The sequence below is a fragment of the Heterocephalus glaber genome, unplaced genomic scaffold (genome assembly GCF_053883595.1).
Source record: "Heterocephalus glaber isolate CG9 unplaced genomic scaffold, H.glaber_assembly_v1.0 deba00001543, whole genome shotgun sequence".
Lineage (NCBI taxonomy): Eukaryota > Metazoa > Chordata > Mammalia > Rodentia > Bathyergidae > Heterocephalus > Heterocephalus glaber.
This window is the reverse complement of record NW_028258336.1, coordinates 6,616,509-6,760,687: the sequence shown is the minus strand read 5'-3', so window position 1 is coordinate 6,760,687 and position 144,179 is coordinate 6,616,509. Positions and strand designations below refer to the sequence as shown.

Sequence of the window (144,179 nt, the reverse complement as noted above, 5' to 3'; positions counted from 1 at the left end):
CTAGAGAGGAATGTAGGATGATGTCAGAGAGTCAGCCCCGGTTTAGTAGGTCTCCCTCCACACTGTGATTTAGAGGAAATCCTTTAGTTTCTCAGGGCTTCAGAGTTTTATACATTAATAATGCAATGCTGTAATATACCAAGATGGGCCACACCATTAATTGAAGTAGCAAAACATAAGGGTGAATTTTGAATCTTTCCAACAGGCTCCCAGGGATGCACTCACAGTTCTTTGCAGTTAGATAGGCGTGGTTCCAATACTGGAGCAGGAGAAGCACTGGCTTGGGCCCCAGAGTCTAGGTCTAACACCAGTGGAGCCTAGAAGCCACCTCAAAACATTATCACACGATCATCTTCCTCAGGCTTGCTCTTGTCAAGCTGCACATCTGCTCAGGTGCCTACATGCTAGGGGTGGGTGCATCCATTACACGGTTACAGTACAGGGTGCTGGACACTGTACCCAGTCTCTTTACGTACATTCCTTTATTTAGTCTTCTCAGGAGTCGCATTAGGGTAAGAACTATTATTCTGCGTTACAGATGAGAAAAGCAAAACAGGGATTTTAAGTTGTTTGATCAACAAATACCCGAGTCAAACTAGATGCAAGGCCTGTTAAACCATGCATAGTGCTATTTCACTTCCAACAATGTGGGAATTTGACAACACTACCCCCTAGTGGTAAAGGGGTGGAAGCACAGGACGAGGAGAAGCGCTGGGCCCTCTGCCTTGGTCCATATTTTAAGGGCAGAGCACCATAAAACTGCGTTATCAGTTTGCCTTTACAGAACCCAGCAGATTTTACTGTGCATACTTAGATCTAACTATTAGAATTAGAACAGATTTATCATTTTTCTCAATTGTGATGTGAATATTACCCTATTCTCTTCAATGTCGATATAGAAGAGGTCCCAGATAGTGCCTTGAGTCTTTCAGATGTTTTGTGTGGATAAGAGAGAAAATAGTGAATACAATTTAGTTCAACTTAAGAAGTATCTGTTAGGGGCTTACTAAGTCCCTGTGTACCAGAACTAGGCCACACAGAAGAGACACATGTGTAGATGAATCAACTTTTTTTTTTTATAGTATGTAAGTTTTATGAGAAAGTGGAGTAATATCCTTTATCTTGAAATTTACTATTCATATTCTCAAAAAAAGGAAGGTTCCTTTTTCATTTTTTGAAGGGGGAGAAAGACAGTGTGAGCAAGCTATGATCCGGGTTGTGGGCCCTATCATATGTCAGGGGTTGGTGGCTCTTCTACACTGGCTGCCCATGGACCAGATACCAAGATTAAAATGGTTAATGCATCATTTATCAAAACCATTTTCTTTTTTTAAATACTGGGACTGTTGGCCTAATGAGGAAGAGTGGAGAAACATTTTGCTTGTTTCAGAACTTTAGTTCCTATTCTGTCCATCCCTTATTTTTGCTAATGTTATTTGAGTCTCAGGGTTGGATATTATTAAGTTGATTGAGGGAGCAATATGAGATGCTCAGTGAGTGTCATATCATTTCCTCAACCCTGCTTGTGGTTCTGGGAGGAAAAGACTTAATGGGCTCTGGTTCCTTTGGGAAGCTTTATTTGAATTTCATTTGAGTGTAGAAATTTTATGAGTACAATCAGATCCAGACACTGCTTAATGAAGTTCTAGGCAAGATGTACAGTGACTGATTCTGGCCTTTTCCAAAATCTCAGTTAAGAGTCTCAGATACATCATTGGCTTTTTTGAAAACAAGAATGTATGACCCAAATTAATTAATCCTAAAATAATGAGATACAAAGGAATATTTTTTCCCTTTAATGCTTCTTTCTCTTATTAATGAAGTATTTTAAACTATGGCCATAGCATTTAAATATGTGCATTTTAATTTGCAAAGTGTACAGAATAATGTGCAGTCATCAGCAGGTAAATGAATTAGTGTTTTTGTGAGGACATTAAAGCATCTAGCATATAGGAAAGGTAAGTAACTTGCCTAATTTCATATAGCAGTAATTCTAAGAAGGTATCCCATTTATTTTAGTTTATTTTTTATATTTATTTATTTATTTATTTATTTATTTATTTATTTAGGTACCAGGGATCAAACTCAGGACCTTGTGCTTGTGAGGCAGGAGGTGGCAGCACTGAGCTAAATCCTCGGACCTGTCCTATTTATTTTAAAAGCCAGCCCAGACTTTTTCCCAATATGATTTGATTCTGTACTATTATGTCTTGTTCAGTAGACATATTGGTTACTGCTGACATTTGGTCATCACATCTGGTTTAATGCTCTTCATGACTTCCCAATAGTCTCTGGCCAGTCACATATCTCCTAGGGCCAGGAAAGTGTTGTGGGTCAGAGCAGGGAATGGTGGGGACTGTGGTGAATTAGAGAGCATACACTCCACTTAGAAGAGGGGGACTTTATTATCTCTACCAGACATGCTGGGCTGGTACTGCCAAATCTGTTAAATTTTTAAGGCAAGCCAAATATCTAGATTTTATGTGAAATTGCTCCATCTTTAAGTGTTGGCAAACAAAACACTTTTTTCTTTTAATATCTGCAAGCCAAACAAAACATATCAGTCAGATAGATATAGCCTATGACTGCTAGTTGTGGCATTGATTCATTTTTCTATTTCATTGAAAGTACATGTGGAGGAGGAGCGACTGAGTGGGGTAGGGTTAGCACCCTTCTTTTGGGCTGTAGATGCTTCTTTTCCTGAAGTCAGAAGTCTGATCAAAGCTGGGGCTACACTGTAGATTTCCAGGTGGCTGGTTTCTGTCTCCCTCTCCTCTTTCTCCTCCTCCCTCCATTTCCCTCTTCTCTCCCCCTCCACTCTGCTCCTTTTCTCTCTCTTTTACTCTCCCTCCTTCCCTCCCTTTGCAGAACTGGGGATTCAACCCAAGGAATGTTGAACTAAATCTGCATCCTTTTTTTTTTTGTTCTTCTAAATTTTCTATTTTGAGACAAGTTTTCATTAATTTTCCCAGGCTGGGCTTTAAATTGCAGTCCTACTGCCTCAGTGTCCCAAGTAGCTGAGTTTACAAGAATGCACCACCAACTGACTGTGTCAGATTTCTAACTACAGTGTTACATAACATAATCCAAGAACGGATTGTTTCTAATGCTTCAGAAGCTATGTAGCAGAATAAATCAAGCAAACAGAATTAGTTGGAGATGTTAGATTAGTTGAAGATTATTGCTCTGTGCAGTAAGCCACTCAAGAGACAAAACAGAAGAACTGAATGCCATGTACTTCCTAAAACTGGTGGAGGATTAAGGTTTGTGAAATTTGGCTAGGGCAGTGAACTCACCTTGCTTGATGAGGAACGTATGAGCAAAATTATGTGAGAACATCATTCCTTTAGCACTGCAATCCTCAATTTACAGTGGTTTGACTTATGATGGTTTGACTTACGATACAACAGCATGAAAGTGATATGCATTCAGTAGAAAGTATAGTTGGATTTTTATCTTTTCCTGGGCTAGCCATATGTGATATGGTATTCTCTGTGCTACAGGCAACAGGAACTAGCTTTAGCTCCCAGTCAGCTATGAGATCCCAAGGGGAAGCCGTGTATTGTGTACATATTATGTTGCAGAATTGTGATGATCAGTTGATGTATTAAATGCAATTTTGACTGTTGATGTTTTAATTTATGATGAGTTTATAGAAATACAACCCTGTTTTAAATTGGGGAACCATGTATACATGGCTGATGTTGAGTGATTATTGGAGGAAATAATGTCAAGTTTTGTGATAAGGTGCAGTATAGATTTCTGGCATGATTTGCATGAACTCAGTGATTGCTTTGGGTTACAGTGTACGAATGATTCTTAACTTACTTAAATGTTCCTATTAAAAATGCTGAGAACTCAATATTTATATGTTTTGGCCTTAAACAAATTGTTGTCATGACTAATCACTTTGAATTGGGATCCAAAATCTTTAGAGCCACATTGAGATTCAAGAGTTTGGCACCATTCCAGTCATGGTACATTGCATTTTTGAAAAATTCAGTACAAATACTTCATTTTTAGCAATAAAGTTCTTCCACACTCTTCCCTCTCAGGACACAGTTTCTTAACAAGATACCAGCCAAGATTCATATCTGATTGTGCTTCAGTACAAAATTAATGCTTGGACTAATGGTAAAATTCTGTTTCCCTAAAAATAAGACCTAACTGGAAAATAAATTTCAGCTGTAATTAACCTGATTGTTACCATGGTGATAGCCGATGTTGTACAGAAAATTAAACCTTAATATTTCTCTTACTCTGTAAGAATAAGTAAGGCAAGAATGGGCTGATTTGGGCTGGCATTTTTGATCTCTTGTTGTGTTTTATTTTCAGGGAAACGAGATTCTTAGCTTCCAAGCCTGTAGACAGTCTGACGGAATTAACATAATTAATGAAGATATTTTACGACTGCTCATTTTTTAAATTTATTTTTTGCTAATACTACTTATTGGCATTTATAGCAAGCAAGATAAAGAGGACAGAGTTTAAAACTAATAATCTTGGAAGAAATTTCTACTGGGTACACTAGGGATTGCTAAGCAATGCTTTATAAGGAAGTTATTGGATTATCACCTCCACCTTTGCCTCCTTATAAGATATTAGTATAATGTGATAACATTTAAGTTTGTGATAAAGTCAAATAGTGCAGAAGGGTGTCAGGGGAGATAAACACCCCTTTGCCCACTCTGACTTCTGTTCTAAGGCAACTCCATGTATTGTCAGATTTTTCTGTTGTTTGTTCAGAAATTAGCCATGACTGTAAATTTATAGTAACACTGATATCTTGTATTATGTATTTGTCCATTATTTGTAACTATAAACCTTTATCTTATAAACATTTATTTTTGTTTTGCCATAGTGGGGATCATCATGTTTGCAGTTGTCGTATGACTTGTTTTTGTTCACTTAACATATTTTTAGTTATCACTGTTATGGGAGGGCCAATGGGTATACTTGGAGATCTGTGCTTTTGCAAATGACTAGAAGGGGGAAGATGGGTAAGGAGTGTGTTTGGATCTCACAGACCTGTGGCAAGGGCTCTTTTCTTACTTCCTGTTAGTCTGAGTTGGACTTAGTAGTGGTAAAGCAAAAGTTGAATCCAGTTCTCATCTCATAATATCTGTGTGACCTTGAGAAAGTAACCTAACATCCTGTGCTTCAATTTATTTTAATCATAAAATAATATTATCTATTTCTTAGATTGTAAGGATTAAATAATTAAATAGTGTTGTAGTTGATATAATTTTTTTTTTTTGTTTGGTACTGGGGATCGAACTCAGGTCCTTGTGCTTGTGAGGCTGGTGGTGGAACCACTGAGCTAAATCCCCAGCCCAAGTTGATTTAATTTCTGACATAAAGTAAGCATACAATAAATGCCAATGAGTTACAGAATCATTATTGACTCTGAGTTGAATTTTACCTTTGTATTAACTTCTGAGAATTTAAACATGAAATTATCTTCTGTGCCTATCAGTATGGGTGTTTTTAAAGCATCTGCCTTCAGGGGCCAGTTTGTTTAAAAAAAAATCTTTAAAAGTCAAATCAGGCTAGTTCAAACATGCCAATCAAATTAAAAGACGTTCCATTTTCATGCAAATAAACTATCACTCTGCTAATAAGTGGTATGCAAGTTTATATTATATCTTATTTTTTATACTCAGAAAGATGGGGAGAAATTGAATATGATCTTTAGAAGACCGCAAAAGGAGAGAAAATAAAAAATGTTTATGAAGAAAAATTAAAGATGCAGAGATTCATGAACCTAGTTAGATAATTCCACTAGAGAGAGAGAGATAAGGAGAAAATTGACTGTGCAGTAGATGTAACAGTGGATGCAGCAGCAATCAAGAAAGACTGGGGAGGAGCGGGATTCAGGCATATTTAGGTATACTCCACTTATCTCTCCATGTTTCCAGAGCTCCACCTGCTGGGCATTAACAGACTCCTCTTCCCTCTGGCTGCCAGCCGGCCAATGGCAGGCACCAGTAGGAGGCTGGAGGATGAGAGGAGAGCAAGACCCACATGTTCATTCTCCTGACTCCCTCTCTGCTTGTATTTATCTGGTAACTGTGACCAGTGTCCTGTTGTTCTTTGGGACAGATCTTGTTTATTTTCTCAGGGTATTTCTATAATTATTTTGTTTATTAATTCATTGGTTTGTTGTCTGTGTCATCAGAATCTTAAGTCCCCAGAAGGTAAGGACCATGTCTCTGTTGCTCACACCAATATCTCTAGGGTGGCATAGGACCATATTGGGAGCACAATGAATAATTGATGCCCAGTGAAAATACACAGATTCATTATTAGTGTAGTTGATTTTTTTTGGGGGGGGCACTGGGGACCAAACTCAGGACCTTGCACTTGTGAAGCAGGCGGCAGCACCCCTGAGCTAAATCCCCAGCTGTAGTTGATTTTTTTATCAATACTTTTCATCCTTAATCTCTTTGATATTGCTGACTACCTGTGGTCTTCATAGCTGGACTAGCAGATCTTAATGCTAAAACACCACCACCAACACCAAAAACAACAAAAGCTCCATAGTGCTTAGGAGCACATAGAATATACACACACTAAGCATTCAAAGCACACTTATGGATTAGAATAATTGGTGTACTATTAGAATTATTAATAAATTAATTCAACAAATAATTATTGAACTGTTATAATATGCCAAGCATTGTTTTAACCTCCCTGGATATATTGGTGAACAAATTAAAGATCACTGGGACATTTGGGAAGGAGACAGACAATATATATAACCATAAAAATAATAAAAATATACTGCCTGTCAGAAGATGGTCAGTACTATGGAAAAAAATAACCAAAAATAGCAGAGTATTCTAAGGAAAATTGGGAGGTGGGTGCTGGGATGTGTGTGGTAAACGGGTTGTGATAATAAGCAGGACACCTAGGGGAGACCTTACTGTGAAGATGACATTTCAGCAATGATACGAGGAAGCTGTGGAAGGGGATGGTAAGATCCAGTGTGAGTCCCCAAGGCAGGCCTGTGTTCAAGGTCCAGGAAGGAGCCCACGTGGCTTGAACATGGTGGGCCAGGGTCAGAGTAAGAGGAGATGACTTCATTGAGGTAAGGAGCAATGCTACAGGCCTTAGGAAAACCCGGACTTTCCTGGAAATACCTGGGGAGGTAGTACAATTTGGAGTAGGAATGCACATGACTTAACTATGGTTTTAGGAAATACACTTGCTTCTTTGTTGAAAGCAGCAAGGACAGAGGCAGAGAAAGCAGTCAGGAAGCTTGTAGCAATCCAGGAGAGAGATGGTTAGAGCCCTCGCCAGGAGACAACAGGATGGGGAACAGTCAGATACTGGGTATATTCTGACAACTAACACACATGCTATCTCTTATTGGGACAGAGGAGAGGAATAGGAAAGTATTTTGGGGTGAATATTTTTGGGTGGCAATTGGAACTAACTCCCAGAAATGGAACCAGAATAGCTCTTTGGTGGATGGAGGTGGGTGGGGAGGGTGGAAATAGTGATTCAAAAGAGGCCAAAAATAAAGCCTACCTCTGTGATTCTTTGACTAAGGAAATTGCTGCCATTTCTGGGTCTGATTTCTTTTACTTTTCAGTGGTAAAATTGTGTTGAGAAGCCTCCATGGGAGAAAAGGTATATGGAGGAAAATAGCTGTATATATTCTTTTCAATTTGGGGGATAGACACAAATGCATATAATATTTTAATTATTTTAATTTTGAATAGGTAAATGCCATCTTTTTAGCTCATGTAGCAATCCCTACAACATACCAATGTAGTCATCTCTATTTTCTTAGGTAGAGTGGTAAGACCTGAGGAAGAAACTTAATATCCAGAATGGCTATTGGCACACATAGAGAAATTTCTACAGAGGACAGAAGCTCGCCAAACAGAATCTAAGAAATCACAGATGACATATACAGCATTGGAAGAAAGTTTAAATTTTCATAGAAGCTTGTCAGACTCATGAAACCTAAACCTGTTTCATGTTTTATAAAGGAGCCATAAGCGTGACTGCCAATGTGAATTTTAGTTCTGCTTTCTTGAGAGACTTCCAGCTTGGTGGGACATAGTTTGTAATGAAAGGTGTAAAATTTCTTTATCAGGATAAAGGATTCATGTAATGTGTGTGTGTCCTAATTGAGTATATGATGCCTGAACAGGATCACCCAGAACCGTTTAGATCTCAAAGAGCCTGAAGCAGAAGAATTTGTGAGTGATCACTCTTTTCTCAGACTGCATCAGACTGCTTCATTACAAGGGAAAGCATGAGTCTAAATTAAAACAGTAGCTTGACAAAAGCATTCAATCAAAACAACTCATCACGGAGAAGCTCACTGTCTTAAATCTGGCAGAACTAAAGAGGGAAATGTTAACTTAATACAATATAAAGCCTACAAACCTTATGGGGAATGTCAGACTTGTGAGACTCACAATGAATATGCATGACAGGTAGTATTCTGATGCCCAAAGGGAGAGCTGATGCAGATTACACTGGGTATGCTATATTTACCATGAATGTTTTAAGAATCAAGATACAGTGCTCACCCTTTCAGCTATTTCAGCATTTTGCCTGCTTGCACAGAAAAATCTCCTAGTGAGGTTATGAAGGAATACTCTCATGAAGCTTCATCAAATGTATTTTTCTCCAGGAATTCCAGCTTTCATTTACCTTTTTATTATTATCAATTCTTAGTCTAGTTCTGACCTCAGGTAATAGGTGGAGTTCACAAGTGACTATTTATCTCATCCTTACACTGCACATATGGTCTATATATGAATACAAGTATTCTAGAAACATTGGTTGGAAATCATGGGTTTGGAGAAGCCAAGTGTGTTTGCTGTCTTCATCATTTCAATGAGGATGTGTGGCATCCTCATTACATCCAGACACACTGTTGGGCCCCTGACGAATCTCTGTTTACTGGAAGCTTTGTTCTCTTTGTAGTCCCTTCTCCTTCAGGCCTGTCCTGCTGCATGGAGGGGCAGGGGCAGAATGGAATGAACCAGCTTTCCTCATTCTTATCCACCTGCTCAGTCCTGCCTTCCCAGCTACAACCCTTCTTGTCTCTATTCTGCATCTCCTTGATAAATACTCATAGCTATTTAGAAGTTAAGCCAAAATAACACATACCTCTTAAATCAAGGTTTGTAAACTTAGGCGGAGTAATTACTGGAGGAAGAAAAACAATTACAAGAAGAGTTAAGGAGAAGAATCACTGAAGGATAGGTAAGAGACGGTTATACAAATGGGAGAAAGTAAGGCTGATTTTTCAGATCATGGCACTGGTGTGCAGATGTTACTGCTTTTGGGGATGTTCTCACATCACAGTCAGACACCATCTCATTCAAATGTAGTGGCAGCATTTTGACTCATTTTAAATTATAGGCATCCCTGATTTTTATGCCAAGAGAGACTTTCTACAGTGTGCTGCGGGAAGGAAGGCCAGATGGCCTTGTCACTGCTAATCAGTGGATCATGGAGCTCTCAAGAGTGTACTGAGGACTCTGGCTTTAGCTAATTAAAACAAGTGCTGAGTCAGAGGGAAGAATTAAGCAATCAACTTCTTTCTCTAATTCTTCTATGTTTTGGAAGTGTGCCCATGATTAGCTTGGTCTAAAAGCCTCAAAATAGATCAAAAAGTAGCACTTGGACTAAGCAAGGAATTATAGGAAAATTCCCATCTGAACTTGGAAAGATAATTTAAAAGAGATTTCTAATTAAGACAAGATAAATAAAACTAAATAGAGTCAAGTCCATATGTAGAACTTTTTTTTTGATAGGTGGAAAGTTTATTTCTATTGATGCAGGTTATGTAAGTCTTTTTGTGTGTGGTACTAGGGATTAAATCCAGGGCTTTCACACTGAGCTACATCCCCAGCCCTTTTTATTATTTTGAGACAGAATCCTGCTAAGTTGCCCAGTTGCTAAGTTGCTAAGTTTAAAGAGTGAGATAGAACTTGGTAACCTTTGATTGAATTGTATCGTAATATTTCATACAATATTTGAGGAAAATAAGACCTCTACTAGCCATGCAGATCCTTTAAATTATGTAAAGATCATGTTTTGTTGTTGTTGTGAAATAAAGTATGTCATATAGAAATTGCTTTTCCTTCAATCTTGTGTTTATTATTTCGATATTCATTAGTGAATTCTTAAACATATTTGCTGAGAAAAATGAATGAACAACAGATTTAGTATGTGAGTCTGTGTGGTACTAATGCTGCTGTATGTTTATTGCAAGGGAAACTATGGAGTGTTTATAAGTCTGTTTGCTAAACAAATAATCTGCTACTATGGGGCAATGTGCTAGGTTCTAGAAATATAGCAGCGAATAAAACAGACAAAAATTCCTTTCCCTTGATATCTTATAGTCTCCTAGTTTGAGTTAGTATGGCCCTTTGCATTTGGGAAGGTTATTGATATTGACATGATATTTCTTCTACTAGGATATATTTCATCTAATATGGTAGCGATATGATGGTCACCTGTCTCAGAAAATAGCAGTAGCTTTTTGGACACAATCTAAGCATACTTATTTCCCTCATTTTCTTTGTGTTCTTGACCTATTCCTAGGACCCTACATAATAGATTGCTTCAGTCCTAGAGCAGTTTAGAAAGGAGCTGCTTCTATGTCCCAGGTCACTGTCCCTTGCAGGCAGTGCAGCCAATGGGTAGCGAGCAGTGAGGCAATGTAGATCGATAGCCATATGATTTTTTCACTTTTATTAGTCTGGAAAATGTTGACTGTTAAGAAAAAATCTGTGATATCCAAAGCTGTTTAAGTTATGTGTGATCAAACTAACCCGTTTTATGAAAAGTCTTTCCTTTGGCTCACAGCACAACTTTTGGACAAAATTCTCCCAAGGCTTTTCTTAAAATGGTGAAGTTCTGAGTATGTTATGTCCAAAATAGTAGCCACTAACTTCATCTGTGAAATACTTAAAACGTGTCTGGAGGATCTGAGGAACTAAATTTTAAAATTGTATTTTATATTAACTAGTTTAATCCTAAATTTAAGGCTTGCATTCAGTTTTGGAATATCAAATTTGTAACTCTGCTTTGGAAATCTTTTAAAAATGTTTGAAACAACATGGTGTCTATGTGAATCTGTTTTTCAAAAATTGCTAATTTTATGGAAACTAAAAACAGATTAAGTATTTTGAATGAAAATTTAGTATCCAAATTAAGATATAGTATAAGTGTAAAATACATACCAGATTTTGAAACAGTACAAAAATGTGTAAAATCTATTTTCTTAATGTGGTAGACTTCTAATAAAACTTTATATATAGACACTGAAATTGGATTTTCATATAAACTTCAGTATCGTGAAATGTTATTTAAAAAAATTTCCAACCATTTAAAAATACAAAAAATATTTTTTTACCCACAGGATTCATATGTTAGTCCTTGCTCCATAACATAGAATAGGAAAAGTATATGGAAGAAATAGTACAAAATATAATCTTCAAAAGATTTCCAGTAGTGTGAAAGGGAACTCCATCCAGTCTTATGTTGGCAACAGTGAATTTTTACAGCAGTCATTTTCAACAGCCATTTCTAAAACCCATGATTGTCTTCATTCGTTTCCTCAAACTGATTATCAGGTGTTCCAAGATGTTTGGTCTGTACCCAAAGCTCTAGCTTCCATTTTTTTTCTCACTTGGCTTCCATTTTATTTTTTTAAAATTTTAATTTATTTATGTATTTATTTTTATTAGTGTATGCTTGCAGTACATAATGATTACCTTTATCATAGGGGGTTGGTGCATGTACACAACACATCTTGATTCTTTTTTGGTCCTCTACTCCTTCTATCCCTCCCTGCTCCTTCCGACTCTTGGTCCCCTTCTCATTTATACAAGCACTATTTCCATTTCTTTTTCAATTCTTTTTTTTTTTCCATTGCCTTTCCCTCCCCATCCCTCCATCTCTTGTTCCCCTTCCCATTTGAAAAAGATCTCCCTGTTTCCTATTAGCTGTCTTTTATTTTGCTCTTTATTTATATTTTGGGTGTCTCATCTAAAAGAAACTGTGCTATATTTAAGCTTGTGTGTCTGATTTACTTTAATAATGTGTTATGGTCTCAAGGTGCTTCCTTTGACCTGTGAATGCCTCAAGTTTATCATTCTTGATGGCACACTAGTACTCCATTGTGTGTAAATACCACAGTTTATTTATTCATTTATCTGTTGATGGTCATATAGCCTGTTTCCAAGGTTTAGCTATTGTCAATTGTGCTGCTATAAACAGGGGGATACATATATAACTTAATAAGATGACTTTAACACTTTCAGGAAGATAACTAGAAGAGGAATAGCAGGGACAAACAGAATTTCTATTTTTAGTTTTTTGGGGAATTTCATCCTGATTTCCATAATGGTTGCACTAGTTTGCATTCCTACCAACAATGTAGAAGTGTTCCTCTTTCTCTGTAGCTTTGCCAGTACTTTTTATTATTTGATTTTTTGATGATAACTATTCTTTCTGGAGTGTATTAAATCTTGGTGTTGTTTTAATTTGCATTTCTCTAATAGCTAGTGATGTTGAACATTTTTTTGTGTATTTATTGGTTGTTTGTACTTCTTCTGAGAAGTGTCTATTTTAGTTGCCACTTTTAGATGAGGTCTTCTTTTTGAAGAATCTAGTTCTTTTTGAAGTCTTTATATATTTTAGATGTTAGTGCTCTGTCTGAGCAATAGCTGGCAAATGTTTTTTCTCATTGTGTAGGTGGTTGCATCCTTTGCTGTGCACAAGGTTTTTAATTTGATATGATCCCGCTTGTTGATTCTTGGTACTATTTCTTGTGCCAATGAGTTCTATTCACAAAGTCTTTGTGCCTATGTTTTCAGGAGTTTTACCTTCCGGCACATTTTTCTGTTTAATAATTAGTTCTTTGATCAATTTTGATTTTAGTTTAGTACATGGTGAGTTTTATGGGTCTAGACTAAATCTTTTTCATGTGGATATTCAATTTTTCCAGCACCATTTATTAAAGAGGCTATCTTTCCTCTGGTGTATGCCTTTGGCCCCTTTGTCAAAGATCAAATAGCTGAATGTGCTTGTGGTTGTTTCTGATTCCACTAACCAGTTCCATTGATTCACATACCTGTTTTTGTGCCAGTACCATACTGTTTTAATCACAGTAGGTTTACAATATAATTTCAAATCTGGGATTGTGATGCCATCTGTTTTGCTTTTGTTATCCAGGATTGCTTTTACTGTTCTGGGTCTCCTCTGTTTCCACGGGAATTTTAGTATTATGTTCTTTACATCTGTGAGAAATTCTGTTGGTATTTTTATTGGAATTTTCTTAACATGGCCCCACTGGCTTGAACCACTGGTGGTATGTGCATGACAATCCTAACAGGTGGCTTGTACCACTGGTGGTAGGAATGAATCTAATCATTTTTATTGGTCATTTTATTAATAAAATTAAATCAGAGCTGCCTGGCAGAGACACATGTGAATTAAATCAGAGCTGCTTGGCAGTAAGACATAAGAATTACAGTACTATTGTGAATGTGTTAAATTTGTATATCATTTTTGAAGTATAGCCATTTTATTATATTAGTTCTGGCTATCCAGAAACAGGGAAAATCTTTCCATTTTCTAATGTTCTCCTTGATTTCCACATTCAGAGTGATGTAGTTGTCATTGTAGAGGTCCTTCACTTCCTTGGTTATGTTAATTCCTAAGTGTTTAATTTTTCTTGATGCTATTGTAAATGGTATTGTTTTCCTATTTTTTTCACAATGAGTTCATTATTAGTGTACGGGAATGCTATTTATCTTTGTATCCTGCCACATTTGGGCATTTGGTTATGAATTCTAGGCGTCTTTTGGTGAAATTTTTGGGGTCTTGTAAGTAGAGAATCATGTCAACTGCAAATAATGATACTTTGACTCCATCTTTTTCTATACATATTCTTTTTATTTCTTTCTTTTGCCCAATTGCTCTGGATAATCTTTGAGGACTATTTTGAACAGGAATGGTGACAGTGGACATTCTTGTCTTATTCCTGATTTTAGAGGAAAAGCTTTCAGATTCCCCCACTTAATGTGATGTTGACTGTAGTTTGGTAATGAATGGCTTTTACCAGATTGAGATAAGGTCCTTCTATACATATTTTCTTCAGGGTTTTAAAAAATATCATAAATGGATATTGAATTTTGTTAAAAGCTTTTTCTGCATCTATTGAGATGACCATGTGATTTTTGTCCTTGCTCTTATTTATGTATATATTGCATTTATTTATTTATTTCCTTTTTGCTACATGTATTTTTTTTCTTTTTTTTTCTTTTGGTTCCGGGGATCGAACTTGGGTCCTTGTGCTTGCCCAGCAGATACTGGAACCACTGAGCTAAATCTCCCGCCCCTTATGTGTATTCTTTTTAACTGAAGGATTAGTCAATGAATTTTAAGTATATAAAATCACTACTTTTAAAATATGTTTCTATATCAATTTAGAACAGCAAAATTACCACCCATATCAAGATATTGAACAAAAATATTACATATGAATGTCACATAGTCTCTTAAATGTGAAATTTCTTATAACATCCTTATTTCTGCCTAATAAAAATGTTACTCTTCATTTCTATGACCTAGAGATTCTGTTACATTTAAATGCCTTTAATCTTTGTTTTATACAAATGTGACTATCTTTGATCCAAGATTGATTTGTTTTACTCAATTTGGGTGTTATTAATTGGGAATTTAACCAGTTTATGAGTATTGTTCATCTTCATTCCTGTCAATATCTTTTACACAAATTTTAATGCTTCCTTGATATTTTTTCTTTTGCTTTTTTCTTGGCTTTTCATTTTTTTTTCAAGTTGGAATGTATATAATCTATTTTTGTCACAACTCAATGACAAATTGACTTATATGAACTACCATTTGATGCAGTAAATACTGGCTTTCCCAATCAGTATTTCAAACATATGCACCTCTCTCCAATCAGTGCTTTGGTAATTTTCTCTTTACATTATGAATATTAACATTATGAACTTGTTAGTTATTTTAAAGGAAATACAAACAATACTATTTTCCAATTTTGTCATATTAACAATTAGCATGTTTTTCTGTTTTTGTTCTACCCACAGTGACAAAGTACTTTTATCTAACATAAATTTGGCTTGAAACATGCATCTTTGCAATCTTACATGGAAAAGATAAATCAGTATTTATTTGCCCAATACATTGAATATTTGGCATGCACTTTGACAATTTAAAACTACATAAAACAAAAACTTTAGATCCAGTTTACAAATCTATTTTGCAAAATTGTTGCATACATCCTGTATGTAACAATTTTATATGTCATGTTCTTAATTAGATTTAACCATCAAATTTTTCATACATTTATCTTCCTGCCCTTTTTAATTTTTCTTGGCTGCAGTAAATCATTCAGCAAAATTTTCAGAGAAGGTTCTTGATTGATGTACTTTGTTAACTCTTTGGTATCTGAGAATGACTTCCAGTTACCTTCATACATGAATACTAACTTGTTAGGGTATATAGTTCTTTGTTCAAAATTATTTTTCCTTTAAACTCTGTAGATGTTTTTCTATTGTCTTCTGGGATTTAGAATTGCAAAAGAAAAATCTAAGGTTAGTTTAACTTTTACTCCTTTATAGGTAATCTGCTTTCTCTGTCTGGATACTTGCATAATTTTTCCTTCATGCTTGAATAAACAAAATGTGGTATTTATATACAATGGAGTTCTACTCTGCTACAAAGAAAGAGAAATTTGAGTCATTTCTGGGATGCACCTTGAGACCATAATGGTAAGTGAAATAAATCAAACACACAAATTTAAATATTGCATTGTTTTCTCTTGTGTGAGAAATACAAAGAATAAGTAAAATGGAGCAAAATGGAGGATAGATATTGGGAAGTAGGAAGAGCATATTCAAATGGGAAAGCGTACATGGTGGGGGAGGAAAGAAAGGGAAAAGGGCTATAAAGAAAGAATGGAAGGGAAGAATGGAAACAAAGCTTTGGTAAATAGTGGGGGAGGAAGGGTTGAAGGAAGGGGAAGTGAATGGGAAAAGAAAGAAGAATTAAGATGTATTATGTACAGGTACAAATTTCCTATGATGAATGTGATGATTATGAATGGCAAATATTTAATAATAAAAATAAATTTTAAAAATGTAATGAAACCCCCCCTAAATTTTTTTTATCCTTGAAATTTTAAAAAGTCTTGAGGATATGTCTAGGTGTTGTTCTCTTCTCATTAAATTTTGAAGGCACCCTGCGAGACTTCATTTGCAGGCCTACTTTATTCTTCAACTATGGAAAGTTTTCTTCAATTAATTTCTTAAATTTTGTTTCAGCTTCATTTTCTTTGCCATATGTTTCAAGTATTCCTATTACACATAGATTGTATCTCCTGGATAGAACACCTCCATCTCTCTTTTTCTCCTCTCTTCTTAATTTCTTTGAGCTTTTCCTCTGTATTCTGTGAGAATTTCTTTTGTTTTGCATTTATGTCAGTGATTTTATTTTTTTATTTTTTATTTTGGCAGTTTACTATATAATAAATATCATAACTTAATAATTAAATAGGGACTCTGGTGTCATTTTTCTTCATGAAGGAACACACTGTAATGGGGATTATAAGGGAAGTAGCTCTCTTACAAGGAATTTTCCAACCTGTAGACATTTTCCCTCCTCAGATAATGTATAGCAATATCAGCTAATGGCTTTAGTGTTTGTCAAGTAGGAGCCATTCACAAACACATCTGCAGATTTAAGTTAATTCAAACTGCACCATAGGCATTTGAGAGTGGTACTATCCTTAATCCCACTTTACAGCTGAGGAATGTGATAAAGAATTGGCAGGAGCAGAGGAGAAATGTATAACTCCACAGTTTGGCTTCAGAGTCCATGAACTGATGCAGCTGCTCCTGGCTTTCTCTTTCACAGCAGAGTAAGGCATTGTTAGGTGGATGAAATTCACATTTGAACATGAGTTCATTGTGTCAAGAGTTTGGAAACCCTGGTAATGAACAATGTATTAGCAGTTCTATTTTCATGTTCCACAAAAAAATAAGCCAGCATGTCTGTCATTTTCTTACACCTATGGGAAACCACCAGTTAAAATAGGAGCAAAACAGGAGAATCTGCAGTTAAAATTATTTTAGATGGTTATGTTTCAGAAAAAAATAATTACATATTCAACTGAGTGTTGATCCCTTTAAATTGTCCCTCGTAAGCCTGAACCTAGTGACAGCAGAATTTCCCACAGAATTAAAAAATGCATACACATCTCGGTATGTAGAACATGAGTGTGTGTATTCATTAGAATGGGTGCTTATTCTCAAAGGTGGAAAACTGGTTTGCTTCTGAGTATAGTTTTATCTGAAAATAATCAAAGCATTTTGAGCTAAGATGGGTGATGATGTAAAATTGAGCAAAATTAATTTGAAGTAAAAATAGATCTTAGCTTAAATAATGCGTGGCCTTTTTAACATGTAGGCACCAACTTCGACCTTTACTTTCTCTTGCAAAGGACCCAGGTAACTTTGAAATTTAATTCTACAAGGTAAATCTCTCATCATTCCCGCGAGGTATTTCTGGTTCTTCTTGCTTAATAAGTTAGAAATTTGGATGGTGACTTATTTGCATATGAACTGCCCACAGTTTTCTAGGTTATGCAGCACTAGGTACCCCTTGTGATGAAAACAACACAATAGCAAAACACATCTCAGATGCAATGCTGTGACACATTTAATCACCCACTGACTACCTGCCTTCATTAATGGTCCATCAGAAGAATCATTCATTTTTAAAATTCACTGAAGCCTAGTTCTACATTATTCTCACATCAGTGGGGAAGAAACCATCCTGGACCCATCAGCAGGGATCCCTTCCGCGCAGGCCTTCAGGCTGGGAGAGGATACGCTCGCCAAGGCACCTGCTGGTTAGACTTCAGAAAAAGCGGTGCTGAGCGTCCCCGCCAGGATGGTGCAAAAGGGAAGGGCAGCAGGAGGTTGTTCCGCAGACCCTGTATTTCCTTAAAAATGAAGACAGCCCACAATGCAGCTATAAATCCTGGACCAGCAGTGATTATTGGAAAACAGACCTCGGCGCTGAGAGAGTGATTAGCTAAGAACCAGCAGCAGGTAGCTATTGCCCAAAGCACTCCTGACAGGAACCCTGGTAAGACGGCCTCCGGATAGAGTTTGAGACTGTTTCTCATGGCTATATAGTAGACCAGAAAGTAGGCTATACTTGTAAGAAAGATGCCACTGAAGTGCGCAAAAACATAATATAAATCATACTGGCTTGTCCCGGCCTATATGCTGTCATTTCTTTTGTCATGGTCCTTGATAAAAATGATTGGCACAAATGTAGAGTCATAGAGTGTCCCGGATATCACCGGGAGACTGCACCCCAGCAGGCGGTGGTGCGCTGCTAAGAGTCTGTCCACCCAGGAGGAGCCAGCACAGGGGTCTGGAGTTGAGTTGATCACATGCTCTGTCAGTAACAATGTAGTATCCGTGGCACAAGTGTTACATGGTATTTCACTTTTGATGAACAAAAATATGAAAGCACTCACTACTGAGAGCCCAGCTCTGATGTAATTCAGCAGTGGCTTTGATACATCCTCAGCATCCATTCCAAACCAGCCAAACCTTGAGCTTGCCCAGCCAGTCACGGCATTAAATGATCCCCAGATTAGGATTCTAAGGCCTAGACCAATGGTTTTGATAACTGGTACAACAGCAATATTCCCTGTTGTCCAAATGTACCCTTCAAGGATTGCAAAAGGCCAAAACCTAGGGCAATGGAGTATCAGGTTGACTGCCAAGGCAACTAACCAAATAGCAGCACAAAGCACCCACTGAAGAAACATCCCATCACCGGTATCATATCTTTTAAGTGGTGCAAAATTTGATCCAAACAAAAGTATCACTATGAAAGAGGAGAGGTAGCCAATGTCTAGTTCTGCTCTATTATTGCTCATGGTTCCAAGGTCTGCCCAGGGGGAGCTGGTTCACTTTAGACTTGCTGTGCTTCTCAAGAGCTTCGAGCCTCTGCCTGGACTCCACCTCCACCAGGCATGAGGTGAGGGTCAGGCAAGCCTGGGGCTCTGTCGGGCAACTGGCAAAGCAGGAAGGCCCTTTGTGTAAAGGCTGATCTTCCAGGAAGGTGACTGCCCTCCATCCCCCTTCCGCTCCCTCAGTGATTTTATTTTGTAACCAACCCTATTTACGTAATTCCTTTAAATGAAAGGCCATGATCTCTGCCATGTGATCACACACAACCTGCTCTATAATAAGACCATATAGCTAATGAATTTTCTTTCTTTCTTTCTTTTAACTTAAATTCTTTTATTGGTACATTTTAGGTATACAGCACATTTACATTTATCTTTGGGTGCTTGTACCTGTACATGATATATCTTTGTTCTTATTTTTTCCCCATTACTTGTGTGCCCTTCACCCCTCCACCCTTCCCTATTTATATACTTCATTTCCATTCTTTTTTCTTTTCTCATAATTTTTCCTTTCCATTCTTTCCTTTCCCCATCTCCTCCCACCACACCTACCCCTTTGGACCTTTTCCTATTTCAAAGTATCAATTATTAGTTATTAATCCTTTTAGTCCTTATTTACACTCTCAGTTTCTCACACTAGAGAAACTATTCGGTATTTACACATGTGTGTCTTATTTATTTCACTTAAGAGTATGGCCTCAATATGCATCCATTTAGCTATAAATGACTCTAGTTTCTCATTCTTTATGGCTGAGTAGTACTCCATTTTATAAAAAACCCCACATCTTTATCCAGTTTCCAGTTGATGGGCACTTGGGCTGTTTCCAAGATTTAGCTATGACAAACTGTGCTGCAGTAAACATGGGTACACATATATAGCTGTGGTATGATTTTTTAATTCTTTTGGGAAAATATCCAGCAGGGAAACAGCTGGGTCAAATGGGACCTCCAGGCCTAGTTCTTTGAGGTATCTCCACACTGATTTCCATAGTGGTTGCACCAGTCTGCACTCCCACCAACAATGGAGAAGGGTTCCTTTCTCTTCACACCCCTGCCAGCATTTGTTATTGGTTGATTTCTTGATAGCAGCCACTCTTTCTGGGGTGAGGTGGAATCTCAGTGTTGTTTTCATCTGCATCTCTTGAATGACCAGTGATGTTGAGCACTTTTTCATATGTTTATTTGCTGCTTTTACTTCTTTGAGAAATGTCTGTTCATTTCAGATGCCCATTTTTGAATTGGGTCTTTGAATTTGGGGGGTCTGATTTTTTTAAGTTCTTTACAGATTCTAGAGAGTAGCCCTTTGTCTGAGCTACAGCTGCTAAAATTTTTTCCACATTGTAGGTGGTCTGTTAACTCTGTTGGTAGTTTCTCTTGCAGTGCAGAAGCTTTTTAATAAGCTTCTTCAGTTGTTGATTCTTTCTGCTAGTTCCTGTGCTACTGAGGTTTTGTTCATAAAGTCTTTTCCTATGCCAATATCTTCAAGAGTTCTACCTAACTTATCTTCCAGCAAGTTTAGTGTTTCTGTCTTAATGTTTAGATCTTTAATCCACTTAGATCTTAGTTTAGTGCATGGTGATAGATATGGGTCTAGTATTAATCTCTGACAGGTTGAAATCCAGTTTTTCCAACACCATTTATTAAATAGGCTATCTTTCTCCAATGAGGGTTGTTGGCTCCCTTGTCAAAGATGAAGTAGCTGAGTATATCTGGAGTTGTTTCTGCATCTTCTATCTATTCCACTGATCTTCAGGTCTGTTTCTTTGCCAGTACCATGCTGTTTTTATCACAGTAGCTTTGTAGTATAGCTTCAAGTTGGATATTGTGATACCCCCAGCCATGTCTCTGTTGCCTAGCATTGCTTTTGCTATTTTAGGTCTCTTCTGGTTCCAAATGAATTTTTGGATTGTTTTCTTTAGCTCTGCAAAGTATATTGTTGGAATTTCAATAGGCATTGCATTAAATCTATATAGTTGTTTTGGAAGTAGGGCCATTTTCACTATATTGATTCTTCCTACCCAGGAACAAGGGATGTCTTTCTATTTTCTTATATCCTCCTTGATCTCCTTTTTCAGGGTGCTATAGTTTTCAGTGTAAAGGTCTTTTGCTTCCTTTGTTAGATTGATTCCTAGATATTTCATTTTTTTGGATGCTATTGTAAAAGGAATTGTTTCCCTAATTTCTCTCTCAATGAGTCTGCTATTTGTGTATAAGAAGGCTATAGTTTTGTGAGTGTTGATCTTATATCCAGCTACTCTACTGAATCTGTCAATTAAGTCTAGAAGTCTTTTGGTGGAGTTTTTTGGATCTTCTATGTAAATTCTCATATCATCAGCAAATAATGAGAGTTTAGCTTCTTCCTTTCCTATCGTTTTTCCTTTTATTTCTTTCTCTTTTCTAATTGCTGTGGCTAATGTTTCCAGAACTATATTAACAGGAGTGGTGATAGTGGGCATCCTTGACTTGTTCCTGATTTTAGCATGAATGTTTTCAGTTTTTGACCATTTAGTGTGATGTTGGCTGTTGGTTTTTCATAGATAGCCTTAAGCAGGTTGAGACAAAGACGTTCTATTCTAATTTTCTGTAGTGTTTTCATCATGAATGGGTGTTGGATTTTGTCGAATGCCTTTTCTGCATCTATTGAGATGATCATATGGTTTTTGTCCTTGACTCTGTTAATATAGTGTATTACATTTATTGATTTATGGATGTTGAACCATCCCTGCATCCCTTGGAAAAATCCGACTTGGTAAGAGTGTATGATCTTCCTGATGACCCTCTGTATTCTGTTTGCCAGTATCTTGTTGAGGATTTTTGCATCTATGTTCATTAGGGAGATTGGTCTATAGTTCTCTTTTTGGGTTGGGTCTTTTCCTAGTTTTGGGATCAAAGTCACACTTGCTTCAGGACTGAGTTTCGAAGCCTTGCTTCCCTTTCAATTTCCTTGATGAGTTTAAAGAGTAATGGCATTAGTTCTTCTTTAAATGTCTTGTAGAATTCAGCAGTGAAGCCATCAGGACCTGGGCTTTTTTTGTTGGTAAATTTTTTATTATATTTTCAATTTCACTCATTGTAATTGGGGTGTTTAGAATTTCTATATCTTCTTCATTTAACTTCGGAAATTCATATATATCTAGGAAACCTGTCTATTTCTTCTGCATTTTCCATTTTATTAGAGTACAGGTTCTTGAAGTAGGTATTGATGATCCTCTGAATTTCTGCTGGTTCTGTTGTGACTTCCCCTTTCTCGTTCTTAATTGCATGGATTTGAGTCTTTTCTTTCCTTTTTTTTGATAAGTTTGGCTAAAGGTTTATTGATTTTATTTATTCTTTCAAAAAACCAACTCTTTGATTCATTAATTTTTTGTATCATTCTCTTAGTCTTCATTGCATTGATTTCTGCTCTGATCTGTATAATTTCCTTCCTTGTATGGGTTTTGGGTTTCTTATGCTCTTCTTTTTCTAGGAGCTTGAGGCTCTGTATTAGGTTATTTATTTGACTTCTCTCTGTTGTCCTAATATGGGTGTTCACTGCTATGAATTTCTCACATAGAATGGTTTTCATTGTGTCCCGCATATTCTTATATGTTGTACTGGCATTATCATTTACTAGTAGAAACTGTCTAATTTCTTCTTTAATTTCCTCTGTCACGCATTAGTTGTTCAGGAGGGTGTTATTCAATTTCCAGGTGTTTGTGGGAGTTTTGCAGTTTCTCATATTATTGGTCTCCAATTTTATTGCAGTATGGTCTGATAATATACAGGGGGTAATTTAGATTTTTTTTTACATTGACTTAGACATGTCCTGTGAGCTAGCATGTGGTCTATTTGGAGAATGACCCATGTGCAGTTGAAAAGAAAGGGTATTCTGATTTTGTGGGGTGGAACACTCTGTATACATGTATTAAGTCCATTCCTTCAATAGCTTGGTTCAGTTCTAGAATATCATTGTTAATTTCTTTTCAAGATGATCTGTCTATTTGTGATAGTGGGGTATTGAGGTCCCTCACTACAACTGTATTAGTGCTTATTTGGTTTTTCATGTCCATTAATATTTGTTTTGTATAGTTGGGGGCATTCGTATTTGGTGCATATATATTTAGGATTGTCATCTGTTCCTCTTGGATTGTTCTCCTCATAAGGATGTAATGACCATCTTTGTCTCTCTTAATTAGTTTGGGTTTGAAATCTACTTTGTCTGCAAATAAGATTGCTACCCCTGCTTTTTTCTGGGTTCCTGTCTTCTGGAGACCTGTTTTCCACCCTTTTACTTTCAGTCTATGAATTTCCTTTTGAGTTGGTTGTGTTTCTTGTATACAGCATATTGCTGGGTTTTGCTTCTTAATCCATTCTGTCAGTCTATTTCTTTTGATTGGTGAATTGAGGCCATTAACATTGATAGTTATAATTGATAGATATTGACTCATCCTTGTCATGACGTTTTACTGTTGTTGGCTCTTTTATTTCTTATTCCTCCCCCCCCTTCCCTTTAGTGTTTTACCTTGTGTGGTGCCTTCTCTCTGTTGGGCCTCATGGAGTTGTGATCTTCATTGTCTTTTTCTAGGATATTGCTTAAAATTGTTTGGAGTGCTGGTTTGGTGTTCATGAAGTTTCTCAGGTGTTCTTTGTCGTGAAAGTATCTAATTTCCCCATTGATTTGAAAGATAATTTTGCAGGATACATCAGTCTAGGTTGGAAGTTCTTTGCTTTTAGGGCTTGAAATACTTCACTCCAGGCTCTCCTTGATTTGAGGGTTTGTGTTGAGAAATCTGCTGTGATTCTGATGGGCTTTCCTTTGTAGGTGATTTGTTTCTTTTCTCTAACTGTTGGATTTTGTTCTTCTGTTGGATTTCTGGGATCTTGACTATTATATGTCTAGGTGTAGATTGTTTTGGTCATGGCTAGTTGGAGTTCTATATGCCTCACTTTTCTGTATGTCCAATTCTCTACCTCTGTCTGGGAAGTTTTCTACTATTACTTCTGTGAACAGTTTTTTTTTTATGTCAATTGTACTCTCTCCTGCTTTTTCGTGGATTCCTATCAGTCTTATGTTATTCTTCTTTGCATCATCTAGCAGCTGTTGAATTGATTTCTCATGGTCCCTTACTATCTTTAAGAAATCTCTCTTTTCATGGTCCTTAACCACAATCCTGTCTTCTATATCTGATATTCTGTCTTCAGATTCTCTTAGTCTGCTCTGCATGCTTTGATTGTAGTTTTTAATCTCCTGAATATCTGTTTGAATCTGTTTCATGGATTCCATTTCTTTCTCATGTTGGGTGATCATGGTTTCTATTTCTTTCTTATGCTGGGTGTTCCTGGCTTCCAGCATGTTTCTGAGCTCATCTATTTTTTTTTTTATCAGTTTCTGTTCTAGAGCCTCTAATCATGTCTTTCATTGTGCTCACCATCTCTGTAGTTGTCTGGGAGATTACTTGTGCTTTGAATTTTTCTAGAGCCTCATTCGTCTGTTTTGTTACTTCCTGTGCTATCAGTTCAGGGTGTCCATGTGGTTGATTATCGGACTTTTCCACCTCATTTCCCCCAGAAGTTGTTTGTATTTTTCCATTTTCTCATATTAATCCCATTCCCTTCTATCCTTTACCTTAGCCCTCCCACTTCCTTCCCCTTTGCCCCTTTTCTTCCTATTTCACATTACCTATTATACATTTAGTCCTTATTTACACTTTCAGTTTCTCACACCAGAGAAACTATTCAGTAGTTACACATGTGTGTCCTGTTTATTTCACTTAAGAGTATCGCCTCAATGTGCAACCACTTAGCTATAAATGTATCTAATTTCTCATTTTTTATGGCTGAGTACTACTCCATTTTATAAAAAAAACACATTTTCTTTATCCAGTTTCCAGTTGTTGGGGATTTGGGTTGTTTCCAAGTTTTAGCTATCACAAACTGTGCTGCTATGAACTTGGGTGCACATATATCACTGTGGTATGATTCTTTTAATTCTTTTGGGAAGATCCCCAGCAGTGGAGTAGTGGGGTCAAATGGGACTTCCAGTCCTAGTTCTTTGAGGTAGCTCCATACTGATTTCCACAGTGGTTGCACCAGTCTACACTCCCACCAGCAGTGGAGCAGGGTTCCTCTTTCCCCACAGCCCTGCCAGCATTTGTTGTTGGTTGATTTCATGATAGCAGCCAGAATTGGTTTTTTTAAAGAATAAATAAAATCAATAAGCCTTTAGCCAATCTTATCAGAAAAAGGAAAGAAAAGGCTCAAATCCATGCAATTAAGAGTGAAAAAGGTGAAGCCACAACAAATCCAGCAGAAATCCCGAGGATCATCAATACCTACTTTGAGAACCTGTACTCTAATAAAATGGAAAACACAGAAGAAATGCACAGATTCCTAGATACATATGAATTGCCAAGGTTAAATGAAGAAGATATAGAAATTCTAAACACCCCAATTACAATGAGTGAAATTAAAAATGTAATAAAAAAATTATCAACAAAGAAAAGCCCAGGTCCTGATGGCTTCACTGCTGAATTCTACAAGACATTTAAAGAAGAACTAATGCCATTACTCTTTAAACTCATCAAGGAAATTGAAAGGGAAGCAAGGCTTCTAAATTCATTCTGGGAGGACAGTGTTACTTTGATCCCCAAACCAGGGAAAGACCCAACTCTAAAAGAGAACTACAGGCCAATCTCCCTAATGAACATAGATGCAAAAATCCTCAACGAGACACTGGCAAACAGAATACAGAGTGTCATCAAGGAGAGCATACACCCTGACCAAGTCGGATTTATCCCAGGGATGCAAGGATGGTTCAACACTTGTAAAGCAATAAACGTAATACACTATATTAACAGAGTTAAGGACAAAAACCACATGATATTCTCAATAGATGCAGAAAAAGCATTTGACAAAATCCAACACCCATTCGTGATAAGAACCCTACAGAAAATTGGAATAGAAGGTCTTTATCTCAATCTGATTAAGGCTATCTATGAAAAACCAATAGCCAACATCATACTAGATGGTCAAAAACTAAAAACTTTCACACTAAAATCAGGAACAAGACAAGATGCTCACTATTCCCACTCCTGTTCAATATTGTTCTGGAAACTTTAGCCATAACAATTAGAAAAGAGAAAGAAATAAAAGGAATAAAGATAGGAAAGGAAGAAGTGAAACTGTCATTATTTGCTGATGATATGATACTTTACATAGAAGATCCAAAAAACTCAGTCCAAAGTCTTCTAGACCTAATTGACAGATTCAGTAGAGTAGCTGGATACAAGGTCAACACTCAAAAAACAATAGCCTTCTTATACACAAATAGCAGACCCATTGAGAGAGAAATTCAGGAAATAATTCCTTTTACAATAGCATCTAAAAAAATGAAATATCTAGGAAACAACCTAACAAAGGAAGAAAAAGACCTCTACACTGAAAACTACAGCACTCTGAAGAAGGAGATCAAAGAGCATATAAGAAAATGGAAAGATATCCCTTGTTCCTGGGTAGGAAGAATCAATATAGTGAAAATGGCCATACTTCCAAAACAAGTATATAGATTTAATGCGATGCCGATTGAAATTCTAACAATATACTTCACAGAGCTAAAGAAAACAATCTAAAAATTCATTTGGAAGCTGAAGAAACCTAGAATAGCAAAAGCAATTCTAGGCGACAGAGACATATCAAGAGGCATCACAATCCCCAACTTGAAACTATACTACAGAGCTACTGTGATAATAACAGCATGGTACTGACAAAGAAACAGACCTGAAGATCAGTGGAATAGATTAGAAGATGCAGAAACAACTCCAGACATACTCAGCCACCTCATCTTTGACAAAGGAGCCAACCACCCTCATTGGAGGAAAGATAGCCTATTGAATAAATGGTGTTGGAAAAACTGGATTTCAACTGCCAAAGATTAAAACTAGACCCATACCTATCACCGTGCACTAAACTAAGATTGAAGTGGCTTCAAGATCTAAATATTAAGACAGAAACACTAAACTTGCTGGAAGATAAGTTAGGTAGAATTCTTGATGACATTGGCATAGGAAAAGACTTTATGAACAAATCTTCAGTAGCACGGGAGCTAGCACAAAGAATCAACAACTGGGATCTCATCATATTAAAAAGCTTCTGCACTGCAAGAGAAACTACCAACAGAGCTAAGAGACAACCTACAATGTGGGAAGAAATTTTTAGCAGCTGTACCTCAGACAAAGGTCTACTATCTAGAATCTATGAAGAACTGAAAAAAATCAGACCCCCAAATTCAAAGACCCAATTCAAAAACGGGCATCCAAAATGAACAGACATTTCTCAGAGAAAGAAGTAAAAACAGCAAATAAATACATGAAAAAATGTTCACCATCACTGGTCATTGGAGAGATGCAGGTGAAAACAACCCTGGTATTCCACCTCACCCCAGAAAGAATGGCTGCTATCAAGAAATCAACCAATAACAAATGCTGGTGGGGGTGTGGAGAGAAAGGAACCCTTCTCCACTGTTGGTGGGGGTGTAGACTGGTGCAACCACTGTGGAAATCAGTATGGAGATACCTCAAAGAACTAGGACTACAGTTCCCAGCTATTCCTTTCCTGGGAATCTTCCCCAAAGAATTAAAAGAATCATACCGCAGCAATATGTGTGCATCTATGTTTATAGCAGCACAGTTTGTAATAGCTAAAGCTTGGAAACAGCCAAAGTGCCCACTGACTGGAAACTGGATAAAGAAGATGTGGTTTTTTTTTCATAAAATGGACTACTACTCAGCCATAAAGAATGAGAAACTAGAGCCATTTATAGCTCAATGGATGCATATTGAGGCGATACTCTTAAGTGAAATAAACAGGATACACGTGTAAATGCCGAATAGATTCTCTAGTGTGAGAAACTGAAAGTGTAAATAAGGATGAAAATGATGAAAATGAATAATTGATAATTTGAAATAGGAAAAGGTCCAAAGGTACAGGGGTGGCGGGGGCGGGGGGAAGGGAAAGGGAAGAAGGGAAAGTAATAAGTATGAGAAAGAAAAAAAATGGAATCACAGTCTATGTAAACAGGGAAGGGTTGAGGGGGTGCAGGTCGTACAGGTCATGGGAGATAAAATAAGAACTAAGATACATCATGTTCAGGTACAAACACCCAATGATAAATGTAAATGCATTGTATACCTAAAATGTACCAATAAATATATAAATTTAATAAAAAGAATTAAAGCATTCCTTAATTGAGGCATCTCAAGTTCTATAGAGTTATGCCTTTAAGGTGGTAATGATGCAAATGTAGCCACATAGTTGATTGGTTGAGTTGACATTCCCTTGTACTCTCCAATTCAGTGTGACCCTTTCTTGTAGGTCACTTCTGTCACAAACTATATTTTACATTGGGTCTGTGGTTAAACAATGTGCATAACAACATGTCCATGAAGGGTGTTTAAATTATATTCTTGTTGGTTCAGAACGTGGTTTTAGAATTGAATCTCACTAGAATTTTTCCTGTCTAAACTTCACATCTTCACTTACACTAAGAAAATGGTAATAGCTACCATAGCAAGATTTAGTAAAGATTAAAAGAAACCATGGTTCTAATGTGGTTTCTGAGTCCCACAAAACCAAGATTAGTGGTCATTTCATCCCAGGAGATCTCACAACATAATTTAATCAGCTCCCTTACAACTGTTTGTCACACCTGAGTTGCAGTTTTCTGATTTCACTACCCAAAGCTTCACCCAGGCCAGATACCTAACCCTGCAAGTCCCATTCCGGAGGCTGTGTCTCACAACTCATTGCTGATGTCAGATGTCATGTTGGTTAGTTCTTTAGTTGGAAACAACAGAAACTGCCATTGATTAAACTAATCAAAAAGAATTCTTTGAAAAGAAAACTGGAGAATAAGATCCAGAGAGAAACCTCAGCATGCCAGGTCAACTGGGCCACACTGCTGTGCTGCCCTACAAAGTGGCAGTTACTGTTAGCCTTCTGGACACTCATGAGGTTCAGAGGCCCATGTGAGGCCTCTGATTGGCTGCACTTAGGTCCCTTGCTCATGATCCAACTTCCAGAAGTCAGGGAGAGGGAAACTTCAGTTTTCCACAAATGTTCTATGGTATAGACTTTTCCTTATGTGGCCGTCTAGCACTGTCTTGGGTGGAGGCTTACGTACATTTATTTCTGGGTTAAGAGATCTTTGTTTCAGCATTTAAAATACTGATAAAGTTATGATTTATATACAGTGAAATGCTCAGATCTTAAGTATGCTGTTTGGTCAGTTTTGAAAAATGCAAACACACAAGTAAGCCATGCTGTATCAAGCCAAAGATGTTTCTGTCCTGCTAGCAAGTTCCCTCAGGCCCTTTCTCAAGTCAGTTCACATTCCCAGAATTAACTGTACATACAATTTCTGTTAACACAGTTTAGAGTTTCATATATAGTGGAGCATTTTGGATACACTTTTTTTATTGTTTGGACCAGTTTTTAAGGTGAATCTTCAAGGCTTCTTCACGTGATGCAGTGTAAATTAAACCAGACCCAGTCTGGAGGACAGACTTCAAGTGTTGATCCTCTGATGGGGACTCTATCTGGCTGCAAACCAGGGCAGATGAAATGCTTTCATTTTGTTTATCTGGAACACATATTATTTTTTTGAAATCCTTTCCCCGGTGGGCAACTTTTGATTGCCTCTCAGCTTTACACAGTGGGCTAGGTCCTTGGTTTAGAGCCCTTTTCCCATCAATACAAACATTAATTCTTACTTGCTCTTAGCTTGGATTCCTATCTTGTTTCTGCCATACCTTCCACTGATTTTCTTAAAGTACCAAGGTAACAGGGGTCCCACATTACTGTGATGGATTAAATTGCATTAATGCTGGGCCTCAGACATTCGGGCCCGTCAAAGTGATCTATTTGCATGAATGTGAGTCTGAGGGGAAAAAAGCAGAGGAGTTCATGTTTGGGTCAAAGACAAATGGATTATTGAGGAGAACATCATTTGTATGGTCTTCTCTAGGTCTAAGCAAAACCAGGCAGGAGTGAAATTTGGAAAAGCTCCTTAAGAAAAACTACTGTAGGAAGTTAGGTTCATGAGGAAACAGTTTGGGGCAGTTGTGACAGAATGTTCTACTTAAGTGGGGAAGAAAGCTTATTTTGTGTCAGCGAGGAGCACAGCAGGCCCTGACCACATCGGAGGCTCCAGTGCAGCAGTGTTGTATCTTCCCGTCAGCCTCCTCAGCTGCCTCAGCAGGGGACAGCACAGCCAGTGGCTTCTCACTGTGGCATCAGAGGACAGACAGAAGACATATGACTGGTATTATGGTCTGAGTCTTGTGTGGTTTGGACAGTGGTGAAAGGGTAGGCAGCAGGAGGGTGAAAGATCATGAATGCTCCAGAAACTGTTAGAGTTTGGCTGTCTACACGAAGTAGCAAAACTGTTTAATCTCCTTGTTCAGTTTTCTCCAACTGAGCTTTACAGGTTATTTCTTATTTCCTTTTTCAAATTTGCTTTCTAAATAGTTTGAGCTATGTATTGTTATCACCCCAAAATAAGTTTTACATTTTACCTCCATCTGGCATGTCTTCTTAATGGGCACTTTTCGTATGTCACCCTAAGCGCTTATGATATGTTGGTAGGTATTACATAAGCAGAAATGTCTGCAATGTGAAGAGAAGTGACTTTAAAACAAATTCAGTGCTTTTTATGTGGAAAAGTGCTTTTCAGTGGAAGATTGATGTTTAATACTGAAGATGCATCTAATGAAATTGTAGCTTATATATGAGCTTTTCCAATGGATATTTTAAACATGTGGCAAGACATACTGGAAAAGCCATGTAATAAGTATTCTATTTGTGAAGTTTCTAGAAGAAAAGGTTTACTTGGAAGATTAGATGAGAAGATGTGATGGAAGTAGAATAATGATGATGAGCAAGATCCAAATGTATAACCATTCCTCTCTGACTGGGTAGAGAAGATCATGACTGTCTGTCTCCATGACTTTAGTAGCTTGAAATCTTGGTTTCATATTTGGGGATATCTGTGAGGTACTATCATTTGAATCAGTAGACTGAGTAGAATGATTGCCTTCCCCAATTTGAGTTGACCTTACCCAATTCATGGAAGACTCGAATAGAACAAAAATTTGTAAGAAGGAGGAATTCTACCCTTTTTTCTTCCCACCTCCTTATTTCAGCTTGAACATCTCGTACCATTTTTTCTGGCCCTTACACTGGGTCTCAGGCCTTTAGAACTTGATTGAATTATATCACTGGGTTTTCTAGGTCCCTAATTTGCAGGCAGTATATTACATTCCTCTCAGTCCTATAACTCAACGAGCCAATTCTTCATATTTCTTCTCTGTGTCTTTCTGTGTCTCTGTCTCTCTCTGTCTGTTTCTCTCTCTCTCTCTCTCTCTCTCTCTCTCTCTCTCTCTCTCTCTCTCTTCCTTTGATAAACCCTAATAGTCTTCCAGTAACCTCATCCCTTTAATCACTAACTATAGATGATTTATCAAAGCATTTCAATGCAAACACACTTCTTAGGGAATCCCTATCTCGTAATGATTTTGAACTAATTATTTTCTCATTTGGAGCACACGTTTCTATGCAGAGTACTTTGGCATAGAGGTAGGTATTCAATAAACATTAGTTCCCATATTAACCAGCTTTTTACCCAAAAGATGTGTCTAGAAATTTCCTACACAATCATAATGACATACAAAAAAAATCATTCATGTCTCACTTGTGGGTCTGTAGCTTGCTCTGCTTTGATATGTGGGTAAAGTTCATGTCTACTTCTTGTAGTTTGTTCTGGAACCAGGACCAAGGAGAAGAAGCTAAATGGGATGGATATATTTTTCATGTGGTGTAGGTCAAAAACTTCAGAGATAAATGGATATGTGCAATGCCTCTGAAGAACCCTGTACTCATTCCATTGGCCAAAAGCAAGTCACAAGGCAACATCCAAAATTATTAGGACAGAGATGAAGATGAATATTTCCTTCAAGGAATAAGAAGGGAAAGGAGTGAATATTTGGTATAAATAATAACTTAGTCTACTGTATTTATCTTTGCCTTTTTAATGCTCAAAACTATATCCATCCTGTTCTAAATGTTTTTCTCCACTTATGATAAATGTAGTAGGCTCTACATAAAACAGTGTTTTCTCTTTATTCTTTTAAAATTAAAACATATTCAGGATATTTTTCTTGCTTCCTATATGATGCTATTTTCATTAGTTTTGCTGATAATTGCAATATTTATTCTAATGAATCTGGGCCAACCAGCCTGGTTAGTGCCCGAGGGTTATATATGCTGTTTCATGTAGTATCCTCTATTCACATGTAGTTGTTTAAATTTAGATGAAATTTAAAAATTCAGTTCCTTAGTCATATCAGTCACATTTCAAGTACATATGAAAGTGGCTACTTTATAGTGTAGCGTATATATAGGATGTTTCCATCATCTCAGTGAGTTCAATTGGGTCTCAGTTGGTTAGACACAACAAGCATAGTAGCTTTCATTTGTCTAGCACATACAATGTGCCAAATATTCAACTATGCGTGCTCCATGCTTCATTTAAGTGGATTCTTGCAGCCATACTATAAGATCATTACTTTTCTCATTTTTTCTAATGAGGAAATGGAGCTTAGTGATGCTAAGAATAGGAGCAAGCTTGCCAACAGGTAACTGGAAGTCTCTCTCATCTGTTTGATTCCAAAGCTCTACTTCTGAGCCACTAGAATCCTCAGTTTTCCAATATCATGCTATCTCAAGAGCAGATACTATGATATCCAATAGCAGAGAAACAATAAGGGGGCAGAGTGCTTAGTTCCAGGTAGTGTCTGGGATGATGAGGAGGTAGATTAGGAACTGGCTGATTAGGTAGCTCAATAGAAGTCACTAGACCTCAAAGTTTGTACAGGAAGCCAAGAGGGCTCTGTGGTTCTAAGCTGGTCCAACAGTTTCATGAAATATTTGTTACCTCTTCTAACAAAGCAATTCATGATTTTGTGTGATTCTGCCCTGCTGTTTCCTAGGAAGTTAAGTAATAAGTGCTTTTTTCTAAGGAGAGGATCTTAGCAAGGAAACCTTTTGGAGGATGCTATGGTTTGAATGTGGTATACCCACCAAAATTCATGTTGAAACTTAATCTCTATAATGGTGGTATTAAGAAGTGGAGCCTTTTGGGAAATGACTGAACAATAAAATTCTGACCTCACAAATGGACTAAATGGGAATTCTGACTTCACAAATGCACTAGTTCCATATAAAAAACAGAGAGAGAGAGAGAGAGAGAGAGAGAGAGAGAGAGAGAGAGAGAGAGAGAGAGAGAGAACTAAGTCCTTTTTTACCCTTTTGCCTTCTAACAGGTGAAGATGACACCATGAGAAGACACCATCAATACAATAGACCCTCACCACATAACACTACTGGCATCTTGGGCTTGAATTTCCTAGCCTCCAGTTCCATGAGAAATAAATTTCTGTTCTTACAAATTATGCAGTCTGTGGCATTTGTTATAGGAGCACATATGAGCTAAGAGAAAGAGAGTAATTGAGTACATTTAATGAGAACTGGTGCACTCTGGGAGCCCTAGCATTGTTTAATTTTCTTGGTTACAGTGAGATCTCTGAGAAAGTATGGTACTAACAAATGGTTGTAAGTTGTTATCTGAAGGACTAGAGTTCAAATTCTGCCTATCATATGGAGCTGTGGGCAGATTATATAACATCTAGGCAGGTCTATTGGTGATAAATTCTCTTTAATTTTCATTTTCTTCAATAAAAAGAATGTCTTCATTTCTTCATCATTCCTAATGGATACAGTGGACCCTTGAGTCATGACTAGCCTGACATATGAACAACTTGGGTTATGACCAGAATTTTAATTTTAACTTATGACCAAAGTCTTGAGTTACAACTTGAATGCCAGTTGCCTGTGCTTCCAGTTGGTCTCAGATATAGATTTAACCCTTAGAGAGTTCTGGAAGGAACATTACAACATCCTTTCATGTGTGTGGTTAATTGAGAAATCCTGGAACAATGTCTCTCTAAGGACACTGAGATCTGCCTATGTAAAGGAGAGCGACTTTGAAGACTATGTAGAGGAGCCTGAACCTTCAATTGACCAACTTGAGTTATAACCAGCCCCCTCAAGTGAATTGAGTTCATAAGTAAAGCATCCACTCTATTTTTTCAGATGTAAGCTTCTGTGTTGATAGTTCTTTTGTTTTAGTGCTTGAAAAATGACATGCCACTTTCTATGTGATCCATGGTCTTTCATAAGAAATCTGTTGCCATCTGAGTTGTGTTTCCCTGTAGTTAGTGAGATACTTTGTTCTTACTTTAAAGGTATTCTTTTAAACTCAGAAGCTTGCTCTAATATGACTTGTTGTGGATTTCTTTGAGTTTATTCTGTCTGAGTTCATTTAATTTCTTGAATCTGAAGGTTCATATTTTTACCAAAATTTTGATATTTTTAGCCCTTATTTGTTTGAGTACTTTTTTGGTCCTTTACTCTTTCTCTTTAACTTCCCTGACCCTAATAACATAATGTTTAATCTTCTCATATTGTTTTGCAGGTCCCTGAGGTACTGTACCTTGATTTTTTTTCTTCTTTGTTATTCAGCTTGGGTAATTCCAATGGTTCCATCTTCTAGCTCACTGAATCTTTCCTTTGTCCTGTCCATTTTGCTGTTGAATTCACCAATGAGTGTTTCAAAATTTAGTGTATTTTTATGTTCTAAAATTTCCATTTCTTTCTTCAGTTCAATTTGAGATTTACTTGGTTCTTTGTACAACGTAATTTTAAATTGAAGCTTGGACATTTTTGGGTATTGTTATTAATGTTGGATCTTATTTACAGCTTTTGTTTTAACTTGAGTTTTTGCCACCACTCTGGTAAGAGAAGAAGGAAACATTGCCTCATTATGACCAGGTGGAGGTAGAAGTTCAGGTTTTCCACTTGGACATTATTGATGTTCCAGTATGGGGAGGGGCTCCTTACCATTGCTGTGTTACTCATTTCTCACTGGCTACAGAAAAGGGTAGGAACACTGTTACTTCTCCAGGTGGTCTCCACTGATACTGTAATGTGGTAGTGTGGAGATGGCCTCATTAACATTAGGAGATGATGGGAGTTTTGACTATGTATTAAGACTATTCTGATACTACCCCAGGGAGCAAGAGGAGAGGTGCCTTTGTGTGCAGTGGTCTCTATGGGACCCATGGAAGTAAGGGGACTCATTAGCAACTGGAGGGGATAAGATCTTGATTCCTTTCTTTGACAACACCCTGCCAAGAGCAAGGGATTTGAGGGACCTAGTTACAGCTTCCTGATGATGGAAGTCTAGATTTTCCTGGTCTTCGTTTGCATAGGGGGATTTGGGGTGTCACAGTTTTCTCTATGGTGCTTGGCTGGCATGGAGTAGCTATTGTCTGAAAAGATTTTCTGTCTTATAATGCTGCTCCTTTCCTAGTCCTTCATCTAGAAGGAATAGTCTTTTGTTGGGACTTCTTTGATTTGTTCCCAAAAAGGACTTATTTGGTCTGTGACCATCATTATTTCTGTGTTGCTGGCTTCCTTAGCTCCAAGTTCACGATCTGTAAAATAAAAAGAGAACCCAGAGAATATATCACTTGGTTGTTCCTTGGGTTTCAAGTTCCCTAGTCAGTTTGTCTTCTATTTGACTCCTTTCAGAATCTTCATGTTTATTTCATAAATAATGTCAAGATTTTGAAATTGTACTTATTAAGTAGTATAGGGAAAATACATCTATTTCATGTTTCTGGAGGTAGATAGAAGTCTAGCGAAGACACGAAAATTTTGAAATTAGCAAGTTTCTTTTATTAAGGGTTTTTATCTACTCTATTCATCCTTCACTTTGATCTTAGAATAATTTTAAGTGCATTCATGAGGTCTGCAATTCTTCCTTGAGCCAAGGTTTTAACAACACTGTTTTTTTCTAAACTGTATTTTTGAGTTATAATAAAAACAATCTGTTCTTGAGAGGAGAAACATGTTATAGCAGGAAAGAAAAGTGGACATTAGCTGTTCTCTTTTATTATTCTTCTAAGATCAGAGAACCTTTGTTTCTCAGACATATTCAATAATAGAGGTAATAGGCTAAGAGAAAAGCACTGGAGAAATATGAGAATTTAGCTAGATTTAGAAAGAAAAAAATAGAGCTACTAGCAGAAAACAAACTCTGAATAGAGTTACTAGCAGAAGACACTACATCAATAAGAAAAATGAAAAGAATTATTCTACTGGGTTTGGGGCTTAGGGGACTTTAAGGAAGAACTGTAGAAGTGGAAAAAACAAATAACAGGGTATAAGCAGAATTGAGAGAAGAGATGAAGAAAGGGAGTTCTGAGAAAAGTTGCATGTAATAAATGAAACACCTTTTGGGTGATCTCATAAAAGCTGTAATTAATCCTGGTTATTTTTCAGTAAAGACTATTCTTTACCTGAGGGCAAAGAGATACAATGAAAGCTTCATACAACAATTAAGCTTTGTATATAGAAAACTGGCATATGATATACTACATATGAATAATAGTTTCAATGGAAAAAGGTGGATCTGGAACTCAGGAGTTTTAGATTCACAGTAGCAAAATTATATTTCTTCTTGGAATTTAAGAAAATGAGAGTATAGTTATGAAGCCTGAGTGTCATTGAGCATATCTAGAGCTTACATCTAGCTTTTGTTCAATAGTACTGATCTTTATTTTTCTGTTGCAAAAGGCACACTGTATATTCTTTTAATAATCACCTTTATTATCCATTATTTAAGGAAATGAAGCATAAATTTAACTGTGATTTGCAAACTGAGTTACAAGCACTATAGCTCTTCTTTCTAATGTCTACGGTAATTTTAATTATATTATAAACAATAGCAATTTCTAAAATGTAGGTTAATTGATTGTATTATATTTAAATAGCATCAGGGAAACTTGCTGCAGGTGAAACATCTATACTATGAGGGAAAAATATTACATTGTCAAATGCTTGGCATTAATGCATACTCCGTGCTCCCTGGCCTACTACAAGGTCTGGAATGTTTTCTTCATGCAGAAACCAATATAACCTGGCATTTCCAAGTCTTTGTGTTCATGGAACACATTTTATCATAGAGTCCTTATTCAGTTCTCCTGGAACACTGGTTTTCAGTATGTAATGGATGGGAAGTACAGTACTGATATGTAAACCATTCCTGAAAGATGACATTTCTTGAGTTGGATAAAATCAAAAGCCTCTCCTTTCCACAAAAGATTCATTTCAATTTTTAAAAGAGATGTCAGGACTCCCAAAGTTTTCCTGTCTTCATATTCTGATAAGTTCCTAGAAGTCTAGTTAGTACCTGTGTTGTTCCTGTACCCTGCTTGATGGCGGGATTCCTCAATTGTTTCAGTGTTACCAGGTTGCAGAGCTGCAGTGGATCTTGCACTGACTAGGAAAGGTGACAGCCCACTGAAACAGGTGCAAAAGGATTGCTCAGATCCCTTTTTATTACCAAAGGCAGAAAATGTAGGCTCATTGTGACATCTAGTATCACCTAAGAATAAGCTTATAAGAAATATAAAAAGCAAGCAAAGAGACTTCTAGGCCAAGTTGGCCTTTTTATCTGGGAATTTGCCATTATTACCATCCTTGGCAAGGATGCAAAGACCTGGGCCTATGCTTCTGAGAGCAATAGGCTACAATCAGTTGGTTAACTCCTCTGCTTCTCCTGAGAAGGAAAAATATTTACATATTAGTGTCAAAGAACAAAACCTCACAATATGATGGCTTTCAGAGAACATCTGATAAGAACCACTATATTATTTTTTAGTTGATTCTCTTTGCTCACAGTCTTCATTATAGAGACATTTGTTTTAATTTTGTGTTGTTAAACTCTGGAAAATTACTGGATAGATTTTGTTTAATAAGTCCAGTTACATCTTTTCAAACATAACAGTGACTTTAAACCTAAGTTCAATTTAATTTCCTATTCTAGGTAAACGATTTCCCCATAAACATTCTTACCTTATGAGTTTTCTTTACTATGTTTATTTTTAATACAAATCTTTTGCTTAATATTTGCCTCCTTCCTTTCTTTAACAGTTTTGCACAGTTAACTCCACTTTTCTTTGGTTAAGTAAGTGTTGCTTACCCTTAAAGTTTTGCTCCAAGCTTCACTTATTTCAATAATATTTTTATGACTACTCTGGCTGAGAATGATTTCACTGTCTTCTGAAATTCTGTTGCATTGAAAATGTCACAGAGGTTGGTATGTTTGTCAAGTACATAGGCCTGTATTTCACTTTTGTCTTTTAGTCTGTAGAATTTATATCTCTCTTAGGCCACTGACCGCCTTTTTTTACTTGATTTCTAGGCCCTGAAATATCCAGGAAATGTCAGACATAAGTACTTACAGTAAATAGGATACTGGTCCCTCAAAAATATTGGCATCCTAATTCTTATCGTAGAATGTATCAGAATTCAGACGTCAATTTAATTCCAGTGTACACCATACAGGAGAATTAAAGTTGCAGTGGGCTTAAGGTTACTAATCAGAAATTTAAAATGGAGAGATTATCTGGATTACCCAGATATAAAATGAAAAAGGAATGATGGAAGTATATAGTGAATGTTTAAATTTTTTAAAATTATAATAAGAGGAATATTGCTATTAATCCTCCTCAAAATATTCCTGCTTACTTTGAACACACTTATCCAATTATTTTTGCCACTTTCTGAGCAGTTTTGGAAGTCCTCTTTTAGATGTCTTTATTATAAAAAATGTGATAAAAAATATCGTGAATGCTGCTTTTGAGTGACATCTAGTGGAAGGGCAGGCTCATAAAAGCATTAGTGTCCTCATCCACCTCATTCATTGGATCTGGAGCCATCCAACTTCTGGCTTTTCCCAAAAGTCAAAATGACCCTAAAAGGCAAATGTTTTAAATTGATTCAGGACATCCAGCTGCCACTACAGTGCAAGTAAAGACAATGAAACAGGACTTCCAGAACTGCTTCAGAAAGTAACAAGAATGATGGGCTAAGACTGTACAAAGCCACAGGGAGTATTTTTTTATTGAGTTTATTGATACATTTAGGTATCACTCATGATCACATTCATCACTGAGAATTTGTACCTGTACATGATATATCTTGATTTTTATTTTTCCCATTCCCTGTCTCTCCCTTCAGCCCTCCCACCCCCTATAAACGTAAGCTTTGTTTCTGTTTTTTCCTTCTTACTTTTAATTTTTTCTTTCCCTTCTTTCCTTTCCCTTGGCCTCTCTCCCTAGTTCCCCTTCCCCTTTGAACATTTTCTTCCTATTTTTTGGAGGGGAAGTAGTGACAGTATGTCTTTTACTATAATAAATTTCAAAAAATTAACACTCATTATATTTTTAAATAATATCTTTCAAACACAAACAAAAATGGAAAAAGAAGGCAGAAAAGGAAGATCTAGAGAGTGCAAAACTCTGGCTTTGAAGATAGTGAAAGGAGTGAAGGAATTACACCATCTCCAGAAGTGTGTAGAGATAAGGAAGTGGACTTTGACTTAGAGCTCCAGGAAGAAATACAGTCCTGTTGACACTGCAGTTTTAGGCAAGTGATACCCACTTTAGATGTCTGGACTCTAGAATTGTAAGATAATAAATCTGTGTTGTTTAAAACCACTAAGTATGTTATAATTTTTAATAGTAGCAATAGAAAATTAATATAGTATTCAGTAAATACTTTCTGATCCTATTAAAAACATTGAAGATGCCAGTGTCCTTATCTACTTTATTCACCAGATGTGGCACAGTGTGGCTTTTGGCTCTTCACCAATGTCAAAATGACCATGAAAAGTAAAAATTTTGAGTCCATTCAGAACACTGAGGTAGCTACAACAACACAACTAAAGACATTCATAAAAGAGGACTTCCAGAACTGCTTCATGAAAATGGCAAGGATGATAAGATAAATGATAAAACAGAGACATTTATAGCTAACTGGATGCACTTTGAAGCCGTACTCTTAAGTGAAATAAATAAGACACACATATATAAATACCAAATAGTTTCTCTGGTATGAGAAACTGAAAGTGTAAATGAGGACTAAAATATATAATAGATAATGTGAAATAGGAAGAAAACTCCAAAGGGGAAGGGGAAGTAGGGAGAGGGAATAGGGGAAAAGAAAGAAAGGAAATAAAAAAATATGACAAAAGAAGAAAAAGCCAAAAACAAAGTTTTTGTAAATAGGGAGGGGTGGAGGGGTGGAATGGAAGGAAGGGGAATGTGGAAAAAACAGAATGATGGGATAAATGTGTTTGAAGCAAGGTGGAATATTTTGAGGGGAATGCAATGATGTGCCTTTTATTGTAATACATTTTTAAAAGATTTAAACATTCCTTGTATTTATTGATTTCACCTTGCTCATAAATGTTGGTGCTCCTGTTTCTCACCATGTAATGTCCTGTACTGCTTTGGGACTCTGCCAGGAAGAAGGTCATCACTAGATGTGGCCCTTGAGTTTGGACCTTTAGAACCATGAGCTAACGTAAACCATTTCTCTTTAAAACACACCCAGCCTATAATATTGTGTTATAAGCAACAGAAAACCAACTCCATTCTTTGCTTCTCCAGCCATGGCAACTATCATTCTAGATTTTGTCTCTGACTTTGTCTATTTCAGTTAATCCATGAACAATCCAATATTTGTCCTTTTGTGCCTGACTTATTTCACCTAGTATGATCCCTTCAAGGCTAATCCATGTTGTAACATGCCTCAGGATTTCATTCCTCTTAAAGGCTCTGTATGTGTATACCACATTCTATTTATCCATTCATTCGTCTATGGTTGGTGCCCTAGCTTTCTGTCACTATAACCAAATACCTGATACAATTAACTTATAAAGAGAAAAGGTTTATTTTGGCTCATGACTTTGGAGATGCCAGTCCAAGACCAGGTGGACCTTTTTCCGTGGCCCTCTATGGAGGTGTACATTGCAGCAGGAGCACATAGTGGAGAAAAACTTCATTTCATGACTGTAAAGTAAAAGACAGAACAGGAAGAGACTAGGGTCCACAATCTCCTTCAATGATATGCCCTCAATGACCTTTGGACTTTCTACTGGGCCCGGCCCCCTAAAGTTTCTGCCATCTCCCAATACTGGGTCACCCTTGGGACAAAGCCTTTAACATATAGCCCTTCAAGGGACACTAAACATCCAAACCATAGCATTTGGCTTGTTTCCATCTTTTGGCTATTGAAAATATTGCTACCATGAAGATTGTTGTACATATATCTGTTTCTATCCCTGCTTTCAGTTCTCTTGGGTATGTACCAGGTAATGGTATTTAGATCATATGGTAATTCTACATTTAATCTTTATAGGACTTCCATACTGTTTTGTACAGTAGCTCATGGTATTACATTATCACTGCAGAAAGTGTTTCTGAGGCCCCATATCTTAGCCAATATTGTTGCTTTCTGTTCTTTTTTTCCCTTTTTCTTTCTGCAATACTGAGGATTGAACCCAGGCCCTCCACATTGATCTATAACCCCAAACTTTTACAAAAATTTTTATTTTAAAATGGGATCTTGCTAAGCCCCTAAATTTCCCAGATTAAGGTTGAGCTTTGCCTCATCCTCCCAGAGTGCTGAGATTACAGATATGCATCACTACTCTCTGCTTAATAGTAGTAGTCAGCCTAGGGCTGGGGATTTAGCTCAGTGGTGCCACTGCCTGCCTCGCAAGCAGAAGGTCCCAGGTTCGATCCCTGGTACCAAAAAAAAAAGAAAAAAAAAAAAGTAGTCAGCCTAAAAGTTGCGAAGTCAGATTTCACTGTAGCTTTGCTTTGTATCCTTCAATGATTGGTGATGTTGAGTATCTTTTATATTTTTATTAGCCATATTTAGAAAAATGTCCATTCAAGTCTTTTGCCCACTTTTAAATTGGGTTGATTGATTTTTTGTTGTTAAGTCCTAGTGGTTCTTTTTTTCCTGAATATTTAGCCCTTATGAGATAGATAATTTATAAATATTTTCTCTCTTTTTATGGCTTGCCTTTTCACTCTGTTAATGCTATTCATTGAAATATAAAAGTTTTTAATCTTTATGAAGTCCAATTTATCTATTTTCTTTTGTTACCTATACTTTCAGGGTCATATCTTTGAATTTTTTTCAGGTTAGAATTGTGCTAATTTATTAGTTGTTTAGAAGTCTTATATTCAGCACTTATCTTTCTTATATGCTTATATTTTGAATCAACAATGAGGCAGTTATATATTTATTTAGATGTGGAACCTGGATACCCTTAATGTTAGAAACATTGATACCCTCTTTAGTTTGTGAGAGATTTTTGATTTAGGAGGATTATTCCATTATCTAAGAAGAAAATAGCTCTAACTGGAGCTTAAAGGAATACTTTTTTTTTTTTTTTTTGCTAAATGAGAGACTAATCAAATTGAATATGCCTTAGAGAGGAATTTATGGTTTACCTCTAGGAAATAAAAACCATCTTATGACATAAAATTTAAGGTATTTATATTATGAATATTTACTCTATTAGGTATAAAGTGTAACACACTAGACTGGATTAAGAAATACATCTGTTTTTTAATTTAAGCCTATGGTTTTGATAAAAATGTTTACTATAGAAATGATATTAAGTTTCAAGAAAATAGCACCATGAGGCATTTTCATTGATGGGGGAATTCCTTTTGGATGATTTGTTGCAATTACATTGAAAATATGTTTAGGAAACTTACCACAAGGCTTGTACAGAAAGAGGACCCCTTATCTCACCATGTGTATAATCTCAAGCAGGAGCAGTGAGGCTATGAGTGGTTCTAATTGGCTTAGAAATTATTCTGGCATCACATTCTGTTCACCTGTGGTGATGATGAGTGGACCTCTGATTAGCACTCTGTGGTCAAGTGTTAAAGATTCTGAACAATTACTTACTGTGATCATGGAAAGAATCCAATTTCTGAAGTTTATTGGCATCTTCTAGGATGTGAATTTTATCTAAAATAAGACTTCTAATTAAAATAAACATGTTGGATTAATCAGACACCCAGCATCTTTTGATAAAGGTCAACTTTACATATGCATAGGTTGATAGATCCTGTATCCAACTGAGTATAAACCTCCTGTCTAAGCTATTTCAGGCTGCTATAACAAAGTCTCATAGATTGTATGATATATGAACAATACAAATTTATTCACAGCTTTGAAGGCAAGAGGCTGAAGATTAAGGTGACAGCATCTCTGAATTCTGGTAAGAACACCCTTCTGAGTTGCCAACTGTGATCTTTTTGTATTCTTATGTGGTGGAAAGAGGGCAAGTGAGCTCTCTAGGGTCTTTTTATAAGGGCATTAATCCTTTCCAAGAAGGCTTCATTCTCATGAGCTGATTATATCCCAAAGGCCTCCCCTTAAAATACATCATGTTGAAAGTCAGGGTTTCAATATATGAATTTTGGAGGTACATACAAATTTAGTCCAATCCACTTTCAAAATATTTTCTTTTTTCTATTTTCACAATTCTCACCTATTGCCCTCTCATTTCTTCCCTTTGGCCTATTGGAATTAGTTTAGGAAATATTTTGAAATATTAGTGACAGGGAATTAAGATTTTTTTGTTGTATTTTTTTGAGACAGGGTCTTGCTATGTAGTTCAGGCTGTTCTCAAACTCACAGCAATCCTCTTGCCTCAGGCTCCCAAGTGCTGAGATTACAGGTGTGCACCACCATGCCTGGTTTAGGGAATTTAGATTTAAGGGCAGGAATATCTCATCACTAGAGTGATTCAGAGTTAGACAGGCAAACCTGATCCCTGTTTGCATTTCAGTCTAGCATTCAGGCTGACTGTATGAGAAACAAGTTAAACTAAGTAAACCTGGAAAGTATGGTAACCCGTTAGTATATAAGACAGGAAGCCCAGAGTTCAGGCATATGAGCAGTATCCAGAAGACCTGCAAGGACTGAAGGAACAAAAAGATCCTGTAGAAATTCAATTCTGCAGTACTTCTTTTAACTAGATTGCCTGTTTCAACCCAAAGCTTCTTCTCTTCTAGGTTTTTAATCATTCCTTGATTGTACAATTTGGAAACTTTTTAAATAGTTTTCAGCCCTTCTACTTATTTTTTCTTCAGCTCATCTCACTGGAATTAGATTATTCTTCCCAAAGTAAATAGACAATCAAGGCACCTGATTAGTCTAGAATTCCACTCTTACATTTCACATTATTTTATGGCTTTATTTTTTTATAATTATTTTAAGTGATATACAAATGATCACTCTCTGACTGTTCCCTATGTATCCCATCTTCCGAATAATTTCCATCAGTTTCTTCCTCTCTTTAGCAAAAACAGTGATTCTTTTCTCTTTTTTTTTCATTTTCAAGAGATATATTAGTTTCTTTATTGGTATATGTCTGTGATTCATAATAATTATATTTGTTTGGGGAATATATTCCCCAAATTTAATATATATATTGAATTCTCTTTCCCTTCCTTCTCTTCATTCTCCCTCTTTTCCTAGATCTCCTTCCCTCTCCTCAAAAAGTCTGCCTCTATTATCATATCATCTCTCTTTTATTTGCTCTTTAAATTATTAATATTTTGAATTTTTTAGGAGAGAGAAAGATTTAATATTTAACTTTCTGTGTCTGATTTATTTCACTGAACATTATAGCATCAAAATCCAATTTTCTATAAAAGGCAAAAAATAATCCTTCTTTATGGCTTAGTAAAACTCCATTCCTTATCTATTGATCTAAGCTATTTCCATAATTTAACTATTGTGAATTTTGCTTCTACAAACATTTGCATGCGTGTATCATTGTAATATGATGACTACAAGTCTCCTTTAAAATATCTAGGAGAGGTATACCTGGGTCAAATGCAATTTCTATCTTTAGCTTTTCGAGGAATCTCCATATTGATTTCCATCATGGTTGTACTAGTTTACAATCCCACCAACAATGTAGAAAAGATTCTTTTTCCCTACAACTTTTCCAGGATTGTTGTTTTTTGAGTTCTTGATGATAGCCACTATTTCTGGAGTAAGATGAAATCTCAGTGTTGTTTTGTTTTGTTTTTCCCTAATGGCTAAAAATGATAAGCACTTTTTCATGTACTTATTTGCCATGAGAAGTGTTTATTCATTTCAATTGCCCATTTTTTTTTGACTGGATCTTTTGCTTTTTGGGATCTAATTTTTTTAGTTCTTTATATATTCTAGATATCAGTCCTTTATCAGAGGAGTAGTTTGAAAAATTTTCTCCCTTTCTTTTTTTGTTTTAATTTAAATCAATATTTATTTCAGGACATGCCATGCCAAAATAAAATAAAAGAGTCAATCCTTGCTTTTAACAATAATATTGTATTATAAAATCACTTTACAACTCCATCCCATCTTTGAGTATAAGTTACAGGTATGTGGGCTATTGATTATCTGAAAGTATTTCTCTTCAGATCCACAATCCAAGTGCTCTCTGAATATTATGAGGTGGCAATAGTGAGAAGTGGAGGAGGAGGAAGAGAGATGTAAGGTTTCCCCAGTTAAGGGTTCTGTTGCAATGAGGACATGAGGAAGCATGAAGTTATTTTTGTGTTTCCATCTTTATACTGTTAAGTAATGTTTATGACATAAATTCAGCAGACTTTTTCTGAGCTTTAACTTGAGAAATTTTCTCCTTGTAAACAATGTATTTATAAATGTATTTATTAACTTACACAGCAATCTCACAATAACTAGTAAAGATTAAAAGGGTGCATTCCTAGTATATTTGTTTGCAGTGTTTTAAGGAATATACATATTGCCATGGTGATGAAGCTCTCAACAGAGTCAACAAAATATCTAAAATTTGAGTTTAACAAAGAGCAAAGAAATAAATATCACCAAAACCAAGATAAATTGCAGCTGAAATATAAAACTAAATCACTAGTTAATTAACCAAACTATACATATCTTAATAAAAAGCAAAACTAGCCTAAAAGACCTAACATTTAAAAAATGCTAAAAAATAAGGCATAAATCTCAATAATATTGACTTATATTTCCATTCTCCTTCTGCAGTGATGGTAAACCTTTTACAGTTTTCAATGATATGAACAGCCTACTGTGGCGTGAATACCATAAGTTCACCACCACTGCTCTAGGGGCTTATTTCCATCTTCAATTTGATCTCAAATGTCCAAAGCAAGAGTATTTGCTCTTTTACAAAGATTCTTTGCTGGTAAGCTTTAGAGATCATTATTTTTTAAAGCTATAATAGTTTGGCTATTTTCCACTAGTTCTTCTTAAAAAAATTGACTTTTACAATGCCTTCCTTGCATAGTATTTGAAAGAAGGAAAAAGAAAACATAAGCAAAATTATTGCTTGTTGAGATAAAAAAACCAGATAACTGTCTGAAAAATCTTAAAATCTTTGGAGAAATAGAATTTTATGGTTTTATCATGAAAAATTAACTGGTTACTTTTGTCTCTCAGTCTATAAAGCACATGTGAAAGGGTCATTTGTTTTGGTCAGAAATACATTTTATATTCTATTTGTGAGTACTCAGAATGCTCATGAGGACTCATTTGAAGACACAGCATATCCCTTTCCTCATTCAGCACTGCCTACCATGATAGCTAAGTTTTGACTCAAAGAAGGCTAGGTAATTTATATCAGTGCTCAAGAATAATTTTGGACATCTTGGTCTAATACTACTGCAAGTGGTATATGTAAAATTGAAGAATAATTCCAGTGGGCTTGGTCAGACTGCTGTTTGACACCTTGTTTGTTTTGTGGTAGGGTAGGAATAGGAAATGAGGGTAAGGGAGAAGTGAGAAAAGCAGTAAGAGATCAAACAGGTAGGCAAATGGTGTGAACATACTGCTCCTTAACCAAGCTACACATACGTTGACATTTCCATCATTTTAAAGTATGTTATCATAACATTAAAAAAGGAAAAATGTTAAGAAAATGTATCTAATCTTCATTATCACTGGAAACTTTTGGCTTTTTGTAAAATATAAATAGTAATATAAATAATTAATGTGGTTGTGAAGCTAATAGATCATCTCCATGAGACGGGTAGCAATGATGAATTGCAATATGTTATTACTGAAGGGAAAAGGTTCAAGCCAGTATCACACTGTAGTCAATGAAAGAGTACAGGGGCCAAAGCAGTGAGCTTCTGGAGAAGGGCTGAAGATGCTATGGGGCATTAGCAGGTGCAGCCTTCTTCCGTGACTGGTTGCTCTTGAGGCCTTTCCAGCTTTATGTCAATCATGTCTTCCCTGCTTCTGTCTTGTGTGCTTTTCATTCCAAGCAAAGCTGTTGCTATGCATTGGAAGAGCTGCTTTACATTGTAGCCTGCTTTTGCACTAGTTTCAATAGACATAACATTCAGCTCTTTGGCTTTTCACTATCTTATCTCAAGTAACACTTGACTCTTATCAGCAAGATCTGTTTTGTTTCCTACTAGCATGATGATAACATCACTTCCTCTTTCTGTTCTGACATCATCGGTCCATTTTGTAGTTTGCTGGAATGAGTTAACATTTGCTATATCATAAAGTACTACAGCTGCAGCAGAATCACTGATGTAACTGGGAATGAGGCTACGGAAACGTCCCTCATCTGCAGTATCCCACAGCTGCAGCCTGATGGTTTGATCCTCCAAATACGTTGTTTTTGACAAAAAGTCAATCCAATTGTTGCCTGACAGGTGTCAAAATTGTCATACATGAATCTGGTGATCAAGGACGTCTTTCCAAGTCGCTTAGGCGATCAGCCAATCCTAAGAGGCAGAGGGCTGGCAGGGACCAGAGTGAAGTGGTAAAGGGGGAGGGGAGAGCGCCCTTTGAGCTGTGGGAAGTGGTGTATGGTAGCCGCCATGTGAATTGTCCAAAATTTTCTCCCATTCTGCAGGACATCACTTCACTGTATTATTTTCTTTGCTCTGCAGAAACTGTTCAATTTGATATAATCCATTTGTTGATTGTTGGAATTATTTCTTGTGCAATTTGGATCCTGCCCAGAAAGTCCTTGTCTATACCTTTGTCTTCAAGTGTTTTATCTATTTTATCTTCCAGCAGATTCAGTGTTTTTGTTTATTTTTATTTAGGTCTTTGATGCATTCTGAATTGATTTTAGTACAGAGTGAGAGATACAGGCCTAAGTTCATTCTTCTGTGTGTGGACAACCAGTTTTCCATCACTATTTAAAAAACATGATACCCTTTATTCCAGCATTTGTCTTTGGTCCTTTTGTCAAAGATCAGACAGCTAAAGATGCATAGGGCTATTTTGATATCTTCTACTGTATTCCATTGATTTACATTTATATTTTTATGCTAGTATCATGGTGTTTTTACTACTATAGCTTCATAATTTAACTTGAAATTCAGGATTATGATGGTTCCCATTTTGGTCAGAATTGCTTTGAACATTTTGGATCTCTTTTGGTTCCATATAAATTTTAGAATTATTTTCTAGTTCTGTAAAGAATACTTTTTGTATTCTGATAAAGATTGCACTAAATTTCTGTATCATTTTTAGTAATATGACCATTTTGACAACATTGATTTTGCTTATCCACAAACCAGGAATGTCTTTCCATTTTCTTTTTTAAAAATTCATTAATTTTATTGGTACATTTTAGGTATACAATATGCTGACATTCATTACTGGGAATTTGTAACTATGCATAATATATCTTGGTTCTTACTTTTTCCCCATTTCCCTGTCCTCCCTTCAACCCCTTCACTCTACCTATTTACAAAGACTTTCTTTCCATTTTTTCCTTTTCTCATATTTATTCCTTTCTCTTACCCCTACCACTTCCCTTCCCCTTTAGACCTTTTCTTCCTATTTCACATTATCTATTATACATTTTGATTCTTATTTACACTTTCAGTTTCTTACACCAGGGAAACTATTTGATATTTACACATTTGTGTCCTATTTATTTCACTTAAGAGTATGGCCTTAGTGTGCATCACTTTAGATATAAATGTGTCTAGTTTCCCACTCTTTATGGCTGAGTAATACTCCATTTTATAAAAACGCCCCCCACATTTTCCTTATCAAGTCTCCAGTGGATGGGCAATTCAGCTGTTTCCAAGTTTAAGCTGTTACAAAACTGTACCGCTATGAACATGGGTGCACATATATCATTGTGGTATGATTCTTTTAATTCTTTTGGAAAGATAGCCAACAGGGGAAGAGCTGGGTCAAACAGGACCTCTAATCCTAGTTTTTTGAGGTATCTCCATACTGATTTACACAGTGCTTGCACCAGTCTACACTCCCATCAACAGTGAAGAAGGGTTCCTTTGTCCCCACAGCCCCACCAGCATTTGTTATTGGTTGATTTTTTGATAGCTGCCATTCTTTCTGGAATGAGGTGCAATCTCAGTGTTGTTTTCATTTACATCTCTCGAAAGACCAGAGATGTTGAACATTTTTTCATGTATTTATTTGCTATTTCTAATTCTTTGTCTGAGAAATGTCTGTACATTTCAGATGCCCATTTTCAGATTGGATCTTTAAATGTGGGAGGTCTGATCTTTTTAAGTTCTTTATAGATTTGAGATAGTAGACCTTTGTCTGAGGAAAAGCAGGTGAAGATTTTTTCCCACATTGTGGGTTGTCTCTTCACACTGCTGGTGGTTTCTCTTACTGTGCAGAAGCTTTTTAATAAGAAGAGATCTCACTTATTGATTGTTTGTGCTAGTTCATGGGCAACTGAGGTTTTGTTCATAAAATCTTTTCCTACACTGATGTCTTCAAGAGTTCTACCTAAACTCTCTTCCAGCTGTTTAGAGTTTCTATTTTAATATTTAGATCTTTAATCCATTTCAATTTTAGTTTAGTGCATGGTGAGAGATATAGGTCTAGTTTTAATCTTTCGCAAGTTGAAGCCCAATTTTTCCAGCATCATTTATTAAAGAGGCTATCTTTCCTCCAGTGAGGGTGTTTGGCTCCTTTATTGAAGATGAGATGGCTGAGTGTATCTGGCATTGTTTCTGCATCTTCTAATGTGTTCCACTGGTCCTCAGGTCTGTTTCTTTGTCAGCATGATGCTGTTTTTATCACAGTAGCTTTGTAGTATAGTTGCAGGTTGGGGATTGTGATACTCCCTGCCATGTCTCTGTTACCTAGAATTGCTTTTGCTATTCTGGGTCTCTTCTTGTTCCAAACGAATTTTTGGATTGTTTTCTCAAGGTCCATAAAGTATGCTGCTGGGATCTCAATTGGAATTGCATTGAATCTGTATAGCAGTTTTGGAAGTATGGCCATTTTCACTATATTAATCCTTCCTACCCAGGAGCAGGGGATGTCTGTCCATTTTCTGATATCATCTTCAATCTCTCTTTTCAGAGTGCCATAGTTTTCAGAGAAGAGGTCTTTGATTTCTTTCATTAGGATGATTCCTAGGTATTTCAGTTTTTTGGATGCTATTGTGAAAGGAATTATTTGCCCTGAGTGAGTCTGTCATTTGTGTAGAGGAAAGCTATTGATTTTTGTGGGTTGACCTTGTAACCAGCTACTTGACTGAATTTGGTTATTAAATCTAGAAGACTTTTGGTGGCATTCTTGGGGTCTTCAATATAGAGTATCATGTCATCTGCAAATAATGACAATTTGACTTCTTCATTTTCTATCTTTATTAATTTTATTTCTTTCTCTTGTCTAATTGCTGTGGTTAATGTTTCCAAAACTATATTGAACAAGAATGGTGACAGTGGACATCCTTGTCTTGTTCCTGATTTTAGGGTGAAGGATTTCAGTTTTTGACCATTTAGTATGATATTGGCTGTTGGTTTTTCATAGATGGCTTCTATCAGTTTGAGGTAGAGACCATCTATTCCAATTTTTTGTAGGGTTGTTATCATAAATGCATGTTGGATTTTGTCAAATGCTTTTTCTGAGTCTATGGTGATAATCATATGGTTTTTGTCCTTGGTTCTATTGATATAGTATATTACATTGATTGCTTTGTGTATGTTAAACCATCCCTGCATCCCTGGGATGAATCCCACTTGATCAGGGTGTGTGATCTTCTTGATAATCTTCTGCATTCTATTTGCCAGTATCTTATTAAGGATTTTTGCATCTATGTTCATTAGTGAGATTGGCCTATAATTCTCCTTTTCAGTTGGGTCTTTCTCTGATTTGGGGATCAAGGTGATGCTTACTTGCAGGAATGAATTTGGGAGTATTGCTTCCTTTTCAATTTCACTGAAGAGTTTAAACAGTAGTGGCAGCAGTTCCTCTCTAAATGTCTTGTAGAATTCAGCAGTGAAGCCATCAGGGCCCGGGCTTCTCTTAGGTGATAAGTATTTAATTATGTTTTCAATTTCATTGGTTGATATTGGGTTGTTCAGAATTTTTAGGTCTTCTTCATTCAACTTTGGAAATTCAAATGTATCTAGGAATCTGTCCATTTCTTCTGTGTTGTCCATCTTATTGGTGTATAGGTTCTGGAAGTAGGTATTGATGATCCTCTGGATTTCTGCTGGGTCTGTTGTCATTTCACCCTTTTCATTCCTAATTGCATGGATTTGGGCCTTTCCTTTTTCTCATAAGGTTGGCTAACGGTTTGTCAATTGTGTTGATTCTTTTGAAGAACCAACCCTTGGCTTCGTTGATTTTTTGTATTGCTCTCTTAGTCTCCATTGCATTGATTTCTCCTCTGATCTTTATAATTTCTTCCCTTGTATGAGCTTTGGGGTTGTCATGCTCTTCTTTTTCTAGAAGCTTGAGGTTCAGCATCAGGTTGTTTAATTGGGCTCATTCTGTTTTCCTAATATGTGTGTTCACTGCTATGAATTTCCCTCGTAAGACTGCTTTCATTGTGTCCCATAGATTCCAATATGTTGTATTGTCATTGTCATTTAACTGAAGGAACTGTCTGATTTTTTCTTTAATTTACTCTGTGACCCACTGTTTATTCAGAAGTGTATTGTTCAATATCCATGTGTTCATGAAATTCTTGGGATTCCTTTGCTATTGATCTCCAATTTCATCGCACTATGGTCTGATAATATACAGGGGATAACTTCAATTCCTTTGCACTTACTTAAACATATTCTATGTGTGAGTATATGGTCTGTTTTGGAGAATGACCCATGTGCAGCTGAGAAGAATGTGTATTCTGATTTTGTGGGGTAGAACACTCTGTAAACATCTGTTAAGTTCATTTATTCAAGAGTTTGATTGAGTTCTAGTATTTCGTTATTTATTTTTGTCTAGTTGATCTATCTATTTGTGACAGTGGGGTGTTGAGGTCCCCCACTACAATTGTATTAGTGCATAGATGACTTTTCATGTCCGTTAGTATTAGTTTTATATAGTTGGGCACACTGGTGTTTTGTGCATAGATATTTATGATTGTCATCTCTTCCTCTTGGATTCTTCCCTTTACAAGGATGTAGTGTCCTTCTTTGTCTCTCTTAATCGGTGTTGGTTTGAAATCTACTTGATCTGCAAAGAGGATAGCTACTCCTGCTTTTTTTCAGGTTCCTGTAGCATGGAGTATTGTTTTCCACCCTTTCACTTTCGGTCTATGAGTTTCCTTTTGAATTAAGTGTGTTTCTTGTATGCAGCATATTCTTGGGTTTTGCTTCTTGATCCATTCTGCCTGTCTATTTCTTTTGATTGGTGAATTGAGACCATTATCGTTGATGGTTATAACTGAAACCTATTGACTTATCATTGTCATGACTTTTTCTTTTTGTTGAGTTCTCCCCTTTTACATTTAATTTCTTGTCACACCAGATGGGTTCATTCTGCTTTGCTTCCTGGGGTTGTGATCCTCAATGTCTGTTCCTAGGATATTGTGTAAAATTCTTTGGAGTGCTGGTTTGGTATTCACGAAGTTCCTAAGGTGCTCTTTGTCATGCAAGTATCTTATTTCTCCATCCATTTTGAAAGCTAGTTTTGCAGGGTACATCAATCTGGGTTGGAAGCTGTTTTCTTTTAGGGCTTGGCATATGTCACTCCAAGCTCTTCTTGCCTTGATGGTTTGTGTTGAGAAGTCTGCTGTGATTCTGATGGACTTTCCTTTGTATGTGATTTGTTTCTTTTCTCTAACTGCTTGTAGAACTTTGTTCTTCTGTTTAGTTTCTGGAATCCTAAAAATTATATACCTATGTGTAGATATTTTTTGATCAAGGCTATTTGGAGTCCTATATGCCTCCTTTATCTGTATGTCAAGGTCTTTTCCCCTGCTTGGGAAGTTTTCTGCCATTACTTCTGTGAAGAGTTGTTTTTATGTCATCTGCACTCTCTCCTCTTTCTTCTTTGACTCCAATCAGTCTTATGTTATTCTTCTTTGCATCATCTAGCAGCTGCTGGATTGATTTCTCATGTTCCCTCATAATTTTGAAGCAATTTTTCTTTTCTTGGTCCTTAATTGCCATCTTATCTTCTATATCTGAAATTCTGTCCTCACATTGGCTCATTCTGCTCTCACATTGGCTCATTCTGCTGTGTAGACTTTCACTGGAGTTTTTCATCTCTTGGAAATCTATTTGCATCTATTTTATGGATTCCATTTGTTTCCCATGTTGAGATTCCATCATGTTCCTCAGCTCCTCTCTAGATTTCTTAATCATGTCTTGCACTAGAAGCACAATCTCTGCTGTTATCTGAGAAATTATTTCTGATTTCATTTTTTTCCAGATCCCCTTTTGTTGCCAGTTCAGTGGGTCCAGGTGGTTGAGTATCAGAGTGTTGTATCTCATTTCCCTTTGGGGTTGCTGTAGGTGATCTGGAAGTCTGGTTTTGAGACTTATTTACGTGTTTTCTCATTTCGACTGGGGGTGGGGGTGGGGTGGTGCTGTTGGCGCCCAAGAGGCTGACCTCCTCTGAACTGGGAGAGGTGGGACAGGGGCTGGGAGTGGCGGGATGGACGCTGGCCTGAAAGCCCCTTCTTCTGGGCCAGAAGCGGTCGGACAGTGGCTCAGAAGTCCCTTCCTCTCTCCTGGGAGCATTTGGACAGATGGGGGCCCCAAAGCCCCTTTTTCTGGGGCAGGAGCAGTGGGATGGTGGCTCAGAAGTCCATACCTCTGGGCCGGGAGCGGTGGGCTGGATCTTGAACTTTATAATTTTTAAAAATGTATTTCCAAATTATATACATTAAAGAATCAGCCAAATGTTGCAGCACGTGCATGTAATCCCAGCAATCTGGGAGGCTGAGGAAGAAGTACCACAAGTTTGGGCCCAACCTATGCAACTTAGTCTCACCAAGAAACGAGACTTTGTATCAAAATTTTAAAAAAAGGGTCTGGGGATATTCAGTGCAAAGGCCCTTGGTTAGATACCCAGTAGAAAAAAGAAAGAGAAAAAACCCAAAAAGGAAGGAAAGGAGGAAGGAAGGAAGGAAGGAATACACAAAGAAAATAACTCTCCACCAATAATAGGAACTTTAGGTAAGGCCCCCCCCATTGATAAATCATCTATTGAAGAAAATTAGTAAAAATTAAAAAATTTGAAAACAAACCTTATTGCTGAAACTCTGAACTCAGTAAACCAAAAATACACATTTTAAAAGATTATATTATATAAAATGTAATCATGTTCTAGGCTATACATTTCTAGAAATATTAAGGTTATCTTTCAGAGCATGATATTTGACAAAAATGCAATGAAATTAAATACTGATAACAGAATAGACAAATAGATAAATTTTTAAAAAAGTAGAGCCCAGAAGTAGACCTATTCAAAAGGAAATACAACAGGGAAATGATAATTTTTCAACAAATGGTGCTGGTCCAACTGGACATACACAAACAAAAAATGAATTTAAATACAGATGTTACACCCATCACAAAAATTAACTCGCAATTAATCATATACCTAAAGGTAAAACATAAAGCTATGAAATTCATAGAATTCATAATATAGGAGAAAAAGTGGATGACCTTAGTTATGGCAATGTCTTTTTACATTGCACACCAAAGGAAGTAATTGGTAATCTGGACATCATTAAGATTAAAAACATATAATTATTACATTCATCGAGGGGAGCTGGTACACATATGTGATACATCTTAATTCTTTTTACACCTCCTTCCCCTCTCTTCTGCCCCACCCTCCATCTCTTGGTCACTTTCCTATTTGCAAAATATCTATCTCTCTGTTTCCTATTATCTATATTTTATTTTGGTCTTTATTTTTTGTCTATAGTTTGGGTTTCTTATTTAAGAGGAACCATGTGGTGTTAAGTTTGTGTGTTTGATTTATTTTTCTTAGTACTGTGATCTCAAGGTGCATCCATTTTCCTACAAATTATTCAATTTATCCTTCTTTATGGCTGAAAAGTACTCCATTGTGTATACATTTAAAATTATGATTGAATCTCAAGTACCCTGGTGGAGGAGAATTGCTCACAGCATGGCATAGAGGAAGCAGAGAGAGTGAAGAGTGGGGAAGGGAGATATACTTTTCCTCCTTAGGAGGAGGCCCCACATCCTAAAAGCACTTTTAGCTATAAACTCATCAATGGAGTAACACAGCAACAAGTATAGTACCTCATTGATCCACTTTTCCAAAGCCCTGTCTATGATTAGATGACTTTGGTAGGGAGGATAATATAAACTATAAAAAGCTCTGATATTTCTTTATTAAGTTTTTGTTTAGTTGACGTATTTGTGAAAGTAGGATACTGAGGTCACCCACTATCATTGTGTTGGTGTTTACTTGATCTGTTTTTTTTTTTTTTCTGGTACTGGGGATCGAACTCAGTACCTTAGACTTGCGAGGCAGGTGGCTGAACCACTGAACTAAATCCCTGGCCCCTACTTGATCTGTTTTTAACTTTAGTCTGTTAGTACATATGTGTAGAACATAATGTCTACATTCCTGTGGGAAGTTTTTACATGTACATAGCATATCTTGATTCCTTTTTTTCATGCCCTTTTCTTGCCCCCTCTGCCCATCTCTTCATCCCATTCCTTTTATTTTGGTGTATGTTTGCAGTACATAATGTTTATAATTCTTGAATGGAATTGACAAATGTATCTAACAAATCCTAATTACTTTTTTTCATCCCATATCCTTTCTCTCTCTCCTCCCTCTGTCTCTTGATGAACTTCTCATTTTAGAATGATGTATTTCCCTACTTCCTATTATATTTTCTTTTTCTTTTTACCCTGGATCTGTCATAAAAGAAACCATGTGATATTTAAGCTTGTGTGTCTGATTTGTTTTCCTTAACATTATGGTCTCAAGTTGTATTCATTTGCCTACAAATGATTCAAGTTTATCTTCCTTTACAGTAGAATGGTACCCCATTGTGTTTAAATAACACATTTTATTTATCTGTTCATCTGTTGATGGACATACAGGCTGGTTTCAAATTTTAGGTATTATGAATTGTGCTTCTATAAACATGAGTATGCATGTATCACTGTAACATGATGTCTTTAACTCTTTTGTAAAGAAACCTAGAAGGGAATAGCTGGGTCAAATGGAATTTCTTATTTCAGTTTTTTGAGGAATCTCCATACTGATTTCCATAGTGATTGTACTAGTTTACTTTCCCACCAACAGTGCAGGTGGGTTCCTTTCTCCCTACAGCCTCACTGCCATTTGGTATTATTTCATTTCTTGATGGTGGCAATTCTTTCTGTGGTAAGATGGAATCTCAGTGATGTTTAACTTGCATTTCTCTAGTGACCAGCAGTGTTGCATATTTATTCATATATTTATTGGTCCAGAATATCAAAAGCAATCCTGGATAAAAAGAGTGAAGGAGAAAGCATCACAATCCTGGACTTAAAGTTATATTACAAAGCTAATGTGATTAAAAAACAGCATGGTACTGGCACAAAAACAGACACAACGATCAATGGAACAGAATAGAGGGTGTAGAAACAACCTCAGACACATTCAACTATTTGATCTTTGACAAAAAGGCCAAAATCTTACACTGAAGAAATGGTAGCCTCTGGGCTGAGGATTTAGCTCAGTGATTCTGCCACCTGCCTTGCAAGTGCAAGGTCCCAAGTTTGATCCCCGGTAACAAAAAAAGTAAAAGTAGCTTCTTTAACAAATAATGGTGGGAAAAATGGCTATCCTCATGCACAAGATTAAATCTAGACCTATATCTCTCACCATATACTAAACTAAAATGAAAATGGGTTAGAGAGCTAAATGTTAAGCCAGAAACACTTAACCTGCTAGAATATGGGTGAAACTCTTGAAGTCATAGGTATAGGCAAGGACTTTCTCAAAAGAGCCCCAGTTGCATAGGAAATATTTCCAAGAATCAACAAATGGGGTCATTTTAAACTAAAAAACTTCTGTACAGCAAAAGAAACAATCAACAGAGTGAAAAGACAACCTAGAGAACTGGAAAACAGTTTTTGCCAGTGATTCCCCAGTCAGAGAACTAATATCTAGACTATATAAGGAGATAAAAAAAATGAGACCCCCCCCTCAAATAAAAGACACAATCAAAAAGTGGGCAAGCAAAATGAATAGATATTAGATCTTTTATGTCAGGTAGTGTTTGTTTTAAAAAGTTAGCTGCACCAGTATTTGGTGCATATATATTTACAATTGTTACTTTTTCCTTTTAAATTGTTCTCTTAACTAATATGTAGTGACCTTCTTTGCTTCTTCTGATTAGTTTCAGCTTGAAGTTTACTTTGAGAATAAAGTTTCTACCCTTGCTTGTTTTCTGGGTCCTGGTGCATAAAATATTGTTTTCTATCCTTTCCTTTTTAATCTAAATTTTATTTATATATTTTTTATTTTTATGGGTGCATGTTTGCAGTACATAATGATTACATTCCTTGTCAGGCATAGGTACATGTACATAACACATTTTAATTCTTTTTTCATTCTCATCCCCTTCCTACCCTCTGCTTCTCTTCATTCTCCTTCCCTTTTGCAAAAATTTATCTTCCTATTTCCTATTGTCTATCTTTAATTTACTATATTTATATTGTGAGTTTCTCATTTTAGAGAAACCATGTGATATTTAAGGTTGTGTGTCTGCTTTGGATTAGATGAACCTCTTGAATGCAGCAGACCACTGAGTTTGTTTTTTGATCTAATCCTTTAATAGGGGAGTCCAGCCCATTTATTTTATTACTGAAAGGTAATGACTTACTACTGTTAGTGCGTTCTTTTTCTGTTGTTTACTCCTTTATTTTTCCATTTTTGTTTAATCTATTTAATCCAAATTTTTGGCTTTGTTGGATTCATTGTCCCTGTCTGAAATATTTTTGAGTATTTTTTTAAGTGGTGGTTTTGTGTTCATGAATTTCTTAAGGTATTCTTTGTTGTGGAATGTCCTTATTTCTCCTTACATTTTGAAAGATAGTTTTGCAAGATATATTAGTCTGGGTTAGAATTTGTTTTCTTCCAGGACTTGAAACAATTCCTTCCAAGTTTTCCTGGCCTTTAAAGTTTGTGTTGAAAAGTACTGTAATTTTAATGGGTAGCATTATAAATGAATTGTTTTTTTGCTTTTTTCTGACAGATTTTAATATTCTGTCTTTGTGTTGGACTTCTAGGATTTTGACTAAGATGTGTCATGGGGAGCTTCTTTTTATTTCATCATAGTTATTTGGCATTCTGTAATCCTTGCTGGCCTGTATGATGAATTATTTTCTCATACTTGGAAAGTTTTTTCTGTAATTCTATGAATTCTGTAAACAGATTTTTTTTTCTAAGTGTCCTGTTCTCTAATTTTTCTCTAACTCCAGATAGCCTTAGGTTCCTCTTCTTAGCATCATCTAGCAGCTGTTGAATATTATTCCTTGCTTTCTTACCATTTTTTAGGTATCCCTGTATATATAATCATATGATTCCATTTGTCACTGGTTTCTGAAATCTCATCCTCATATTAATCATTTCTATCAATTATATATTCAATAGAATTCTTTATCTCCAGGATTTCTGTTTGTCACCTTTTTTAATGGCCTCTATTTCTTTGGTAAATTTGTCTTTCATGTTTTGATCTGTTTTGGTTACCTCTTCTAATTTTTTTTGTTTCTCCTGTAAACCCATTAGTCAGTTTGTTAGGTAGTTTTGCCATCTTTTGGCTTATGTCATTTTTGAGCCTGCCAAAACTTTTGCTTCCTTTGTAATCACCAGCTTTCTGGTGTTTCATTTCTTCTCTATAGGTGACCCTTGGATCTGTTTTGGAAGAGTTGGGAATATTTGTAGGCATTTGGTTGGGTTGTTCTTTCATAATACTATTTTTTTGTGTGCTGGATGAAGACAGTACGTTGTTGATATGAGTATTTCTTTAGTTAGGTTACATTTTCCTGTGATGTGTTTGTGGCTTTATTTGTCTGTGGTACTGTTTACCACTTCAACCTATTCAATGCTGTAAGGAGAAAATTTCTTCTGCCTACAACAGCAGCAACAGATCCAACCATATAGCAACCATAAACATTAAAATTTGTTGGATAATTTCACCATTTTAAACCATTTTACACCTTTACACATTTTTTCACCTTTACACATTATATTATACTGCTATTTGTGGTTCATCTGGAATGTGGAAGATGAAAGATAGGGAAAAGAAGGGGGTATGTCAATGGGAAGAGAGGGAAGTAAGAGAAATGTCAATAGATAAAAAATAGAGGTTGGACTCTAGGAATTATTTTCATGGCTGGGTTAATGGGCTAGTGTTGTGGGGGTTTTCAGAGGGTATTTATGTAGGTAGGAAGAGGTATGCAGATGTGTGGAAGTGTATTTAGAGATTAAGGGAGGCTGTGAGGTTGTCAGAACCTTTCAAATATATTTCTAGGTAGTTTTGTTTGAATCCTCTAAGCCCAACTTTTTAAAGGGTTATCCCAACATGTCCTTGAATGGTACTGTTTATGTTATGGCACTGGTTAATTCTTATTTTCTAATGCAGATATACCAGGCCCTGTTATATTTATGCATTAGATAGGTGGAAAGAAGGAAAGGGAAGATATGGAAGCAAGAAAATGAGGAATAGAGGACAAAAAAGAATGAGAAAAGAGGCTCAAAAATAAGTGAAAAGTAGTTCTAAAAAAGGGAGCTGGTAGAAAGAGAAAACCTTGCAGAATAAAGTATAATAACAAAACAACATCAACAAATAAAAATGAACCAAAAGAAAAGAAGGGGGAAAATAATAACAGGAGAAAAAAACCCCAAACCAACCAAAATGATCCAAATCAAGCAGAGAAGCAAGGAAACAGTAACTACACCCAAAATGAAAACAGAAATAAAAATAAAAGCCTTCACACAGTTGTTATTACATTAACCTGGAGAGTTCACATAGCTCCCTCTGACAGGAGCCACAGTCTGATTGTGAGGAAGCAAGCAGTTTTCCTCCTGCAGCCATGGAGGCTGTTGCTCCTTCCAAACACATGTCCCAGTTGCATGTTGTCCTCCAGGTGTGTCCCACAGCAAGTCTGTGGATCTGGCTGCTAGAATAGATTTTTTTTGGAGAATGTCTTTGTGTCTTCCCTCTATAGGTTTTACTTGCCTAATGTATGTCCCCAAAGCCATCAGGTCAGGTGTCACTATTTTTCTGCCTGTAGGTATCTTTCTGGCTGCAGAACCTAATGCCATGCCCAGGCTCAGCAGACTGCACCCTTTTCCAGTGATTGGAGGTGGGCAGAGCCTCATACTACCTCAGGCCTTTCCAGTTTTGGGAGAAGACATACTGAAGTCTGCTGAATCATCCTCAGATCTGGGCATCAATCTCCCTCCCCTCACAGATTTCCTCCACTCCACTCTGAGTACTTGGCACAGATTCAGTCTTCCTAGCTTTCTGCAACTCCCAGCATGTTGGTGCTGCATGCTTTACCCCTGTGGAAGCAATCGTTTGTGTCATACTGAATGTCCCACAGACAGGACTCCTATTGTATCTGGGAGGAATGGGTGACTTACATTTTTTTCTGTATTGAGAAAGCCTTCTGTCTCTGCAGAGTCCCATTGCTTGCAGGTGCTGGAGAACCACTGTTTATAGATGTGCATACACGACCATTTATTCCACTCCATTCTCCTCCTTTTGGCATCTCTGAATTGCTGAGTTGCATGTATCTCACTTGCTATGACTACTATGGAGGTTAAAGTGAGTCTATTCCACCCAGCCAGGCCATCACTGAGAGGCCAGTCCCTCCCTCAGTTGTATCCTTCCCCAAGATAGTGTGTGTGCTGAGTCTGGGGAAAGGCGAGGTTCTCTCCTGTAGGAAGGAGTGGTCCAGTGTCATCTCCAGGTTCCTGTCACATGGAGAACTATTTTCCATTTTTTACTTTCAGTCTATGAGTTTCTTTTTGGACTAGGTGCATTTTTTTGTATACAGCATATTGTTGGATTTTGCTTCTTAATCCATTCTGCTAGTCCATTTCTTTAGATTGGTGAATTGAGGCCATTAACCTTGATGGTTGTAACTAATATGTGTTGACTTATCATTGTCATGTTGCTTTCCTGCTGTTGGGCTTCTTTTTTATTTTTCTCCCTCTCCCTTTCATTTCTTGTCTTGCCTGATGAATTTGGTCTGTTGGGCCTCAAGGAATTGTGACCTTCGTTGTCTTTTTCTAGGATACTGTTTGGAATTGTTTGGAGTGCTGGTTTGGTATTCATGAAGTTTCTCAGGTATTCTTTGTCATGTTATTTCCCCATCAATTTTGAAAGATAATTTTGCAGGATACATCTGTCTAGGTTGGAGGTTGTTTTCTTTTAGGGCTTGAAATACCTCACTCCAAGCTCTCCTTGACTTGAGGGTTTGTGTTGAAAAGTCTGCTGTGATTCTGATAGGCTTTCCTTTGTATGTGATTTATTTCTTTTCCCTAACTGCTTGCAGTATTTTGTTCTTCTATTGTGTTTCCAGATATTGATTATTATATGTCTAGGTGTAGATTTTTTTTTGATCATGGCTAGTTGGAGTCCTTTATGCCTCATTCATGTGTATGTCAAATTCTTCACTCTGTTTGGGAAGTTTTCTGTCATTAATTCTTTGAACAGTTTTTTTCATGTCATTTATACTTTCTTCTGATTTTTCATGGATTCCTATCAGTCTTATATTATTCTTCTTTACGTCATCTAGGAGCTGCTGGATCAATTTCTCCTGGTCCTTTACTATTTTTAAGAGATCTCTCTTTTCATGGTCACTGACTGCAATCCTATCTTCTATAACTGATATTCTACCTTCACATTTGCTCATTCTGCTGCAAATGCATTCAATAGAGTTTTTAATCTCCTGGATATCTGTTTGAAACTGTTTCATGATTTTCATTTCTTTCCTATGCTGGGCATTCATGGTTTCCATCATGGTCCTGAGCTCATCTTTTTTTAAAATCTGTTTCTGTTCTAAAGTCTCTAATCATGTCTTTCATTCTGCTCACCATCTCTGTAGTTATCTGGGAAATTATTTGTTTTGAATTTTTCTAGAGCTTCACTCATCTGTTTTGTTACTTTCTGCACCTTTAGAGTAGGGTGCCCAGGTGACTGCTTATCAGACTTTTCCACCTCGTTTCCCCCTGAATTTGCCTTTGGTGAGCTGGTAGCCTGATTTTGCGTCTTGCTTAGGTGTCTTCTCATTTTGTTTTTACTGTTTTTGGTTCAATTCCTGGGTTGATACTTCAATATTGCTTATTGTAAGTATCTTTCTTGCTTGTATTTAGAACCTTTATGGAATGATAGTTTCTCAGAAGTGTCTCCCAGATATATCTGGCCTTTAGGTTTTGAGTCTCTAATGACTCTTAGGCCATCATGTTTTCAGTATACCAGGAAGTATAACTGATTCGATCAATCACAGCACCTTAGCCCAAGTGATACAATCAGCAACAACAATAGCATCAAGCACAGTTTAGAAAATGACAATCTGTGGTAGTGATTAATCTATCACTTTTAAACATGTGAATTAAATTAAAATTGAGGACCAGCCCAAAATATGTCTATAGTGAATAAACTCTTCAATATAGCAACTTTACCCTTCAGGATGGGGACTTAGAAGGAGTTGAGGAGGGAGGGATAGATAGGTAGGATAGGGAAAGGTTAGAATTGAGGCCAGAGGGCAGAGGAAGATCACACAAACTCTAGGAAGCTGTTAAAGAGAAGAGGAGAAATAGAACAAAAGAAAAAACACAAAAACAGAACAACCTAACAGCAACAGGAAAGCTAGAAATTGTATTCACTTTCCTTTAAAACTAATAACAATCAAAAGAAGGAAAAAGAAAAGAAAAAGTAAGAAAAAAAAGAAATTAGAATTAGGACAGGAACAGGGATAAAAAGGGAGAGGAATGAAGAATAAGGTGGGAGAGAGAGAGCAAGAGAGAAAGAGAAAGAAAGGAAAAAATGAAAAGAAGCGAAAATAAGGGAAAAAAATTGAAAAGAGAAAAGAATAGATTAAAAATTAGAAAAAATATTAAAAATAAGAGAAAAAATTATTTTGAAAATAAAAAATAAAAATAAAGGGCCTTCTTCAGAGTATGTCTCTTCTGTCACTATAGACGGGGGGGGGGCAGGAGTGTGCAGATCTAAGTCAATTAGTCTCAGTAAGCCAGCAGCTGTCCCCTGAGGTTCAGGCTGATTTCAGCCTGCAAGGCCCAAGTTGAGATCTCCGACCTGCTGCGTTGGACTCTGCAGGTTTCATCTGCCCTTCCCCTGAAGATAGCCCACGTTCCGATGGGAGGTGGTGATCCCTCCAACTTACCAACCATGGTGGTCTGGTGTGCCTTTATTACAGAGATTTTCTTCACTTTTCCAGTGGGCTTCAATTTTCATCTAGGAGCCTCAGAGAGGCCCTCTTTCTCTTTCTCACTTCTGTTCTATCTTCCGGAGCTCAGATCAATATCTTTTCCGACTCACTGCCCCTCTGTGGTGTGGTTCCAAGTGCTGGCTTGGCCCAGTGGCCAGAGGCAGTGGTGGTTGGGGGGAATGCAGTGGTGCCCCCATGGCTCTGCTCCTCTGCAGGGAAGGGGGGGGCACCGGACCCAGTATCCCCTCATATACTTGCTCAACACTGGATTTTAATCCAGCCAGATCTTCTTTTGATTTATCCTTCCATATCAGTCTTTATCATTCGCCACAACCTCAAGATACCTGTTTTTCTTTAGCGCCAATTTGGAGGCACTCACCCTTACTGTGGTCCCCTAGGCAGCCATCTTCTCTCCCCTCTGGGTATTAATATTCCATCTTGTTCTTTTGGTGTTGAGTTTTTTCAGTTCTTTATATATTCTGGACATTATCATTCTATCAGAAGAGTAGCAGGAAAAGACTTTTTCCCATTCTGCATGCTATCTCTTTCTCTATTGATTGCTTCCACTGGGAAGAAGCTTTATAATTTGATAGTATCCCATTTATTGATTCTTGCTACTATTTTCTGAGCTATTGGAATCTTATTCAGGAGGTTGTTGTTTGTGCCTATTTCTTTCTTTCTTTCTTTTTTTTTTTTTTGATTCCGTGATCGAACTCAGGACCTTGCGCCTGCTAGGCAGGCATGGTGCCACCGAGCTAAATTTCCAGGCCCTTTGTGCCTATTTCTTGAAGGGCTTCCTCTATGTTTTATTCTAGCTATTTCAAAGTTTCAGGCCATACATTTAGGTCTTTAAATAATTTTGAGTTGAGTTTTATACAAGGTGAGAGATAGGAATCTAATTTCAATGTTCTTCATGTGGATATAAAAATTTCCCAGCACTATTTGTTAAAGAGGCTGTCTTTCTTTCCCAGCACATATTTTTGGCACCTTTGTTAAGAATCGGATGTTGCTGTGTGGGTTTATTACTGGATCCTTTATTCTATTTTATTGGTATATGCCTGTTTTTATTCCAGTACCATGTTGTTTTTGGTACTATAGTGCTGTAGGAATTTTGAAATCAGATATTGTAATATGTCTAGCATTGTTCATTTTTTTTAAATAAACTTTCTGTCTTCTTTATTGGGATGCTGTTCTTGTAGGGACATTCAGTTAGTGAAAATTCAGTAAGCTTATCATTTGTGTGGATTTCTTATATGTACAGACATATGTCAAGAAAAGGTACTGAAAAATAAAATGAAAAAAGGTCCTTATCGTCTTACCAAGTGAATCACCTAATATACATGCCACAGTACCCAGCAGTCTGAGGAAAAATGTTTTAATAAAATCCTTTTTTTTTCTTTTTAAAATCCTTTTTACCTTTTAAATTTTATGTTATCTTTCATATTTTTAAAATTGTGTCAAGGTTTATTTTTCTTCATTACTTAAGGGTGATAGTTCTTAAATATGAATGTATTTATTTATGTAACAAGTAACCTTGGTTTTACTAGTTTTATCTAAAGGTGCAAAGACAGAAAGAAAGTAAAATAGACATTAAAAAAAGAAGGGAAGAAAGAAAAATTGGGGTGATTCTTATTCTTTGAAATTCTATAAGCTTTCTGCATGACTTATATAACAGGCAAGATTGTACATTTAAATATGTGTCATAATTTGGGGCTGCCAAATTCCCTAAGAACATCATCTATAAATTGATTACTGCAACAATAAGCCACGTTCCAATTTGTACTGTTGAGGAAATATCAAAATTTGCATAACAGGTTGCCCAGCGTATGTCAATTTGCTCTGCAGCATTTTCTTCTTTTTAAATAATCATGACGGATAAGTGTGGTTGCTTGTCAAGATGGAATTCAGCATTTGTTCAATGTACTTCAAACACTTTAACACATTGGCAATGTGCTGCTTATTTATCAAACATGCAGCTACTTTTATGAACAGTTTTTAAAAAGGCATGATCTTTGACTATTCAATGATCCACAATAAAACAAAATGCTCTAAATTCAATTTTGTTAATCTTTTAAACAAACAAACTAAATTTCATGAGACTTAAGACTACTTGGTGAAGAGAGTACAACATTCTGTATGGAGATGAATTTTGATTTATGGCCTGAAGCTGTTTATTGCCCTTTAATTTTTATTTTTAGAGACAGGGTCTCACTATGTAGTTCAGGCTAACCTTGAATTCATGATGCAGTCCAGGGTGTCCTCAAACTCTCAGTGATCCTCCTGCCTCATCCTTCTAAGTACTGGGATCACAGGTGTTCTTAATGTTCTTAAGGCGACACTAGCCCTCATGATGATGTTTAGCATAAATGAGTCAAAAAATACATTTATTTTTATTTTTATTTATTTTTATATAAAACATTATTGTGGATGACCCCTTTATTTTATTATTTTATTTTTGGTACTGGGGATTGAACTCAGGACCTTGGGATCGGGAGGCAGGTGGCAGAGCCACTGAGCTAAATCCCCAGCCCAACCTCTTTATTTTAAAGTGAAATGATTCATGGCTATCCTCTCAGTTAAAGTGCTAGGAATTAAATCTGCTAGTGAGTTAAAACCTAATTGATTATTAAGATTAGGTTCTAAGGTGACTTCGTTAGCCTTTTGTTTCTCTAAAGCTACTGTGAGAGAGACTCAGGAAAGATTAGGGCCAGAAAGAAGTACAGGAAAACAGAATTCAGTGGGAGGGAGATTTCTTATTTGAGCAGAGAACACTGTTGACAAGCTTTCCCTTGGATTACTTAAAGAAATATATTTAGAGTAATAAAAATTGCTCCTTGATTAAGGCAGAAGATGAGACCAAGTCAGGTAGGAAGGAAGGCAGAGGCAGACTTTGAAGCCCTGTGTGGGTGTGAGGTTGCTGCGCTGGTAGGTGTGTATGGTGCACCTATGGGAAGTACTACTTGCCTGTCTTCTCATCTGAGTCTTAAGCATCTCTCATGCTCTGCCCTCAGTTCTGTCTCTGTGGTGGACAGAGAAGAAGGGATTTTCTAAATGGCATCAGGGATGCCTGGCAAATCTAATTTTTTGGGTTGAGGATTCTCACTCTACAGTCTAGTCTCAGCAGTTGACTATTTATTTGAGATTTTCACTGGTTATCTAAGCCAGTACACAGGACAAGAGGTTCTAAAAGGTCATGGTGTTAAGAGAGTACTATAAGGAGTATGTTGAATAAAATTCCATTATATATTTATTCAGTTATAAAGAAAGATTAATTGAAATAATTTGTAGGAAAATAGATGGATCTTCAGACTACAATGTTCAGTGAAAAAAGTAAGGCAGAAAGTTAAATATCACATAATTTCTCTCATATGAGAGACCTAGTTATAAAAAAATTAAAAAGTACAATAAAGGAGGATATTTTGGAGTAGGGAAAGGTGATTAGGGAAGGGAGAGGGAAGGGTGAATCAAGGGTAATCAAGACATGTTGTTCACAGGTACAAATCCTCCCAAATAAATGTATATTTTATGTATTGCAAACATATACCAATAACAAATATGAGAAAAAATTAGGAGCATTTTTACCATGGTAATGGTGAACTTGTTCACTTCTCCCTGTTTCTGATTCAGTATTTCTGAAGTAGGACACAGAGATCTGTGTTTTAAATTATGCACCTAGTTAATTAGGTGCTTCTGATGTCATTTTTGATGTATCCCAAATACTTGTGTGCTTCTGGCAGCAAAGAGGGAAGGCTGAGTGGGAACAAATGGCAAAATAGCACGGGAAATTGTGAACTATTTGCTCTTTTCTTGTTCTCTTCTGCATGATTTACTATGCTTTACCTGTCAGGCAAAGAAAAGTGAGTGGGGGTTAGTCTACTACTGAGCTTGGATGAAGTGTGACACAGTCTTTCCAAAAGAGAACTTCCTGTTTATATTTGTTGTTTGTAAGATGAGAGGGGAGTAGAATGGAAAATGAGTGGTTGAAAGGAATGGTCTGCAACTGGAATTAGAACATTTGCTTCTTTATCAGCGTCTCAGAATGTATAAAGCTTTAGGAAAGAGTCTTGATGTAACTTCTGAGCACATGGTTCAGTACAGATTACATTATATTATTACCAAATCTTAGTCTGGCTGTGAGTTGAGTCAAGCAATCATCTCACAGAAAGGAGAATAAGCATTGACAGAGCTAATCCTGACCCACTTGAGAATTCCTAAATGAACTGTAAAATTATAGCTGCAAGAGGGACCCCATAAAAGCTATATTTATATATATATTTGGCAAAGTCTAAAAAGCAGTCTCCAGCTCTAATCAGCTCATTTAAAAATGTGCCGTCTAAAGCCCTAGAATAATAGACCATTTGCCCTTTATTTTAAAAGAACTAAAGACTTTGCAGACTCTAGTCAAGAATTTATGAATAGGTCCTGAATGTTAAATTAGCCACCTTTTAGGCACTGGTTTTAGACCCCCTTAATGCAGAATTGTTTCATTTCTGCCTGCCCAAAGTACCTACGTGTTAATTCTACTAATACACAAAATGGCTGGAAATGATGGAGTGGTTTGATTGAACAACTACATCTTCTCTCTCTCTCTCTCTGTCTCTCTCTCTCTGTCTCTCTCTGTCTCTCTCTCTGCAGGCAGCAGAACTACTGACCTAAATTCCAGGCCCATGAATGGCTCCATTTTCAAGTCGTTGGCTCCCAGCTGGGGGGAGGGGGTCAATTCAAAAATAGATTTTCACCATTATACAAATAGGTGAGACTTTAAAAATCTGGAAGTGTGGTTCATATACCTGAGAACCAGAGCAAGAAAGGACTCTTGAAGGCACATGCTTGACAGGGAAGACTGAGGAAGACTGTGAGAGAAAGTAGCTTGAGAGCTCTCTGCCTTGGCCTCAGCAGGCTTTACACTGAATGCAATTAACATGTAGATGAGATGTTAAAATAACACTGAAGAAGAAATATAGACATCAAATTATAAGTGGAGAGCCACTGATTTTATCTTCAGATAGGAAGAAAATGTGATGATGGAGTCTGAAGGCATTTGCTTGGACCAGATGGTGGGCAGGAAGCAGCGGGACCACAACTAAAGTCTATGGTTTAACTGCGTTAAGATCCATTTCATCCTCTTCCCAACAGTCCTAGTTGACAGGCTAGTTTTTTTGGTCAGGTATGCATCCTAGAGGTAAAACTTTGGTATGAATTATAACTTGAATGAGTTGTCCAAGACTCTTTCTTGAGACAGAACTTCTGAAAGAAAAGAGATACATAATTTAAGGACAGAAAAGCAATGATGTTCTGGTGTTTAAAGCACCACAGATTGTTTCCAAAATAACTTTTAATACAATGCTATAAAGTACATTTTGTACTAAGAGTGTAGGAAATAAATCCCATAATTATAACAAAAATTATTGAAACAGCCAATTTTTGCAGTTTACTTTTGGACAATATCAACATTTTGTGAAGCTACAGCTGTGTGTAGGACTTAATAAGATTCATATATTTAATCAAACCTATAAACATTAAATTGTCCTGAGCCATAACATCACTGATTTTTGCCTATGGAGTGAGGGAAAATTAGGCAGTGCCTATCTCTTTGTGGATAAATTTGATATCATAGCATCTGTTTTTGATGACTGGTTGACTGGTTAGCTAATTGTTTGAGTTGTGGGATTACAAATTTGTGAAGTGGTACAGTGTTGGTTTTTATTAAAATGGCTTACTGAAAAAGTGGAAGGAAGATTAAGTTCTGTAAAATATTATTAAGGAACAAATAGTTGAAATCAGCTAGTATCCCTCAGAAGTATTTCATTGTTTTGTACTTTCATCTTCTATTAACACTTCACATGTTCATTTTCTACTGCTAATTTTAAAGAAAATTTAGCTGTGTCAAAAACTAATTTAGTAATTAATTAGATTTGTTTCTCACAGCAACCCTACAATATATTTCCTGGAGTAATTAAATGTTCCAAGTCTTTTGGGGTATAGTCATTTTATTTTATTTATTTTTTAAAGCTGCCTTTGACTTACTTTTATTTTATTCTTTATTAGTACATGTTTGTAGTACATGATGATTGCATTCATTGTGGGGAGTAGGTACATGTACACAGCATGTCTTGATTCCTGTTTATTCCCCTTCTCCCCTTCCACCCCCTCCATCTCCCTCCATCTCAAGATCCCCTTTCCATTTACCAAAAAAATCTATCTCTATTTCCTATTGTCTTTTGTTGTTTAAATTGTTTATATTTTGGCTTTTTTCTATAAGAGAAATTATGTGATATTTAACTTTGTGATTTGATTTATTTCACTTGGCATTATGATATCAAAGTGCATCCATTTCTTCACAAATGACTCAATTGTATCCTTTATGGCACAGTAATATTTCCTTGTGCATAAAGAACAGATTTTCTTTAGCTATTTATCTGTTGATAAATATATAGACTGCTTCCAAGAATTAGCTGTTATGAGTTGTGCTGCTATGATCATGGGTATGTATGTACCACTTTTAACATCTTTAACTCTCTTGGAAAGATACTTAGAAGGAGAATACCTCGGTTGAAAGGAATTTCTATCTTTAGTTTTTTTGAGGATTCTCCATACTGATTTCCATAGTGGTTGTACTAGTTTACATTTTCACTCACAATGAAGAAGGTTCCCTTTTCCCTCTGTAGCCTCACCAGCATTTGTTATTATTTGATTTCTTGACTCTAGCTATTCTTTCTGGAATAAGATGGAATCTTAGTGCCATTTTAATTTGCATTTCTCTAATGGCCAGAGATGTTGAACATTTTTTCATGTATTTATTAGATGTTTGTACTTCTTCTGAGAGGTGCCTGTTCATTTCATTTACACATTTTTTTTCACTGAGTCTTTTATGGGGGGGGGAGTCTAAATTTTTTGAGTTCTTTATATATTCTAGGTATTAGTCCTGTATCAGAGAAGTAGCTGGCAATTTTTTACCATTCTGTAGGTTGTCTCTTTACTTTGTTGGCTGTTTTCTTTCCTATGCAGAAGCTTTTAAATTTGACATAATATCATTTGTTGGTTCTTGATGTTATTTCATTTGCAATTTAGGTTCTGTGCCTGTGTCTTTAAAAGTTTTCCTATTTCACCTTCCAGTAGATTAAGTGTTTCTGTTTTATTATCTAGGTCTTTGATCTATTTTGATTTTATTTTGGTACATGGTGAGTGATAGGGGTCTAGATTCAATCCTCAGCATGTGTACACTCAGTTTTCCCAGTGCCATTTGTTAAAGAGGCTATCTTCAATGTATGCTTTTTGTCCCTTTGTTAAAGCTCAGATGACTCACTGTACCTGGGTTGTTTCTGCATCTTCTTTTCTATTCCATTAATCTATGTGCCTGTTTTGGTGCAAGTATCATGCTATTTTTAAAGCTTTGTACTGTAGCTTTAAATCTGGGATTGTGATGCCTCCTTTTTTAGTTTTGTTGTCCAGGATTACTTTCGCTATTCTGGACCTCTTCTAGATCCATATAAATTTTAGGATTTTTTCTTGTTCTGTGAGGAATGCTGTTGGTATTTTGATTGGGATGTGTTAAACCTACATATCAGTTTTTGTAATATGGCCTTTTGACAATGTTGGTTCTGCCTATCCAGGAACAGCAGGTATCTTTCCATTTTCTGATGTCCTTCTCAATCTCTTTTTTCAGTGTACTGTAGTTTTCATTATAGAGGTCTTTCACTTCCTTGGTTAGGTTAATTTCTAAGTATTTAATTTTTCTTGAAGATATTACGAATGGTGAATTCCTTCCTATTGAGTTCGTTATTGATGTACAGGAATGCTACCAGATTTTGTGTGTTGATTTTGTATCCTGCTATATTGCTGAATTTATTTATTAGTTCTAGGAGTCTTTTGCTGAAAATTTTTGGGGTTTCTAGATAAAAGATTGTGTTATCTGCAAATGATGATAATTTAACTTTTTTCTTTCCTATACATATTCCTTATATTTCTTTCTCTTGCCTAATCTTGGCTAATGTTTTGATTATTAAACAGGCGTGTTGATAGTGGACATTTTAATAGCATCAGATATTTTGTATTTTTTTCTCTTTGTCCCTTAAATACCAAAAGACCAAACCTGAAGGACTAAGTTTTTTTATGTAACTCAGCATGATACACAAAAGGTAATACATCTGGCAAAAAGGGAACTCCTGTCAGTACTCTAAAAGCAGTCTTTTCACAGTGTTCACTATCCAAATCATTTTCCTGAGGAACATCCACCATTTTCAATCTTGCTGTTGTAGTTTATATATTTTTTTGTGTGTTACTTTATTGTGCGTGTATGTGTGTGTGATACATACTTATTGGTGAATACACATTGGCCCATATGTAGTTTTAAAAGTTTATCTATAGAAGCGCTTTAATTTTCTAATTCTCTTGTGAAGCTCTTGGAATCCTTGATGTTATTTGGGACTTAAGTTTAGGGAATTCCATGGCAACTTTTGAACACAGAAAGTGTACCTACCCATTCTTTGATTTTCTTCCCCACCCTGACCCTCACTATCTTTATCCCATAAGGCAATAAATAGTTGGTTACTTTCTTTTGCTCAGTTGGTAGCTTGGTGAAGAGTGAAAAGGATAATTTTATTGCTTTTAGCTAATAACCAAGAAGAAAAGATAAAAATCACTCAATCAGCTGTAAGATAGATAGCTTTTAAAGAAGTAGATATGTCCTTAATCCTTTTTAGCATTAGATAAGCTATGCTTCAGCATTTGACTGTCAGATGTTATCTTGTGGTAATCTCTAGTGATTTTTCCAAATATTTCTGAATTTCTTCTCTTCCAAGCCCATTATAAGGCTGTACATCTTGGGCATTTTGTTCTTGGGTGGGCTCTGGCGAATGAATCATGAGAAGTGGTGTGTGTTATTTCTGGGCTGGACTATTAAGCCTTTTCATACCCTGCACAGGGACATGCAGTTTTGTATGTGTGGCTGCTTAGCTGTGAGGATAAGCAAAATGAGCATGAGAAGCAGAGCTTCCCTGCTTATCAGTGCTTCAGTATACCATGGGAATGATAAAAAAGAAAAGGCGTTTTTTTTTTTTTTTCTGGTGCCAGGCATGGAACTCAGGACTTTGCACTTGGCCAAGCAGGCGTGGCTCCACTGAGCTACATCCCCAGCCTGAAAAGACATTCTTTAAGCTACAAAGATTTTTTTCCATAAAAGAAGGGTATCTGTAGGACTAGATATTATGCTTGTATAACATGATTTCATATTAAGAACATGGATATTTTAATAACTAAAAATGATTGAGAGCAGTTGTAGTTTTGTTAAAAAGTTTAAAGATGTGGTGTAATAAAACAAAGAGCATATTGACTCTTGAGTCAGACTAGAGACCAGTCAGCTTTGCTATCCCAAGGATGGTTAACTCTGGGCTCAGTTTCCTCAGCTGAAGAAAGTATTACCTATGTCTGCACTGCTATGATTTTTAACTGAGACCATTTGTGAAGTGCCTGGCACAAGAATAACAGTAGATTACATTTCTTTAGTACTTAGTGCATGGTGAGAACTGGGTTATTTACTCCATGCTATGGACTGAATTGTCTCCATCCCCCTTGTGTATTGAAGCCCTCACTCTCATATGACTAAATTTGGAGATTGGCCTTGGAAGACAATTAGGGTTAGATAATGTAGTGAGGGTGAGGCCCTCATAGTGGTACTAGTGGGTTTATAAGAAGAAGAAGAGGGAGGGCGATCATTTTCTCTCTACCATGTGAAGACAGAGAAGTCTGGAAGAGAGCAGCACCAGAAACTAAATCTTGTCAGAACCTTGAACTTGGATTTCCAGTCTCTAAAACTATGAGAAAATAAATTCTTCTTGTTTAAGGCATCCATACTATAAAATCATCTGTAGTATTTTGTTCTGACTGTCAGAGGAATCTAATATACATATTAACTCATTCAATTGTCACACTGACCCTCGGGAGTAATTTCTATTATTAGTCACACCTATAGATAAACTGAAGTATGGAGACTTGCCCAAGGCCACATGATTCCAATGCAGGCAGTCAGGCTTCCAGCCCATCCTCTTAGTCACTGTGCAATAGATAGGATTGCATATTTCAATTCTGAAACATAAGGTTGTGGTGCTTTAGGACAGGGGTCCTCAAACCAAGTATAGGCTACATAGCAGGACGCCTGTTTTCCATGGCAGGCCTTACTGCCTGAGCTCTCCCTCTTGTTAGATCAGCAGAGGCATTAGATTCTCATAGGAGTGTGAATCCTACTGTGAACTGTGCATATGAGGGATCTAGGTTGCCCTTTCCTTTGAATCATCCCAAACACCAACCTCATCCCCATCCATGGGAAATTTTTCTTTCATGAAATTGGTCTCTGGTGCCAAAAAGATTGGATACTGCTGCCAAGGAGAATAAGCCTAGTGAGTTGCCTTCACATCTCATGTTGCAGCTACTCATGCCCACAGGTATAGTGTAGCTGGCATAGTCTCTTTTACAGGCACAAAACAGCAATGGATGCATTGTTCTGAGTCCAGAGAATGGGCCTCTATTTGACAGCATGGAGTGGACAGACAGAAAACAAAAATTGTCAGTTTGGATCTGTGAGTTCTTTCTATTTCAATGCAGGCAGAAGCAGAGTACCTGTTGGCAATAGTGCTTATGACCTTGAAGTCAAAGTTCCTAAAAATGCATATTCCTGTACTCAGAAGGCCCCAAGCCTGTCTGGGTAATTGTGCATTCATTGGTTCTTTCATTTTATCTCAAATGCAAAGTTTTTCTTTGTGTAGACGTGATGCTAATGTTATTCTCTTCCCCCTGAATACAGATGGGGCACACAGAGAACCCAGATGGATTTGTGGTGATTTAAGGACAAAGCTTTAGTAGGAGATTATATTAATCATCAATTTGTAGGCCCTTTAGCTTGAATTCTAGGTAGGCATGTACCCAGTATCTTTCATAAACACTAAATTAAATGTAAACACATTTTTATATTGTCATCACATTAAAGAGATTTATCTTTCAAAGCAAAGAATAATCTTCAACTCATAAATTTGATCCAAGCTTCACTTAAAAGAGTGGTTGTTTTTCTAAACCTAATCCTAAGAAATCAGCCATGAGGTTCCCAAATATTTCAATCTTGTTAATGATGCTCACTTTAAATTCAAATTCAAATTCTATTTATTGATATCTTCTTGAAATAGTTAAGAAGCCCTGTCACTTTTCAGTTATTGCTAGTATGTAAAGAGGATTTTGAAGTTATTTATTAATGAACCCTGTTCCTCTCTTTCCTTTCTCACAGCAAATCTCCATAGAAGGAGGAGGAGGAAAACTTACGTGTTCTTAGATTTGGAGAAGAGGTGACTTAGGTAAGATTAAGATGATGGTTAGAAATTGAAATGAAAGGTGTTTTGATTATAAGCACACTGTCTGCAATTCACTTCCCTAAGTGTAGATAGTTGATGTTTGAATCAATATGATTATATCAATATGATGTATGAATGAATTTACTGTTACAATGAGTGTAAGAAAATGTGTGAGAAAGCCCACAGTTACTTGGTACTCACAATGTACAAACCACTGAGCCAAATGTATTGAGCACATTTTAATATTAAAACCTTGTAGTAATTTCTAGGTGTTATGATTGATCACTGTTTAAAGGTGAGCAAATAAAGGCTTAGCTACTTTCTCACTTAGGAGAGAAAAGGTTGCAAAGCTGGTTAAAGGCATAACTAAGATTTGAGCCCAAGTGTGTCTGAGTCCAGTATCTCAGTTTGTAGCCCCATGTGATACTCCATCTCCTCCAAGAGATTACTGGGGGAAATCTCAGAGAAGATTCAGAAGAGAACACTTTTTCACTTTTGTATACAGCACAGAAATGTGCTTGGTTTTCAACCTTTATTCAGCAAATATTTATCAAGCCCATGGTCTGTGAGTGCTCTGTTTTGGGGAGGGGGGCATGTTAGAGGCACTGTATTAAGGAAACTGTGCTATGTGCGTTATGTGTGGTATGTGTGTATGTTACAGGCACTGTATTAGGGGAAGTATGTTATGTGTATTCTGTTAGGGCACTGGCATTAGATGACATGGATTGTATTCTGACAGAATATTTTCCCACTTTTGACAAGAGTCAGAATGTAAACAGAGTACTCTCATCTACTGGGATCTGAAGAGCTAAGACAATAGTTTATAGTTCTAAAATAGTTTCTCAAGTCTTCCAAAGCATCTCAGGAGATATTTCAAAATTTCATTCACTTCAAACATGCTTACTGAGTGCTGACTGGATGTCAAACAGAATGTTTGTATTGAGGATACAGAGATCAGTAAGGCATCTTCCCTGCCCTTGAGGAGCTCTGTGTCTAATGAGGGCTATTTAGCTATTCTAGTTGCAAATATAGATATTCAGATACACATAGAGATAAATAAATGTATGAATGTTTCTATTCCAAATAGGGCTTGGAAGCATGACACAAATGCCTAAAATAAATTATCACAGGAAAGAAAAAATAATGAGGAAAAGGTGAGAAATGGCTAGGGTAGTGAAATTAAGCCTGGAGAAATTATTAGCGTATAAAGGATACCTTCTTAACTTTACAGAGTCAGTGGTTAGGTTTGGTCTTAAGCATCCCAGCTGTCAAGGCAAAAAGGCAAATATGATTAATTATAAAGCTCACACTATCCACAGAAGTATATTGTTGCTCAGTAGAAGTGTATGTTTTTCCTGGTGTTGAAATCTGAGAAAAAGATTTGTTCTGAGTCTTCTGTAGGAGAACCACGTGAAATAGTGACCCATATCCTAAATACAACAGCACATGCTAATAGGAATTTCCAAGTGGTAGCTCATTAGCACACCAGTTAAGTTAATAATGCCAAAGTGAAATTCTGAAAATAAACATTTACAAGGGCCAAAGTGGTAATCCCAATGGCCCAGATAGCTATTGCTCTGGTTTAACCAGGCTGGAAACTTACTTCTGACCTCAAAGGTACATTCTGAGATGATCTCTGTCCTAAACTATAAGTTTCAAAGGGAAAACAAATTTTTATCCTCAACCGCAAGTACTTATGGAAAGTCACTCCCTTGCCTTATTCTATTTATTTATTCATTTATGTGAATTGTCCCATGTGTGGAATGAGACAGACTGCAGTTCAGCTCTACTTTCTTAAGTTGTGTCATTGTTATGGTTTAAATATGAAATGTCCCCAAAGACTCATTTATTGAGAGTTTGATCCCCAGTGCAGCAATGTTCAGAGGTGTGGCCTAAGAGATGACTGGATCATGAGGACACTAACCTCATCAAATGGATTAATCCACTGATGAAATCATAATTTCATAGCATTTTTTGGAGGTGATGGAAGCAGGAAGTTGAGACACAGTTAAAGGGTGTGAATTTGGAGGGTAAGACCTTGGGAACTGTACTGAGTCCCTAGCCCCTTCCTCTCTGGCTCTCTTTCTCTATCTCTCTACTTTCTGGCAGCCTGGACTGAGCAGGCTTCCTCTGCCACACCCGCTACCATGAGATTTTTGCCTCACCACAGGCCTAAAGCAATGGAGCCAGCTGACCATGGACTGAAACCTCTGAAACTATGAACCAAAATAAATCTTTCTTCCTTTGAGTTATTTTTCTCTGATAGTTTGTCACAACAGAAGAAGGCTAACTAACAGTCACCTTGGACAATTTGCTTACCCTCCCTACTCTTTCTCCTGCATGAGTTGGGAGAACAATACCTGCTTTGGTATTACTGGGAAAAACAAGTGAAGTAGTGCATCTCAGAGTAATGCAGCTGTCAAGATGATGAAACTACTGTAATGCTTGTCAAAATACTCTTCATATTTAAATGGCAAAGGAATGTCCTTTTTCTACTTTATAATGTTGGTATCATACAAATATTGTGTCAATTAAAAATAAAAAGATATGTATTAAAATCTCTTTCATCACTTTAGTATATTTTGCTAGATTTTGTTCCTACCAAAATTCAGTGTAGCAATTATAATGCTTTAATTTTGAGTATTTTACATATTCCTAGAGCTTTTTTACTAATAGCCAAGATAAGCACTTGAGGTTTATGAAAGAAAATGCAAAAGAAAATAAGATAAAACCAAAGCACTTTAAGCCAATAGAAATCTCACCAGGCTTCCTCAAGACCCTTAATGTCTGATAGAAAAGAACATAACTTAAAGAAATCCACTGGAGACATGTGAAATTCTATGTCTAATTTTAATTAAAATTAAGATCTTTCAGAAGGATCTCTTTAGTTAATACCCTTAGTTAATAAATAAGTACTAATTTGCATACTTGGACAATGCATAGTCAAAGTAGATGATGAACTCCTATATTATAAAGGCCTAGAAAGCAAATTCCTGGCTAACTTGGACTTTCTGGTCAGCTGTGTGTGAAGTCCACATATCCAAGTACCTTACAAAATATCCTGGGCCCCTTTCATGTTCATAGGTGTCTCAGGAATACTTTCTCAAATTTCCTGTTCCTGATTCTCTCTTTTTTTTGCTTTCAGTCTCTTGTGCAGCTCACAGCAGGCTAGATGACATGGGACAGCTGAGCCCCTGATCCTATTATGTTAGCCTTCAAGAAACAGATCGTTCCTTAGGCACACGGGGAGGCAAGGGGAATCACTATGAGGCTTCTGTTGAGGTTCTCTGGAAATTTGGAACAATTTGAATCTCAACACTGTAAGAAGTCATATCTCTGTGAACTAGAGTATGTAGCTGTGATTTGAAGGTCTCTGGTGTGGCATGTGGCATTGCAGAGGGTCACAGTGTCTCAGTGTTGTTTCATGGCTTGATTTGGATGGTGGACTAGATAATATCTCATTATATGTGCAAATTATATCATGTTAACTGGCTTGAGGATTTGGAAGGAAAAATTGAATTTCGAAATAAACTTAGTATCAGATCAGGTATAAATGAAGGGAGGCTAGACACACACACAGGTGCTTAGGCACGTACATGCAGGAAAAATAACACAGTGAGGCATGAGAAAAAGAGAGAAAAAGTCTAAATGAGAGAGAAACTAGGATCACAATATCTACTGTGTTTAGTAATGCATAGCACAGTGCAATGACTAAAGAAATATTGGCTTAGTTAGATTAACCTAATATTCATTCACTCAATCAAGCCTCCTCTTCCAATACCTTGATGTACAAAGACATGTGAAGTTAAGATACTGTATAAACTTTGTAGTATTCATGTATCTTCAGTGCTAGCTGCTCTAGTTGCTTAAAAAAAAAAAACACAAAAAGCATCCCTCTAAAAAGCCTTTGGTACAATAAAAAAAAAAAGCAAAACGGATGCTCTTCTTACTTCTTTTATTTCCTTTTGCCTTGCTGAAGGATGCCATCATAGCTATAAGAGATGCTGATATAACTTTTAATTTAGATTTGGAGGCTGATTATACCAGGCCTAGTTCCCATTTATTATTTACAAAACATCTCCTCCATCCATAAGAAAACATGAGGTCCACTTAGTCATGCTAGACCACACTTTCCCTCTACTCATACTGTGAACACAGCTGGGGTGGACAGAACTATTGGAAATATTGATACTAAGAGGTTTGCCAGTGGAGAGGACGGTGAAGAGCCATTAGTGACTGTCAGAAGCCTGAGTTCAGTGGAGGAGCATCTACTCTGGCTAGAGAACTTACCAACTAGAACAGAAATCTCACTTTCTTTAAAAATTTTCTGTCTTCTAGAGATGTTTTCATGATTTTAAACAAGCTAAATTTACAGGAAATTGAGCACTGAGATAATTGATTGTTAACTCTTAACAGACTAGGTGAAATTATGGTTTAGCTTTTTTTTCCTCTCACTTCTTTCCTATGTGTTTGATTATGAAGCCTACATTGAAATCTGGGGCCCTGAAAACCAAATTGTTTTTGGAAAACCAAACCCAGTATTAAATACAGACAGACATTTGTCCCTTCCTGCTAGTATGGCTTTGTGCTGCTCCCTCCTCTGTAAAATTAGTATAATGATACCTGCCAGCAAGGATTGAAGTAGTGATTAAATGATCTGATCTATGTAAGACTCTTAGGATGTTGCATGTGACAGCAAGAGCTCAGCAAATAAAGACTCCTTTTCTCCTTATCTTTCCTCTTCCCTTTCCCCTTACCCTCCTGCTTTTGCAATTCTAAAGATTAAACCTAGGGCCTTTGCACTGAGCTACATACCAGCCCTTTTGGTTTTTTATTTGAGACAGGGTTTCACTAAGTTGCTTATTGGCCAGGTTAGGCTCAAACTCAGCAATTCTCTTGCCTTAGCCTCTCAGTGTGATTGGATTCAGGGCATGTGTCACCACACCTGGTTTCTTTAGTAATGTTGGTCTAGCTAGCAGTATTTGGAATTATGGTCATAGCAAAAATAGTAACATTAAAATATTAGCAAACTTGAGACTCGTCCACTTTTGAGAAGTGACCTATTTAGCTTTCCTCTACCCATTGCTACATATTCCATCATGAGAAATTCAAAATCCACATATATAATACCACATTTTGATTTTCAGTTTTTCCTTGGGAATAGGAGTAAATCAAGGCTCTTAGAATAACAGGATAAAGTGATAAATACTTAGACTTCTAAGACCATATTCCCTCATTGTGCTTCACAGATGCTGGCATTGCATGACTTGTTAAGCGGAGCAGAAGAAAGTGTTCTGATGTTAAACTCATTTAGGAAATAGTATTGGTCTCTGGCCTGTTAGGAATTGGATCACTCAGCAGGAGGTCAGCAGTGAGTGAGTGAGCAAATCTGAAGGTTCATCTGTATTTATAGCTGCTCCCCATCTCTCACATTACCACCTGACTCTGCCTCCTGTGAGATAAGTGGTGGTGTTAGATTCTCATGAGAATTAGATTCTTGGGAGCTTGAACCCTACCGTGAACTGCACATTTGAAGGATCTAGGTTGTCCTAATCTTGGGAGAGTCTAATACCTGATGATCTGAGGTGGAGCTGAGGTAGTGATATTGGCATTGGGAAATGGCTGCAAATACAGATTAACATTAGCAGAAAGGTTTGACTGCACAGAGACTATAGTAAATCAATTGTTTATAGACTCATAACCAGACCATATCAGTGAATAGCAAGCAACAAGCTGCAACTGATTATGGCAGGCTTTCTAGTGGTAAATAAGTTGATGTACTTCAATTCTATAGCTTCACTTGGTAGCAGGCTTTAAGTTAGAATCTGACATTTATTGTAGTTCACCCTGGCTTTACCCATTATTTTATTTACCATTTCTATCCATGCTTCTTTCCAGCACTGCAAAATTGTCTCAGTCATGGTTTTAGTAAGCCGACAAGCTAACTCTAGCCAAAAGAGTAAAAACAATATGTCACTGGGGAGCTTCTTTGAAAACAGGGAAAGACCTAATGATGAGAGAGCAAAATACTCTAATACTGCCAACAAAAAGAAAGCTGCATTTGAAAGAAAATGCCAAGAGTCCTACTTAAATTATGGGTTCATTACAACAGATGATTTACATTTTCCAATACTGCCTCATATAATTGTGTAATCAACAAAGCCAGTAAATCTTCAAAACTGCTTCATCACTTGGAGATTGTGCACCCTTCTTCACAAGACAAGGCTTTGGTTTTCTTTTTTAATGTATAACTTTATTATCATTCACTGAACACACACATATACAAAAATTAAAATTATTCAAAGAAAAGCAATGCAAGGGGAAAAAACTATAATAATATTCAAATATAATAGAACTCAACCAAAGCAAAGCTGAAAAGTACTTAAACATTTTTCCATATAATTAAATAAAAACATCTCAAACATTAACAAGGCATCAGAAGATGTGATTTGTTTTAGAAAGATTTTCAAAACTAATATTGAACAAATAGTGGTCTGGAGAAAAAAATTCTAATTAACTAGTAGACTCCACATAGGCCAATTTTTAAAATTTAAGTTTCAATACAGCCATGTAACATGTGATGGAAATATAATCTGAGAAATACATTATTAGGCAGTTTCATCCGTGAGTATTGCAAAGTAACACACAGAGTGCCAACTTCTAAGTGCAAACTGAAAAGGTGTACGCCAATTATCTGTGATGGCCCCTTGATATTATCCAAATATGCATTTAAACGCGAGATACATGAGGCTACCACTGGCATAGCAGCACACGTCTTATAGTAAACTCTTTTATATAAGTAGGATTATGCTGTAAAGGATAAAAAGCACAGCATGTTATAATAAGTACCTAAAACAGTAACAGTCATTTATCACACTATTGAGTACTGTGTACTGTACATAGTTGTATGTGCTTCTTCTGGAAACATACCCTTCTCTCCTTTGATCTCAGTGACTCTTCTTTCCCAACCCACTGATAAGCTCCAGCCTAGTCTCTATCTACATCTCTTCCTATAGTTTTAAACACAATCTATATATGGATTCTTTCCAGATTCCAGCCTGAAACCTGAACTCTCCCCTTCCCCTCCTGCCACCCCCACCCTTTTGAACCTTTTCTTTGTATTTCAAATTATTCATTATTCATTTTAATCATTTTAATCCTTAATTACACTTTCAGTTTCTCACACTAGAGAAACTATTCGGTATTTACACGTGTGTCCTATTTATTTCACTGTTTATTTCGCTGTTGCCTCGACATTCATCATTTCAGAATAATGTGCAGTTTCAAGATCCTCAGGTATCTACTAAAACTGGAGGGTCTTTGATGTCTGAATCTACCTCCAATAAGGACCAAAGTCCAGGTGACAGTTCTGTACAGCTGCCAAAACCACTACATGAGTCAAATTGGTGGTGCTTTTACAGTTCTTGTGAACAGCTAGACCAGCTTATCAAAGCTCTTAATTCTACAGGATATAGAGAAAGTGCCTTAAAAGAAACCTTGTTGCAAGAGAAAAGCAGAATATGTGCACAGCTAGCCCATTTTTCTCAAGAGAAATTTCATTTTTCAGGTAAACCTAAAACCGATAAACCTATATGTTCTTGGGGAAGAAACTCCAGTGTGTATGACCCATCTCAGATGTCAGCAGAGAGGCCGCTTGAACTGAGGCTGAGAGATTTCCTTTTGGATATTGAAGACAGAATCTATCAAGGAACTTTGGGAGCAATCAAGGTTACAGACTGCCATGTGTGGAGATCAGCCTTAGAAAATGAGTGGTATGAGCTGCTAAGTGAGGAGAACAAGGAAAATGGAATAATTAAAACTGTGAATGAAGATGTAGAAGAGATGGAAATTGATGAACAAGCAAAGGTCATTGTGAAAGACAGACTTTTGGGGATAAAAACAGAACCTCCAAGTACTGTCTCAACTAATGCAAATACACCACAGTCAGTGAACAATGTGGTTCACTACCTCGCAATGACACTCTTTCAGATAGAATAGGGCATTGAGCAGCATTTTCTCAAAGCTCCTTTTGATGCCAGTGACAGTGGACATTCTTATAAAACATTGTTGGACCACTGGAGAGAGTCTTTCCTTTCTTCTGCCAGCCTATCCCAAGTCTTCCTTCACTTATCCACCTTGGATCACAGTGTGATCTGGTCTAAATCTATACTGAATGTTTGCTGCAAGATATGCCATAAGGGGGATGCTGAAAACATGCTACTTTGCAATGGCTGTGACAGGGGGCATCATACCTACTGTATTCGACCAAAGCTCAAGACTGTACCTGAAGGAGATTGGTTTTGTCCCAAATGTTGACCAAAGCAACATTCTAGAAGACTCTCTTCTAGATAGAGACCATCCTTGGAAAGTGATGAAGAGATGGGAGAGAGTCTGGAGGAATGAGGAGGATGAAATCGATGATGATGATGAAGAATGTCAAAGTGAGGAGGAAGAATATGAGGTAGAACAAGATGAAGATGATTCTCAAGAAGATGAAGAACTCAGCCCACCAAGACAAGGAAGACCACAGGTTAGATTGCCAACTAAGACAAGAGGGAGACTTAGCTCCTCTTTCTCAAGTCATGGCCAATGACAAGATCCTAGAAGATACCCTTCAAGGAGTCACCAGGGTACACCGAAAACAACTGTTTCTTCTAGAACTACTGGTAGAAACCCAAGAAAGAAAAGATCTGCTCCTCCTGCAGAAACTAAATCTTCAAGAATTGCCAGTTGCTTTACTGATCACAGTCATAGCACAGAGCAAGCAGGTGTATTTGTGGAACTCCTTAGTCCTCACAGAAAACACAGAGGCAGAAGAAGTGCCAGTGATACCTCAGAGAATAGCCGCAGCTTCCCCACCATCAGAGTTATCCCCACCAAGGCAAGCGAAGAGTCAAGATCTTTAACTGTGGCTTCAAGACTTTGTCTCCAGGGTAGTGAATCCAAGAGAAGAGGCAGGAAAAGACAATCCATGGAGTCATCTCCAATGCCACTGAATCGAAGGACCTCTGGCCAACAGGGTGGCGTTCACGAATTGTCTGCTTTTGAGCAACTTGTTGTGGAATTAGTACGGCATGAAGACAGTTGGCCTTTTTTGAAACTGGTCTCTAAAATCCAGGTTCCAGACTACTATGACATCATTAAAAAGCCCCTTATCTTAAACATAATTCGTGAAAAAGTGAATAAATGTGAATATAAATTAGCATCTGAGTTTATTGATGATATTGAATTAATGTTTTCGAACTGCTTTGAGTACAATCCTCATAACACAAGCAAAGCAAATGCTGGAGCCAGGCTTCAAGCGTTTTTCCATTTTCAGGCTCAAAAGCTTGGACTCCACGTTGCATCCAGTAATGTGGACCATGTTAACACGCCGCCAGCCACAAAAACATCACAAATCTAATTTTTGTCCTTCTAAAGGATATAGTTCAGGAAAAAAAATTGTTCATGAAAATGGAACATTAAATCATGCTCTAAAGCAGGTGTATGTATAAAGCAATAACAACTGATGGCCACTTGCAGTGTGGCCTGCACTAGTCTCAATTTTAATATTAAGCACTCAGGAGAATGTAGGAAAGATTTCCTTTGCTATGGTTTTGTTCGGTATCTAATAAGTTTGATGGATATATGGATACAGTACTGGTTTACAGAGGTTTTTGTACATTTTGAGATCATTCATGTGTGCAGATATCTTGGAAAATATTTTTTTCACCCTATGATTTATTTTGTCATTAATTTTTAAAAAGTTGTGATATTAAGGGAGAAATATCTACACAGATGGGTCTTCTATTATAGCACACTTCAGAAAAATGTGTACATGTCTTAAGAATTGTTTAACAAGCACATTCTTTCAACACTACACCTGAATGGATCCAATTTTATATCCCTTGAAGTGCTGTACCAGTGCTGGCTGGACATATTAAGTCTGAGTTTATTAACTAGATATTTATTTAACATCCAGAGTAATTTGTGAATTTGTTTTGTATTTATAAAATTTATACTTGGAAAATGTTAATTTTTTAAACATTTTACTGTTTTTTGTTTTATTTCTCTAATTTCTTCAATGTTCAAAAATTTCACCCTCCCTTTCCCCTGACAGTTCTTTCAGTTTTGCAGAACTGTTTTACAAGTTTCTATGTACAACTTTTGAAGTGTACAAATAAAATGACATTTTTTCAAGTAAAAAAAAAAGGTTTTTTTTTAAAGTGTGAACACAAAAAGCAGAACAATTATTGAAGGACACCACTTATCTTGTCTGCACTGAGAACATCATTCTTAGGGGCTAATCACATCGCTAAAGCTAAGAAGTCCTTTACTATTGGTGAAGAGTTGATCCTGCCTGCTGCTAAGAACATTTATCATAAATTTTTAGGAGAGGCTGCGGTTTAAAAGGAGGCATATATTCCTCTTTCCACTATCCCATAACTAGATGCATATCTAGATGAGGAAATAACAGGAAATGTTGAGGCACAACTGATAGGATTAATTAGTTGCTATGGTATGCAATCCAGGTTGATAAGTTTACTGATGCTGATAAGGCAACAACTCTTGTGTGACACATTTTGGAGGAGAATGTGCATGATATGTGCACTTTTGTTGCCTGTAGGGACTACCTTATTGATTATGCCCAAACTCAGGCTGTAACCAGTCTGGATTGTAAAGAGTTAACCTCACAATTGGCTTGTTTTGAGAAGTGAGCCCTACCAAAGCCTATGTGCTTAGATAACATGACAGAAAAGGTCATGTCTCACACACAAATTCTGTTCCCAAAATTAAGAATGCTTTGTCTCTTCTCTAACAAGCCTGTGTCAGCCATGTGTCTCTAACAACTACATATAACTTCTTTACTCTGACCTATTATGTCACCAATAAATATCAATGGCTTTGGCTAGCCAGGGTCTTTGGTACTTAGCACTGACCATCATAGCTCCATTTTTCTCTTTATCTCTGTTTCTGTGTCTTTCTTCTCACCTTTCATCATAGCACCAAGTAGGAGATCAGGATCCAAGCAGGGGTCTCTGATAGTTACCAACCAACACAAAAATTGTAGAAATATTCAGGTCTTTGAAATGATTACATATCAAGAAAACTAAATTGATCATTTTTTTGTCAGTATATGCATAAGCAGAGTGGCTATTATGATTGGATGGGTTTCAGGTTTCGATACTTACATCAAAGAAGCTAAGAAGTTGCATCTGAAAGTGAGTATATCCACTGCATCATCCATAGAAAAATGCTAGATAACCAAAAAATGTTACCTGAACTCAACAATATTTCCCAGAATAGGATTAAAAATAGTAAGCAATAAAAATACATGGCCCTAACCCTTGTCTATTTTCACAGCTCTTTCGGGAAGATGGATACAGAGCACACATATCTTCTCTTACACACAGAAGTGAGATGGTTTTCTAAAGGTGATTTGAGAGTTTAGAGACCCACACCAGGAATTTGTTTTAGAAGAACAGTCACCTAACAGAACATTTCAGTGCCACAGAATGGATTACAAAATCTGTTCATTTGTGTAACATGTTCAACCTGCTCAATGAACTCAATCTGTCACTTCAAAGGAAAGATGACTGTATTCAAGTTAGTATTTAAAGTGGCTTCATTCAAAACCAAGCTGGAATTATAGGGATGATGAGTGAACAGTGAGAGTTTTGACATGCTTCAAACATTAGCAGAAATTTTGAAAGAGACTAAGCCAGGGCCATCTTCCTTCCAGCTGGTGTCCGATCACCTATCTCAGCTTTCAAAAAAATTTGAGCATGACTCCTCAATCACAGAAGGCCCCTGAACTGGGGAGGAATGGATTATTTTTGAATAAGGGAGGTAAATCAATTTTCCATGTGCCAGAAGAGGATCAATTGCTTGAAATCACAAATGACAGTGGCCTTAAGAGTATGTTGAGACAACTTCAAATCTCTATATATTCCAGATTAAAGGCAAGGTGGAATATTCTGAGATTTTGCCTCAAAGCACCAAAAAGTCTGGTTTCATTTCCAAATTCTCTTTATGAAGCAGGGTTTTCTATAGGAACATCAACCAAGAAATTACAGAGTAGACTGGACATAAACAAAACACTTTGGGTGTTACTCCTCCATCATCTCCAGATGGGATTGTTTAGTTTCAGGAAAACAAACTCCTTGCTCTCACTGATTCTGCATCATGATGAGTTGTAAAATTACTTTTATTATATATTATGATTAATAATAATAGAAGTAATGTGCATAATAAACATAATACATTTGAATCATACCATAGCCACCCCCTTCCCTGGTCTGTGGAAAAATTGTCTTCCAGGAAATTGGTCCCTGGGGTCGAAAAATTGGGGGACAGGTGCTCTAGAGCATATTCAGGCTGATCTTAAGGCAACTAGATACCATTACTTCATTCCCCTACTTAATTTGATGTTGGCTACCCATTGTACTTAAAATAAATTCAAATGTTTTACTTGTCCTGACTGTCCCTGACCTCTTCTCATATTATTGTCCTTTCATTTCATTCTCAGCCCCACAGGCCTCATTTTTGTCTTGAAATATGACAGCATCACTTCTGCATTACTTTGGTGGGTTTCTTTTTCCCTTCCTGGACAGCTGTATTTTCAGAGTTCATCAGAACCACCTCATCAGACCACCTACCTTTATGTGCTGTACCACATCTCTGTTTTTTTTTTTTTTTGGTACCAGGGATCAAACTTGGGTCCTTGCTCTTGGGCAGCAAGCAGTGAAACCACTGAGCTAAATCCCCAGCCCACATCTCTGTTTTTTAAATGTTGTTATTTGGAGGCCGTGTCTCTATCAGAAATTATTTCAAATATTTGCTTGTTACTTGTTCCTATCCTGCCTGTGTCAGCTTTTTGAAAGCAGGGATGCTGCCTGGTCACCAGGTGCTCAGTATAGTATATATCTGGTGTTTCACAGGCACTTAAGTAGTTAGGGTATGAATGGATGAAATACTGGCTAAGTAACAGCAGAGGCTATGCCTTGTACAACCTTAAAACACTAATATATACAAAGACTCTAAGTAGATACAACTATAGAAAGTTGTTTTCTCATTTTATTTGATCACAGAACACTTTGTCCTTTGTTCAAAAGACACTAGTGTCTTAATGAAAACGATTTGAAAAACACATTGTGTTTATTGTACAGTGTTGTTTAAAAAACAGGAACAATGTCTTTGTAAATAGGGAGAGGTGGAGGGATTGAAGGGAGGGCAGGGAAAGGGGGAAAAAGTAAGAACCAAGATATATCATGTAAAGGTACAAATTCCCAATGATGAATGTCATCATACTGTATACCTAAAATGTATGAATAAACTTAATGAATAAAAAAAGATAATACAGAAACCATTTCTACATATTAAGGTTCATGGTGTGTGGGATCCAAAATGTATTCTTACTTTAAAATATCTGCCTTTTGAAATGCATGCTGCGACCACATTTTTAAGCAAGATATCAAAGCCTCTAATTGCAATGAAAATGTACTATTTTGGAGCAAAGCCACATTAAGCTCTTTTTGATCAGGTATCTCAGCATGAATTAGGCCCTATCTAACTGGCCACAGAGCAAAGGGCCATTTCTAAAAATGAAGGCTTTGGGCAGGTGAGCTGTGATGAATGAGAGGGGACAAGGAATAAACATGGGCTGAACAGGCCTGGGTGGTAGAAGCTTGTGAGAATAGAATGTTGGGCTGGTGGTGGGGGAGGTCCTTGCAGGAGTGACCCAGCAGGAGAGGTATGGAGGGGGAATGGAGGCAGGGCTACGGAGGTAAACTCCCATTCCACAAATCTGTTTGAGCTGCCATCATTCCTTCAGTTCTGTAACTGTTAAGACGTGAAACATGGGGCTTAATTTGTCTACTAAGAGTTTTCTTAGCTCTCTGGAAACTTTCAGTTGTATGCCATTTCATAGCCAAATAGTGTTGAGGGCCAGTTTCTTGTTTGTGAATTAAAGATATATTGAGTAGTAGCTATTGACGTTTGTCTCCTACACTCCAGTTTGCAAGCAATAGGGACAAAAAAGGCAAAATAACACGTGCAATCACTAGTTCTTTTGAGATATGTTCTTTAACCATAAAGTGAATCATCATTTTGCATAATGATAGTTTAAGTAAAACTTGCAAAATTAAAACTTGTTTTCATTTACTTGGGGGCAGTTAAAAAGTTTTAAGTAAGGAAGAATATCTTGGCCACCAATACTGTAAAACTGGATTTGAAGTGTTATAAAAATATTTCTAGATGTTTAATTAAATGTTTCTCTCAAGTCCTTCAGCAGCTAGTAAACATCACACATTCAACAAAAAGTTCTGTATATATTTTATATTTTACTTTCAAAATGTTTTGTTACTTATGTTTCCAATAGATCATAATTACATTAATTTTTGGAAATTGGCACACATGTATGCATATGTGATGATTTTCAATCCCTTTATCCCCCTCACTTCCCTCCCCTCTTCTCCTCACTCAACTATTGATAATAGTTCTTTCTCCATCTCCAAGAAGTTTACCTTTTTTACTCCCTGCAACGTCTCTTTTATTTATTCATGTCTGAGGTTTCTCATATAAGAAAACTCTGACTTATATGGTTCAAGACCCATCCATTTTCCTGTAAAGATAGGATTTCATTCTTCTTTATGGCTGAATGGTATTTTACTATGTATAAATAGCACATTTTCTCTGTTCACTCATCTTTTGATGGGCATTGAGGCTGCTTCCAGAGCTTAGCTATTGTGAATTGTGTTGGTGTAATCCTGAATATGCATGTGTCATTGTAGTATTATATCTTTAACTCCTTCAGGAATATACCCATGAGATGTAAGGCCATATAAAATGAAAGTTCTACTTTGAGTTTTTTAAGGAATTTCTATACTGATTTTCGTAGTGGTTCTGGTAGTTTGAACTACTACCAGCACTGTGCGAGGGTTCCTTTTTCCTCACATCCTTGCCAGTATTTTTGTTGTTGTTGTGGTTGTTGTTCTTATTCTTGATGACAGCCATTCTGATTGTGGTCGTATGGAATCTGAGAGTTGTTTTGATTTGCATTTCTTTTATGGCTAAATATACCAAACATTTATTTTCATGTACTTACGGCCATTTGTAATTTTTCTTTGAGAATCACCTATTCAGTTCATTTGTCCATTTTTTAAATTGAATCATTTGCTTTTAAGTGGTTACATTTTTGTGTTCTTAATATATTCTAGATATTGGTCCTCTGTCAGAAGAGTAGCTGGCAACTTTTTTCCCATTCTGTAGGTTTTCTCTTCACATTGTTGATTGTTTTTTTATCTATGCAGAATATTTCTAATTTGATGTAATTTCATTTGTGGATTAATAATATTTTCTATGCTATTAGTAAAGTTCTTACCTGTGCCTTTGGCTTCAAGTCTTGTCCCTAAGTCACTTTTCAGCAGTTTCAATGTTTTTGTTCTTATGTCTAGGACTTTGATCAATTTTGATTTGCTTTTAATACAGGGTGAGAGATATGGATGTAGTTCTAATCTTATGCATGTGAATAACTAGTTGAAAGTCAGTCAAGAATGTATTATCCCCCCCCCCACCCCATGGCTGCAGCCCTGCCCCAGAGGCAGGGTTGGTTTACAGCCTGGGCTGCTTGAGCTTTCTGAGCATTCTAGGGGAGGCCCGGTTCACCCGCGCAGGAGATGACTGTGTGCGGGACACTGGGGGTCTGTGGAGGAAAGTAAACCAAGATTTCATTTCTAGTATGGAAAGTCCTTTAGACTCGGCTGTGATTTTACCTAGCCCTCCACAGGCCTGTGCAAATCCACTATCTCCCCATACAGATAGTTCATGGAAAGCGCCCATGAGTGCAACACTTAAAGATTAAGGAAAAAAAAATACTTTCATTTAATTCCTGTTGCAGTGTAGTAAAATGTCTTACAATAAAGAATGAAGAAAATTATGAGAACTTTTCAGAGAAACCAGCATCTTCAACAGAAGGAAACTGTTTGAAATTTCAAGAAAGTTTTAAACACATAGGTAGTGAATCTGAAGAAAATACATACTTGAAAAATACTCTAAAAAATATCAATGCATATGAATCTAATTCACTTGATGCTAGGTTGAACAGTGCTCTCCAAAATGATCCTGTGAATGAGAATCTTGAACAAGGATTAAAGGAATAAAGAGCAAAATTGGTGAAGCAGGTGCAGGAGAAGGAAGACCTCCTTTGGAAGCTAAAACTAGTCAAAATGTATAGATCAAAGAATGATCGCTTAGTTACAGCTGTCGATAAAGAAGTGGAGAAGCTGTAGCCAGCTGTTGCTTTATGAGTTGCAGACAGCTATGTCTGAAGAGAACAAAAAAACTAAGCCTTACTCAGTTGATAGACCACTATGGGTTACATGATAAATTGTTACACTATAACAGAAGTAAAAAGGAATTTATAGATGTTCAATTAATAACTTTTTTCTCAGAATATTTTTTTATTTTTCTGTTTTTTCTTTTTTTCAGTACTGGGAGATCAAACCTAGGCCCTTGCATGTGCTCTTATCACTGAGCCATACTCCTGGATACTCTCCAGTAAATCTTTGAGAATGACAACTTCATGAAAAGACACTTAGACATTTTAAAGGGAAGATGATAGCCATTAGGGCAGTGGTGGTGAGCCTGTGGCATGTGTGTCACTGAGGTCTGTTTGTGTCCTTGAAAGCTCTAAAAGGTTCGCTGTCACTGCATTAGATGTAAGGTGTTTTGACTATCAACTTAGGGTACTCTAAGACATATAAATTAAGTCCTAAAAGGAAATACAGTATTTTGAATAGATTTACCAAGGAGAACTTGACATTAAAAGAAACGTTAAAAGCTGTGTTTGGTGGCATTTCTCTGTCCATAATCCCAGCAACCTGGGAAGCTGATGAAGAAGGATGAAAAGTTTGAGCCCAACCTGGCAACTGAGCAAGACCCTGCCCTTCCCACCCAAAAAAGAGGGCCCTGAGTTCAATCCCCAAATACATAAATGAATGAATGGGCGAGGTATGTAGTTCTGCATGAAGGTACCTGTGTGCATGTGCGTCCACACACACACACAAATTTAAACCATTTTAAAAAAGTAATTTGGACAGTTCTGGGAACCAGTTTTAATACATTGTTTTGCTTTTTGTGACAAAAAGTCTTATTTTCAGTGTTGGTCCAACCTGGTGAAAATCTAGATCTAAACTGGTCTAAAAATTCTCACCCCTCTCCTAAATTTGTAAACCTTGTTTCCATTGATTTATTGCATATTGTCATCTGCCGATCTCAGATAATTAAACTCATGTCCAAAATTTTAAAAAATGGTGTATTATTCAATATCTATGTTTTGTATAGTTTGTGTTATTTCTTTTCTTTTTTTTTTTGGTACCAGGGATCAAACTTGGGAGGCAGGTGCCGGAACCACTGAGCTAAATCCCCAGCACTTTGTGTTATTTCTTTGGGTGCTGATTCTCTCTCCCTCTCACTCTCTCTTCCTCTCTCTCTCCCTTCCTCCCTCCCTCCCTTCTTGTGGTTCTGGAGACTGAGCCCAGGGCCTTTGCACTGAGCCATGTCCCCATCCTCCACAGCCTCCTTTGTAATAAAACAACTGAGACAGGGTCTTGCTAAATAGATATGTTGCCCGGACTGGGCTCAATCTTGTGATCCTTCTTCCTCAGCCTCTCAGACTGTTGGGATCACAGGCATGTACCACTGCACCTGACTTTGCTGTTGAATTTTAGTTTCATTACATTATGATCTAATAGGGTGCAAGAGACTATTTCAATTCTTTTGCATTTGTTGAGACATGCTTTATGGCCTAAAATGTAGTCTATTTTGGAAAAAGTTTTGTGGGATGCTGAGCAAAATGTGTGTTCTGCTTTTGTTGGATCAAATACTCTGTAGATATTTCTTAAATCCATTTGTTCTATGGTACCACTTAATTTTGATTTTTTTGTTGAACTTTCATCTAATTGATTTCTTATTTGTGCAAGTAGGATACTAAAGTTCTCCACTATGGTTGTATTGGTATCTATTTGTCCTTTTATAGCAGATAGTTTTTGTTTTATGTAACTGTGTCTGCAGGTGCTCAGTGTATATATATTTACTATTGTTATTTCTTTTTGGTGAATTATCTTCTTTACCAATATGTAGTAACCTTCTTTGTCTCTTCTGTCCAGTTTTTATTTGAAGCCAACTTCATAAGAAATTACAATAGGTACCCCTGCTAATTACATAAGAAATTACAATAGGTACCCCTGCTAATTTCTGGCTGCATAGAGTACAGATTTCCATCTTTTCACATTCAGTATGTGTGTGTTTTTGTGGGCTTGGTGTGTGTGTGTGTGTGTTAGTTACTTTTCTCTAATTGCTGAGACAAAATACCTGACATCCACAGTTGAAGGAGGAAAGGTTTATTTGGCTCATAATTTGTAGAGGTTTGAATTCATAGGCAGCTGGCTCCAAGGCAGCATGGAATGGAAGAGGGGCATCACAGAGGAGAAACAATTCTTGGCAGGCAGAAGGCAGCTAGTAACAAGCAATCCACAAGTCACGGGTTTTTTCTGTCGCTTTTATATTCTATCTAGTGTACCCAGTTTAGGCAGGGTGCCAAACCAATCAGTGGACTAATTTAGTAATCACACATCCATAATCCCAACATCACACACTCTAGATCCAGCCACCTCTGAAAAGCTCCACCTATGACTGCATGAGGCTTTGGGGGGACATCTAGACACAAGCCATAATTGTGTCTCTTGAAAGCAATATATAATTGAATTTTGTTTTTTGTTCCAATATGCCAGTCCATGTCTTCTGCTTGATGAGTTAAGACCATTTACATTGAGTGTTATTATTAAAAGGTACATACTGATTCTTTTTTTTCCCCCCATTAAGTTTATTGGTACAATTTAGGTATAAAATACAGTTGCATTCATCATTGGGATCTTTTACCTTTACATGAGTATCTTGGTTCTTATTTTTCCCCCTTCCCCTGTCTTCCATTCACACCCTCCACTCTTCCTTATTTGCAAAGTCTTTGTTTCGATTTTTTTCCTTTCTGCATATTTTTTCTTTTCCCTTCTTTCCTTTCCCCTACCCCTCCCACTTCCCCTACTCCTTTAGACCTTTTCTTCCAATTATGTAATATCCATTATACATTTTTAAAATTACAATATCAAGATTTAGAAGACATTACCACAGGTTTTACAGAATTTAAAAGGATATAGAAAGCGTATTATAAAAATCTTTTTTGAAATAAAGTTGACAACTTCTAAGAAGTAATTTTGAAGACAAATTAATGAAACTAACTCTGGAGGAAACATAAAATTTGAATAGCACCTATTAAAGAAAGTATATTTCTAGCTTGAAAACCTACCTATATGATGACAACAGGCTCATATACGTTTTAACTGATAAATTATATCAAACATTTAAAGCAGAAAAAAGAAGGAACACTTCTCCCCTCATTTTAGGAAATCAACATTGTGCTAATCCTAAAACTGGATAAAGATAATAGAAGAAAAAAGTATGAACATAGATAGAAATTTGTTTAACAAAATAAACTATTAGAAGTCAGATCTGGAAGTATGTAGAAAGTGATTTTATTATAGGGATGGCAGTGTTGATTCAGCATTGGAAGATCCATCCCCATAAGTCATCATTTTAACAGAGGAAAGGAAAAAGTCATATGATCCTGTCAGTAGTTGGAAGAAAAGTATTGGACTAAATTCTACACCTGTTCATGGTAAAAGCCATAGGGAGACTAGAAGTAGAACAGAAACTTCTCAACAGATTAAAGGCACGTACTCCATACTTCCAGCAAAAACACCTTATATGAATGGAGAAGATACAATGCTTTCTCCCTAAGGTGGGGAAAAAGGGCAGATATGCCTACTCCATTAAACTTTGAAACATAGGGCCAAACCAAAATAGTCTGGCAATAAAATGACACAATTAGGATAGGATTGGCAAGGTAGAAGTAAAATCTTTATTTGCAGATGAAATGGTCATCAACAGTGAAAATACTAAGAAATCCCTAGGAGTCCCAAAACTTGTATTTGAATTTAGCAGGATTAGAAAACACAGGGTATATATAAAAATTCAGGTCTGTGTATACTTGCTATGAATGAAGAATTGGATATTGAAATTTAAAAGTTATGTAGGAGTACAAAGGACCTAGAAAAGTAAAAGAAAAAGAAAAAAAACCATGTTGGAAGACATTTAGTACCTAATTTTAAGACTTCCTCTAAAGCTACAGTAATCAAGACAGTATTGGTCTAAGTAAAGACATATAGATCACTGGAATAAAACAGAGAATCTAGAAATATAACCACACATATATGGTCCACTGAGTTTTGAAAGATTATTTAACATTAACATTTTATAGAACATAAACTCAATTCAAGAGGAAAGGAAAAGATAGTGTTTTCAGCAAATGGCACTAGAACACCTGGTATCCGTATATAAAAAGTTAACCTCAATGCTTTATTTCCATACATAAAAATAACTTGAAAGGATCTATGAACCTAAATATAAAAGACTAAAACTATAAAACTTTAAGAAGAAATTATAAGGGAAAATGTTTATAAATTTAGGGTAGGCAAGAATTTCCTAGAATATAAAAGACATGATGTATAAAAGAAAGAAACTGACAAATGAGATTCCATCAAAATTTAGAACTTTAAATGACATTGTTAAGAAAATGAAAAGTAGTCCTTAAACAAACCATATTTATAATGTGTATAACCTATGATCAGAATATATAAAGAACTCTTACAGCTCATTAAGAGACAATCCAATTAAAAATAGACACAAGAAGATGACAAATAGCCAGTACAGCACAAGGAAAGGTGTGCAACACTAGAATCAGAAAAATACTAATCAGTACAATAACAAGATTGAATTATACACTTATTAGAGAGATTAAGTTAAAAGTTTTAAAAGAACAACTGTCAGCTTAGGTGTGAACCAGTTAGAACTTTCTAACACTGCTAATATGAATGTAAAATGATAAAACTGTTTTGGAAAACAATATAGAAATTTCTTGTATTACTGTTAAGAACCAGCAGTCCTATTTTTAAGTTTTTACTTTGAGAAGAATGAAAACACCTGTTCACAATAGATTTGTACATACAAGTTGAGTATCACTTATCTGAAATTCTTGGGACCAGAGTGTTTCAGATTTTCATTTGAAATCCACTTGATCTGCAAAGAGGATAGTTACTCTTGCTTTTTTTTTAGGGCTCCTGTCACATAGAGTATTGATTTCCACCCTTTAACTTTCAGACTATGAATTTCTTTTTGAATTAAATGTGTTTGCTGAATGCAGCATATTGTTGGTCTTGCTTCTTGACCCATTCTGCCAGTCTATTTCTTTTGATTGGTGAATTGAGACCATTAACATTGATGGTTATAATTCATACACATTGACTTATAATTGTCAGGACTTTTGCTTTTTGTTGGATTCTCCCCCTTTGCATTTAATTTCTTGTCATGCCCGATGGATTCATTCTGCTGGGCTTCCTGGGGTTGTGATCCTCATTGCCTTTTCCTAGGATATTGTCTAAAAATTTTTGGAGTACAGGTTTGGTCTTCATAAAGTTCCTAAGGTGCTCTTTGTTGTGAAAGTATCTTATTTCTCCATCAAGTTTGAAAGATAGTTTTACAGGTTACATCAATCTGGGTTGGAGGCTGTTTTCCTTTAGGGCTTGAAATACATCACTCCAAACTCTTCTTGCCTTGAGGGTTTCAATTGAGAAGTCTACTGTGATTTTGATGGGCTTTCCTTTGTATGTGATTTGTTTCTTTTCTCACACTGCTTGTAGAATTTTTTTCTGTTGGGTTTCTGGTTTCTGGAATCTTAACAATTATATGCCATGTGTAGATCTTTTTTTTTGATTAAGGCCAGTTGGAGTCCTATATGCCTCACTTATCTGTATGTCAAGTTCTTTCCCCCTGTTTGGGAAGTTTTCTGCCATCACTTCTGTGAACAGGTTTTTTATGTCACCTGAACTCTCTCCTGTTTCTTCATTGACTTCACTCAGTCTTACATTATTCTTCTTTGCATCATCTAGCAGCTGTTGGATTGATTTCTTGTGGTCTCTTACTATTTAAAGAAATTTTTCTTTTCCTGGTCACTAATTGCAATCTTATCTTGTATATCTGATATTCTATCCTCACATTGGCTCATCTGCTGTGTAAACTTTCAGTGGAGTTTTTAATCTCCTGGAAATCTGTTTGCATCTGTTTTATGGATTTCATTTGTTTCCTATGTTGGGATTCCATCATGTTCCTCATATCCTCCATTTTTTTAATCTGTGTCCTCTCTAGATTTATTAATCATGTCTTGCATTATGGGCACAATCTTTGCTGTTATCTGAGAAATTATTTCTGATTTCATTTTTTCCAGATCCTCTTTCATTGCCGTTCAGGAAGTCCAGGTGGTTGAGTATTAGATTGTTCCATCTTGTTTCTCTTTGGGGTTGCTTTAGGTGATCTGGGAGTCTGGTTTGAAACTTGTTTAAGTGTCTTCTCATTTCAATGGGGTGGGGTGGGATGTGTGCTGTTGGCGTCCACACGGCTCACCTCCTCAGAGCTGGGGGTAGTGGTACATTGGCCCAGAAGATTCACCTCCTCCTTGTTTCTTTTAAAAATTCCTTTAGGTATTTTCTTCAGTGCTGTTTTTTTTTTTTTTTTTTTGGTTATATTAATTTGTCTTTATTGTGGTAGGTTTTTATTTCTCCATCAATTTTTCAAGATATAGTAATCTGGGTTGACAATTATTTTCTTTAATACTTGAAAAATTTCACTCAAAGATCTCCTAACCTTTATTGTTTGTGTTTCAAAATCTGTGGTTGTTCTGATGAGTTTTCTCTTCTAGGTAATTTTGTGCTCTTCTCTAATAACTTTCAGTATTTGCTTTTTGGTCTGAATCTGTGGTGGTTTTTACCATGTTTTGTCCTGGAGAGGTTGTTTTCTGGGTTGTGTCTATTTAAAGTTCTAAATGCCTCTTTTACCTGAGTATCCATCTCATTTCCTACTTTTGGGAAATTTTCTGCAATAATTCTGGTGAATACATTTTTATACCATTAGTTTCTGCCTCTATGCCTTCCCCAAATCCAGTAATCTTTAAGATTGTTGTTTTAGATTAATCAAGAACTCTTGGATCATCTCTGACTTTATCTTATTTTTGTTATTATTGAGCAAATATTCCACTATGTTAACCTTGTCCTGAAGTCCTGATTTTCTATCTTGCCTATTGCTGAAACTTTCAATTGTGTTTTTCATTTCTAGGATTTCCACTTGATTTTTTTCATTACCTATAATTCCTTTTTGTTGTTATTCTTTTGAGACAGGATCTCACTAGGTAGCTCAGGGTGGCCTTGAACTTGCAGTGATCCTCTTGTCTCAGCCTCCTGAGTGCAGGGATTACAGGCATGCACCATTATGCTTGGTTTATAATTTTTTACTGAAGTTATATTTCATAGCCTGCATTGTCTCTCATAGTTCTTTCAGCTGTTCATTTGTGTCTTCTTTAAGCTTGTTGATCATCTTAGTTATTGATTATCCAGCTGCTTATTTGAATCTTCATTAAGTTGATTGATCATCTTAGTAATTGATTTATTCAGCTCTTTAACAGTCTCTTCTTAGAACACTTCCATCATTTTAACTGTTAATCTTTTCATTTTTTTCCCTGAAAATGCATACATGTTCATGCCCATGAGACCAGCTTTTAGGGAGTTATGAATTTTTGGAGGAACCTTGTTACCTTGTTTTTTCACAATTATTATGCTTTTCTGTTTAAGATTGTAGGTGAATTAGGATAGAAAGATTTTCCACTATAGCAGAAATGTCTTTAGTAAATGGATTCCTGCCTGTATTGCTTCACTGGTTTTAGGAATGATCCCATGTGCAGGCACCTACTCAACTTATTCAGTGTACAGAGATCAGTTTCTAGCACTGTACTGCAAGGAGAAAGCAACTGTGGATAATATCAACATTCACAGAACCAATCATATATCAATATATAATATCAAACTTGTACAGAAGTTTTCAAATCTTTCATTATCTCAGGAAGAAAAAGGAACAGTAATGATGAAAAATAAGCTAGGAATTAGTAGAAAAAAGTAAACAGAAGAGAAGAAAAAGTGAAACAAAAGAAAAGGAAAGAAGAAAGGAAAATATAATACATTCTGGTGATATTATTTTTATGCCCAGAAATGGGAGATGAGTTTTGAGAGGTTATGTATGGGGGAAGAAAGAAAGAAGAGAAGAAAATATAAGTGGAGAAGCTAGCCATGTATTTTCAGATAATTGAGACCTTGTTTAAAAAGATCTGTACTATTTCACCACCCTGGAGAATATATAAAAGAGAAGTATAATACAGGAGCCTAGAGAACACTAGAGATTAATGATATCAGAGTAATAATAATAGTGTATACTGAGAGGAGCAGAAAAAGTATAAAGCAAAAAGAAAGAAAAATAGAGAAAGAAAAAAGAAATATAAAAGGGTGCAATCAGAGAAATAGAATATGGAGAAAGTAAGGAATACAGACAAGAGATTAGAAAAGCAAGGACATTGTATCCAATTGATGAATTGATGAATTGATGAAAGATATATATCCCTAAGTAGAGATCTTATGTATTGGCAATATTCTAAGGAATTTAGAGTGTTATGTTACAAAAACAGAAAAGTACTAACTAGTTATATGCTAATATCATACGTAAAAAGAGCAAGCCTAATTATATTCATCAAAGTACTGATAAGAATAAAAGCAAAAAAGAAAAGAAGAGAGAAAAAGGGGGGGAATGTTTGTGTCTATCACCTATCTATCTATCTATCATCTATCTATTTATCTATGTATCTATCTATTGAGGGAGGGAGAGAGAGAGAGAGAGGCTGCCAAAAAATGTATACACACTTCGGGAAAAGAAAAATAGTATGATGTTTTTTCAACAGATGGTATTACCCTTGTATGGATGACTCTAGAGAATTGTCATATACCACAGAAACCCACTATATTGGTGGCCTTGGAGAAGAAATTGAAAATACATAGAGATCTGCATCTCAGTGACCAAGCAATCTCGTGATCAAAGTTACAAAAGAAACAGTTGCCATACTAATATATGTCTGGAAGCTAATGGCCACCATTTTGAGGACCTCTTGTAATTGTAGAGACTGAAAGTAATTTGTATTCATTTCATGATATCTCAGCAAATTTAATATTAAAATATTTATACAAGTTTTTCTTTTCCTGAAATATGTATACATCTTTTTGGCTATCTATCTATCTATCTATCTATCTATCTATCTATCTATCTATCATTTATCTATCTAAAACAACAAAAAAAGGAAGATTGTTTTGCCCTTTTTGTTAGGATAAACATTCCTTGGTGTTTGTTTCATAGTGCTCAACCATGCAGACACCCAGAATCCCCTACATCCACAGTAGAAGGAAACCTGGTTACTGCTCCAGCTGGTAGCAGAACTTAGCATTATTCACATGATACCAGTTTCATACATATGCAGAATTCAAGAGTTGTGGAGTCAGGAAGACTTCCACCTGATTTCAGAATAAGGATTGGGAGGCAAGGCAGTGTTCCCCTGTCGGGGCCGTGTGAGAAATTGTGAGGGTGAAGCTGAAAGTGCAGTGGAGACCCTAGAAAGTTGAAGAAGCCAGAAATGTGGATCATTTGAGGAAAACTGCAAGAGGTGAAGAAAGCTGCAAGGAGTGAGGAAAGCTGGTCCATGTGAGAAGCCATGAGGGCTACAACCATCACTGGGAATGTTGGAGAGACAGGGCCACCCAAACGTTTGGAGTCCACATTTTACCACAGATTGTCCTGGGTGCTGGACATGGAACTATAGAATTTAATGTTTGGCATGCTGAATTTAGGCCTCACTTTGGTCTCATTAATTTCTATCCCCCTTTTGGAATGGGAGCACCTTTGTGCATTGAAAGTGTTAAGCTTTCTTTGTGATATTTTAGGGGAACACAGTTGAGAATTTGTGTTAAATATGAGAAGAGATTTTGGACTTGGACTTCTCAGCAATGCTGAAATTGTTTTGACTTTGGCAATCTTAAAGATGGAATAAATGCATTTTCCATAGGGAATGTGCATGAATCTTTGGGGGCCAGGGTGAAATGTTATGATTTATATCTAGATTTCCCTTAAAGCCTCATGCTTTTGGGGGGCTTTGGGAAGGTGATTGGATCATGAGGGTGTGATACTTATCAGTGGATTAATGCACTGGTGAGTTTAGAGGTAAATGTGATTTGGGAGGTGAAGCCTGGTTAGAGGAGGTGGGTGTGGATGGAAAGGGTCTATCTCCTATGTCCTCTTGATCTCTCTGTGTGTCTTGTATACCATACTTTGAGCAACTCTTCTCTACCATTCCTCTTTGCCATGTTCTGTCTTGGAGCCAGGTGACAATGGACTGAAACTTCTACTGTAGCCAAAATAAAACTGTCCTCCTTTAAGTTTCAGGTTTCCAGTATTATTTCTCAGTGATGAGAAAGTAACTAAGATATATACTATCCAGGTTTCTAAAGTCAAGTTAAAAAAATGTTGGGGTATACCAATGGTTTTGTAGAATATTATAAGTGTTTGCTTCCTAGGATTCCAAAGTCAATTTGAAAAACACTGGAATAGAACAAATTTGAAGGATTACTGTGCAACTTCTCAGAGCATCTCCTGTGGGAAGAAGCAATATGCTTTTCTAAGAAAACCTGTAGCAGTTCAATGCACGTATTAGGAGCTCAATAAATATTTGTTGATTCAAATCAGTGAGCTTTTTTTATGACTATAGGGGAAAAGGAATTTTCCAGTTGAGATTACCATTAACTTCTTGTATGTATTTTCTTGTGTGAGAGTCACACTGGGCCCAAATAGAAAGAAAAGGGGTGAGGAAGGCATTCTGAAAGGGGAAAGAGCATGAAATAAGCTCTACTTTGTTACAGAGTAAGCAGTAAGCAACTATTTCTATGGACAAATGAATTATAGAAATGTAATAAAAATTAGTACAAGAAGAAAGCCTAATGTTTAGACAGTGCTTGAAAAGCTGGACGAAGCCTCAAGGAAGTGGTGCTCTAAGATTCTCAACTTTCCTGTTGAGGGTTTTTTCAGGTAAGAGTTGTGGACTTCTTGTTTGTTACTCCAACCTAAGAGGATATTTTGCATAGTTGCATAAAATCAAAGCTCTTCTCAAAAAGAAAGAGACACAGAATGATGACTTGTTTACCTTACATCATTAAGATTTTAGAACAAAACAGAGGCCTGTTTTGAAGGCTTCTGAAGGTATAAATGCATATACATGTGATTTTATGTATGTTTTGTAAAGTTATTGTTCACTGTTCTTCAAGTACTATACCACATGCTTCTTTCCATCTACCTTTTTCCAAGTGTCCTGTTCTAAGTATTTGTCCCAGAGGCCTCACTGCCTTTTGTCTCCTCATGCTGCCCTCACCCTGGCCACCTAGGATCTTGCTCTTTTACAATTCTTTCTACTTTCATGGACCATCATGTTGGCCTTGCAGGTATTGAGGCTTGCACATGAACAGTGTTCTTGATCTCATCTTCTTCTGCTTTTGCTGGAGACAGAAACTCTTGATTAGCAAAATCCATGTTCCCAGAGAGGCTTAGAGGAGACCTAGCATGCTCTCCTATATATTTTGCTAGAAGCTTTCTGAAGGGTAAAATTTACCATTTAGGACTAAACCCCCATGTCTTGCAACCTTTGTACCATGGACAATCTCTTATAATTTTCTTCCCCTGACCTCACATTATATAACATATTAGTTTGCTAAACACATAACCCAGGATTTATTTTCCTTGTTATTTAAGGCTTCTGTTTAGCTGGAAGTAAGTATCAGCACACTGAACTGACATGACTGGAATCAGAAGGGAAGATGCTTGATATTTTATTTTGTGCAACTGCATTGCAGACAAATGTATGATTTACAAAGAGAATTTTGATAAAAAAACACAACCCTCTAGGACTCCAGGAATATCATGAGTCCCAGGTTAGGAAAATCATTTAAAGTAAAAACCCTAATAGTGAAAGTCTCAGGAGATGATATTATCTCAGGCTTGTAGGGAGATTTTGAATGGCAATAGGGATTGATCTAACCTTGATTTATACTCTATTAGTAGCTGACAGTAGCTATTAGCACACATTTTCCCTCACTGGCATGGGTGTTTGCATGTTTAAAAGGATAAGTGTGAAAATTTCCTCCTGTAGAAGAATAGATTTAAAAACTTCCTGAAATACAATGGTGTATGTTATATGAATTTAATGGTTACTGTCCTCCAAAGTTAGCAAATAATTGAGGGTAATCTCAACCAATCCCAAAGAAGTTCCAAAAATGTGCTAAATGTCAAGAAATGAATGATTAAGAAAAGACAAATACAAGATCTTCTTTTTTCACCATTTCCAGCAAAAGATGGTTTTATCAGCTGCTTTTCCCAGCAGGGGAAATCCTTAATTACACAAGCCATGTTTATTGCTGAGAACTGACCTTTCTATTCATGGAGATTTGAAAAAATAAAAGACCTCCACTGCTATTAGTGTTTAAGGAGAGCCAAGACAAAGATTCTGGTGACTGGAGGAGAGAACAAGCTGGTAAATCAATCAGAAGCTGCAGTGGGAATAGATAGCCATTAGAAGCACCTGAGAGTTAATGTTGAAAGAGAGAAATGAAAACACAGCAGATCTGTACTTGCTGCCGGTTTACAAATGGAATCACATTAATACCAGAAAAAATTGTGTGGCTTTTCAGATTTTAACAAGCAAAAGGGCAAAAAAGTTGAGACCTAAAAAAAAAAAAATCTTATGAAATTCATTGCATGCTAGGGAGTGAGGGAGAAAAAAATTGTTGCAAAAATCAAGAGAGATTTCAGGTATTTGGTAACCAAGGTGGTAGATAAAAATAGGTCATTGTCAAAGAAGAAAAATTAGTTCTATACATTTAAGTTTTTGAAAATAATTGGAACAAGAAAGTTTTTATTTTAAACAAGAATTTAATTTTATAATTTTAGATATACAGAAAAACTATAATGATAGTGCAGAGTTATCATGTAACTATCATATAACTATCATATAACTGACTAACCAAGTGTGTTAGCCAGCTTTCTGTTGCTATGACAAAATATGTGAGAAAAATAATTTAAAGGAAGATTTAATTTCATTCATGGTTTCAGAGGTTCCAGTCCATGATCATTTGGCCTCAGTGCTGTGGACCTGAGGCAAAATTGAACATTGTGTCATGGAGTGCATTGTGGAACAAAGCTGTTCAACTCATGATGGCCAAGAAGCAGAGAGCAAACCTATGTTGGTGGGTTTCCTGTTTCCACTTTTATTCCAGTTGGGGTCCCAGCCCACTGGATAGTGTTATTTATGTTTGAAAGTCTCTTCCTCAATTTACTGTCCCCCAACCCAATCATTTTTTGAAACAGACACTCAGAATTGTGCTTTGGTAATTTCCTAAGGATTTCTCAATCCAATCAAGATGATAATTAAGATTAACTATCACATGCAGTTTTGTCGTTATTAACATTATACACGAGGGGGGTGCATTTATCATAGTTAATGAGCCAATACCGATATTATTATTAACTGAATCTTTATTCAGATTTCCCAAGTTTCTTCTTGATGTCCTTTTTCTGTTCCAGGATCCCATTCAGGATATCAAAGGACATACAGTTGTCATGTCTCCCTTCAAATCCTCTCGTAGTCTTCTCAGACTGTCCTTGTCTTTGATGATCTTGACAGTTGTGAGGAGTAGTAAGTACCAGGCAGGAGTTTTGTAGGATGTGTCTCAACTGGAATTTGTCTACTATTTTTCACATGATTACACTGGCCTGTGGGTTTCTGGGAGGAAGGCCTCAGAGATAATGTAGCACTTTTATCACTTCATATCAAGGGTACATACTGTCACTGTGACTTGTCATTGTTGATATGGACCACCATCATCTGGCTGAGTTAATGTTTGTTAGATTCCTCAACTGGAAAGTTACTCTTCTTTCTCCCTCCTATACTCTTTGAAAAGAACTACTCTTTTGGTATTTAGCAGATAGTCACGGTAGGCTTTTCACACTTAAGGACTGGTGAGCTATGCTGAACCTCCTTAAGGGTGGTGTTATGTACATAAATTATTTAAAACTCTTGCACATAGATTTGTTTTTGTTTTGTGCCTTACTTAATCAATCATTGTTTATGCTAATATGGACTTATAGATATTTATTTTATATTGTTATAAATGAATACTATTTTATTTATTTTGTTGTTCCAGGTTTGGCCATTGGTAGCTCATTCAATGGGCTCCTGTTATCCTCTAACAAACTCACACTATTGTGACTTTCAAAAATATTTTGAGAACTTCTTTACTTCTGGCACTACAAGATGCTCATAGCTAATCTTGTGTGTTTCCTAACTTAATCCTGGAATCTGCTATTTTTTTCCAGGAGACCTGGTTCCCTTCACTGGGGAATAGTATTTTAAATCAAAAATGGAAACAAAGTCTTTGTAAATAGAGAGGGGTGGAGGGGTTGAAGGGAGGGGAGGGGAATGGGTAAAAAAATAAGAATCAAGATATATTATATAAAGGTATAAATCTCCAATGATAAATATCATTACATTGCATACCTAAAAGGTACCAACAGAATTAATTTTTAAAAAGATAAAATACAAATCTATATTTTTGCTCAAAATATTTCCATAAGATTCTGTTGCTTTTAGGATAAAACCAAAAGTTTTTATTAGGACCTTTAGGACCTTCTTAAGAGGCCTCTGCTTACTTCTCTAGCCTCATCTAACTGTGCTTCTTTTTTAGTCTTTTGAATGTGCCCATAATATTTCCCCAGCCTCTACAACTTTACACATGCTGTCTCCTCTGCCTGGAATGACCATTCTTGTGATAACTCCTGTCTTGGTCACTTGTAGCTGGGATGAAATACTCAACACCCACAACTTAAAGGAGTAGTGGTTATTTTGCCTCACAGTTTGTAGAAGTTTCCATCCATACTCCACTGACTCTAAGGCAGGATGCATGGCAGACGAAAGCTTTGCATGGCATAGCAGACAGGAAGAGGAGAAAAGGGAGGAACTGAGGAGAGACATAAACCCTTTCTAGCCACGCCTCCAGTGACTCAACTCTTCGACCAGACCTCACCTCCTAACAACAAGTCAGCTATAAGCCCCATAATTCAATCACCTTCAAAAAGCCACACCTATATGCACATGAGGCTTTAGGGGGCACTGCCACTACCAGCATGGGTGAACCTGAGGCCTGAGTGCGAGTGACAGGAGATAAGGAAAAGATGCATAAAGAGGAAGTAAGCTGGGACCAGGTAGGACACAGCTCTCTGATGGAGAAACTGCCACCCAGTGCCTGGTTAGCATTTTTATTTTACACAGTTTCAAGGGGGTGTGTTTAGGGGCAGTTTCAGCAAGAACAAGCCCTTTATATTATGTTGAGAATGTGGAAAGTAGGACATTCTCAAGGTTAGCTAGCTATGCTCCAGTTTGTTATCTGAAACACTGAGCTCTCTGTGCTGCTCGCCCTATTGGCTGAGTTACTAGAGGTCAGGAGCTGAATACAAGAAGTCTCTACTGAATACTGAAGACCCTCAGATTCCTACAGGGCATATCTAGATATTATCCATAATGAACCCCTTGCTTGTTTTCCTTTTTTGGAGGAAGCCTTTTCAAACATGCCAGACCAGATTAGATTTAGGGAAATCTAGGAATTTATGCTTTCATTACAACTTTTTTCTTTTTATTGTACAATTGAGAACTGTATTAAAATAATTGAAGATATACTTTTGGGCTTAATATCTATATTTCTCATTACTTTATAAGTTATGTGAGAGAGGAGACATTATCTGTCTTTTTTATCATTATATCACAGATGTCTTACATTGTGCTTGCTGCATACTGGGAGGTTAGCAGGTAGTTGGAAAGGCAGTGGGAAAGATTCTGCAAAAACATGTGTGGATCAGTGAAAATCAGGGCTCAGCTCTCTTGTAGCCTTATGGAACTGCTTTACCAAGCAGATCTTCTGTCTGTTGTCTACAAAGTATGGGTATCTACTCATGGAGGAATAAGAACTCACTTTTATTTTTGTAAATAGCATCACTGTTGGGTGAATGTTTCTCAAACTTTAATGTGTATCAGAGTCACTGGGATGGTTTTTTAAAATACAATTGCTTGGTTCAAACCTTAATTTCTGATTATGCCCCATGAATTGGTGTGTGGGAATTTTCATTTCTCAAAAGTTTCTAGCTGATGCTTCTGCTTCCAGTCTGAGGATCACACTTTGATAACCACTGGCATAGACTATTAGTCATCAGTCAGCTTGACAGCCAATTCCACATTTTTGATGGGGGTGAGATATTTTTCTAAGTTCAGTGGTTGTGCATAGGGCTCAGGGTAAGTTTGAGGTGTCCAAGGACTGACTTGCTTCTAGCTATTTTCTCTTGGAGCCTATCCCTTCTTTTCTTGGGGTGCCTGGAAAACTGCAGAAAGGGAAAAATGACAATAAACAATGACTGAGTTATATCTGCCAATTAAAACCTTGGCACCCAGAAAGTCAATGGGGACTTAAATTTAACTTGTAGTTATGGTAAGATCAGTTCCAACAGGTATATGTTGTTGAATACATTCACAGACTGACATTGGAAATATGTACTTCTCTCTCCTTTGAAAATCTCTAAGAAGTTGGCTTGGTCAGCCTAAATGTGTGGGGTATATAGCTTACAGTTTGAGTTTTACTTCACACAATTTACTTTTGAGGAGCCACGTTTCACTTCATGACTGAGCACCTGAAGAAATATATTTTTTCATTAAACTAAACAAGCAAACAAAACCACCACTGAGCTCAAAGGAATTGAATACCTGTTATCCTTCAGTGCCTTGAAACCAATAAAATCCCACTTGATATTGCATGTATCCAACGAGCAAGGTGCATATTAACCATCACACATTTCTCTGCTGGGGGAGCAGTGTGTGATCAGAAGTGCATTGCAAGCAAAACTTAGCCAGCTGCTATTCCAGAGCAATAGCTCTCCTAGGAAAGTGGGAGGAAAAAGCAGCATTTAATATAGAACCTATAGAAAGGAAACAGGTGCACATATAATAAAAGATTATTAGCTATGGAAAAGAGAGTTGGGGCCAATTAATATAATCTCCTTATGTTACACAGGAGAAAGCCTCAAAGAGGCTAAGGCCCCTAACCAAAGTCACTGACTAAATTGACCCATGCTTCCTTATATTTAGTCATTAAATTCTTGTACCTGCTTTATAGTTGGTGTCCTTGGGTAGTCAGCAAGTAAATTATATTTCTCTAAAATTTAATCTTTTCTTCTGGGACAGAGCATAGTCAGGTTATCCTAGCAGAGGAAAACAGGGAGATTTATGGCAATCACATTTTTAACTCCTTGGATTGGGAAGTCAGATTTTAAGCCTGCATCAGGAAAACCAAAGTCAGGGTAGGTAAAAGGGATGCTAGCACTGATATTGTTTATGCATACTTATCCCTACTCTCATGGGTCTTTAATGTTCAAATTCAAATATAGCATCATTTAAACAATTTTATTTATCAAGGCTTTCTGGGAGAAAAGAGTATAAACTCAAGACTGGGACAAATTATAGGAGATTATTAAAAATATAAAAATTAGCATCATATATTCAAAGACAGGGAATGATGCACCCCTAAGCCTAAAAGGGATATAAATATCAGAATTTTCAGAAGGGTCTATAGTCAATAAGTCAATAAATTTTTACGAAGTATCTATGACAGACCAGGTTCTTGGGAATGAAAAAACTCAAAGTCATTGCCTCAAGGAACTGATATTGCAACGAGAGAATTCAGACAGTAAAAATGAAAATGAATTTATAGAATAATTTTAAATGCTATGAAGGAAAATAAGAAAATGTGACAGTTGTGGGGCAGGGGGGTTCTACTTTGGCTGTGGAAGTCAGGGAGGACTTCTCTGAGGGGACAGCAGTTGAGTGTGAGTCAAAGTCATGAAGGAAACTTTTGACTCAAAGTCATGAGTGAAACTTTTGAGAAATGAGAATTCCCACACACCAATTCATGGGGCATAATCAGAAATTGAGGGTTGAACCAAAGTCATGTTTTCTGGGGAAAACATTTCCTACTAGAAGGAAGAGTGAGAGCAATGGCCTGCAAAAAAACTGAGTTTGAGATGAGATGTACAAAGGATGGAAAATAGTGCTGTGGTGGTTCAAGTGCAAGAACTGAGATGAGCAAGGGGAGATGAGAAAGGATTAAGTACAAATCATAAAAGGCCTTCCAGACCTTGTTAAGAAATTTATTTTAATTTGGATTACATAGAAATTCATTAAAGAATGGTAACAAAATAGTAACTGCTCTTTTTAGAATGCACTGTAGTATGAAGACTATGGCAGAAATTTAGTGCGAGAGTGTTGCAGCAAATCAAGAGTCGAAATGATCTTACAGAGACAAAGAGAGTTGGGTAAAATAAGAAAGAAGCTTATCGCCAGGTGATGGCCAGTCTCAGGAAATGAGTCCTTATAGACTGACCACAAGTTAAGAAAATTTCTCCTTTATATACCTTTATACAGAGCAAGAAGTTCAAGTGGCGGTTACACAGCTTGGTGGCAAAATAACAAGGGGCTTTCCATAGTTTCAAGGTTGGGGGCTTACATAAACAATTTCAAGGCTGGTTTCTAATCTTTCAGGGAACAGGCTGCCCTATAAGAGGAGAGGGCCCACCCAGAGTTTCTAAACAGGGACAAGTTGACCCAGACGGGGCTTCAGAGGTAGCCCATACAAAGCACAAAAACAACATCTTTCTGCCATATTATTATTTTAAGCTGGCTTACAGTTTATGGACAGATGTACTACAGTAATTACTTACTCCAAGTTATGTTTGGACTCACTTTCCACATCAAGAGGATGAAGAAGCCATGAAGGGTGGTCAGATTCAGGATAAATGTTGAAAGTAGAACTCATGAGACTTGCTGATGGATTAGACATGAATTATGAAAGAAAGAGAGCAAATAAGGACAGCTTGTAAGATGATAGATATTGGTACTACTTATTGAAAAGAACTAGAATAGAAAGTGTGGACTGGAGAATCAGAAATTTTCTTTGGCTGTTGTCAAGGTAAATTAATTATTAAATAGCCATGCGAAGATGTTGAATAGGGAGTTGGGTATTTGAGTGTGGAATTTAAGGACAAGTTAAAACTGAGGATTCACAATTGAGTTACAAGAATGTGTTTACATTTTTCAAATCCAGAGGATTGGAAGAGACCATCTAGGAAGAGGATAATATAGGTAGAAAGTAGAAGAGTCCAAAGCTGAATTCTGTAGAAGAGAAACCAGCAAAGGAGATAAGTGAAGGACTCATGAAAGTAGTAGGAAACCTATCATTATAAATCCAGGTGAGCACTGTTTCAAGGAGCAATATCAACCTTATCAAATGCTGCTTAGAGGTCAAATAAGCTGAGGACATTTGTGATCATTTGTGATTTTTAATTAGACCTGTTTCAGTGAAGCACTGGGGAAAATCCTTTGGGTTCATTAGAATACAAGAGGCAAAGAAATGGAGAACAAGGAGATGGGCAACTCCTTTGAGGAACTGAGAAGAGAGCAGTGTTGATTGGTAGGACTGACTTTGAGGAAGGGCTATATTAAGTAAGGCATGCTTGAACACCAATGTGAATGATCTAGCAGAGAGGGAAAGGGAAGAAAGAGGCTAATTGCAGGAGTGAAGTTTTTGAGAAAGTGTGAGTGTGGGGATCTATAACCCAGAGGATAGAGTTTTCCTTAGAGAGGGGAGGGATAATTCTTTTGTTGTAATGGGAAGAAAAACAGCATGGACACATATCCAGTTAGGGTGGTGGATTTGTGATGGGAAAATGAGATCATTCCTACCTGATTGCATTTATATTTTATCTGCAAAGGATGAGGTGAGGGCTCTGGTAATTGATTCTTTCTGTTCAGCTGTTCTTTTTTCTCCATTTCACAGATTACAAAGATCGTTCTTAACTCTCCTGAAACTTTGGTTTGAAAATAGCTTACACTTGCCATGAGACCACCTATGGCCTCAAATCCAGGTGGCCCTACAGCTCCAGTGGCAAATATTAACCAACAGTGGTTCTTATATCCCTGAGCATAAATCCTTGAGAGGCAGAATATGATTATCTGAGTCTACTTTATTAACTTTTTGCCAGTATCTGTTCCTGACCCCATTAATTGAGGAGTCTTGGTTACTTAGTACAGACATGCAGTTTAGATCTAGTCCTAAATTTATTATGGGCTATTCTAAAGAAGACAGTATGAATTGGACAATGTATTAATTTCCTCTGACTGCTATAGGAAATTATCTCTGACTTGGTAGCTTAAAATAATAGGATTTTAACTGGCTTTTCATATGCCAAAGACTAACACTACACTCATGTCTCTTATCAAGCACTAAACTAAAATAAAAATGGATCAAAGATCTGTATGTTAAAACAGAAACACTAAATCTGCAGAGAGACTAGGTAGAACTCTTGAACACATGGGTGTAGGCAAAGTCTTCATGAAGAAAACTCTGATTGCACAAGAAATATCAGAAAGAATCAACTGCTGGGATCTCATCTTATTAAAAAGCTTTTGTGAAGCAAAATAAATAATCAACAGAGTGAAGAGACAATCCACAGAGTGGGAAAAATTTTTGCCAGCTGTTCCTCAAAGGACTAATATCGAAAATATATAAAGAACTCAAAAAAATCAGACCCCCTAAATTTGAAGACCCCATTCAAAAATGTGTATCTGAAATGAACAGATACTTCTCAGATGAAAAAGTAGAAATAACAAATAAATATATGAAAAAAATGTTCAACATCACTGGTCATGAGAGAGATACAGATTAAAACAATGGTGAGATTCTATTTCACTCAAGAAAAAAAGGCAATTAGCAAGAAATCAACCAGCAACAAATGCTGGTGGAGCTGTGGGGAAAAAGGAACCCTTCTCCACTGTTGGTGAGAGTGTAGACTGGTGCAGCCACTGTGGAAATCAGTGTGGAGAGTCCTCAAAAAACTAGTATTAGAGGTCCCATTTGACCCAGCTTTTCCCCTTCCGGGTATCTTCCTGAAAGAATTAAAAGTGTCATACCACACCAATATATGTACACCTATGTGTATACCAGCACAGTTTGAAATAGCTAAATCTTGGAAACAACCCAAATGCCCATCAACTGATGAATGGATAAAAAATGTGGTTTTCTTAAACAATAGAGTATTACTCAGCCATAAAGAAGGTTAAACTTGAGACATTTCTAGATAAATGGATGCACCTTGAGGTCATATTCTTAAGTAAAATAAATTGGTCACACATGTGTAAATATTGTATTGTCTCTCTGGTATGAGAAACTGAAAGTATAAATGAGGAGCAAGATTTATAATAAATATTGTGTAATAGGAAGGAATTGTTCAAAATGAAAGTGAGAACTAGGGAGGGGCAGGGGAAAGGAAGGAAAAGAAAAGGAAAAAAAATGAGAAAAGAAGGATAAAATGGAAACAAATCTTTTGTAAATAAGGAGGGTTAAGGGAGGGTAACGGAATGGGAAAAAAAGAGGAATCAAGATATATTATGTACAAGTACAAATTTCCTATGATATATGTGATCATTATGTACATCTAAAAAGTACCAATAAACTTACTTAAAAAACAAATATTTGATGCCTGCACTCTTTATGCTTTTCTATACCAAGAATAAGTTATGATACCAGAGATTATTACAACAATATTAGTACAACGAAGTCCCCTTCTAAATTATGAACAGGGTGTACAAAATAGACAGTTTAAAGTCAATGACAAAAAAATAATAAAAGTTCATTGAAATGGGAAGAGAAAAGCATATCATAAGATTTCTACAAGGACATAATCAAACTCTTACAGATAATCCAAGTACACTCTAGGATTACTAAATAAGATGGCATTTTGAAATTCCTCCTGATCATCAGTAAGTCCTATTTTTAATAAGCTTCTATTAGGTTGTTGTTCTTCTTCAGACTTTTAGCTCTATGAAATAAGAAATGTATCAAAATTCCCAAAGATTAATTTTAAGCCACTTCCAACTTCTCAAAGGAATACTGAAGTAAATACCAAATTGCCCATATCTTGCTCTTAAAACTATGGGCTCTCCAAAGAAAATCTCAGTCCTTTAACTGCAGTATGGTGCTTGGGCCTTTGGTGAAAGCTTTGGATTGAGATAAAGTAATATTAAGAGGCCAAAACCCAAAAGGCACCCTAATACCTACATAATAAAGTTCCATTTATTAGTAGATATACAAAGTCCCATACGGTCCTACCCTTGTTTACATTTTCATAATTATTTTTTATTTTACCTTTTTAAATCATCACCATCTCTATTTGCTTTCTACCAGATATGCATGTACATACACACACGTACATGCCTCAGTTGTAGTTGCCTAAGTGTATTATACTGGTTCAGATCTCCCCAGTGTCATTCATACTCCTCTCTCTATCAAGTGCTTTCCTCTCTTATAAGACCCAATTTAGCCATTACCTCTCCTGAGAAACTCTTCCTCACTCCGTCCCTGTGAACACACTGGTCTTCTCTTCTTGGAGCTCGCAGGAGTCCCCAAGGGTCATTCCTTCATTTTTTCTTCTACCCCTAGTTAACTGGAAGCAAATAGACTCATTTGATCATTTCTCTGCCAGAACCTCATAAAACAGAGAGCTGGTCTCATATGGAAGGATTGGAGAAAAAGTGATAGCCCCCTCACCCCCCAAATGAAAAAAAGTTTGAGAACTTTTTCATTGACAGTGCTATTGATTTTGTTTTGGCCTTATCCTGAATAAATTATTTTCCATTTCCTGCTGTCAACATTACTTTTCAAAGAAGCCAATCTAAGGAAGTGCCTTCAAATCACAACATAATATTTATTTAACAAAATTTTGATTGACAAGTAAATAAAACCATGCCATAGATGCTTGGGGCCCATAGAAATACCCAGTCTATTTAACAAAAGTTCTTACAGAATTGCAAAAGAGAAATCCAGAAAATGACTACTAACCACTGTTCATTATTGTATTCAGCATGAATTCTGTAACATCAAATTCTGTTCCCACATACTCTGTGGGTAAGGGCACAAATATAAAATTTCACAGAGGAATTGTCCTTGAAGTATTAAGAATCTTTAGATTGGTCAGATCAGAATAGTTGAAAGGGATTAGACACCAAAAATGCCAATGCGATGAATAACAGAGAAGGTCAGATGCACATTCTGAAAGGAAAAATGGCCAATGAAGTTATTCACCTCTATCTTTGGGAGCAAAACTGAGGCTAAAAATAGCCCAAGAGGGAGAGATAATACTTGATTAGGATTGACTTTTAGTCTTCCTTCATTTTAAGCAGAGAATACTACCCCAACTCTATGGGGGTTTAAAAAATTTGAACATTCATAGAAAATTTGCTTCTGAGTAGAAAATGCTCTGAAATGTTTAATTCTATAGAAGTTTACAAAATAAAACTATGGTCATCCAACTGTCAGCCCATCCATGAAATACTGACTATGACAGGCACTCTATAAGAGAAAATGATATTCCATATTATAATATATTCTAATTATTTCAACAAATAGCCTTTAATTTTGATGGACACACAACCTTGAGGATTAAATTAATGAGGCAAAAAATAGGTTAAGTCTTGCATTTTAACTATTGGAGACCTTTGTCATTTCAAGGACTTTTCATCCTGTAAAGGCCATATTAATGCAGACTGAGCATAAACAATGCCTGGAATTATGGAACAGAAATAAAATTAATTCTCCAAGAAATAAACTTAATTCTTCTTGAGAGTTTGGAAAGTGAGATGAGCAATTATTTTCCCTTCTTTTCTTTTAAATATTGGGGAATAGTATCCTGCTGAGGAGCTGAGAAGATATTCAAATGCATGATGGGAAATAAAAGCAATGTCACTTTTAAAAAAGCTACTTATTTTGGAACTTCTCAAATATACTCAAAAGTAGAAAAAATGATCACCTACCATAGATTCATTGCCCAATTTTAATAATCAGCAAAATTGTCATTTTTGTGTCATCTATTAACTTCATTTTTTCTTTTTTAAGGAAACACCAGACATCATATCATACTATCCCTAAATACTTTAGAATGCTTCTCTAATAAGTAAGAACACTTCTAAATAATCCTTGTACCATTTTAATAACTAACACAATTTATAATTTTTCCTTAATAATTCTAGCCTTTAATTTCTCCCCAGTTTTCTCTGATGTCAAAGGTGTATTTGGCATGGCTTGTTTCAGTTAAAATCTCAAGAAATTTCCCATGTTTGATATGTTCTGTACTCCACAGGTCAGCCAAGCAGCCTGAAGCTCCTCCACTGTGTTCCGGTTCCTGCCCATGGCACGGTGAGGTCCCAGGAGTAGCTTGGAGCCCCACCTTCATCCAGTGCTCTGCTTAGCTGTGCGGGCACCTGCAAGGCCCAATTCCACCCCCCCCCTTCCGGCTCTTCTGCTACCTGGTCCCACACTACAGAGGCACAGGGGATTATACTTCACATAGTTAAATGTGATAGATTAATAATTACAACAAATTGTCATTTTCTAAGCTGCACTTGATGCTGTGGTATTGCTGATTGTAACATTTGGCCTAACATGTTGTGATTGATCTAATCAGTTTTCCTTCCTGGTATGAGGAAAATAAAATAGCCTCAGAGTCATTAGAGCCTCAAAACATAAACACAAGCTATATCTGGAAGACACCTCTGAAAAACAATTATTCCACAAGGGTTTTAAACACAAACAACAAAGATACCTACATTAAGCAATTTTGAAATATGAACCCAGGAATTAAATCAAAGACAATACCAAAAACAAAAATGAGAAGACATTTAAGCAAGGCACAAATGCAGGCTTCCACACCACAAAAAGGAAATTCTGGGGGAAATGAGGTGAAAAACTAGGACAATCAACCATGTGGACACCCTGAACTGATAGCACAGGAAGTAACAAAGCAGATGCATGAGGCTCTAGAAAAATTCAAAACAGAAATAATCTCCCAGATAACTAAAAAGATGGTGAGCAGAGGGAAAGGCATGATTAGAGGCTCTAGAGCAGAAACAGATAAGAAAATAGATGAGATCAGAAACATGCTGGAAGCCATGAATGCCCAGCATAAGAAAGAAATGGAAACCATGATCACCCAACATAAGAAAGAAATGGAATCCATGAAACAGATTCAAACAGATATTCAGGAGATTAAAAACTCCATTAAAAGCATGCAGAGCAGACTAAGAGAATCTGAAGACAGAATATCAGATATAGAAGACAGGATTGCAATGAAGGACTATGAAACAGAGATTTCTTAAAGATAGTAAGGGACCATGAGAAATCAATCCAACAGCTGCTAGATGATGCAAAGAAGAATAACATAAGACTGACAAGAGTCCACAAAAATCACAAGAAAGTACAATTGACATAAAAAACTGTTCACAGAAGTAATAGTAGAAAAATTCCCAGATAGAGGTGGAGAATTGGACATACAGATAAGTGAGGCATATAGAACTCCACCCAGCCATGATCAAAAAAAATCTACACCAAGACATATAATAGTCAAGATCCCAGAAACCCAACAGAAGAACAAAATTCTACAGGCAGTTAGAGAAAAGAAACAAATCACCTACAAAGGAAAGCCCATCAGAATCAAGGCAGATTTCTCAACACAACCCTCAAACCAAGGAGAGCCTGGAGTGAAGTATTTCAAGCCCTAAAAGAAAAGAACTTCCAACCTAGACTGTTGTATCCTGCAAAATTATCTTGCAAACTCTATGGGGAAATTAGATACTTTCACGACAAAGGACACCTGAGAAATTTCATGAACACCAAACCAGCACTCCAAAAAATTTTATGCAATATCTAGAAAAAGACAATGAAGGTCACAACTCCATAAGGGCCAACAGAGAGAAGACACCATGCAAGGTAAGGCACTAAAGGGAAAGGGGGAAAAATAAGAAATAAAATAGCCAACAGCAATAAAACATCATGGCAAAGAATGAGTCAATATCTCTCAATTATATCTATCAGTGTTAATGGCCTCAATTCACCAATCAAAAGAAACAGACTGAAAAAATGGATTAAGAAGCAAAAGCCAGCAATATGGTGTATACAAGAAACACACCTAACTCAAAAGGAAATCCATAGACTGAAATTAAAAGAATGGAAAACAGTTCTCCACGTGACAGGAACCCAGAAAAAAGCAGGGATATCAATCTTATTTGCAAACAAAGTAGATTTCAAACCACAACTAATTAAGAGAGACAAAGATGGTCACTACATCCTTGTGAAGGGAACAATCCAAGAGGAAGAGATGACAATGCTAAATATTTATGCACCAAATATGAATGCCCCCAACTATACAAAATAAATATTAATGGACTTGAAAAACCAAATAAACAATAACATAATTGTAGTGGGGGACATCAACACCTCTCTATCACAAATAGACAGACCATCTAGAAAAAAAATTAACAATGAAATTCTAGAATGAACCAAGCTATTGAACAAATGATCTTAATAGATGTTTGTAGAGTGTTCCACCCCACAGAATCAGAATACACATTCTTTTCAGCTGCACATGGGTTGTGGGAAATTGTAGAATTTAGCTTTCTAGTTGTAAAAATAGATCACAAGAAGTTTGTTAACTAAGAAAATTAAGTCATTTCTGGGAAATTCCACAAGTCTGTTAAAAGAATGCCAGAAAACTTTAAGAGAGGTTGTAAAAGTCTCATGGGAGAAAAACAGGTTTTCCTAGTTTTCTTATTTACCATTGCCCAGGATCAGAGGACCACGACCCAATGACTCTAAGGGTGGTAAGAGAGATATGACTCACTATGCACATCTGTGATGTTTGTGGTGGGCCAGTGGGCTTGATTTTGGCTGAAATTGTCCTGCTCTCTTGATACTATCTGATAAGAAGAAGGCTGCGGTGTGCTCTTTGATGTATGGGATTGGTGAATGGAAACAGGGGACTTGTGAATTTGCCTGTAGCTTTTATGAGTCATTTAAAGTCACTGGTTATCATCAGATGTAAAAATCAGAAAGACAATAGCCAGAATAACTAAGCTGCTTTCCTACATGTATAAAAGCCTCTTCTTCCCTTTGTGATTGTCAAATAGTGCCAGAGGAATTAAACTGCTGTTCTTCCCCCATGCTGTCTCCTTTTCTTTCTTTAAAAGTCAGTGCTTTCTGGGGTTCCAGGTCCCCCTCTAGAGAAACCACCAACAATGGTTCATTCTCCAAAATAGATCACATGCTAGCTCATAGGGCAAACCAAAGTAAATGTAAAAGAACTGAAGTTATCCCCTGTATATTATCAGACCATAGTGCAATAAAATTGGAGATCAATAACATAAGAAACTGCAAAACACCCACAAACACATGGAAATTGAATAACACCCTCCTGAACAACCAATGGGTCACAGAGAAAATTAAAGAAGAAATTAGACAGTTTCTACAAGTAAATGATAACACCAGTACAACATACAGGAATCTGTGGCACACAATGAAAGCAGTTCTACATGGGAAATTCATAGCAGTGAATGCCCATATTAGGACAACAGAGAGAAATCAGTTAAATAACCTAATGCAGAACCTCAAGCTCCTAGAAAAGAAGAGCATAACAAACCCAAAGCTCATACAAGAAAGGAAATTTTAAGGATCCGAGCAGAAATCAATGCAATGGAGACTAAGAGAACGATACAAAAAATCTATGAATCAAAGAGCTGGTTTTTTGAAAGAATAAATAAAATCGATAAACCTTTAGCCAACCTTATCAAAAAAAAAGGAAAGAAAAGGCTCAAATGAATGCAATTAAGAATGAAAAAGGTGAAGCCACAACAGATTCAGCAGAAATTCAGAGGATCATCAATATCTACTTTGAGAACCTGTACTTTAATAAAATGGAAAACAGAAGAAATGGACAGATTCCTAGATATATACAAATTTTCAAAGTTAAATGAAGAAGATATAGAAATTCTAAACACCCCAATAACAATGAGCAAAATTGAAAATGTAATAAAAAATTTACCAACAAAGAAAAGCCCAGGTCCTGATGGCTTCACTGCTCAATTCTACAAGATATTTAAAGAAGAACTATTGCCATTACTCTTTAAACTCATCAAGGAAATTGAAAGGGAAGCAAGGCTTCCAAGTTCTTTCCTGGAAGCAAGTGCTACTTTGATTCCAAAACCAGGGAAAGACCCAGCCCCCCAAAAGAACTACAGACCAATCTCTCTAATGAAGATAGATGGAAAAATCCTCAACAAGATACTGGCAAACAGAAAACAGAGTATCATCAAGAAGATCATACACCCTGACCAAGTTGGATTTATCCCAGGGAAGCAAAGATGGTTCAACATCCATAAATCAATAAATGTAATACACTATATTAACAGAGTCAAGGACAAAAACCATATGATCATCTCAATAGATGTAGAAAAGGCACTTGACAAAATCCAGCACCCATTCATGATAAAAATTCTACAGAAATTTGGAATAGAAGGTCTTTATCTCAACCTGATTAAGGCTATCTATGAAAAACCAATAGCCAACATCATACTAAATGGTCAAAAACTGAAAACTTTCATGCTAAAATCAGGAACAATACAAGGATGTCCACTATCACCACTCCTGTTCAATATACTTCTGGAAACATTAGCCATAGCAATTAGAAAAGGGAAATAAATAAAAGGAATAAAGATAGGAAAGGACAAAGTGAAACTGTCATTATTTGCTGATGATATGATACTTTACATAGAAGATCCAAAAAACTCAGTCCAAAGTCTTCTAGATCTAATTGACAGATTCAGTAGAGTAGCTGGATACAAGGTCAACACTCAAAAAACAATAGCCTTCTTATACACATATAGCGGACCCATTGAGAGAGAAATTTGGGAAATAATTCCTTTTACAATAGCATCTAAAAATATGAAATATCTAGGAATCAACCTAACAAAGGAAGCAAAAGACCTCTACACTGAAAACTACAGCACTCTGAAGAAGAGATCGAAGAGGATATAAGAAAATGGAAAGATATCCCTTGTTCCTGGGAAGGAAGAAACAATATAGTGAAAATGGCCATACTTCCAAAACAACTATATAGATTTAATGCAATGCCGATTGAAATTCCAGCAATATACTTCACAGAACTAGAGAAAACAATCGAAAAATTCATTTGGAAGCTGAAGAAACCTAGAATAGCAAAAGCAATTCTAGGCAACAGAGACATGGCAGGGGGTATCACAATCCCCAACTTGAAACTATACTACAAAGCTACTGTGATAAAAACAGCATGGTACTAGCAAAGAAACAGACCTGAAGATCAGTGGAATAGATTAGAAGATGCAGAAACAACTTCAGATGTGCTCAGCCACCTCATCTTTGACAAAGGAGCCAATCTCCCTCATCGGAGAAAAGATAGCCTATTTAATAAATGGTGCTGGAAAAACTGGATTTCAACCTGCGAAAGATTAAAACTAGACCCATACCTATCACCATGCACTAAACTAAGATCGAAGTGGATTAAAGATCTAAATATCAAGACAGAAACAGTAAACTTGCTGGAAGATAAGTTAGGTAGAACTCTCAACGACACTGGCATAGGAAAAGACTTTATGAACAAAACTTCAGCAGCACGGGAGCTAACACAAAGAATCAACAACTGGGATCTCATCATATTAAAAAGCTTCTGCACTGCAAGAGAAACTACCAACAGAGCTAAGAGACAACCTACAATATGGGAAGAAATTTTTAGCAGCTGTACCTCAGACAAAGGTCTACTATTGAGAATATATAAAGAATTGAAAAAAAATCAGACCCCCAAAATTCAAAGACCCAATTCAAAAATTGGCATCTGAAATGAACAGACATTTCTCAGACAAAGAAGTAAAAACAGCAAATAAATATGTGAAAAAATGTTCACCATCACTGGTCATTTGAGAGATGCAGATGAAAACAACACTGAGATTACACCTCACTCCAGAAAGAATGGCTGCTATCAAGAAACCAACCAATAACACATGCTGGTGGATGTGTGGAGAGAAAGGAACCCTGCTCCACTGTTGATGGGAGGGTAGACTGGTGCAACCACTGTGGAAATTCGTATGGAGATACCTCAAAGAACTAGGACTAGAGGTCCCATTTGACATAGCTATTCCCCTACTGGGTATCTTCCCCAAAGAATTAAAAGAATCATACCACAGCGATATATGTGCACCTATGTTTATAGTGGCACAGTTTGTAATTGCTAAGGTTTGGAAACAGCCCAATCGCCCATCAACTGGAAACTGGATAAAGAAGATGTGTTTTTTTTTTTTTTTTTTTTTTTTTAAATAAAATGGAGTACGACTCAGCCATAAAGAATGAGAAACTGGAGTCATTTATAGCTAAACGGATGCATATTGAGGCCATACTCTTAAGTGAAATAAATAGGACCCACATGTGTAAATATTGAATAGTATCTCTAGTGTGAGAAACTGAAAATGTACATAAAGATGAAAATGATTAAAATGAATATTTGATAATTTGCAATAGAAAAAGGTCCAAAGGGCTAGGGGTGGTGGGAGGGGAAGGGGAAAGGGAAGAAAGGAAAGGAAAAAGTATGAGAAAGAAAAAAAAAATGGAAACAAAGTCTATGTAAGTAGGGAAGGGTGGTGGGGGTGAAGGGTGCATAGGTAATGGAGGAAAAATAAGAACTAAGATACATCATGTTCAGGTACAAAGACCCAATGATAAATGTAAATTTATTGTATACCTAAAATGTACCAATTAATATATAAATAAAAAAAGTAGAAAATAAAGTTATGTTCTGTAAACCCCCTTTAATCTGTAGCCTCTCTCCCCTCTCTTTTTATGCCATTTTTGTGCAGAAGATTCTAGATTTGGCTCATGGCACCTTCTTCATGTTAACTAAGATGCACCCACATTCCCACATTTCCTATAAACTAGCAGTCAGAACTTTACTAGATGTAGATTCAAATCTTCTGGTATAAATATTCCAAAAATAGTGGTCCAAGTCACATCAGGAGGCACACGCTGTCTGTCCCACTTTCAGTGATACTAAGACAAACTAATGATTCACGAGATGTCAACCTGAACCATCGATAACATAGTACCCTGTCAGTATTTTGCCCATAATTTTACTATCTAGATCCACAATTTGGCTAGATCCACTATTTCATTAAGGGTTGAAATGGGGTTATTGGAATGTTTTATTTCTTCTGCTTGTATATTTTCCTATTCTGGTACTTAAAAATAAAACTTTCCTTCATCATCTCTGAGAGTCAAAAAAGCAGCCCCTAACCTCTGGGAACTGGAATTACTCTCTCAGTTAAGCTTCAGAGTCTTCTTGTTGGACATAAACAGTCTCACAGAACATCAAGTCATCTCATAACTTTGAAGAAATAAGTAAAAACCAAGACCACTTCATAATGTTGTTTAAATCACAAGGAAAAAACAAGGTCACTGTGCTGATCACAAATATATCAAATGTCATCTTTTTTCAGATAATTGAACAACTGATACATTTGTAATAGTTACATCTTTAGCCTCATTCTAGCAATTGGTTGACTTACAAGATTTCTTTTTTTTTGAACATGTTAAATTTTATTTAATTTGTTAATGAGCTAGTAAAGTGTTACAACCTATTCAAAAGTGAACTCAAAGGACAGGCACATTTATAAATCAAGAATATGAAATGAGTATGCAAATAGGGGCAAACTGTTCTTTCCATGGGGAGGGGTGGTATCCCTCAGCTGGATAGTTTGTTTCCATGAATTTTACATTGCTCTTAGTTATCTATAAGTTGCATTGTTGTGAAATTATTGCCATAGAATAAAAGAATCAGATAACCCAGAGGGTGTGCTACAGATAATGCAATTTTCCACAAAAGCACAAAAATTTCCCTTCCATATAGTATTAGATGGAGTCAAGATTTCTTTTTTGCCTACCCCTATAGCTAGTGCCATTTATTTAAAGTCTCAGCTTTCCCCCACCAGCTCTTCAATATTACACTTGGGAACTCTGTTCTGTTCCTCTACTTGTATATTCTGTGGAGGGGGAGATCCTGGGAATCGAATCCAGTACCTTCATACTGAGCGACATTCCCAACCTTTAAAAAATTTTTTTTTAAAGACTTGCTAAAGTCACTAAGTTGCCCAGTCTGGGCTCAAACTTGTGATCCTCCTTTTTCAGCCTCCCCAGATGTTGGAATTACAGGCATATAATTCCACAGTCAGCTTTGTCTATTTTTATTTTTTAATTTTTTAAAATGATTTTATTGGCACATTTTAGGTATGCAATATAATGACATTCATCATTGGAAATTTGCACCCTTACGTAATCTCTCTTGGTTCTTATTTTTCCCCCTTCCCCTGCCCTCCGTCCACCCCTCCATCCCGCCCTATTTACAAAGACTTTGTTTACACTTTTCCATATTAATTCCATTCCCTTCTTTCCTTTCCCCTACACCTTACACTTCCCCTTTGCCCCTTGTCTTCCTATTTCTTGTTATCTAATATACCTTTCAGTCCTTATTTACACTTTCAGTTTCTCACACTAGAGAAACTATTCGGTATTTACACACGTGTGTCCTATTTATTTCACTTAAGAGTATCGCCTCAGTGTGCATCTATTTAGTTAAAATGTCTCTAATTTCTCATACTATATGGCTGAGTAGTACTCTAGTTTATAAAAAACCCCACATTTTCTTTATCCAGTCTCCAGTTGATGGGCAGTTGGGCTGCTTCCAAATTTTAGCTATTACAAACTGTACTGCTATGAACATGGGTGCATATATGATTATTTTAATTCTTTGGGGAAGGTACCCAGCAGGAGAATAGCAGGGTCAAATGGGACTTCCAGTCCTAGTTCTTTGAGGTATCTCCATACTGATTTCCACAGTAGTTGCACCAGTCAACCCTCCCACCAGCAGTGGAGCAGTGTTCCCCACAGCCCTGCCAGCATTTATTATTGGTTGATTTCATGATAGCAGCCATTCTTTCTGGGATGAGGTGGAATCTCAGTGTTATTTTCATTTGTATCTCTCAAATGACCAGCGATGTTGAACATTTTTTCATATGTTTATTTGCTATTTCTACTTCTTTGTCTTAGAAATGTCTGTTCATTTCAGATGCCCATTTTTGGACTGGGTCTTTAAATTTGGGAGGTCTGATTTTTTTAAGTTCTTTAGAGAGTATATCTTTGAGGGATAGCAGGTGAAAATTTTTTCCCACGCTGTAGGTTGCCTCTTCACACTGTTGCTTTCTTTTGCTGTGCAGAAACCTTTTAATAAGAAAAGATCCCACTTGTTGATTGTTTGTGCTAGTTCACAGGCAACTGAGGTTTTGTTCATAAAATCTTTTCCTACACCAATGACTTCAAGAATTCTACCTAATCTCTCTTTCAGCCTGTTTAGTGTTTCTGTTTTAATATTTATATCTTGAATCCATTTTGATTTTAGTTTAGTGCATGGTGAGAGATACAGGTCTAGTTTTAGACTCTGGCAAGTTGAAACCCAGTATTTCGAGCACCAGTTATTACAGAGGCTATCTTTTCTCCAGTGAGGGTGTTTGGCTCCTTTGTCAAAGATGAGGTGGCTAGTGTGTCTGGAGTTATTTTTGCACCTTCTAATCTGTTCCACTGGTGCTCAGGTCTGTTTCTTTGCCAGTACCATGCTGTTTTTTTTTTTTTTTAAATCACAGTAGCTTTGTAGTATAGCTTCAAGTTGGGGGTTGTGATACCCCCTGCCATGTCTCTGTTACCTAGAATTGCTTTGCTATTGTGGGTCTCTTCTTGTTCTAAATGAATTTTTGGATTGTTTTCTCCAGGTCTGTGAAGTATGCTGTTAGGATTTCAATTGGGATTGCAATGAATGTATATAGTAGTTTTGGAAGTATGGCCGTTTTCACTATATTGATCCTTCCTACCCAGGAGCAAGGGATGTCTTTCCATTTTCTGATGTCATATTCCATCTCTCTTTATAGATAGCTACAGTTTTCAGAGAGGAGGTCTTTGATTTCTTTCCTTAGCTTGATTCCTAGGAATTTCAGTTTTTTGGATGCTATTGTGAAAGAAATTGTTTGCCCTATTTCTCCCTCAGTGAGTCTGTTGTTTGTATAGAGGAAAGCTATTGATTTTTATATGTTGACCTCACATCCAGCTACTTTACTGAATTTGGTTATTAAGTCTAGAAGACTTTTGGTGGAGTTATTAGGGTCTTTGGAAAAGAGTATCATGTCATCTGCAAATAATGACAATTTGACTTCTTCATTTCCTATCTTCATTCCTTTTATTTCTTTCTCTTGTCTAATTGTTGTGGCTAATGTTTCCAAAACTATATTAAACAGGAGTGGTTAGGGTGGACATCCTTGTCTTGTTACTGATTTTAGTGTGAAGGATTTCAGTTTTTGACCATTTAGTATGATATTGGCTGTTGGTTTTTCATAGATGGCTTTTATCAGATTGAGGTAGAGACTGTCTATTCTGATTTTTTGGGTTTTTTAATCATAAATGCATGTTGGATTTTGTCAAATGCTTTTTCTGCATCTATGGAGATGATCATATAGTTTTTGTCCTTGGCTCTATTGATATAGTGTATTACATTGATAGGAAATGAAGAAAGTGTATTACATTGATAGGAAATGAAGAAGTCAAATTGTTATTATTTGCAGATGACATGATACTCTATTCCAAAGACCCTAATAACTCCACCAAAAGCCTTCTAGACTTAATAACCAAATTCAGTAAAGTAGCTGGATATAAGGTCAACATACAAAAATCAATAGCTTTCCTCTATATGAACAACAGACTCACTGAGAGAGAAATAGGGCAAACAATTCCTTTCACAATAGCATCCAAAAAACTGAAATATCTAGAAATCAACCTAATGAAAGAAATCAAAGACCTCTTCTCTGAAAACTATGGCACTTTGAAAACAGAGATTGAAGAGGATATCAGAAAATGGAAAGACACTCCTTGTTCCTGGGTAGGAAGGATCAACATAGTGAAAATGGTCATACTTCCAAAACTGGTCTGTAGATTCAATGCAATCCCAGTTGAAATTCCAGCAGCATACTTCATGAACCTTGAGAAAACAATCCAAACATTCATTTAGAACAAGAAGAGACCCAGAATAGCAAAAGCAATTCTAGGTAACAGAGACATGGCAGCGGGTATCACAACCCCCAACTTGAAGCTATACTACAAAGCTACTGTGATAAAAACAGCATGGTACTGGCAAAGAAACAGACCTGAGGACCAGTGGAACAGATTAGAAGATGCAGAAACAAGTCCAGACACACTCAGCCACCTCATTTTTGACAAAGGAGCCAAACACCCTCACTGGAGGAAAGATAGCCTCTTTAATAAATAGAGCTGGAGAAATTGGGTTTCAACTTGCCAAAGTCTAAAACTAGACCTATATCTCTCATCATGCACTACACTAAAATAGAAATGGATTAAAGATGTAAATATTAAAACAGAAACGTTGAGCTGGCTGGAACAGAGGTTAGGTAGAACTCTTTAAGACATTGGGGTAGGAAAAGACTTTATGAACAAAACTTCAGTTGCCTATGAACTAGCACAAACAATCCACTAGTTGGATCTCTTCTTATTAGAAAGCTTCTGCACAGCAAGAGAAACCACCAGTAGTGTGAAGAGACAACCCACAATGTGGGAAAAATTTTCACCAGCAGTCCCTCAGACAAAGGTCTACTATCTCAAATCTATAAAGAACTTCAAAAACTCAGACCTCCCAAATTTAAAGACCCAATCCAAAAATGGGCATCTGAAATGAACAGACACTTCTCACACAAAGAAGTAGAAATGGCAAATAAACATGAAAAAATGTTTAACATCACTGGTCATTTGAGAGATGCAAATGAAAACAAAGCTGAGATTTTACCTCACTCCAGAAAGAATGGCTGCTATCATGAAATCAACCAATAACAAATGCTGGTGGGGCTGTGGGGAAAGAGGAACCCTGCTCCACTGCTGGTGGGAGTGTAGACTGGTGCAACCACTGTGGAAATTGGTATGGAGATACCCCAAAGAACTAGGACTGAAAGTCCCATTTGACCCAGCTATTTCCTTACTGGGTATCTTTCCCAAAGAATTAAAAGAATCATACCACAGTAATATATGTGCACCCATGTTCATAACTGTGCTGCTATGATAGCTAAAACTTGGAAACAGCCCAAATGCCCATCAACTGGAGACTGGATCAAGAAAAAATTTTTTTAATAAAATGGATTACTACTCAGCCATCAAAAATGAGAAATTAGAGACATTTATTTCTAAATGGATGCACATTGAGGAGATACTCTTAAGTGAAATAAACAGGACACACATGTGTAAATACTGAATAGTTTTTCTAGTGTGAGAAACTGAAAGAGTAATTAAGGAGTAGAAGGTATAATAGATAATGTGAAATAGGAAGAAAAGGGGCAAAGGGGAAGGGGAAGTGAGAGCAGTCGGGGAAAGGAAAGAAGGGAATGTAATTAATATGAGAAAATGAAAAAAAGTAAACAAAGTCTTTGTAAATAGGGAGGGATGGAGGGGTTGAAGGGAGTGGAGGGGAAGGAGTAAAAATAAGAACCAAGAGAGACTATGTAAAGGTGCATATCTCCAATGATGAATGTCATTATATTGTACACCTAAAATGTACCAATAAAAGGATATACCAAAACAAAAAGAATTGTGAAAAAGAAATTTTTGTTTTTCATAATCTACCAAAAAACAAAGAAACAAAAACTTAAATAGGCCACATCCTTGCTCTTAGAACATGTTTGAGTAAGTGCAAAGGAATTGAAGTTATCCCCTGTATATTATCAGACCATAGTGCAATGAAATTGGAAATCAATAGCAAAAGAAACCGCAAGAATTTCATAAACACATGAAAATTGAACAACACACTTCTGAATAACCAATGGGTCACAGAGGGAATTAAAGAAGAAATCAGACATTTCCTACAATTAAGTGACCATGACAATACAACATATCAGAATCTGTGGGACACAATGAAAACAGTCTTACAAGGGAAATTCATAGGAGTTAATATTCATATTAGCAAAACCCAGTGAGCCCAGTTAAACAACCTGATGCTGAACCTTAAGCCTCTAGAAAAAGAAGAGCAGGACAAACCTCAAGCTCATACAAGGGAGGAAATTATAAAGATCAGGGCAGAAATCAGTGCAATGGAGACTAGGAGAACAATACAAAAAAATCAATGAGGCTAAGAGTTGGTTCTTTGAAAGAAGAAACAAAATTGTCAAACCCTTAGCCAATCTTATCAGAAAAAGGAAAGAAAAGGCCCCGATCCATGCAATTAAGAATGAAAATGGTGAAATTACACCAGACCCAGCAGAAATCTAGAGGATCATCAATACCTACTTAAAGGACCTATATGCCAATAAGATGGACAACACAGAAAATATGTTCCTAGATATGTCTGAATTACAAGATTTCTTAATGTCCAATCATAAACTTCTCCTCTCTTCCTGTTAATATCCATTTCAAAGCAGAGTTCCTCTCTCTTGAACCCTCTCCAACATCATATTCTCAGCCCAAATCCTATATCCTCTTATATCATTACTGAGATGCCCCATAGCTCCACATGTTATGTATTTTGTTCTTGCTGAACAAGTGAGACACTCAATTTGCTGAGTAATAACTATGTTCCTTGTGGTCTATGACTTGAGGCACAGGGATGTGAAGGAGGGACTTTTACACCTATATGGTTATATAATACTTTCAGAAATTGATGCTTTCCTTTTAGCTCTCGGTTTCCTGAAGAATTAGTTTATGTTCTGGCAACCTACACAGAATACCAATGTGGGTTAATTTTTGTCTTTCTACATTATCATTATGAATTATTATACTTCATTGATTTTTGTTATTTCAATTTATGTCAGTCTTTTTGATGTTCAAATATTTCTATCTTTGGCCAGTAAGAAGCCCCTAAGCTAAAAAAATTGATTCTCAAGATGAGCTAAAAATTTGAAGGAGAATCCCCCCCTCACTCTTCCTCCAGCAAGCTTAGGTCCTCCTTCATACTGTTGTTATAGCCATTCACATGCATATGAGCTTAGTCATCATGGATACTGCTAGACACTCCTCAGACTGCAAAAGAAACAAAGCCCAGTAGAATCTAAAGTCAAATCAGGCACACTAGATGTCAACATGAGGACAGTGCTTCTCAAAGGAGATAATGCTGGGTATGTTGTCATTCTAGAAGGGAAAGTTATTAACAAACACAGAATAATTTCTCTCAATTTAGTAGTTGTGACTGGAGTTTGGATGACTGGGAGACAAAGCATGACAAGAATAACTACAGATTTCCTTAGAGAGGTAGGCTAAGGACAGCAGGGTAACTACTTTCACAAGCCAAGAGGGCAGGATGAAGGAATTTCTCTAAGAAAACACAAGGCAGCAGAGGAAATAACTCCAAAAACCTTAATAAAACTATAAAATTATTTCTCCTCATCCAAGCCCAGGAGGCACTTTCTATTTTTATGCTTTTTTAAACTTTTTGATTGACAAGAAAGGACAGCAAGGTAAAATCAGACTTAATAAGTTATCCAACTACACTTCACAAAACCTAGATTAGATAGGAAAATACCTATATAGCATATTTCTGTCCTTCAGTTATCTATTGCTTCCATTCTATATCTACAGATGTTCAACAGAAAGAAAAGAGATTTAATTCAAGTGCATTCTTTCATCATAAAACCAAAATGGTGCTAATTAGTGTTATTTCTCAGTAGGACTATTAGGCAATACATTTGTCACCACACACCCTTTTGATGAGATGGTTATTCAGAGACTAATTCAACCAATCTTAAATCTAATACTTGCATCCTTTATCTAAATTCTTATCCTTTAGGAAATGTGTAACAAAGAAAATGTTCTGGAAAATATTTTCAAGTTGTCAAGTACCTATTTCTAGTGAGACAAATGGTGCCCTCACCTCAAAAAGAGATGCCCATATCTTAATCTCTAGAACCCATGACTATTACCCTACATAGGGAAAGAATAAATACTAATTTATGTGACAAAACATTTGCTTAAGTAAAAGGCCTTGAGGATTTCTCAAGATTATATGAGTGAGCCCTTGCTACAACTTTGAATCTGACACATGGCAGAGACTCACACAGAAGAGGAGGTGATACAAAGACAGAGGCAGAGAATGGAGTGATGCAGCCACAAGCCAAGGAATGTCAAGGCATGCTGGCAGCTACCAGAAGCAAGAAGAAGCAGGCAACAAATTCTCCTTGACATCTTCAGAAGAGTGTTGCTCTGCCAACAGCTTAATTTTGAATTCTTGGCTGTAATAGAATAAAATCCTATTTTTAACTAATTAAATTTATTGGTACATTTTAGATATACATAATGATCACATTCATCATAGGGAATTTGTGCTTGTACACCATATATCCTAATTCCTCTTTCTTCCCCATTCCCCTACTGTCTCTTCAACCCATCTTCCTCTTCTTACAAAAGTTTTGTTTCCATTTTTTTCCTTCTTTTCTTATTTTTTCTTTTCTGATCCTTCCTTTCTCCCTCCCCCTTCCCTAGTTCCCTTTCCCATTTGAGCATTTTCTTCCTATTTCATAATATCTATTATAAATTTTGGTCCTTATTTACACTTTCAGTGTCTCACATGACAGAAATCATATGATATTTACATGTGTGTCCAATTTAATAAAGCAACTGAAGGGCTTAGGTGTAATGAAAATCTGTCTTAAGAAAAATCAAGCAGGGAAATCTTTGACAGTTTATAATAAGTGTTACCTGGAAGTAGCTGCATTATTTTCTTAAAGGAACCCATTTGTTCATCTTGGTCAGGCTCTGAAACACATTGAGAAGGTACCTTGAGAGGTTCTGTCCTTCACGCTGGTGAACCCTGAACTTATGCTGAGTTGGTGAAATCCCACAGTATCAAGTCCTCTTTACAGAGTATCTGGCTGTCTATGGCCAATTAGCTCACTATCCTCCAGCATAGTGGTTTAAAATAGTTTTTGTGTTAGTTTTGAGGGTCAGGAATTCAGACAAGGTACAGTGGAGAAGACTTGCCTCTGTTTCTAGGTCTGTAGCCTTGGACAGATAATCCCAATGGCTGGCAAGTAAAACAGCCAGGATTGATGGGTCTCTCTGTCTCTATCTCTGTATCTCTCCATCTATGTCTCTCTGTCTCTGTGTCTGTGTCTGTCTGTCTGTCTGTCTGTTTGTCTCTCTCTGTAATCTCAGGGCTTTTCCACCTGGCTTCCTCATTTCTGTAGCATGATGGTCTCAGAGTAGCAGGACTTGTTACCTCATGACCCAGGATTCTAAGAGTGAGTGTTTCAAAACACCAAGGTCTTTTATAACTTGGTCTTGCAAATCATGCAGCATCATTCTGTCATATTTACTTTGTCTCTCAGTGCCAGCTCCCACTTGGTATTGGAGAGGGACTAACCAAGGACATGAATATTGGATTGTGTGGACTACTGAATAGAGAAGGTCTGGACAACTTAGGAGCTACTTCCCTGAGTCATTACCAAAGCTAGTCAGCCTCATTTCTTTAGTTCACTGTCCTGGACCTTCTTAGAAATGGAAGACATGCTTGTTTTCTCCAAGGCATTCACTCTTCTCCATGACATCCTCTCCCAAAATTCTTTGGGTAGGTAGCTAAAGAGACCTTAAAGTGTTTCTATTGGTGTATGACTCTTCATATGTAATGCTTTCAGTGGCTTTTGATTGATCATAGGATGATCAACAAATGCTTATTGAGTGCATACTATGTCCCAAGCAGAACATCAGGCCCCAGGGATGCCATAGTGACTAAAACTGACAATAATTTCAGCTTGCATTCGTGTGTGTGTGTGTGAGTGTGAGTGTGTATAACAAAGTAAGCAAGGGAAAGTATTTATGGTGACATATAAGTGTTAGGAATAAACCAGGTAAAGGAAAGGGAGGGACAGGTTGCAATTCTAAAGGGATAGTTAGGGAAAGCCTCACTGAGTGAGAAGACACTTGAACAAAGACTCAAAGTAGGAAAGTGGAATGGACATCTGGAAGAAAAGCTTGTGTGTAGGGGGAAGAGCAAGTACCAGGCTCTGGGCAGATTCTTCACAGACAGCCAAGACCCTGGCTATTTGTGTGGCTATTGTTGTCATTGAGGAGAAAGGATAGGGTGGCTTGGATCAGGATAGTACAGTGTAAATAATGAGAAGTTGTCCATTAAAATAAATATTTTGAAGATTGACTTACCAAGTTTTTCTGATAATTTCAATATAGGATCTGAAAGAAATAGAAGATTTGTAAATGATGTCAGGTAAATACAGAGATAGAGTTGCCAATAATTGAGATGGGGGAATCTATCAGTAGGATAGATTTGAGACAGAGTTCATTTTAGTCATTTGACAGAATATCTTTATCATGTTCCTGAATGTCTTTGTGGTTAATTGTAGGGGTCAACAAAACTGGATTAAGGAATATTCAGAAAGCTGGACTGCATCATTTTTGAGCATGCTTGTGAGGTATTTTGAAAGTTTCAGTGTTTGAATCAGGTGGATTGAGAAAGGAAGATCCATCTTCATCTAATGTGGGCAAGCTCCATTCTGTGGGCTAAGGGCCCAAATAGAGTAAAAAAGCAGCTTAAAAAGAGTGAATTTGAAAAAAAAAAAGAGTGAATTTGCTCTCTAACTCTTCTGGAGCCAAGATTCCCTTCTTTTCCTGTCTTTGGATATCAGAACCAGGTTCTCTTACTTCAGACTCTGACTGCATGAGAGTCCTTGCCTATCTCCCAGTTCTTAGGCCTTTGGACTTGCACTGAACCATACCACCAGGTTTTCTAGCTTCAAAATGGCATTTCATAGGATTTGTTAGCCACCACAATCATGTAAGCCAATTTGTTTAATCCCTTATTATGTATCTATCTATGTATGTATCTATGTATGTATCATATCTATCTATCATATCTATCTATCTATCTATCTATCTATCTATCTATCTGTCTGTCTCTTATTGGTTCTGATCCCTGGAGAAACCCCACTAATACAAAAGGTGTTTTTCTCACCATATCCTGAACCCCTGACATCAATCATGCTGGTTTCTCTTATTTCCTTCAATGTCTTGTGTCTCTTTTCCTTGATATAGGCTACCACATACGTACTTTTTCTTCTGCCTAGGATGCCATCCCTATACCATCTCCCACAACTTGTTAATCCCTAGTCTATGATTCAGTGCCACTCTTTCTTTTTTGAAGAAGAAGTCCTTGAAGAAGGTCTCTAACTTAATTATCCATTCTTGTGGGATCTGTAAGTATTGTTTAATGTCTGAAAGTTACTTTTGAAGGAATGTGTGCTATTTGGGGAGTGGGACCATTTCTGGATTGCTCACCCCAGTGTCCTCAATGCCTATTTGCTCAATTATTTTAACCATCCTCCATATTTATTTACAGATTGTAACATAATTTATTCCTCCATTTTTTACAAAAACAGACTGACTCAGACTACTACCTTAATTTGTAATTTTCAATAGTATAGAGATTTGGGGGGCCAGTAGCTCTGAAAATCCCCTCAGATACCTGGGTACCCTACTATCAGCAGGGCTATATTATACTATATTCAGGCTTGCTCAAGAATTTTATCCATCTGAAAACACACTGAAATATTCAGGGGCAGGTCAGGCAGTCCAAGGAGGCTGTCACATGTTTCTGAGAGTGGGGACCACTATTTCCTAAGTCTCCCATTTTTCCACAGGTGTCAGCACTTTTGTCATATTTCTGAAGAGCTTAAACCCTTTCAATGAGAGGAAATGCTGATTCACTTCTAGCAAAATGTCATTTCAATTTCTTGTTCCCTTTCATGGAGAATATTTGTAGAATTGACTTTTCAGCACAGAAGATGAGAAGGGAAATGGAAATCTCTAAATTATAAAAGGCAGTTTATTATCAGTGTATATTCAGTAGTTTACTCACTAGCTGTACTGATGCAAGACACACACATCAAAATATGCAGAATCACAGAGAAAGAGTAAAGGTGTAATAGGCTTATATCACCAGGTGAGATGCTGCATATGTGGGAAAATGTGTTTTTAGTTATCAGTAGTTTAGGTTTAGTTGTTGCCAATGGAGCAGATTTATTTTTATTAAATAGTATAACGCAATTTTCTAGGACTAGCAAAGGAAATATTTGGACACATGACTTTTATCCTGAAAACTTTTCTAGAAATCTTCATGGATATTTTAAATTAACACTGTATGGCATTAGCTGGAATTGTCTTGTAGAGTTAAGCAAGAGGGAGGGGTCTTCCTTGCCTACTGTAGAGAGTAGGACAGTGACAGCAGGGCCTGTTCTTCGGAAAATCATCAAGTGGGCAGAGTTTGTCACCAGAGTTTCCTTTAAAGCTCAGGTACTTGGATGACAATCCCCTTCCTGTTCTTTTTCATGATTCCCACCCTTCTTCCACCTTAGATTGCAAGAAATATTAGTATCTTGTTTCCAGTTTTTTTTAATTCTTAAGTTCTTTTATTGGTACATTTTAGGTATACAATATGTTTACATTTATCATTGGGTGTTTGCACCTGTACATGATATATTTTGTTTCTTATTTTTTCTCCATTACCTGTGCACTCTTCACCCCCTCCACCCTTCCCTATTTATATAGACATCATTTGCATTTTTTTCTTTTCTCATAATTTTTCATTTCCCTTCTTTCCTTTCCCCTTTCTCTCCCTTCACCCCTACCTCTTTGGACCTTTTTCCCTATTTCCAATTATAAATTATTCATTTTAATCATTCTAACTCAGCCATAAAGAATGAGAAACTGGAGTCATTTACAGCTAAATTGATGCATATCGAGGCCATACTCTTAAGTGAAGTAAATAGGACACACTTGTCTCCAGTTTTTAATAAAAGCCTCCATCCTTCCAATGGGCCTTGAACATCATAGACACTATTGCAGAATCTTTTTTTGAAAAATGGAAATAGCCCCTTTTAACATCCCAGAAACCCTATTATGCAGGAAGATTATGAACAAATTAAGGTCCAGGGTTTCTTTACCTCTTACCTTTCCAATTTTCTTTTGCACCAATCAACTTCTAATTTCACTTTACTTTTCTTACTCCACCAATCATTATTTCCCTTAGCCTTTTTCTTACAGTTAGAGTCAGTAAAGAAGATGAATTTTGTTCCTATTGAATATATTCGGTACAATTATTTTGGTTGTAGATGATTGAAACTAGTAACTTAAGCTAACTTTTAAAAAGAGAATTTTATGCTCAACATCACTGGTCATTTGAGAGATACAAATGGAAACTCTGAGATTCCACTTCACACCAGAAAGAATGGCTGCTATCATAAAATCAACCAATAGCAAATGCTGGCAGGGCTGTGGGGAAAAAGGAACCCTTTTCCACTGTTGGTGGGAGTGTAGACTGGTGCAACCACTGTGGAAATCAGTATGTAGATACCTCAAAGAGCTAGGATTGGAGGTCCCATTTGACCCAACTATTTCCCTGCTGGGTATCTTCCCAAAAGAATTAAAAGAATCACAAATAGGGAAGGGTGGAGGGGGTGAAGGGAGGGCAGGGGAAGGGGAAAAAAATAAGAACCAAGATGCTCATGTAATGGTACAAGATCCCAATGATGTATGTAAATGTATTTTATACCTAAAATGTACCAATAAACTTAATGGGAGAAAAGAAAAAGAATTAAAAGAATCATACCATTGTGATATATGTGGACCCATGTTCATGGTGGTACAGTTTGTAATAGCTAAAACTTGGATTCAGTCCAATTGCCCATTAACTCCAGACTGGATAAAGAAAATGTATGTGTGTGTGTGTTTTTTACATAATGAGTACCACTTAGCCATAAAGAATGAGAAATTAGAGACATTTATAGTTAAATGGGTGCACATTGAGGTAATACTCTTAAGTGAAATAAATAGGACACACACGTATGAATACTGAACAGTTTCTCTGGTGTGAGAAACAGAAAGTGTAAATAAAGATCAAAAGGTATAACAGGTAATGTGAAATAGGAAGAAAAGGTGCAAAAGGGAAGGGGAAGTGGGAGGGGTAGGAGAAAGGAAAGAAAGGAATGGAATTAACATGAAAAAATGGAAACAAAGTATTTCTAAATAGGAGGGGTGGAGGGGTTGAGGGGAGGGCAGGGGAATGGGGAAAAATAAGAACCAAGATTATGTAAAGGTGCAAATTTCCAATGATGAATGTCATTATATTGTATACCTAAAATGTATCAATAAAATAAGAAAAGAGAATTTTATTGGTTCATTTAACCAGAAAGCCCCATGGATGTCTTATTGAAATATCAGGGTCAGCTTCTTCTATGCTGTTTTCATATGTGGACTCTGCACACATTTTGACACAGAGTTTCCAGTCTCAGAATGGAAGTGGTTCTCTCCTTTCCTCCCAGCACTGGTGTCTAAGAGAACTTATGTTCCAGAAGACAGAATATTGGATCATATGCTTACTTTTGTGGTATGGGTTTAGGTTCTCATGACTTTTCTGTCCAAGTCACATGGGGTCGAGCAGTGTCCTGAAGAGAAAATTTAGAGGCAACCTGTAATGACAAGTTCTGCCATGCTGCCCTCACTACATGTTGTGGATAGCCCAACCTGCTGGGGAGGGAATTTCACTCATTAGTTTCTATTTCTGTTCCTTACCCCAGGGTGGTTCCTTTCTACCCAGTGGGCTAAGTCCAGTGTTCTCAAGGGCAGAACAAAGACAGATAGGTGGATGTTTCAAGGAAGTACATTTTTAGCTAAATATAGGGAAGAACTTTTAACAGTCCTTTAGAAGGCAAAGAGTGAACCTTCCTGAAAATAGTGTTTTCCAGATTACTTACTTTTCAGCAGATGTTTGTTGTCTATATGTAGAAAAAATGTTTGAGATTTGTCTAGTAGGTATTAGTTAAAACAAATGGCTAGCATTTTTGACTCTGGAGGCATAATTACAGCTCTCTAAATATGCCTGTGTGTAAAAGCACACTTGCTTAAGAGTATGACGCTTAGGGCAGACAGACATGTGAGTCCTATCCCACAATTTTTATTTGTTGGCTCTTAAAAGATTCTTAAAATGATCTTTCTTTCAGAAATTTTTTGTTTGCCCATAAAAAATAGCTAAAAGTTTTATACGTTATATTTAAGTTTTTCTTTGAAATATATTTTCATCTACTCAATCTTCATATTGTCATTATCTTGACTCATATCTTTAGTAAAATGAAATGTATAATTATCTAATCCATACATTTTCTAATCTCTAATATTTTTTATTAATGCATTCTCATCTTAATGTAAATGCCACCAAAAAGTTATTTTCCATGATTTAACACAGAAAAACTTGTTATGTAGATTTTTTGCATTATATATTTCATTTGACAAATGAGATGTTTTACTATATAGATGAATTACTCTATAGAATGTATAATCTTGCAATATCAAAACTATGTATTTTAAGAATTTGAAGTTCTATTTGTAAAAGAGGACAAAAGTAACGATTTTTTTCATAAAAATAAAGCCTCTGTTAAATTCGTGATATTAACCTAAAGGATTGGATTAAGACACTTGGGTTCAAATAAAATGCTTTTCCTAGCTGTGTCACGTAGAAAGGCTAATAACTTAATGACCCAGTTTCCAATTCTGTAAAATGTTTTAAAAAGTATTTTTATTAGTACATCCTTGCAGCACATAATGATTAGATTTGTGGTGGGAAGTTGATACGTGCACTCAACACATACTAATTCTTTTTACTTCTCCTTCCTCTCCTCACACCCCTCTCATCTCTTGGGCCCTATGATAAATAATGTGATATATCAAAGTGCCTTGAGTAAGAACTGCCTAATATATTAGTAAAGCTCCGGGTGTGTCTGTGGAGGATTGACTTACAGACCGTAAACTGAGGAAGACCCACCCTGGATGTGGGTAGGATCAACAAACAGGCCTATAGCCTGGGTGGAATAAAAATAAAAAGAAGAAGAAAGTCTTCCCTTTTCTTCTTTGGAGAAGCTATGGTCTTCTCAATTGTCTTTCGACTTTCATTTCCAGTTCCTTCAGCCTTCCACTGCAGACTCTTCAACCTTGCAATGCAGACTTTTCAGTTTTCCAACACAGAGTTGCACTAGACTCTACAGTGAGTTCCAGGCCTTCGACCTTTGACTATATCCTCCAGCTCTGTAATGTTCAGACAGCCATTTTGCATTCTTCCCTCCCTGTTTCCACAGGCCACCATTGTAAGGCTACACTGACAATCCTTTGAATAATTATTTATATATAAATGTTTATTTATATGAAATATTTTCCTCTAGTGAACCCTAACTCGCACATATTTTGGTATTTGCAGTGGTTCTAGAGAAACAGAATTTTAAGAATAAATTTCTCTTAATTGGTTTACTGGTTCTGAGAATTGGCTCTGTAGGTTGATTAGACCTAAATTTGCCATAGTCTGTCTTTCTAATGATCTGGAGAGTACTGTGGAACTGTTTAAAATAATACGCACTATATATTGTTTCATTATCCTAATTCACCATGTGTGAAATGCAAGAAATTTTATAATTCTGTATACAATACTTTTCAATAGTTTTGGAAGAGTGGGAAATACAATGATGCCACTTGGTTGCACTTAGCATCTCTGGGAAAACTAGTAAAGAAAAATTATGAGTTCCAGACGTGTAAAAATCTAAAATCTTCTAAATGTGAAGACAAATTAATAAAGGAAAATAAGAGCTCAAAGATTCAAACTTTCAACTCTAGACCTGCACAAAGAATCTAAAGGTTTCTAAGTGTTTCCTGAAGGAGGATATTCTCTCCTTTATTTATAGGGCCGAAATTGCAGAAACCCAAACAGAAGCCCTCGGAATACAATTGGCTGAATTACAGCCTAAGTATAATGCTCAGCCTCGACCAGTATCTAAAGTGAAGGTGAGGGTGCTAACTGGAAAAGAATGGGATCCCAAAGACTGGGATGGAGATGTTTGGGAGGAACCTGATGAGGCTGAGGACAGTAAGTTCCTACATCACTGATGGCAAAACTTTTGGAAAAGAATGCTCAAAATGCAACCTAAAACCCACTTAATTATGACAAAGTGCCAACACTGCAATTAAACCTGAATACTGAGGTTTTAGTTTAGAAAAAACAACTTATACATTAACATCTTTTGTCTTAAAAGAAAAACAAATAACACATGTGCCATAGGCTCGCTACCACTAATCCTGGTGATATTATTTTGCCAGAGGGAGAGATTTCTCCACCCTCAGTGGCACAGGAATCTATCTTCATTCCTGACCCCTGTGGTGTTGGCCTCTCCTCTCATAACTGAGGGAACTAATCCTGTATTGCCTATAGAAATGGTAATGGTGATCCCTAGTGTAGGTACCAAGCAAGACATGGCTGACACTTCTCAGGACCCACCTTCACCATCCACTTTTGTCCCTAGGGCTATAACCAGGCTCAAATCTCAGAAGGCTCCTAATGGTGAGATACACCATGTGACCCTTTAGGAGGTCCAATATATTCCCAAAGAACTTCTTTAGTTTTCTAATTCTTACAAGCAGAGATCTGAGGAACATATATGAGAATGGATTTTAAGGATGTGGCATGATGGCGGAAGAAATACAAACATAGATTGGGTTGAGTTTCTTGATATGAGCCTATTAAGTATTCTGAATATAATGTTGTAGCTTGTGGAGTTAATAAAGGTGTTAATAGTTTATTTGGCTGGTTGCCAAAAGAGGGCCCACTATGAATGAGATAGAGATGCTGATATTCCTTGGTTTACTGTTTTTAAGCAGATTCAAAGACTAATGAGAATGCTGGAGTGAATTTGCCAGGTGAAACCTAAACCTCCACAGTTGGTGGATCCAGAAACTGTACTCTTCACCAATACAGATTTGTAAAGGAAGCACCAGCATCCTTAAAGAACCCTGTCATTGGTCTTTTCTATATGTCAGACCTTATAGTGGGGCACATTCACTTGATTGTGAAATATAAAGGCAATGAGTTTAATTGGTTCCCAGAATGGCAGGGGTCAAGTGGCAGCATTCAATAGCCAAAAAAAAAGGTACATGTACTTACCATAGAAGACAGCAGAAGCAAAGCAATAATCAGAATGCCTGACACATGTTGGCTAATTAGTCATGTTCTCAAAAGAAGACAAGAATCCAACTAAGCTTTTACTAGATTTATATAAGCAGAAAAATTTTTAGGGCAAATGAACAAAAATCTACCCTAAACAGTAGCAACAATGAATCATGGCCCCTTTACCAGTTCCCAGATTTAAGCCAGTTTATAGATCCAGAATCCCTTGAATAAAGGGGAAGTTGGACTCTCTTGATGAAGGACCTCAGTGTGCTACCAACTAACACTGTCAATATTTCTCCCATCCTTCCTCAAAGGGACCTAAGATCTTTTACCAGGGCAACTATACCTTGGGGAAAGGGAAATGATTAGATGTTTCAGGGACTACTGGTTCTGACCTAACGCTGATCCCAAGAAATCCAAAACATTGTGTTTCTCCAGTAAGCGTAGGGAGGCTATGGAGGTCAGGTGATCAATGGACTTTTCACCAGGGTCTGGCTCACAGGAGTTTTGTCAGGTCCCCAAATCCATCTTGTAGCTCCAGAATTAAACCACAAGATTGTAGAACTTCCAGAATTAAAATAGGTATACTTACTATTCAGAATCCTCACATTGGTCTCCTAACCTGTAGTGTGGAGGCTCTTATGGTGGGAAAGATCAAATAGAATACATTAGAGGTGCTGCTAGCTGGGAATGCAGTAAATAAAAATGAATATTACATCCTTAGAGGGATTGCAGAGATTAGTGCCACCATCAAGACTTGAAAGATGCAGGGTTGGTTCCTACCATATCCCAATTTAACTCTTCTATTTTGCTTGTGTAGAAGATGGATGGGTCTTGGAAAAATGATGGTGGATTATTTTATACTTAATCAAATGGTGATTGCAGTTGCTATACCAGATGTTGTTTCCTTGCTTGAGCAGATTAACACATCTCCTGGTCATGTTATGAAGCTATTGATATGGCAAACACTTTTTTCTCCATACCTATCTATAAGGCTCATCTGAAGCAATTTCCTTTCAGCTGGCAAGGCTAGCAATATACCTTCACTGTTCTACCTCAGGGGTACAGTATATTAGTAATTCTGCAGCTTTCAAGGCTCTTAATTGTCTTTCTCTTCCATAACATAGCATTACAATGATATCATGCTGATTGGACCAAGTGAGTGGGAGGTAGAAACCACTCTGGTTATGTTGGTAAAGCATTTACATGCCAGAGGATGGGAAATAAATCCAACTAAAATTCAATGTCCCTTCACATCAGTGAAATTTCTAGGAGTCCAGTGGTATGAAGCATGCAGAAATATCCCTGTAAAGTGAAGGGTAAATTGTTGCAGCTGGCTTCTCCTCCTATAACAATAATTATGACGACAAAAGAAAGAGGCACAATGCCTAATGAGCCTGTTTGGATTTTAGATTTTGGAGGCAATGCATTCCTAACTTGAGTGTGTCACTAGAGCCATAAGACTCAGCAGATTTAATGGTACTTGAGGTGTCAGTGGCAGATAGGGATGCTGTTTGGACCCTCTGGCAGGCCCCAACATGTGAATCACAGTGGAGACCCTTAGAGTTCTGGAGTAAGACTCTACCATCATCTGCACACAACTATTTCTCTTTGAAAAAAGCTCCTGGCCTGCTACTGGCCTTAGTGGAAACTGAATGCTTGACCATGGGACTCTAGGTTATCAAGTGACCTGAGCTGCCCATCATGAACTGTGTGCCCCTGACTCACGGAATCGTAAAGTTGGAAGTGCACAGTAACAGTCCATCATTAAATGGAACTGGTATATATGTGACTGGGTCCTTTTCATTTCAGATGCCCATTCTCTTGATTGGGTCTTTTATTTGAGGGTGTCTAGTTATTTTGGAACTTTGTAAAATATTGACAGTAGACTTGCCTGGCTTTCAAAATCGGTGTTTCAAAAGCGATAATGCAGGTAAGTCTCAGCACACCTATCACATAGTAACAACTTGGTAACTCTAAGCTCTTAGAATGCTATTGTTTTTTTTTGTTTGTTTGTTTTTGTTTGTTTGTTTTTTGGTACTGGGGACCGAACTCAGGCCCTTGCGCTTGCAAGGTAGGCGGCGAAACCACTGAGCTAAATCCCCGGCCCTAGAATGCTATTGTTTTATGCTGAATAATTTCCAGAGATGAGTATAGCTCTTCTTTAGAAGAAAAGTGCATTAACTGCTAGTTATCAATAAACAGCAGTTTTAGTTGTTCGTGGTCACTGTACTTATTTATTTACTGACCCTGATCATTTGCTTTCTGTGAGCTTTGCTTTGATGTAAGTTGAACTTCCTCAGGTCCCCAAGGGCAGTAGTTTTTAGTGTTAAAACCTGGTATGAACATTAAGGTTATGATCAAAATTAGAGAAAAAAAATGTAAACTATGTGATAGGAGGTGAAATTTGCAGATGGATATAGGCTGAATTCTTCAACTGTAGGAGTGCTTCAGATGAGCAAAAGCTGACTCATGCTATGTGGAAAATGTGTGTTATCCTTTACACAGAAAGAAGAGCAAATGATCAAGTAACCTTATACGTTTGTGTGTAGTTAGGTTACAGAAAATAAAGTTGGAAACTAGTATTAATCCAGGGCAGTGTTTAAAAAAAATGAATTTTAGTGGGCAGGGAGGTCCTGCTCATTTCTTATAACTGCCCTGTTCTAGACCTCGTGTGGTGGCTAACACAGTGCCTGCTGCCTGTCAGCTACTGTGAGGGGCTTTAAGACACTGAGGACAGGAAAGAGCTTTGGTAAAAAGTTGGTTTCTGTATAGCAAATCCTTCTTAGGTTAAAACACTATTCACTCTATTCTGTATCACAGAAAAATAATTGGAGTTAATTAGTACATCCATCCAAGATACCAAAGGATTCCCTCCAAAACTCCCTCAAAGAACTTTCAAAGTAGATGAAACTGGTCAATTATGGGAAGGGAGGAGAGATAACAGATTATATATCACCAGGGATATGGCTGGCTTTAGTGCTTCAAAGGACTGATTTGTACTCTTTGAGGAAATGCATCTGGGAACTGCAAATTTAAATCTGTCTTCCTTTGAAGTCATAAACTTATAGAGTTAATTAAAACAACATTTCAAAATCTATCCTGCCTTGAAGAAAAGCTTAAATGTGGTTGGAATTGTCTTACTTAGGCAATATCCTTTGGAATTATTTCTAAATAATTGAAAATGACATTGGGAAATATAATTTTTAATATTAATTTTTGAAACATGATAGAGTTTAAAATTTTCTTTCATGCTCATAGAATATAAAAAGAAATATTTCACACTAAAATTAATTTTTATGGCCCTTTGCCACGAAATAATAAAAATAAGCACCATATATTTTGTAGCATTTTATTTTACTTTTTCCATTTGTTACACTGGTTTTTATGGTGTGTGTTATGACATAAATAAAAAGACTTCTTTTTAAGAGCCCTACTATTTTTTCAATGAGTCTCCCATGTGTTAAATATATTATAAATTAATATGTTTTCTTTACTTCGAAAGATTTGTGTAGTTTTTTCTGGAGTAGAATAAGATGTTACAACATAAACATGCTCAGTGAATAATTCATGATAGGGAAAGGTAAATGGGTCACTGAAAAATATCTCAATTTTCATTTTTTCTTTTTTTAGAAAATATAGCTTAGAATATTTAAAAAATAGATCACATTATAATGTAGATATGAAAAGAGGTCGACAAGTAGGTGAGTCAAAGGATAACGCCATACCTTACACTTCATAAAATTCAACAATCACTAATCTGAAAGTTAGAAGTAACAATTATAGTAACTGTTTGAAAGGATTGAAAATAAAATTCTTTAAGAAGGTTATGTCATAACCTTTACAGAAGGAATAAGATAGTTGAATATATATGTATAACTTGAAATTTCCTGAGTTGTAATATTTTCTTGCTAATGCAGGGATTTTGAACTTAGTGAGTTCCTGCCCTCCATTTCCCCACATAACTCCTCTGGGAGTCTCCAGTTAGTTCACATCTCCTGAGAAACTAATTTAGTCACTGAATTCAGG

At 36.7% G+C, this 144,179-nt stretch overlaps 1 protein-coding gene and 3 pseudogenes across 1 annotated transcript; 2 read left to right on the top strand and 2 right to left on the bottom strand.

Annotated features, from left to right (window-relative positions):
* Window positions 1-17,939: 17,939 nt before the first annotated feature.
* Window positions 17,940-18,985, bottom strand: Tmem144 (transmembrane protein 144). The gene is given in 2 exon segments (XM_013078952.1): window positions 17,940-17,998; window positions 18,001-18,985. Coding segments are annotated over 2 exon segments (1,044 nt in total).
* Window positions 18,986-47,208: 28,223 nt separating this feature from the next.
* On the bottom strand, window positions 47,209-47,732 carry LOC101720038 (ras-related protein Rab-6A pseudogene; annotated as a pseudogene).
* Window positions 47,733-60,324: 12,592 nt separating this feature from the next.
* On the top strand, window positions 60,325-84,429 carry LOC101702621 (bromodomain adjacent to zinc finger domain protein 1A pseudogene; annotated as a pseudogene).
* Window positions 84,430-90,729: 6,300 nt separating this feature from the next.
* On the top strand, window positions 90,730-139,911 carry LOC101702281 (swi5-dependent recombination DNA repair protein 1 homolog; annotated as a pseudogene).
* Window positions 139,912-144,179: the final 4,268 nt, after the last annotated feature.